The 144179-nt window shown below is 38.6% G+C and overlaps 2 protein-coding genes and 1 long non-coding RNA gene across 3 annotated transcripts in view; 2 read left to right on the top strand and 1 right to left on the bottom strand.

Annotated features, from left to right (window-relative positions):
* The window catches only part of LOC124831838 (uncharacterized), an 11210-nt gene extending 10420 nt beyond the window's left edge, over positions 1-790 (top strand). The window contains exon 2 of the mRNA XM_088112894.1: positions 186-790. Within this exon, the coding sequence (XP_087969020.1) occupies positions 186-790 (605 nt within the window). The remainder of the gene's footprint in view (positions 1-185) is intronic.
* A 25425-nt stretch (positions 791-26215) lies between these two features.
* LOC124821058 (pentatricopeptide repeat-containing protein At5g47360-like) lies at positions 26216-99290 on the top strand. The gene is made up of 3 exons (XM_088111325.1): positions 26216-27346; positions 34714-34926; positions 98934-99290. Exons 1-3 carry the CDS (start codon positions 26401-26403, stop codon positions 99197-99199), a joined length of 1425 nt encoding a protein of 474 aa, XP_087967451.1. The 5' UTR covers positions 26216-26400; the 3' UTR covers positions 99200-99290.
* On the bottom strand, positions 63906-65091 carry LOC148200304 (uncharacterized). Its single transcript, XR_015785480.1, has 3 exons — positions 65033-65091; positions 64822-64930; positions 63906-63985 (listed from the first exon to the last, which is right to left on the bottom strand). It is a non-coding gene; the product is annotated as an uncharacterized LOC148200304 (long non-coding RNA).
* Positions 99291-144179: the final 44889 nt, after the last annotated feature.

Raw genomic sequence — 144179 nt, 5'->3', positions numbered from 1 at the left:
GATGCAGTTCGACTTGGTAGTATGAACCCCAGCAGCGGGTGAGGTTAGGACGTCTACTGTATGTGTTAAATGTCCTATAGAGGTTGAGGTGCGTAATTATAAGGTGAATCTCATCTGTCTACCCTTGAAAGATTTAGAAGTAATCTTAGGAATGGATTGGCTGGGTGCCAATCGCATTCTCATAGATTGTGGTGCAAAGGAGTTGGTGTTTCCGGACGAATATGAAGTGGATCTATCTGTGACTCTCGGTCAACTGAAAGAAGACATCGTGGATGGCGCCAGTTGCTTTCTGATCATGACGCATTCGGACGAACGACTTGAAGGTTTTGATCATGAGCGATCGTCCAGTAAATTGAATGGAGGACGATCAGTCGTGGATGAATTCCCTGATATATTTCTTGATGAAGTGCCTGGATTACCTCCTCCACGCGAGGTGGAATTTACTATCGACCTAGTGTCGAATGCTGGACCTATCTCTATTGCACCCTATCGGATGTCGCCAGCAGAGTTAGCTGAACTCAAGGAACAGATTGAGGAGTTAATGGACAAGCAGTTTATCAGACCAAGCGCATCACTTTGGGGAGCGCCGGTACTCTTAGTGAAGAAGAAGGATGGTAGCTCTCGTCTCTGCATTGATTACAGGCAGTTAAACAAGCTGACTATCAAGAATAAGTATCCTTTGCCTCGGATAGACGACCTACTGGATCAACTACATGGCGCGACCATATTCTCAAAGATTGATTTACGGTCGGGATACCATCAGATTCGGGTAAAGGAAGAAGACATCTAGAAGACAGCCTTCCGATCTCGTTATGGACACTACGAGTATGTGGTGATGCCATTTGGTGTGACGAACGCCCCAGCAATATTTATGGACTACATGAATCGTATCTTCAGGCCGTATCTAGACAAGTTTGTGGTTGTATTCAATGATGATATTCTGGTATACTCCAAGAACTATGAAGAACATGAGGATCACTTGAGGGTCGTTCTAGGCGTGCTAAGAGAAAAGGAGTTGTACGCCAAATTCTCTAAATGTGAATTTTGGATGAAGGAAGTGCCATTCTTGGGACACGTGGTTTCAGCTGGAGGAATATCAGTGGATCCGGCAAAAGTAAGAGCAGTATTGGAATGGGAGAGTCCACGCTCGGTAACTGAAGTTCGTAGCTTTGTGGGACTCGCGGGCTACTATAGGCGGTTCATTGAAGGGTTTTCCAAGATAGTAGCTCCGTTGACTCAGTTGACCAGAAAAGATCAACCGTTCGCTTGGACCGATCGGTGTGAAGGAAGTTTCCAGGAATTGAAGAATAAGTTAACGAGCGCCCCGGTATTGGTCATTCCTGACACGGCTAAACCATTCGTGGTGTATTGTGACGCGTCTCATCAGGGTTTGGGTTGTGTACTCATGCAAGAAAAGAGGGTGGTTGCGTACGCTTCTCGGCAATTGAAGGTTCACGAGAAGAATTATCCAACTCACGACCTGGAATTAGCAGCAGTCGTCTTTGCTTTGAAAATCTGGAGACACTACTTGTATGGATCGACATTTCAAGTGTTCAGTGATCACAATAGTCTCAAGTACCTGTTTGATCAGAAGGAGCTGAATATGAGACAGAGACGTTGGCTGGAGTTCTTGAAGGATTACGACTTTGAACTACTCTACCATCCGGGAAAGGCAAATGTTGTAGCAGACGCTTTAAGCAGAAAGGTAGTTCACGTCTCCTCTATGATGGTCCGAGAGTTGAGTTTGGTAGAAAGTTTTAGAGATCTAAGGTTACAGTTTGACTTGCAACCGAATGTTATCAAATGTTGTACTCTTAGAATCTCTAGTGACGTATTCGACCGGATCAGAGTGAAGCAGCGAGAAGATGAAGAGTTGGTGAAGATCTTAAGCGCACTCGGTACAGATCAAGCAAAACATTTTAACATTGGAACTGATGGTATGCTACGCTACATGAATAGAACGTGCATTCCGAATGATGGCGAGTTGAAAAGAATCGTTCTTGAGGAAGGACATCACAGCCGTCTTAGTATACACCCTGGTATGACTAAGATGTATCAAGACCTCAGGAGCTCATTCTGGTGGCCAGGAATGAAGAGTGACGTTGCACGTTTTGTGGCATCCTGTTTAACATGCCAGCGAGCCAAGGCTGAGTATCAAAGGCCTGGTGGATTACTTCAGCAGTTAGAAATCCCAGAATGGAAGTAGGACAGCATTGCAATGGACTTCGTGACTCACTTACCTCGAACGGTCAGGAATCATGATTCCATATGGGTAATAGTGGATCGACTGACGAAGAGTGCTCATTTCCTAGCAGTCAACCTGAAGATGTCTATGACAAATCTGGCTAAGCTTTATATCAAAGAAATCGTTCGACTACATGGAGTTCCATCCAGCATTGTTTCAGACCGAGACACATGGTTTACTTCTCGGTTTTGGCGATCGTTACAGAGTGAGCTCAGTAGCAAACTTCAAATGAGTTCGGCCTATCACCCTCAGACGGACGGTCAGTCTGAGAGGACCATTCAGACGCTTGAGGACTTATTGAGGACGTGTGTCCTAGATCACATGGGCGTCTGGGATGAAGTCTTGCCCTTAGTGGAGTTCACCTACAACAACAGTTTTCAAGCCAGCATAGGGATGGCTCCTTTTGAAGCTCTGTACGGGAGAAAGTGTCGAACGCCTTTGTGTTGGTTTCAGGAAGGGGAAAAGGTATTAACAGGACCAGAGCTCATTCAGCAGACGACTGAGAAGGTGAAGTTGATTCAAGAAAGGTTGAAGACGTCCAGGAGTCGACAGAAATCTTACGCTGACAAGAGGAGAAGACCCTTGGAGTTCGATGCAGGAGATCATGTCTTCCTTAGACTACATCCGACCACTGGTGTAGGGAGACCTATCCGACCAAAGAAGTTGTCTCCCAGGTTTGTCGGACCTTATCAGATCTTGAGGAAGATTGGGCCAGTTGCGTACGAGTTATCGTTGCCGCCTCAGTTATCAAACTTGCATCTAGTCTTTCACGTTTCTCAACTCCGGAAGTACGTAGCCGACCCTTCTCACATATTGGAGTTAGAAGATATTCGTCTTCGTCAAGACCGTACACTAGAGATGCATCCAGCACGCATTGAGGATAGCAACACCAAGTACTACAAGAGGAAAGCAGTCAGGTTGGTGAAAGTCGTATGGGACGAGAAGACGGGCGACTCTACGTGAGAAGTGGAAGATGCCATGAAGGATTTGTATCCCCATTTGTTCGAGTCTCAGTCCTAATTTTCGAGCACGAAAATTTTTATAGTTGGGGAGAATGTAAGGTCTCAAAAAAAAAAAAAAAACGTGGCGGCCTGAGAGCGCGCCACCTCAGCGACGTACATGGACGACAGCAGCGCCCGACAACCACTAACGAACGCCAGCTGTCGTACGTGGAGCTGAGTCTGGAATTAGTAGTGGATTACACGTGTCTGGTTCAGAACGAACGACCGTCCGTCGTGGACAGTCAGAAACGCAGAACGTGTCTGCCCGGGTGGGAACGTGCGCTGGCTGAGTGCAGGAGTACGCTGGAAAGGGAGTGGAAATCAAATCTGAAATCTGAACTTATTCCCCACTCACTCTGCACGTCCCTCTCTTCCTGATTCCTGATACCCCAATTCTCTCCTCCTTCTCTCTACACTCTCTGCATCTCTCTCTAGAAACCACCGTTCATCTCCTCCAATTCTGGGATCCGGCACTGTTGAAGGACGCTCGGCGTCAAAGATTCCAGAGGGAACGTTCGTCTGGAGAAACTGAACTGGTAAGTTCTTTCTCCCTCTCGGTCGTTCGTCTTACTGATATAGGAAACCAGTTTTGTGTACGTACGTTACCCTTCGTAGAATTAATTAGATCTGATTTGGTTGGGGCTCGTCCATTGTAGTTTGGTTAACGAGCGTTTACCAGCGTGGGAAAGGGAAACGTAGTGGAGAAGAGTGTGGTGCGTCAGTGGACGTTCGGTCATTTCCAGGTAAGGGAAGCTTATTTGATTTAATTCATGTTGTGTGCTTCGTTTGAACGTTCGTTAATTACTGTATGAATATAATGCATGATGTTGCTGTGATTTGAGTTGCATGAACGTTCGTTGTTTACTGAGTGAAAAGGATATATGACTAAGTTTACGTATGATGTATGAAATACATGAGATTTGGATGATATGAATTATATGAAGATTGTAAATTGTACCATGACATGAACGAATGGAATTTATGAAACTGTATGATGAGAAATGAACTGGAATGTAAATGAATTGAAAAAGAATTTCCCTTCATATTGAACGTTCGTGCTGAACGGTCTTTGACCGTTCGGTCTCCCTTTTTAATAGTCAAGAATGGGATTCGTTCATTTGGATCGATCCCTGGTCGAGGACGAGCGTCCTCATGTTAAAATGCTTCGTTTGAGCGTTCGTCAGAAAATGGTGTTCGGTCTTATACCGAACGCTCGCTCAAATTGGGGCTCGGTCTCACACCGAGCGTTCGTCCAAATAGTGCTCGGTTTTGAACTGAGCGTTCGTCCAAATAGTGCTCGTTTTGAACTGAGCGTTCGTCCTGATGGTGCTCGGTTTGAACTGAGCCTTCGTCCTAATGGTGCTCGGTTCGAACTGAGCGTTCGTCCAAAATGGTGCTCGGTTGAACTGAGCGTTCGTCCTAATGATGCTCGGTCTTATACCGAACGCTCGCTCAAATTGGGGCTCGGTCTCACGCCGAGCGTTCGTCCAAATAGTGCTCGGTTTTGAACTGAGCGTTCGTCCAAATAGTGCTCGGTTTTGAACGGAGCGTTCGTCCTGATGGTGCTCGGTTTGAACTGAGCGTTCGTCCTAATGGTGCTCGGTTTGAACTTAGCGTTCGTCCAAAATGGTGCTCGGTTGAACTGAGCGTTCGGCCTAATGATGCTCGGTCTTATACCGAACGCTCGCTCAAATTGGGGCTCGGTCTCTTACCGAGCGTTCGTCCTAATAGTGCTAGGTTTGAACTTAGCGTTCGTCCAAAATGACGCTCGTTATTATTTTGAGCGCTCGTTCTCTTTTTCCACAAAATAGCGTTCGTCCAATGAACAGTATATTATGTATTCGCGTGCGTTATTGAAATTCTGCCGTTCGTACTTTGATTCGAACGAGCGTCTTTTAGTCTCGCTGACAGCGTTCGTCCTCGGTCTTATTGGGGACAGAACGTTCGGTTTTGATGATTTCCCTATTAATGATGAAAATGATTATATAATGATGACCAGTGAATGATGAACAGTATCTGAGATGAAATGAAAGTTATGAATATTGAACGAGCGTTCCAGCTAGGAACGACTCTTGGAAATTGTTGGAAATTGTCAAGTATGACTGTGGGAAGTTAATGTTGGCCGTTCGATCCTGATGTTCCGTGAGTGCTCGTCCTCAAGTAGAGAACGCACGTCATGCGTGGGAACGGCAGGAGGTCGTCGTCCTTAGAGGTACTTTGGACGAGCGTACTAACCTCGGGTGGCAGCTGATGAGGATTCCAGTTACCACACCACCCGGGTGCGCGAACGCCTGTAACTACGCAGAATTCATACAGTCCGGACAGTCAGTCGTGTTGAGTTTTATTTTGTACGTGCGTTAAATTATGTGATGTATGATGAATGCGTACGTTGATATATATGTGTGAAATGAACTGTTTGCTGAAATTCATATATATTGATGCATGAGTTAAATTACGTAAGCTTACCCTTTCGTTTTCCTTGTGTTGTCCATTTGTTCTTGTACGTCCGTCTTGTCAATGCAATGATCATCCGTGTGGATGTGAGCAGAGGGAGACGAGCGTTTGGAAGAGTTGCTGGAAGAAGAGAATCTGGTAGATGTGGAAGTGAAGACCGAGCAGTGAGACGCTCGGCCAGTAGTGTAGTTGTTGAATTGAGTGGTCGTTCGACCACCCCTTGTTTTCGTTTAAGTTGATTTCGACCGTTCGGTATTTGTCTTGTGTAAACCGTTCGGTCAAGTTTCTTGTACGTTCGGTTTTATTTTGTAAACTCTTGAATGGACGTGCGGTTGTGTGCGCTCGTCCTTAACTGTTGAATTGTACTCAAGGACGTTCGTCCTTGAGCGTTCGTTCGGTTTTTATTTTTTTAGTGGAAAACTGTTTGAATTATTATTAAATGTGATTTTTCTAAATTTATAGTTTTGGGCTGTATTTTTGGGATGTCACAACAAGCATCAGCAAATGTTTAACCAATTGTGTACTATGAACTCTGCTCTAACTATAATAACCACAAAATCAAAACTTTGGCTCAGGAACCACTGTAAAATCTAATATAAACAATCCTATGTAATAAAACAATTGCAAGAAATGAAAATAGGATAAAAAATTATAGTTATAGGGAAAATTATTTAGAAGAGTAGAAGTTTCCCTTGCAAAAAAATAATGATAGATAAGTCTAGGAAAAACAATCCAGGGCAACAAAACTCATTAATAAGAGAAATATGGTACTAATCATTCCATCAAATTGCACCAAACGATGCAAAGCCTATAATTAGTCAAATATACAACATACATACGACTATCATCACAGCTTAAACAATTGAAAAACCATATTTCACCAAGCTCAAAAAAAGAGAACTTGAAAAATAGAGGAATGATAACCTGAATTAGGCAAGAATCACAATAAAATGCTCCCAAATCTACCTAACTAATTTAAGACTGAATGCATAAGGACAGATCATGAAGTTAAATTCTTTACTTAGAATGTGTAAAGCTAGACCTCTTTTGCAAATGCAGACCACTGAGAAGTTAGGTGAACAAGTTGAAAACAACATGCTACCAAAAAAACAAATTCAAAACTAAGAATGAAACCTAGGTGTACAAAAAGGAGAATAAGGAACACAATAATAATAGTTCCCTAATCATTTTCGAATCACATTTACCCCACATGGAAGATGTTGAGATCATTTTTTAGAGAAATGAATTCATTTCATTTCTATACCTAATCAGCATAAACACGGGACAAATAAAGACGTAAAAAATGTTCCCTTAAAGCAGAGTTATGATCATCAGATCTAGGTAATGGAAAGGACATGAGAAAAGAAAACAATTGGATAATGTGTATCATCAATGTGGAATGAGAAGAAAAATAAAGCATGCATGAATTCAAACATCGGAGACATGACTGAGTTGGCATAGTCAAACACGGATATCTCAAAATAAACTAAAAGTGCAGAACAGTTAAATGGGAGAGGGACACACATGGTCAGAAACTAGAGCAAAGAATCATAACCAGCTTTTACTCTACCACATTTCACTTAGTGATAATTCACACGACTCTCCATTGTTAGAACCCTTAACCAGTCAAAACCCTCCACAGATAGCCCTTTCAAATACATTGACAACCAACTTTGATACCAATTTATACATCCAAGCACTTGGTAAATCCACCCTCAAAAGCTAGCTATTAAGGAAACGAACGGAGTATCTCATATTGCTTAATGTAGGACTTAGGCGCCCCATAAAAAAGTATAGTTCCGTACATCTTGAAACAATAGAAATTTAGAATATTCTTCCTCGTTTAAAATTATACCAAAAAAGCAATTTATAAAATGGTCTAGCATGGTCTCTAATGAGTATTTTCTCATTGTGGAAGGAACTGCAACCATCATCCATCCAATCAACCACTGTTGCTTTGCAGTTGACTAGTCATTCAAACTGTTAAACTATAGGAAAGAGAGAGACATTTAGTTGAAACGTGTTTATGAGACAACACAAGTGTTTTATTTGTATTAAGAAAACGAAAACAGGACAATAAATAAATAGAAGAGCTTTGACATCCTCTAATAACAAAGATATGAAATTGGAATAAAAATGTCCCTAATAATACATATATAATCCAATTTTTCCTTATTATAAAGGATTTGTACTTTATTTCTATAATTATAAAATAATCCTTACAGAAAATTGCTTTAGAAAAAAGTTGACTAGTTGGGAAATTTTACAATGTACTAGATAGTTCTACCATTAATCATCACAGAGAAAGAGAAGAAGAATATTATATTAATATATAATTTGAAAAAAAATCATATATAGCTAGAAATTTAACAAAACACTTCTAAGGATGAAATTAAAATATAATCACAAAAACACAAAGAACACTTATCTAATTTAAATTATCATAGTGATTCATGACATTTGAATCAACTGTGAAATAAGAAAAACATGAATAAAATATAAAAATAAGAGCTTACTGTGTCCCTGCAAAATGTCTAGATCGTCTAGAAATCAGGGAAACACTGAAGTCTCTTCCAAAAATTGATAGACGACTCTGCAATTTTTTAGAACCACAATTCAAATTATACAATAACAATTGTTGTGAATAGTTAAACTAATTGACAAAACAACAAAATAACGTAATAAAAGTGGGTAAAGGCGATGGAGGATAAATAAGGATCGCAAATAAACCACACCCATAGATATTGTTCAAATCTATCCAATTTTGACAGGGAATCCTCGTATTGAACCTGACGGTATGTGCATATTTGTCTTGTCCCAATCTCCATACCCATTTTATATTACTAAACCACACTTCGTTATTAGGTAACCTAAAAATCTTATTTTCATTGTTCTCTTTGATCCTTTGTTTTGTTTCATTTGAAGAACTCTTCTTTCGCTACACAATCTTTCATTTTCTCTCTCAATTGTTCAACTCATTCAATGTCCACTAAGTTCACTAGATTCAAAAGGTATTTTCCCTCTATCACAACCTCAAGTAACAATTGTTTTCCTTTGTGTGGTTTTGATCAAACGATGTATTACATTTTAGGAAATGTAAACCTCAATTTCATCAAATTAAATCATTTCTAGGGCACACATTTGATAGTTTTTTACTTGTTTTTTAATTATGAAGTGAAAATGTTCAAGTCTCAATTTCAATGGTGTAAACTCTTAGTTTATTAGGCAACTTCAAACACTTATATCTTTTCTCTTTAGTTCTTAGTTTTGTTTCATTTTAAGAACCCTTATTTTGCTTCACAATTTTTCATTCTTTTTCTCAATGGTTCACTTAACATTTGCAAAAGAAATAGATGTTGTAATTTCCCTTAAATTTCAGTTATGTGTTTTTTTTACTCTTTTCTACAATTACTTCACATTTATGCAATTGTTATTTGGTAATCTATTTTAAGATTTATGCAATTATCATTTCTTCCTTGACATTGGACATTGAAGAAAATAAAATGTGTCCCCCTAACATTAAATCCAATCATGGCCCCCTTGATGTGACTTCTTTTTTGTAAAAATTTTTTTTAGTAAATATTTGAGATACTACAAGAGTCGATATGAACGTGGATATGAGTATACCCGTTCCTCAACAAGGACAGAGATGAGACACTAGATTCTTACATGACAAGAATGAATACATTCAAACCCGATCCTTAAGCACAATTGTAAGTATTAAGTCCAGATCTGAATAAGCAGAGACTACACAACCATGTGGACTGATTATATTTCCAACACGCAACAAATTATTGAAATGAAACACACAAATAGCTCTTATAAGCCATAGAAGATCATTTCAATCAAAAGTCGTGATTGAATGAAGTCTGAACAAAATTTCCGAACAGTTGCTGCATTATTGATGATTTCCGTTTCCTTTTTGATTTGCTCTTCTTGAAACATATATTATAATATTAGTACTTTATTTTATCTTTAATGGAATTCATATTTGAGTCTAAAATTAAAATCACTCTTATATTTGTATGAAAGTGGATACGAAATGGATTTACAAGACAACACCATAATGATTCTAAAGATAGAATCATGTTATGAATTGAATGACAAACATAGTCTCGAAAGTCAAGGGCCTCTTCATTACTTTCTATGCATTTTACTCATTGAAAACTACTCATAAGAAATGACTTCAAAATGATTTTGAAAACCATTATTACTTAAAAATATATTACAGTGGATTAGTTTAAAAGTTTTAAAGCAACAAAACATCTTTGGATAACAAGTTTTATGACAATTCTCATTTCTTCCCATTACCACCAACCAGATGCCTGTCTCATCAATCAATAAAATATACTATTTTCAGCCCTCACTGTTATCCAATACTTGGCAATCATTATTGCATTAAGTTAAAAAAAATACAGGATCCAGAAATACAGTACTAATGTTTTACTTTGCATGGTCAATTGGATTTGAGGACCAATTAGCAACTGGCTAGAGAGGTAATGGAGTTGCACAGGTTCGTAATCTTTTTCTAAATTATAAAAAGTTGCATGTTATATGAGCATGAGAAATTTTAGAATTGTGGATACATTTACTCAAAGCTAATATGAGACATAACTTTCATTGTGATTAATGGATGTGACTTGATATTTCATAAATTTAGCACTTACAGTCTAACCAAGTGAGATAGTAGACAGTGATTTGAAATTCAAAATTATCAGTTTTTTTGCATTGTTTTTCATACAATTATTTTGCTTCAATCTCTTTAATTTCATGATCACATATTTTGTGCGAGGAAAGAATCAAGACATTGATTTTTTGAATTATAATCACTTAGCTAAAATGGCCAACCTAACATGTATCATTATCCTTTGTTACCCAATTGAACCAAACAGAAAGATTTTGTTTTGGAACCTGATAACGGTTGAAAAACCGTTATTTTTATGCTTAAATTTGATACCAAAAGCAACCTTTAAGACTTAGAAACTAGCTTGAAATCATATTTTTGCTTTAGTTTTGAGAATAAGAGAGTTGAAAGTGAATTTAATGGTTTTATGCAAGATTCCCTTGATTTTGTAGGCTAATTGAATGATTTGAAAGAAGAATTGAAATACCGAATGATTGGAGTGCTGAAAAGTCAACCAGAAACCAGAAAAGTCAACCAGTCAACCAGAAAAGTCAACCAGTCAACCAGAAAAGTCAACCAGTCAACCAGAATGCTGAAAAACCAACCAGAACGCAGAAAACGTGTGACCGAGTGGCGCTGAGCGGTAAAATACCGCTGAGCGGCACTTTTCAGGTGCAAAAATCACCGCTGAGGGGCAAAAACAGCAGCTGGGGGCAAAATGGATCATGCGGTATTACCGCTCAGCGGTAAAATACCGCTGAGCGCCATTCTAAGTGGGCTTGGACCGGTTTTCTTTTGTTTTTATGGGCTTGGACTTGTTTTATGTTATTTTTATGCCCTATTTAAGGACTTGCACGTCCTAGGGTTTGTATCTTTGGCTGGGAGGAAGTAGAAACACACTTTTCACCCCTTGGGGGTAGATTGGGAGATGGTGACGACTCTCCTCTTCACCTTTTTAGGGTTTATTCTTTCTTTGTAATTCATCTAGGTTCACCATGAATATGGTGAACTAAACTCTGTATGTTTGTTGGGGAATCAATGTAATCTTCTGAAGCTCTCATATATGGAATCTGTTTTTACATCTTTTAATTAAGATTTATGCTTTCTTTCATCATTAGTTAGGGTTTTTTCCTCTTTGCTTAATGCTTGCATTGTTTAACTCATTCGATGCATGATTATTGATTTTGTCGATACGGGAACGTACGGGGAAGTCTAGATCCGGGGAATTTCTCCCAATATGATATTGGTTGTCTTAAGCTCCTGCACTTATGAACTGATCATTAGGAATGCTAGGAATTGTATGAACTCGTGATTAGGGAGAAGCCTTCTAGAAAGGTACTTTAGAGAGTGGCATTAACAATGATGATTTGAATGTTGAATTCCTAAAATATATGAGAGTGGATAAGATGAAATTGACCCCCAACAACATATACATATATTTCATTGAAAGTGTTTATCTTTTGCTTTTTGCCATTGATCAAAACTTCATGCATACATATTTAATTTTCGTCTTTTGCATATAAGATCTCAATTATTTCGTTTGTAAGTCTTAGCTAATCAACAAATCACATAACTAAACTAGGCCGTGAGTCCTTTGGGAAGAACGATACTTGGTCTTACCAAGTTTATTACTTGAACGATTCGGTCATACTTGCCGATTGAAAAACAAGTTTGTGACATCATATTTTGGTGCTCATAAATTTGTCCATCAGAACCTTTGAGCCTAATGAAAAAAAATGCTTTCCACACCTTAGAGTGTTTATCACACCCACCAAAAAGAGGAAAATATTGGGTATCTAAAGCAATAACCTGCCTAGTTCATATATATATATATATATATATATATATATATATATATATATATATATATATATATATATATATATATAATTATTGTTCAAAATAATTTCAAAGAAAATAAAAGCTAGTTAGGAGTTTGAAATATATGTGTGTGTGCTTGTGCATCTATGTGTGTTTATGAAGTAAGAACACAAATGCTCTCTTGTTTCCCTAAGTGGTGTAAAACCATGTTATTTGTTAGTAAGACCTTATTACAAGTCAAGAAAGACCTTAGTGATCCTTCCACACATTTTTTATTATGTTTTCATGACAGATGAAGAGCATGCATGTAGAATAATCCGTGCAAAAAGACCCTTTGCATAAGGCCTCCAGTTATTGAGGGCCTCTAGATTTTAGAAACCCACAAATTTGTGCTAGCCTGTTATTTCTTTTGCCTTCTAGATACAAAGGGGTTCAGCTTTCATGCCTCCAAAACCTTTGTGACAACCTCTATAAAGGGCAAATTTGTTTTGTGCATTTTTAATGCTGACTTGAGTGGAACACTCACCTGATGCATTTCAATTGAGGAAAACAAATTATAAAAGGTGTTTATTTCTACGAGTAATTAGCCACAATTATTAATTTATATAGAAGACATTTGGGGCCAATACTTCTAAAAAATTATCTTTTATATTTCTAAAATCATAAATGTATTTATTTTCTTTTTCTTTTTTCTTGTTTGAGGAGACAACCAAAGTTCTAAGTTTGTGGTGTTTCTATATATTTTTGTGAGTATTGAAGCTAACCACTTGTTATTCTATCCCGAGTTCCAGTAATAGTGAAGTTAAGACATTTTTCATCTTGCTCTACCAGCAGTAATACTATAAATAATTGTAAATTTACCATGGATCTTTAATGAAAATGCATGCTTCAAAGAAGAGCAAGTAGGCTTTCATTTAACAAGAAACAAACTATAATGAATGACGAACGGAAGAAAGGAAGTAACGTACCTGCCTAAAATGACCATGAACTAAAGCTATGGTCCAAATAGTGTTATTGCATCTTGACCTGATTGCTTGTGTCAAATATGCATTCCAAACAAATATATTATCATACGACATCCCTCCGTCTTCGCTAGGAGAAACATTCTTTTGCAAACTTTGCATTATAGGGTAAGTGTAACTATAGAAAAAATCCTTGGTCAAATCGACACTAGACAAAAGCTTTTTGTACCTGCAGTGAGACGTGGTGATGGTAAGAAACTGATGTTGTTAGATGTGGTAAACGTTTTGGAAGGGTTATCTACCTGAGCCCAGTCTTAGAGTGAGCTAAATCAGATTGGATTGAAACATGTGGAATGGTTATCAATTGGCTCTCCTTGATGCTATAGATTGCATGGCCACATATAGCACCAATCTGTCTACGTTTAGTAACGAGAATCAAGTAGTAAGACTCGAGAAACTTGATGCAGCCTTGAAATGATAGAGAAATTGGTTGAGATATATATAGTACACATGTATATACACATGATGAGAGAGAAAGAGAGAAGAGAGAGAGAGAGGTACTAACCAGCAATTCCGAAAACCTTAGCGACGAAAGTGAGGCCGCCAGTGGCTCTGTTACCCTCAGCCTTGAAATGATAGATGATAACAGTTGAAAAACTGTTATTTTCATGCTTAAAATTGATACTAAAAGCAACCTTTAGACTTAGAAACTAGCTTGAAATCATGCCTTTTGTTTATATTTTCAGAAATAAGAGAGCCGAACAGGTTTATGCTTGATTTAAGTGTTTTTGTGCAGGTTTTAAGGTGAATTTGGTGAAAAGAGTGAAGAAGGAGAGAAGTGACATTAGAAAAGGAAGCAAAGAGTGCAAAAAGAGAAGTCGAAGGCACCGCTCAGCGGCATTTTACCGCTGAGCGGCACTAAGGAGGTTGCGGGAGTCACGCTGAGGGGCAAACTGGCCGCTGAGGGGAAGAAAGAAGACGCGCAACCACCGCTGAGCGGCACTTTTATGGGCTTGGACTTTTGTAATCTTTTGTATCTCTAAATTAGTATATAAGGGCTTGCACGTCCTATAGTTAGTATCTTTGGCAGAAACGAGGCAAACACTCTCTCTTCTCACCCCTTTGAAGGAGGATCTTGGATGCTTAGGCTACCTCTTCACCTTTATTGGGTTTATTCTTTCATTCTTTCATTGTAATTCATCTAGGTTCACCATGACGATGGTGAACTAAACCTTGTATGTTTGTTGGGGAATCAATGTAATCTCTTGAAGCTCTCATATATGGAATCTGTTGTTTGCATCTTTGAATTAAGACATATGCTTTCTTTCATCATTAGTTAGGGTTTTTCCTCTTTGCTCAATGCTTGCATTGTTTAACTCATTCTAATGCATGATTATTGGTTTTGTCGATACGGACACGTACGGGGAAGTCTAGATCCGGGGAATTTCTCCCAATATTTTACTGACAATATTATATTGGTTGCCGTTAAGCTCCTGCGTTTATGAACTAATCATTAGGAATGCTAGGAATTGTATGAACTATTTGATTAGGGAGAAGCCATCTAGAATGGTACATTAGAGAGTGGCATTAACAATGATGATTTGAATGTTGAATTCCTAAATTGTATGAGAGTGGATGAGATGAAATTGACCCCCAACAACATATTCATTCATATATTCCATTGAAAGTGTTTATCTTTTGTCTTTGCCATTGATCAATTCATGCATACATGTTTATTTTTCGTCTTGCATAATATAATCCAATTATTTCGTCCTAAAAGTCTTAGCTAATCAACAAACCACACAACTAAACTAGGCCGTGAGTCCTTTGGGAAGAACGATACTTGGTCATACCAAGTTTATTACTTGAACGATTCGGTCATACTTGCCGATTGTGAAACAAGTTTGTGACATCATATTTTGGTGCTTACAAATTTGTCCATCAAGTTTTTGGCGCCGTTGCCGGGGATTTGGGGATTGAACCCGAGTCCTAGCAACGGCTAATAAGTTTGTCCCATCAAGTTTTTGGCGCCGTTGCCGGGGACTCTGGTTTAACTGGTTAATTTGTGTGATTATTGATTATCTTTGACTTATTTTTTTTATTTTTAATTTAAATTTCGAATTTTTTTTATTTTTTTTATTTTTTTCTGTTTATATTTTATAGTTTGTATTTTATTTGATTTTATTTTATTTTTCTGTTTTCTGTTTTTTTATTTTTTCTGTTTTTATTTTTATTTTATCTTTTTAGATTAGATTTTATTTTATCTTTTTAGATTAGATTAGATTAGATTTGATTTTATTTTATTTGATTAGATTTTATTTTATTTTATCTTTTAGATTAGGTTAGATTTTATTTTTATTTTATTCTATCTTTTAGATTAGGTTAGATTTTAATTTATTTTATTCTATCTTTTAGATTAGGTTAGATTTTATTTTATTTTATTCTATCTTATTTTATTCTATCTTCTAAATCTTTTATCTTCTGAATCTATATCTTCTTCTCTATCTTTTTGTGCTAACAAATATTTTCTAGAGTTTTGTGCCTAATGCATGCAGGATGCAATTCGATCAAGAATTTAACTATATGGGCACTCAATTCTTCCAAGGTCAACAAAGGAAAGCAAGAGATCTCATCTTTCAGGCAAGGCATGGAGGAATCACTAGGTCATGCATGGGACAGATATAAAAGCCTATTAAGAAAGACTCCCACGCATGGATTTAACGAAGGAGAAGTAGTCCTAGTCTTCCTTGGAGGTCTTGGTTCACAAACCATGATGATGCTTGACGCCTCAGCTGGAGGCAATATCAAATGGAAGACTCCAGAGGAAGCCACAAAAATAATTGAAAGCATGACTACTAATGACAATAAGTGGAACAGTGAAAAAGGAGTTCTGCAGTTGCAATCCAATGATGCCTTGCTAGCTCAGAACAAGATACTAACTCAACAATTGGAGAATCTCACAAAGATACTTGCACAAATACCCAAAGAGTTGAAGACTGCTGCACAGGTACAATCCCAGCAGCAACCTACCTTATGGCAACAAATTTCTATACTTAATGAAAGATCAATAAGGTTGGAAGAAATTCTTCAGCAATTTATACAGAAAACTGAATCTTCTCAAAAGAGCACTGAAGCTGCTATTAAGAACTTGAAGATTCAAATGGGGCAGATTACCAAGCAGTTGGAAGAAAGGCCTGACACGGATTTTGGGGCTAATACTGAGGTTAACCCCAGGGGAGAGTGTCAAGAGCTAGTGAGTGTAAATGTTGAAAAAGTTGAGTTGGAAAAAGAAGAGAGAAAAGAGAGAGAAGAGAAAGAAGAAGAGAAAATTTGTGTGAAGATTGAGAAGGTGAGTAGAAAAAGAAAAGAAAAAAAGAAAGTGAGAGAAAAGAGAAAGAGGACGAGAGAAAAAAAGAAAGAATCATATGAAAAACCTCGTCCCCATCCAAAGAAGTATCATAGGAAGAAGGAATTTGAGTGCTTTATGGAAATCTTCAAGAAATTGGAGATTAAAGTTCCTATGATTGAGACACTGCAACAAGTTCCTGGTTTGATCAAATTTCTGAAGAAGTTCAGTAGAAAGAAGAAAAAGAAGAAGGAACTTGGGCTTTACTGAGTCAAGCTAGTGACGTTAAAGGAGCGCTTGCTGGGAGGCAACCCAGTAGATTTACAAACTTTTGATTTGATTTGGTTTTGTAACTTTTAAATTGTGGACATTATTTTGTAATTATTTTGTTGGATCCAGCATCTACTGAAGGATGCTAGGCGGTTCAGTATCTACTGAAGGATACTAGGTTTGAAACACCTACTGATGGGTGTTGGTGGATTTTGGGTCAGGCTCGTGACGTTAAACAAGCGCTACCTGGGAGGCAACCCAGTTGATTGATTGTTTTTGTTTGTTTTATTTTAATTAGGGTTTGCATAAGCATTTTTAACATTGGATTGCAGGAAACCTATGAGGGGTATGCTAGGAAGGCACGTAGGTCAAGAAAAGAAGGAGAGGAGCACTTCACGAAAGTGCCGCTGAGCGGCAATTACCGCTGAGCGGTACTATCGCAGATGGGCTTAAGTTCCCCTTAGCGGAACCCGAGCCCATTAGAGTATTTTTATACCCCAAGCTGCGTTTTAGGGTTTATTTTCTGGCTTCTCTCTGCACAAACACTTCCACACACATTCTCTTAGGTTTTCCACATCTTTCTACTCTTCCCTCTTAGAAAAATTTCTCTTCCACTCACTTTTTCACTAGTGTGCCATCAAAGTTTGGGGTTGGAAGAGAGCATTCTAGTTTGGAAGCATTCTCATATCATCTAGCATCTCCACCCAAGTAAGTAAAATGCATTTTGTCATTCTAGGGTTCTTGATTGTCAAAGCATGATGATTAGGGCTTTTGATTTCTATGCATGATTTGATGATATATTTGATGTTTGAACCGATTAAACTGCTTGATTATGTACTGGAAAACTGAAAATTGCATTTGGGTGGAGTTAGGAAAGCTTTAAAACAGATTTTTCAAAAATCTGCAGATCACCGCTGAGCGGCAATTACCGCTGAGCGGCACTCTGCCAGACTTGGTTTTTTTCTGGTTTTTGCGTGATTGAATGTGGCACTGGTGGCGCTGAGGGGAAATTCTGGCCCTCAGCGGTGGTTTAGCTTCGAAAGAAGTTGTGTTCTGTGTTTACTAATGATTAACCTCATGTTCTGTGGTTTTGTAATTGTGTTTGAATGCAGGAATGGCATCCTCTTCAGGAAAGAGATTGAAAACCATGGCAACCAAGAGGAAGGAAAAGGAACCAGAGCATCCTCATAATGGCAGGTTCCTCTCTAGGAAACATGAGAAGCACTTTAGGGTGGTTCAGGACAGGAGACTTCTAATGGAGAGAAAGGTTGGAATGATACCTAACTTTGCTCCTCAATTTGGAGAGCAAGTGTTAGGGAATGATTGGGGGAAGCTAGCCACTTATCCAGCACCTGCCAACATAGCTGTGGTCAAGGAATTCTACACCAATGCAAAGAAGATTGGTGATCATCCAGCTGAGAATTATTTGGGCTATGTCAGAGGCCATGTTATCAGGTTTGATCCTGATTCTATCAACAACTTTCTGGATACTGTGTGGGCTGGTGAGCAATGTCAGTTTGCTCTTAGCATGGAGGAAGGTGCTGATTTTGAGGATGTGGAGAGAGTGTTATGCATACCTGGAGGACACTTTCAAAGAAATAGATCTGGAGCAGTGGTGAACATTAGGAGGACAGATTTGACTCCTCTTGCAAAGTATTGGATGGCATTTTCTCATGCCAACATTCAGCCATGTTCACATGTGTCAGATATCACTCTCAGCAGGGCACTATTCATCTACTGTGCTATCAGAAATTTGAATGTTAATATTGGGCAGGTGATAGCTGATGAGATTAGTGTGTGTGCTAACACCTCAAACAACAAAGCACCACTAGGACATCCTTCTTTGATCACTCATCTCTGCAAGCTAGCTGGGGTGGACACTTCTGTCCCACCATTTGAGAGGCCAAGAAAAGCTATAGATGAGGCCTATTACAGACAGTACTGTGGAGGAGAGGAGGCAGCCCAGCCAGTTCCACCACGCCAGGCTCGTAGAGGGCCAGCACAGAGCAGGACTTCTGCTGATACACATGAAGCAGAACCATTCCAGATGAGGGACATGTATATGTCTCTTATTGGTGCTCAGTTGCAGTCCATCCACAGAGGGCAGGTGGCCACGGCTGAGATGATAGTGGGGATGTATGATAACCCTCCAGCACACAGGTGGACTATGGATGAATTCCATAATGTCGTAGCTTGGCCAGAAGAACCATTGCATGGAGAAGCTGAAGCAGCTGAAGCTTCAGCTAGAGATATGGAAGAAGATGAAGCTGAGGAAGAGGATGCATATGATGATGATGATGAAGAGGAGGAGGAAGATACTGAGGACAGCTCAGACTGATGAGGAGCTGAGATAGCATTTACTGATGAATGCTATCATATGATTATGCTTTTGTGGTTTAAGTTTTCTGAACTTGTCTGTTTTTGTTTTTAGATTAGGGTTTGATGTACTCTATTGAACATCTGGTTTGTTATGATGGTTTGCTATTAACTGTTATGGTTTGATAAGTAATGTTTGATGATGCTTATTGACTGATTGATGTTGAGATGATGTGCACATTAAAATGCTTATACAGGTGATTCACAAGATTTGTGAACAAATGCATGATATCATGATTTTGATTGTGAAATTAAGCAGGATGTGTATGTCAAATGGGAATGAGCTTATATGTGAGGTTTTGAGCTCCAGAGTTGTTATTGTTGAATGCTATTACTTTGAAAGCATGAATGATTTTGCCCAGGTTTTCTATGATTGAATCAATTGCTTGTTTTGCATCATATGATCAAAGGCCGTGTTTGTTGAAACCCTTTTTACTGGCCAAATTCAAAAAGTTAGCCTATTAAAAGAGAACACTTTGTGTTCTATCCTTTGAACCCATAGCCTTGAATATACACTGAACCCTTGATTGAAAATCTTTACCTTGAGTTAAGTAGAATATCTTGTGTGGTATTGATAAATGTTCAAGTTTGGGGTTATTGGGAAATCATGAAAAAGGAAAAGCATTGAGCTAAAAAGTTTAAAAGAAAAAATGTGCAAAAGAAAAGAAAAGAAAAGAAGTAAAGCTCAATGCGAATACAAAGGCAAAAGAAAGTTGGGAATGAATAAGAATAATTGTGTTGTTATGATTCTCTTGACTCAAGGATTTTGTGATCCAGAAAAACCAATTTTCTTGTTAGCCCAGCCACATTATAAGCCATTGAAAAGTCCTTTTGATGATGCATGTTTGTGATTGTTTTTGATTGTGGTAAAATGAAAGGCAAAGTTAATTCATGTGACATTGTGATAGTGGAGTGAATGAGTGAAACACTTTACCTCTTATACACTTGTGTGATGAGTGAAACACTTTATCTAGTGAGGAAATATTCCATGAGCACATGAACATCCATGCTTAATTGATTGATCATTCATGAAAATAGCATTTGTTGGAATTTAAATGACTTTGTGATCACTAAAAGCATGTGCACATCTTGATTGAACTCTTGGTCATAAGTTTGAGTGAAGTTGTTACTTATCTTGAAAAGAGGATTTTGAATGAGTGAACCATCATATGAATTGGTTGGAGATGGAGTTACATTTTGTTTGCTTGAGGACAAGCAAAGTTCTAAGTTTGGGGTTGTGATAACAGTTGAAAAACTGTTATTTTCATGCTTAAAATTGATACTAAAAGCAACCTTTAGACTTAGAAACTAGCTTGAAATCATGCCTTTTGTTTATATTTTCAGAAATAAGAGAGCCGAACAGGTTTATGCTTGATTTAAGTGTTTTTGTGCAGGTTTTAAGGTGAATTTGGTGAAAAGAGTGAAGAAGGAGAGAAGTGACATTAGAAAAGGAAGCAAAGAGTGCAAAAAGAGAAGTCGAAGGCACCGCTCAGCAGCATTTTACCGCTGAGCGGCACTAAGGAGGTTGCGGGAGTCACGCTGAGGGGCAAACTGGCCGCTGAGGGGAAGAAAGAAGACGCACAACCACCGCTGAGCGGTATTTACCGCTGAGCGGCACTTTTATGGGCTTGGACTTTTGTAATCTTTTGTATCTCTAAATTAGTATATAAGGGCTTGCACGTCCTATAGTTAGTATCTTTGGCAGAAACGAGGCAAACACTCTCTCTTCTCACCCCTTTGAAGGAGGATCTTGGATGCTTAGGCTACCTCTTCACCTTTATTGGGTTTATTCTTTCATTCTTTCATTGTAATTCATCTAGGTTCACCATGACGATGGTGAACTAAACCTTGTATGTTTGTTGGGGAATCAATGTAATCTCTTGAAGCTCTCATATATGGAATCTGTTGTTTGCATCTTTGAATTAAGACATATGCTTTCTTTCATCATTAGTTAGGGTTTTTCCTCTTTGCTCAATGCTTGCATTGTTTAACTCATTCTAATGCATGATTATTGGTTTTGTCGATACGGACACGTACGGGGAAGTCTAGATCCGGGGAATTTCTCCCAATATTTTACTGACAATATTATATTGGTTGCCGTTAAGCTCCTGCGTTTATGAACTAATCATTAGGAATGCTAGGAATTGTATGAACTATTTGATTAGGGAGAAGCCATCTAGAATGGTACATTAGAGAGTGGCATTAACAATGATGATTTGAATGTTGAATTCCTAAATTGTATGAGAGTGGATGAGATGAAATTGACCCCCAACAACATATTCATTCATATATTCCATTGAAAGTGTTTATCTTTTGTCTTTGCCATTGATCAATTCATGCATACATGTTTATTTTTCGTCTTGCATAATATAATCCAATTATTTCGTCCTAAAAGTCTTAGCTAATCAACAAACCACACAACTAAACTAGGCCGTGAGTCCTTTGGGAAGAACGATACTTGGTCTTACCAAGTTTATTACTTGAACGATTCGGTCATACTTGCCGATTGTGAAACAAGTTTGTGACATCATATTTTGGTGCTTACAAATTTGTCCATCAATAGAGAAACTTGATGCAGCCTTGAAATGATAGAGAAACTTGATGCAGCCTTGAAATGATAGAGAAATTGGTTGAGATATATATAGTACACATGTATATACACATGATGAGAGAGAAAGAGAGAAGAGAGAGAGAGGTACTAACCAGCAATTCCGAAAACCTTAGCGACGAAAGTGAGGCCGCCAGTGGCTCTGTTACCCTCAGCAATCCGCTGAAGCAAGCTCTTGATCTCCTGGGGTGAATACAGGACGGGGTCTTGGCTGATATTCAGATCCGACGGCTCTGATCGATCGATTTTCAACACTCGGAAGAACCTCTTGCTCCGATCACTTCCGATCAGGTAGAACCTCTGCGATTGCGATTGCAATTTCAAAATAGGTTAATTTAATCGGTTTTGTAAAAGGTTATTGCGTGACGAATGAATGGATAATTATCGCTCTGGTGTCGTAGAGTCTGAACTTCTCGAGGGCGTAAGAGTCCGGGTCCAGTTCGGGATCGTTGGAAGGGTGAACCTTTGCAGAGGCAGTGACAGGGGTTGATCCCGATTTCCCCATCTAGTCTCTTCTATTGTCTTCTATTCTCTATCTATTTCACTCCCAATTTTCATTGTCGCACTCGTCCCCTATCCCATTTCATCTTTCTCCTTTCAACTTTAAATACCCTTCTACTACCATTCCTGCGGATTATCCCAAATAATCCTAAATCATTACAATAATAATAAATAATACAAATAAATTGTATATATTTATAAGGCTGTGTTCGTTTGGAGTTGTAAGACCTTGGAAATTTAGCACTGCAAACCATCTGTCAAATCTTAATTAATGCACCCCACGTCACTGCTCAGTACCATTAAAACGCACTCACGAGCTCTGACGCACGTCTGCCAAGTGTCAAAATGGAACATTCTTAATTCAGTAGTGGAAGACAGGTGTCCGTGTGTGAGAGTGCGTCCGTTTGACCTTGGGAAGAAAACTAATTTTTCTGAAAACCTTTTTCCCACTCTCTCTGCATGCACCCTTCTTCTTCCTAAAAACTGACTTCTCATTTTCTCCACCTTCTCTCTAGAAAGCTTCCATCTTCTCTCTACTGTAACTCATCCTTCTCTCCTCTGATCCCATTTCAGAAACGGTAGAAGCGTTCCCGGCGTCATAAGCTCCATTTTGAACCGATTACCTTTGAGTTCTGAAACTTGTAAGTTTCTCCCCTTTAGTCGTTCGTTCTTCTGTTTCCTGCGAAACCAAGTTTTTGGTTGCATGGAGGGTTAAGTTCTTAGTATTTCTTGGTTTTTATGGATAGATCTGGTTGGAAGAATTAAGTGATCCATTGAGGGTAGAAAACTGTTAGCGGACGAACCAAAAACCTTGAGTTTAGGACGTTCACCACTGATCCAGGTATGGGAAGCTTATTTGATTTAATTGATACTGTATGTTGTATGAACGTTCGATATTGACTGAATGTATGAGATAAATGCTGATTGATTATGTATGAACGATCGCTGTGATAATGGATGAATATGGTATGCGTTGATTGATATGTATGCTGATGGTTAATAAGTATGAATGATTAATGTGAATCATATAAAGTTTGTAAATTTATATTTGATATGAAGTTATAAAGTATGAGATGATATGTTGAAACTTGAGATGTGAAACAGATGAAAATCTGAATTATGAGATACTTACTATGATAATATACGTTCGTCATCGTACGGTCTTATACCATTCGGTTTTCTAGTAAACGGTCTAAAAAGGAATTCTTTCATTTGGAAGGAATTCTGATTGAGAACGAACGTCTTGTAAAATACTATGGTTGAGCGTTCGGCTCAGCCTAGTGGTACCCGTATATCAAAAATAAAGTAATAATACATTTCTACCCTTATACTTTAAAATTAGTAACACTCGGTCTTATACCTAGCGTTCGTCATAAGCAGCGCTCGGTCGTATACTTAGCGTTCGTCCTAATGGGCTCTCGGTCTTATACCTTGTGTTCGTTGTAAGTAGCGCTCGGTATTATACTTAGCGTTCATTCCAAGTAGTGTTCGGTCTTATACCGAACGCTCGTCCTTACCTTTGATTTCCAAGCGGACGTAATTAGCGTTCGTCCAAATATTTTAGTAAATGTGTATTATCGCGTTCAGTCACTGACTGGCAGTCGATCTCTTTAAATGACCTCTCCTCAGTATAGTTAATTTCTCGTCTTATTGTATCTTTATCCGTTTGGATTCGGTTTAGAGCCTTTGTATTTAAATTAATCTGAATATTTATTTGGATCGTTCTAAAGTCAGTTCTTTCAATCAATTCGAGTGGAAATGACGTTCGTCAAATAATTATGTGTCGATTCTATTCTGATTGGCAACGAGTCTTTCTGGGTCTCGTCTGTAATGTTCGTCGTCGTCCTTCAGAGGGCTGAACGTTCGTTATTTCAGATATTTGAAACTAAAGATGAAAATGAGAATAAAGTACAAGATTTAAAAGGGCGAACATGATATGGAGTGATTTTATTATTATGGATTTTGGACGAGCGTTCCAGGGAGGAACGACTCATATATATTGAATATTGGATTTGGTAAAGTATGACTGTGGTTATGCTAATGCTGGCAGTCCATCCTGATGTTCCGTGAGTACTCATCTTCACGTAGAGGGGGTAGGTCATGTGTGGGAACGGCAGGAGGTCCTAATCCTTAGGGGTACTTTGGATAGGGTTAACCTCGAGTGGCAGCTGTTGAGGGTATCCCAGTTACTACATCACTCGGGTGCAAGGACGCCTGTAGCTACACAGATTCATACAGTCCGGACGGTCTGTCTAGTAATTAGATTTCGTATGTTGTTATATATTGAACTATGTGCTTGTGTGAATTGAAATGTTTATTTTATATGTTGATGTATGAATTAAATTACATAAGCTTAACCTTTCGTTTTCCTTGTGTTGTCTGTTGTCTCTGTACGTTCGTCCTGTCGTTGCAATGATCATCCGTGTGGATGTGAGCAGAAGGCGAGGCTACTTTGGAGGACGTTATTGAAGAAGAAAATCTGGTTGAAGTGGAAGTTAAAGTTGAGCCTTAGATCGCTCGTCCTTAGTAGAGATTAGACGTTAGCTTTTAGATTTGAAGTTCGGTTATTTGACTTTGTAAAACCGTTCGTCCTGAACTCTCGTTACTTCTGTAGTAATGTATTTTAGTTTCTGTACTTTAAGCCGTTCGACTTTTGAACACTGTTTTATTGTAAAGACTGCGCTGTTTAATTATGAAATGTAATTAATTCTAATTTATGGTTATTACTGTATTTTGGGATGTTATGGGAGTGATTTGGGAGAGATGATTTGAATGGATATGTGTGGATTTGAGAGTAATTTTTTTGTTGTTTTTTTGAGTGGATTTGTGAGTAATTGAGGGTGGATTTGGAAGTAAAGTTTGTGAGAATTAGTGTAGAATTTGATTGATGTGATAGATTTTAAAAATTAGTTTAATTGATAGAAATTAAAGATTACCAAAATGCCCCTAGTTATAAAAGTAATATAAAATATTATTTATAAATGTTATATTTAATTGTAAAAATGTTTATAAAGAAAAAAAAATTAGGAATAATTTATAAAATTAAAAAATATAATATACCTAATTTTATTAATATTAAAACAATTATAAAAAAAACTTGAAAAAAAAAATAGGAAATCGCGTAACCTGTTACGCGAACGCGTAATCGGTTACGCGAACTCGTAACCGGTTACGCGAACTCGTAACCGGTTACGCGAACATGTAACCGGTTACACGTTTCCACCAATCTCGTGCGTTTCTTAACCGAGGGCACACACAATATTTCGCTCACAATCCGCGCAAATCTCTTCACAACCGCGGGTGACTGAACAATGCAACCATCCCGCATTTCACCGCAAATCCGTCCGCGCATTTCAGTCCAACCGAATGCATAACGAGCTTAATTCCTCGGTCGCAAAACTGTGTGAACAGTTAAATCGCTTCAAACGAACACACCCTGAGTGTCAACTATAATTGTTTATTGTTTCGACCGGGTCCGGAGGGATCCTGTTAAAACACATAAGTTTGTCGAAGACCGGGCGGCCGGACACTGCTGAATCCCACGAACTGAAGAAGACCGGGCCAAGACCGGACGGACGGTTACCTCTTGGCCGAGGGTTGGACGCACTGGGAAGGGTTTCTCCCTATGCACTCCAGGTGGTCGTCCTCCTACTCCAAGCCGGGCGGTCTGTACCTGCCAAAGGCACTCTGATGCTCAGTAATATGACAACGGTCTGTTATGCATGAATATATTGCATCGTAAGGAATCTGTCCAGAAATCATACCTTGGACGCTCGGTCTCGGTGCTCGACCCGGGTGAACGTTCGGTCTATGTATCGGGAGGACCGGTCGGTAACATTTATAATTCCTGGTCCACTAAAATCTAATTATATTTTTTAAATTAAAGTTTCTAAAAACAATCTAAATAATATATACTTTATCAAACTTTAAATTGTTTACATAAATAAAAAATTATAGATTTTTGTCAAACTAAACAATAAATATTTAGTATCTTTTGATCCAGAGGATGTTTGAAAAAACCATTGGATTTGGAAGCGGTGTGAGAAGGAGGAAGGAACCAACTCAACTCATTTCTTGGCTGATGGAGTCTCGTCCTCACATACACAGGCACTGGTAATCAAATCAATTAGACCCTTTTCTGTTTCACGCAACCTTCGTCGTTCTTCCTTTTTCTTTCTCGTCCACTAACCCTATGCCCCAATTTGTAAAGTTTCGACTTTTCTCGCGTTGCGACGCACTCAAAACTCTTCCTTTCTCCACCCACCGAATGGGCATGGTCGATACCCTCTGTACCCATCTCCACCAAAACAATGGCAGTGTTGAGAACTCATTGTCCAAGGTTAAGCCTAAACTTGATTCTCAATGTGTCATTGAAGTCCTCAATTCCTGTCATCCCAAGCAACCTCTATTGGGCGTCAGATTTTTCGTTTGGGCTGGATTTCAATCTGGCTACAGGCACAGTGCTTACACGTACATCAAAGCTTGCAAGTTGTTTGGGATTCAACAAAATCCCCAAATTATTTGTGATCTCGTTCTGTCTTATGAGGCTGAAGGGTGTTTAGTCAATGTCAACATGTTCAGGGAGGTTCTGAAACTGTGCAAAGAAGCCCAACTAGCTGACGTGGCATTGTGGGTGTTGAGGAAGATGGAGCAGAGTTTCAACATCGGTGCTGACACTGTGATGTATAATGTGGTTATTAGGCTATGTTGCAAGAATGGCGACATTGAAACGGCTGAGAAGTTGATCGGGGAGATGAGTTTGAACGGTCTTTACCCTAATCTTATTACGTACATGGCAATAGTTGAGGGATTATGTGATGTGGGTCGCCCAGAGCATGCTTATTCTTTGCTTAAGGTTATGAGAGTACATAGATGTTCAACCAATTTGGTCCTTTTATCAGCCATTTTAAATGGCTTGTGTAGGTCTGGATCTATGGAAATGACATTGGAGTTGTTGGATGAAATGGAGAAAGGTGGGGATTGCCGTCCAAATGTTGTTAGTTATACATCTGTGATTCAAAGTTTCTGTAAGAGAGGTCAGTGGACGAAGGCATTGGATATTCTGGATAGAATGAAAGCTTCGGGGTTCCATGCAAATCATGTTACTTTTTTTACTTTGGTTGATAGCCTTTGTGTTGATTGATGGACAAATTTGTAAGCACCAAAATATGATGTCACAAACTTGTTTCACAATCGGCAAGTATGACCGAATCGTTCAAGTAATAAACTTGGTAAGACCAAGTATCGTTCTTCCCAAAGGACTCACGGCCTAGTTTAGTTATGTGATTTGTTGATTAGCTAGGACTTACAAACGAAATAGTTGGATTTTAATATGCAAGACGAAAAAATAAACATGTATGCATGAAGTTTGATCAATGGCAAAGACAAAAGATAAACACTTTCAATGAAATATATGAATGAATATGTTGTTGGGGGTCAATTTCATCTCATCCACTCTCATACATTTTAGGAATTCAACATTCAAATCATCATTTTTAATGCCACTCTCTAAATTACCATTCTAGATGGCTTCTCCCTAATCACGAGTTCATACAATTCCTAGCATTCCTAATGATTAGTTCATACGTGCAGGAGCTTAACGACAACCAATTTAATATTGGGAGAAATTCCCCAGATCTAGACCTCCCCGTACGTGTCCGTATCGACAAAACCAATAATCATGCATTAGAATGAGTTAAACAATGCAAGCATTAAGCAAAGAGGAAAAACCCTAACTAATGATGAAAGAAAGCATAAGTCTTAGATTAAGATGCAAGCATACATTCCATATATGAGAGCTTCAAGAGATTACATTGATTCCCCAACAAACATACAAGGTTTAGTTCACCATATTCATGGTGAACCTAGATGAATTACAATGAAAGTATGAAAGAATAAACCCTAAAAAGGTGAAGAGGTAGCCTGAGCATCCAAGATCCTCCTTCAAAGGGGTGGAAGAGAGAGTGTTTGCCTCGTTTCTGCCAAAGATGTCTAACCCTAGGAACCCCTAAAGCTTATATATCATTCGTAAATTACAAAAAGTCAAGCCCAAGCCCATTAAAGTGCCGCTCAGCGGTAAAATACCGCTCAGCGGTGATTGCGCGTCTTGTTTTCTCCCCTCAGCGGCCATTCTGCCCCTCAGCGGACTTCCCGCAAACTTCTAAGTGCCGCTCAGCGGTGAAATGCCGTTGAGCGGTGGCTTCGACTTCTTCTTTTTGCACTCTTTGATTCCTTTTATAATTCCATCTCTCTCCTTCTTCACTTCTTTCACTAAATTCACCTTAAAACCTGCACAAAAACACTGAAATCAAGCATAAACCTGTCCAGCTCTCTTATTTCTGAAAATAAAGATAAAAGGCATGATTTCAAGCTAGTTTCTAAGTCTAAAGGTTGCTTTTAGTATCAATTTTAAGCATGAAAATAACAGTTTTTCAACTGTTATCACAACCCCAAACTTAGAACTTTGCTTGTCCTCAAGCAAACAAAATGTAACTCCATCTCCAACCAATTCATATGATGGTTCACTCATTCAAAATCCTTTTCTCAAGATAAGTAACAACTTCACTCAAACTTATGACTAAGAGTTCAATCATGATGTGCACATGCTTTAGTATTCACAAAGTCATTTAATTCCAACAAATGCTATTTTTCATGAATGATCAATCAATTAAGCATGGATGTTCATGTGTTTATGAAATATTTCCTCACTAGGTAAAGTGTTTCACTCAACACACAAGTGTATAAGAGGTACAGTGTTTCGCTCATTCACTCCACTATCACAATGTCACATGAATCAACTTTGCCTTTCATATTACCACAATCAAAAACATTCACAAGCATGCATCATCACAAGGACTTTTTAATGGCTTATAATGTGGCTGGGCTAACAAGAAAATTAGTTTTTCTGGATCACAAAATCCTTGAGTTAAGAGAATCATAACAACACAATCATCTTATTCATTCCCAACTTGCCTTTGCATTTGCATTGAGCTTCGCTTTTTCTTTTCTTTTCTCTTTGCATATTCTTACTTTTTAGCTCTTAGCTCAATGCTTTTCATGTTTTCCCAACAACCCCAAACTTGAACATTTATCAATACCATACAAGATCTTCTACTTAACTCAAGGTAAAGATTTTCAATCAAAGGTTTCAAGTGTATGTTCAAGGCTAAGGGTTCAAAGGATAGAACACAACGTGTTCTCTTTTAGTAGGCTAACTTTATGAATTTGGCCAATAAAAAAGGGTTTCAACAAAACGGCCTTGATCACATGATGCAAAACAAGCAATTGATTCAATCATGGAAAACCTGGGCAAAATCATTCATGCTTTCAAAGTAATAGCATTCAATCATACCAAAACTCTGGAGCTCAAAACCTCACATATAAGCTCATTCACATTTGACATACACATCCTGCTTAATCTCACAACCACAATCATAATTTCATGCATTTGTTCACAAAGCTTGTGAATCACCTGTATAAGCATTTAATGTGCACATCATCTCACATCAATCAATCAATAAGCATCATCAAGCATTACTTATCGAACAATCACAGTTAATAGCAAACCATCACACCAAACCAGGTTTTCAATAGAGTACATAAAACCCTAATCTAAAAACAAAAACAAATAAGTTCATAAAAATTAAACCACAAAAGCATAATCATTTGATAGCATTCATCAGTAAATGCTATCTCAGCTCCTCATCAGTCTGAGCTATCCTCTGTATCTTCCTCTTCCTCCTCATCTTCATCATCATCAAATGCATCTTCCTCCTCAGCTTCATCTTCTTCCATATCTCTAGCTGAAGCTTCAGCTGCTCCATGTACTGGTTCTTCTGGCCAAGCTACTACATTGTGGAATTCATCCATAGTCCACCTGTGGGCTGGAGGTGTATCATACATCCCCACTATCATCTCAGCAGTGGCCACCTGCCCTCTATGAATAGACTGCAACTGAGCACCTATAAGAGACATATACATGTCCCTCATCTGAAATGGTTCTGCTTCATGTGTATCAGTAGATGTCTGGCTCTGTGCTGGCCCTCTCTCTCTACGAGCACGGCGTGGTGGAACTGGCTGAGCTACATCCTCACCTCCACAGTACTGTCTATAATAAGCCTCATCAATAGCTTTTCTTGGCCTCTCAAATGGTGGAACAGAAGTGTCCACCCCAGCTAGCTTGCAAAGGTGAGTGATCAAAGAAGGATGTCCTAGTGGTGCTTTGTTGTTTGAGGTGTTAGCACATACACTGATTTCATCAGCTATTACCTGCCCAATATTAACATTCAAGTTTCTGATAGCACAGTAGATGAATAGTGCCCTGCTGAGAGTAATATCTGACACATGTGAACATGGCTGAATGTTGGCATGAGAAAATGCCATCCAATACTTTGCAAGAGGAGTCAAATCCGTCCTCCTAATGTTAACCACTAAGCCAGATCTATTCCTTTGGAAGTGTCCTCCAGGTATACATAACACTCTCTCCACATCCTCAAAATCAGCACCTTCCTCCATGCAAAGAGCAAACTGACATTGCTCACCAGCCCACACAGTATCCAGGAAGTTGTTGATAGAATCAGGATCATACCTGATAGCATGCCCTCTGACATAGCTCAAATAATTCTCAGCTGGATAATCACCAATCTTCTTCGCATTGGTGTAAAATTCCTTCACCACAGCTATGTTGGCAGGTGCAGGATAAGTGGCTAGCTTTCCCCAATCATTCCCTAACACTTGCTCTCCAAATTGAGGAGCAAAGTTAGGTATCATTCCAACCTTTCTCTCCATCAGAAGTCTTCTGTCCTGAACCACCCTAAAGTGCTTCTCATGTTTCCTAGAAAGGAACCTGCCAGAATGGGTTTGCTCTGGTTCCTTTTCCTTTCTCTTGGTTGCCATGGTTTTCAATCTTTTTCCTGATGAGGATGCCATTCCTACATTCAAAACACAACCAAAACCACAGAACATGATGTTAATCATTAGTAAAACATAGAACAAAACTCCTTTCGAAGCCAAACCACCGCTAAGGGCCAGAATTTCCCCTCAGCGCCACCAGTACCACATTCCAACACGCAAAAACTCAGAAAAACCAAATCTGGCAGAGTGCCGCTCAGCGGCAGTTTACCCCTCAGCGGTAACTCTGCAGATTTTTGAAAAACCTGTTTTAAACTGTCCTAACTCCACCCAAATGCAATTTTCAGTTTTCCAGTTCATGATCATGCAGTTTAATCGGTTCAAACATCAAATATATCATCAAATCATGCATAGAAATCAAAACCCCTAAATATTCATGCTTTGACAATCACATTCAAAATCAAGAACCCTAGAATGAACAAAATGCATTTTACTTACTTGGGTGGAGATGCTAGATGCAATGAGAATGCTTCCAAGCTAGAATGCTCTCTTCCAACCCCAAACTTTGATGGTACACTAGTGAAAAAGTGAGTGGAAGAGATATTTTCTTAAGAGGGAAAGAGTGAAAAGATGTGGAAAACCTAGGAGAAGGTGTGTGGAAGTGTTTGTGCAGAGAAAAGTCTGGAAAGAAACCCTAAAACGCAGCTTGGGGTATACAAATACCCTAATGGGCTCGGGTCCCGCTAAGGGGAACTAAGGCCCACTCTGCGATAGTACCGCTCAGCGGCAAAATACCGCTCAGCGGCACTTTCGTGATGTGCTCCTCTCCTTCTTTTCTTGACCTACGTGTCTTCCCTACATGCCCCTCATGGGTTCCCTACAATTCAATGTTAAAAATGCTTATGCAAATCCTAACTAAAATAAACAAACAAAAACAATCAATCAACTGGGTTGCCTCCCAGGTAGCGCTTGTTTAACGTCACGAGCCTGACCCAAAATCCACCAACACCCATCAGTAGGTGTTTCAAACTTACCAGCACCCATCAGTAGGTGTTACAAACTGAGTATCCATCAGTAGATACTTAACCACCTAGCATCCTTCAGTAGATGCTATATCCAACAAAATAGTTACAAAAATAATGTCCACAAATTAAAAATTACAAAACCAAAATAAAATCAAAAGTTCTTAAATCACTGGGTTGCCTCCCAGCAAGCGCTCTTTTAACGTCATTAGCTTGACCCAGTAAAGCTCAAGTTCCTTCTTCTTTTTCTTCTTCCTACTGAACTTCTTCAGAAATTTGATCAAACCAGGAACCTGTTGCAGTGTCTCAATCATAGGAACTTTAATCTCCAATTTCTTGAAGATTTCCATAAAGCACTTAAATTTTCTTTCCTTCCTATGATTCTTCTTTAGATGAGGATGGGATTTTTCATATGATTTCTTCTTCTTTCCTCTCATCTTCTTTTTCTTCCTTTTTCTCTCCCTAAATTTTCTCTTTTTCCTTTCTTTCATTTTTTTCTTCCCTTTTCTTTTTCTTTTCAACATCTTTATTTTCACACAAATCTTCTTTCTCTCTTCTCTCTCAACCACTTCTTTCTCTTTTTCTTCATCTTTATTTTTCTCACTCAACTCTTCTTTCTCTTTTCTCTCTATCTTTTCCGCATCTCCCTCTATTTTTTTCTCATCAAGAATCTTGTCACTTTCAGTGACATTGGTTTGCCCTTCCTCCTTAAGGTTAACTTCAGTATTAACCTCATCATTCAATCTCTGACTGATGTAATGAAGTTGCATCTCCATTCTTTTAAATGATTCTTCAATGCTTTTCTGAGTAGAGTCGGAATTTTTCAAAAATCGTTGAAGGGTGTCCTCCAAACTTTCTGATAGAGAGGGTTTTCGCTGCCATTGTTGTTGTGGTTGGTTCTCAAATTGTCCGGCAACTTGCCAAAATCGGCTTTGATCCATGCTTGAGTGAGGTTCCCACCAGTGGTTGAGATTACTTTGGTAGAATTGAGTGCCCATATAGTTAAATTCTTGACCAAATTGCATTCTGCAGACATTAGGCACAAAACTCTAGGAAATATTTGTTAACACAAAAAGATAGAGAAACAAAATCAAAGGATATAATTGAAAAGATAAGAAGATAGGAAACAGAAAATAAAATAAAAACAGAAAAATAAAATAAAATAAAAACAGAAAAATAAAATAAATAAAAACAGAAAAATAAAATAAAATAAAATAAAATAAAAACAGAAAAAATAAAAACAGAAATTCAAATTTAAAGTCAAAGATAATCAATAATCACACAAATTAACCAGTTAAACCACGAGTCCCCAGCAGCGGCGCCAAAAACTTGATGGACAAATTTGTAAGCACCAAAATATGATGTCACAAACTTGTTTCACAATCGGCAAGTATGACCGAATCGTTCAAGTAATAAACTTGGTAAGACCAAGTATCGTTCTTCCCAAAGGACTCACGGCCTAGTTTAGTTATGTGATTTGTTGATTAGCTAGGACTTACAAACGAAATAGTTGGATTTTAATATGCCAGACGAAAAAATAAACATGTATGCATGAAGTTTGATCAATGACAAAGACAAAAGATAAACACTTTCAATGAAATATATGAATGAATATGTTGTTGGGGGTCAATTTCATCTCATCCACTCTCATACATTTTAGGAATTCAACATTCAAATCATCATTGTTAATGCCACTCTCTAAATTACCATTCTAGATGGCTTCTCCCTAATCACGAGTTCATACAATTCCTAGCATTCCTAATGATTAGTTCATACGTGTAGGAGCTTAACGACAACCAATTTAATATTGGGAGAAATTCTCCGGATCTAGACCTCCCCGTACGTGTCCGTATGGACAAAACCAATAATCATGCATTAGAATGAGTTAAACAATGCAAGCATTAAGCAAAGAGGAAAAACCCTAACTAATGATGAAAGAAAGCATAAGTCTTAGATTAAGATGCAAGCATAAATTCCATATATGAGAGCTTCAAGAGATTACATTGATTCCCCAACAAACATACAAGGTTTAGTTCACCATATTCATGGTGAACCTAGATGAATTACAATGAAAGTATGAAAGAATAAACCCTAAAAAGGTGAAGAGGTAGCCTGAGCATCCAAGATCCTCCTTCAAAGGGGTGGAAGAGAGAGTGTTTGCCTCGTTTCTGCCAAAGATGTCTAACCCTAGGAACCCCTAAAGCTTATATATCATTCGTAAATTACAAAAAGTCAAGCCCAAGCCCATTAAAGTGCCGCTCAGCGGTAAAATACCGCTCAGCGGTGATTGCGCGTCTTGTTTTCTCCCCTCAGCGGCCATTCTGCCCCTCAGCGGACTTCCCGCAAACTTCTAAGTGCCGCTCAACGGTGAAATGCCGCTGAGCGGTGGCTTCGACTTCTTCTTTTTGCACTCTTTGATTCCTTTTATAATTCCATCTCTCTCCTTCTTCACTTCTTTCACTAAATTCACCTTAAAACCTGCACAAAAACACTGAAATCAAGCATAAACCTGTCCAGCTCTCTTATTTCTGAAAATAAAGATAAAAGGCATGATTTCAAGCTAGTTTCTAAGTCTAAAGGTTGCTTTTAGTATCAATTTTAAGCATGAAAATAACAGTTTTTCAACTGTTATCAGGGTCGTGTAGGAGAAGCTTACAAGTTGATTGATAAGTTTGTGGTGGAACATGGTGTTTCTTATGGTGATTGTTGCAGTTCACTTGTGATTTCATTGATAAGGATTAAAAAGTTGGACGAAGCAATGAAACTCTTCGTGGAAATGCTTTCTGGTGATGCCAGACCTGATACTTTGGCATCTAGCCTTGTGCTAAAGGAGCTTTGTATGAAGGACCGGGTGATGGAAGACCATCTAAGACATACATTGGACCTCTTACTAGAGCCATGGCTAAGAGAGTTCAAGAGGAAGAAGGATCACTTATTATTTTGCTTCTATGGAAGGTGAATTATCTTAAACCTTCTTCTCTTAATTAAGCATGTTTACTTTGTTTTGTAGGATTAAATAAATTGGAGGGAGCAGCTGCCAGCATGGCATTTGCCACGTGAAAGGAAGGCCTGGTTGGAGAAGCTTGCTGCCAAAGTCATATGTGCCCAGCCAAAACCCCAAAATAGCCCAGCGTTGGATGAGAAGATGCTTCAAACACGTGAGGAGCTGACCTGGAGCAAGGCATGGGATTTGCTGGAAGGATTTGGCTTACTGTTAGGCTTCCCATTTGAAATTAGGCGGGATTTCATTTCAGAAAAGAGACCTGATGAGAGGGTCGCACTTCTCACAAAAGTTGTTTGCAAAATTAATGCAGTATAAACTAGGAAGTGACTCCTAGGTCGTCTCTCAAGGACCAAATTGCAGTTCAGTCTCAGATCAAACACGTAGTGGGGGGGTTGAAAGTGTTTTTGTGATTAGAAATAAACTAAATTGAAACTGGAAATCAAATACAATCAAACATAATTGAAAATAAATGTCAAACATCAAGGCCGAATGGTAAAAGACATCAAAATCAGAGAATGCAGAATTCATCAATATTTGAAAATAAAATGTTGGAACAATAAATGCGCAGAAAACATAACAGCAGCCTAATTGAAATGCACCAAATAAACTTAAACGTTAAGCGCAACATGAGAAGCATCAGTAAAGCAAACCGAGATTGAAACAACATTTGAAAATAAGATGAACAATAAAACGCAATGACAAAATGCAACAATGAAGAAAATAATGAACAATAAAATGCAAGAGATAATAAAAATAAAAAAAGTAGCTAAAGTGAAATGCTATTCATCATGAAATCAACACTTAAAATAAATGCTAGCAATAAATGAGCATGGTGCTTCTTTAAAGTAGAATATAAATTGAAAAGCTTGAAATTTCTACAAATTCAATCACCATTTGCGTGCAACAGCACCGCTTCTTCAAAAATTTAAATGAAAGCTTGTGCATCTCCTAAGCCGTGACAACACACCACTTTCTCCATGGGATTCGTGCCTCTCCATTCTTCTTCAAGACAAATAATGAAAAGACAAAAGAAGTGCAAAGAAAAGGTCCCACCTACTGGACTAAATCCTAATGGTTTAGAAGAAAAGTATCACCGTGTTTGATTTCTAAAAGAAAAAGAAAGCCTAATTGGATTTGACAGCACCTACTCCCACCTAATCTACTTCTTCATTTCACAAAGAAAAGAAATCTCCAAAGCATTAAATCACCAAATGAAAGTGATAAAGGCTGCCAGCATGCACACTTCTTCACAGTAAAATAACACTATAATTTCATAGAATATAAAAATAAAAATCTGGTTCAAACATGAAGATAAAAACAAGACCACATGCTCTTCAAAATTCTTCTCGATTCCAACACAGAAAAGGAAACGAAAACCCTTCTACACTACTGCAGCGTCACCGTGTGTACCACTTCATTTCTCATTTCTACACTACTACACCTCAACCATTCTCCGCATCTGCTCTCTAAGGTTGGCGGCTACCCACCTCCAGGTCTCCTCTTTTTCTTTCTCTACCTTACATCACTCTCCATGTCTCCGTGTCTTTTTTTTTTTTCTCAGTGAAGATGATGATCCCCCAAGGTGGCGGCTGGGTCTTAACTTCCCAAAAATGAAAGATGACTTGTGCCCTTTTCTCGCCCATTCCTCTGGACCAACTTTCATTTGGCTTCTTCGTGCACCTCCCTCTTTTCAACGCAACATCTGCAACTGTGTGCTTCTTCTTTCTTCACGCACCACCTAAGAAAGCTGCCATGGACGCTCACATTTCTGGATCAGTGCTGGATGCACCCCCAAAACTGCTTCCTAGGCCTTGGGCCGTGGTGGGCCTCACTGGACAGTGCACCCCCTACATTGTTGGATGCGTGTGGAGTGTGCTGGACGTGCGTTGTCTTCCACTCTGCTAGACGTTCGTTCTGGAAGTGTGCGGACGTGCTGGACGTGCGTTCTGGAAGTGTGCGGACGTGCTGGACGTGTGTGCTATCCGCGAGAAGCCAAATCAGGACGCTCGTTCTGGATGTAATCGGACGCTCGTCCTGGATGTGTGCGGACGCTCGTCCTGGATGTGTGCGGACGCTCGTCCTGGATGTGTGCGGACGCTCGTCCTGGATGTATGCGGACGCTCGTCCTGGATGTGTGCGGACGCTCGTCCTGTGTGCTGAAGCTGCTGGAATCAAGGTGCTGGACTTGCTTCTGTTGGGTGCAGGCCGTGAGCCTCTTTTTCTTCCAGCACCACTTCCATGCTTCTCCAATCAAGCCAATCTCCATGTGCACTCCCATAATTTAAATCCACACCTCCTCACTCATTTTAGTTTAAAATAAAATTGATGTGGCATTTTCTTTTGACCTCCAAATGTCCCAAATAATATCCATTAATTTCCCTACAATTAATAATGCAAATAATTAGTCCAAATAATTCAAATTAATTAAAATAAGAATTTTTGGTCAAATTAAGCACAATTAGCACAAACGGGAAAATACCGGACAATTAAGCACAATTCCCCGATTAAATTCGGTACAATAAACTAAGTGAAGTGAATAAAATATTGACTCATCAAAATAGACCACACTTAGTCTTTTGCACTCCTGGGCAAAATCAAGACGCAGATCAAGGAATAGTTCAAAGGACTTTTAGGAAGGTGACACAAACTTAGCATACAGAAAACAAAGACTAACAAGGACAGAAACAGAATTTTACAGTCCTCAAGAAATCTGGACAAAGAAAAGAAGTAGACAATTCCAACACATAATGAATCAGAGAAAGTAGATACTCATGAAATCATCCAAGCAATTCAAGACATGGCAAAATGATTAATCAGCTCAAGAGGTGAATCAAAAGTAACCAAAACCTCACAGATGCACTAACAGTGTTTCTTTCAAGTGTCTAGGGTAAAGAATGTCACTCAATGCACTCAAGAAAGCAATCACAAATAGACTTGGCAAGCCTCTAATATCAACACTCAAAACATATGCACGTTCAAATCAAAAGGTCTTTTATGGGTGAAATGGGGCCAAGGACAAGGTAGGATAAATATGGATGAGAAGCTACAAACCAAAAGAAATAGAGGAGCAATGGAGAACAAGTGTAAACACAATCAAACACACCCACAACCTCTAATTCCATCCTCTTCTTGACTCCATTATTCAAATTTTTTTTTTTTTCATTTTTCTCATCATTTTTTTTTTCATCCTGTCTCTTTTTTTTTTTCTTTTCTCACTCTTTAGGACACAACTGGAAGAGACAAGATACACAACATATTTACCAAAACAAAACAAGAAGAGGAACCAACTAGCCAACTCATCAGAAACCCCCAAGAGACCACACTTGTTCCCAAAACACTTCTAAAGCTCCAAAATTCCCTAAGGTTAAGGTAATCATGGTTTTTCTCTTAGGGCTAGTGTATGAGCATTCAAAACAAAGAAATGGGGGAAAGTATAGGCTCAAAAAGGGTTTTCAAAGGATTAGAACAAGGTAAGCTTATTTGGCTAGAGAGGCTCAAGAACAAAACTGCCTTTATCACTTCCAAACATGCATATCAATCAAGAACTGTCAACAAGAGTCAAGCCAAGGCATATGCGCAAGCAATCAAGAGACATATCACACACAAGAAAGAACATAAAGTGGCTCAAATCTCACACAGGGTAATTCTGTCACAATCAATTCAACCTCTCAAACATCATAATCATCTTCCCAAGCGGAGAAAAGCAGGGAATTCAAACAAATCAGAGTATCAATGAAGTGAAAGACACATCTACAACCTAATCAAAGTCCAGAAATCAAGAGAATCATGCAAAATTGTATACAAGACCCGACAAAAACTACCTAGAAAAGAAAAAATTTTAACACGGAAAACAAAAACTAACAAAGAAAAATTAGAATCTCCCCCAATAGACCACACTTAAACTACACAGTGTCCTCAATGTGTCATAAGCATAAGATCAGAAATCATAACAGTCAACAGATCATGGACAAGTGCAATAAAAGTAGGGAAAGGGGGAGAAGAGAGAAAGAAAACTCCCCTGATCATGGTGGCAGATGCTGATGGACAAATTTGTAAGCACCAAAATATGATGTCACAAACTTGTTTTTCAATCGGCAAGTATGACCGAATCGTTCAAGTAATAAACTTGGTAAGACCAAGTATCGTTCTTCCCAAAGGACTCACGGCCTAGTTTAGTTATGTGATTGTTGATTAGCTAGGACTTACAAACGAAATATTTGGATTTTATATGCAAAAGACGAAATTTAAATATGTATGCATGAAGTTTTGATCAATGGCAAAGACAAAAGATAAACACTTTCAATGGAATATATGAATGAATATGTTGATGGGGGTTGATAACAGTTGAAAAACTGTTATTTTCATGCTTAAAATTGATACTAAAAGCAACCTTTAGACTTAAAAACTAGCTTGAAATCATGCTTTTATCTTTATTTTCAGAAATAAGAGAGCTGGACAGGTTTATGCTTGATTTCAGTGTTTTTGTGCAGGTTTTAAGGTGAATTTAGTGAAAGAAGTGAAGAAGGAGAGAGATAGAATCAGAAAAGGAATCAAAGAGTGCAAAAAGAAGAAGTCGAAGTCACCGCTCAGCGGCATTTTACCGCTGAGCGGCACTCAAGAGGTTGCGGGAGGTCCGCTGAGGGGCAAAATGGCCGCTGAGGGGAGAAAACGAGACGCGCAATCACCGCTGAGCGGTATTTTACCGCTGAGCGGCACTTTAATGGGCTTGGGCTTTTGATTCTTTGTAATTTTAGAATAGTATATAAGCTTTAGGACGTCCTAGGGTTTGGATCTTTGGCAGAAACGAGGCAAACACTCTCTCTTCCACCCCTTTGAAGGAGGATCTTGGATGCTCAGGCTACCTCTTCACCTTTATTGGGTTTATTCTTTCATTCTTTCATTGTAATTCATCTAGGTTCACCATGAATATGGTGAACTAAACTCTGTATGTTTGTTGGGGAATCAATGTAATCTCTTGAAGCTCTCATATATGGAATTTATGCTTGCATCTTAATCTAAGACTTATGCTTTCTTTCATCATTAGTTAGGGTTTTTCCTCTTTGCTTAATGCTTGCATTGTTTAACTCATTCTATTGCATGATTATTGGTTTTGTCGATACGGACACGTACGGGGAAGTCTAGATCCGGGGAATTTCTCCCAATATTATATTGGTTGTCGTTAAGCTCCTGCACTTATGAACTAATCATTAGGAATGCTAGGAATTGTATGAACTCGTGATTAGGGAGAAGCCAGCTAGAATGGTACTTTAGAGAGTGGCATTAACAATGATGATTTGAATGTTGAATTCCTAAAATGCATGAGAGTGGATGAGATGAAATTGACCCCCAACAACATATTCATTCATATATTCCATTGAAAGTGTTTATCTTTTGTCTTTGCCATTGATCAAACTTCATGCATACATATTTAAATTTCGTCTTTTGCATATAAAATCCAACTATTTCGTCTTTAAGTCTTAGTTAATCAAGAAACCACACAACTAAACTAGGCCGTGAGTCCTTTGGGAAGAACGATACTTGGTCTTACCAAGTTTATTACTTGAACGATTCGGTCATACTTGCCGATTGTGAAACAAGTTTGTGACATCATATTTTGGTGCTTACAAATTTTTCCATCAAGTTTTTGGCGCCGCTGCCGGGGATTCGTGGTTTAACTGGTTAATTTGTGTGATTATTGATTATCTTTGACTTTAATTTTGAATTTCTGTTTTTATTTTTTCTGTTTTTATTTCATTTTATTTTATTTTATTTTCTGTTTTTATTTTATTTTATTCTCTGAATCTTATATCTTCTCCTATATCTTTTTGTACTAACAAATATTTTCTAGAGTTTTGTGCCTAATGTTTGCAGGATGCACTTCGAACAAGAATTTAATAGGCACTCAATTCTACTAAGGTAATTTCAACCACTGGTGGGATTTCACTCAGGCATGGATGATGATCAATTTTGGCAAGCTGTCAAACAATTTAAGAATCGACCACCACAACAATGGCAGCAAGAACCCTCTCTATCGGGAAAAAGGAGAACGTTGGAGGAGGCAGTTCAACAGTACATACAGATACCTGATTGTCATCACAAAAACACTCAAGCTGCCGAAGAATTTGATAGGCCGCCACCACAACAATGGCAGCGAAAACCCTCTCTATCAGAAAGTTTGGAGGACACCCTTCAACGATTTTTGAAAAATTCCGACTCTACTCAGAAAAGCATTGAAGAATCATGTAAAAGGATGGAGATGCACTTTCGTTACATTAGTCAGAGATTGAATGATGAGGTTAATACTGAAGTTAACCTTAAGGAGGAAGTGCATACCAATGTCACTGAAAGTGACAAGATTCTTGATGAGAAAAAAATAGAGGGAGATGCGGAAAAGATAGAGAGAGAAGAGAAGGAAGAGTTGAGTGAGAAAAATAAAGATGAAGAAAAAGAGAAAGAAGTGGTTGAGAGAGAAGAGAGAAAGAAGATTTGTGTGAAAATAGAGAAGTTGAAAAGAAAGAGAAAAGGGAAGAAAAAAATAAGAGAAAAGAAAAAGAGAAATTTTAGGGAGAGAAAAAGGAAGAAAAAGAAGATGAGAGGAAAGAAGAAGAAATCATATGAAAAATCCCATCCTCATCTAAAGAAGAATCATGGGAAGGAAAAGAAATTCAAGTGCTTTATGGAAATCTTCAAGAAATTGGTTAAAGTTCCTATGATTGAGACACTGCAACAGGTTCCTGGTTTGATCAAATTTCTGAAGAAGTTCAGTAGGAAGAAGAAAAAGAAGAAGGAACTTAAGCTTTACTGGGTCAAGCTAATGACGTTAAAAGAGCGCTTGCTGGGAGGCAACCCAGTGATTTAAGAACTTTTGATTTTATTTTGGTTTTGTAATTTTTAATTTGTGGACATTATTTTTGTAACTATTTTGTTGGAGATAGCATCTACTGAAGGATGCTGGGTGGTTAAGTATCTACTGAAGGATACTAAGTTTGTAACACCTACTGATGGGTGTTGGTAAGAAAATTTTAACACCTACTGATGGGTGTTGGTGGAATTTGGGTCAGGCTCGTGACGTTAAACAAGCGCTACCTGGGAGGCAACCCAGTTGATTGATTGTTTCTGTTTGTTCATTTTAGTTAGGATTTGCATAAGCATTTTTTTACATTGAATTGCAGGGAACCCAGGAGGGGCATGTAGGGAAGACACGTAGATTAAGAAAAGAAGGAGAGGAGCACATCACGAAAGTGCAGCTGAGCGGTATTTTACCGCTGAGCGGTACTCTCGCAGATTGGGCTTTAGTTCCCCTTAGCGGGACCCGAGCCCATTAGGGTATTTTTAAACCCTAAGCTGCGCACTTTCTCATATTTTCAGGCTCTTCTCTGCACACACACTCCTACATACCTTATCCAAGGTTTTCCACATCTTTTCACTCTTCCCTCTTAAGAAAATTTCTCTTCCACTCACTTTTTCACTAGTGTGCCCTCAAAGTTTGGGGTTGGAAGAGAGCATTCTAGTTTGGAAGCATTCTCATTGCATCTAGCATCTCCACCCAAGTAAGTAAAATGCATTTTGTTCATTCTAGGGTTCTTGAATTTGAATGTGATTGTCAGAGCATGAATATTTAGGGGTTTTGATTTCTATGCATGATTTGATGATATATTTGATGTTTGAACCGATTAAACTGAATGATTATGAACTGGAAAACTGAAAATTGCATTTGGGTGGAGTTAGGAAAGCTTTAAAATAGGTTTTTCAAAAATCTGCAGAGTTACTGCTGAGGGGTAATCTGCCGCTGAGCGGCACTCTGCCAGATTTGGTTTTTCTGAAATTTTGCGTGTTGGAATGTGGTACTGGTGGCGCTGAGGGGAAATTCTGGCCCTCAGCGGTGGTTTAGCTTCGAAAGGAGTTGTGTTCTGTGTTTTACTAATGATTAACATCATGTTCTGTGGTTTTGTTTGTGCTTTGAATGTAGGAATGGCATCTTCATCAGGAAAAAGATTGAAAACCATGGCAACCAAGAGAAAGGAAAAGGAACCAGAGCAACCCCATTCTGGCAGGTTCCTCTCTAGAAAACATGAGAAGCACTTTAGGGTGGTTTAGGACAGGAGACTTCTGATGGAGAGAAAGGTTGGAATGATACCTAACTTTGCTCCTCAATTTGGAGAGCAAGTGTTAGGGAATGATTGGGGAAAGCTAGCCACTTATCCTGCACCTGCCAACATAGCTGTGGTGAAGGAATTTTACGCCAATGTAAAGAAGATTGGTGATTATCCAGCTGAGAATTATTTGGGGTATGTTAGAGGCCATGCTATCAGGTATGATCCTGATTCAATCAACAACTTCCTGGATACTGTGTGGGCTGGTGAGCAATGTCAGTTTGCTCTTTGCATGGAGGAAGGTGCTGATTTTGAGGATGTGGAGAGAGTGTTGTGTATACCTGGAGGACACTTCCAAAGGAATAGATCTGGCTCAGTGGTTAACATTAGGAGGACAGATTTGACTCCTCTTGCAAAATATTGGATGGCATTTTCTCATGCCAACATTCAGCCATGTTCACATGTGTCAGATATTACTCTCAGCAGGGCACTATTCATCTACTGTGCTATCAGAAATTTGAATGTTAATATTGGGCAGGTGATAGCTGATGAAATTAGTGTATGTGCTAACACTTCAAACAACAAAGCACCGCTAGGACATCCTTCTTTGATCACTCACCTTTGCAAGCTAGCTGGGGTGGACACTTCTGTTCCACCATTTGAGAGGCCAAGAAAAGCTATTGACGAGGCTTATTATAGACAGTACTGTGGAGGTGAGGATGTAGCTCAGCCAGTTCCACCACGCCGTGCTCGTAGAGAGAGAGGGCCAACACAGAGCCAGACATCTGCTGATACACATGAAGCAGAACCATTCCAGATGAGGGACATGTATATGTCTCTTATAGGTGCTCAGTTGCAGTCCATTCACAGAGGGCAGGTGGCCACTGCTGAGATGATAGTGGGGATGTATGATACACCTCCAGCCCACAGGTGGACTATGGATGAATTCCACAATGTAGTAGCTTGGCCAGAAGAACCAGTACATGGAGGAGGAGCTGGAGCAGCTGAAGCTTCAGCTAGAGATATGGAAGAAGATGAAGCTGAGGAGGAGGATGCATTTGATGATGATGATGAGGAGGAAGAGGAAGATACAGAGGACAGCTCAGACTGATGAGGAGCTGAGATAGCATTTGCTGATGAATGCTATCATATGATTATGCTTTTGCGGTTTAAGTTTTCTGAACTTATTTGTTTTTGTTTTTAGATTAGGGTTTGATGTACTCTATTGAACACCTGGTTTGTCATGATGGTTTGCTATTAACTGTGATTGTGTGATAAGTACTGCTTGATGATGCTTATTGATTGATGTTGAGATAGATGTGCACATTAAAATGCTTATACAGGTGATTCACAAGCTTTGTGAACAAATGCATGATATCATGATTGTGATTGTGAAATTAAGCAGGATGTGTATGTCAAATGTGAATGAGCTTATATGTGAGGTTCTGAGCTCCAGAGTTTTTGGTATGATTGAATGCTATTACTTTGAAAGCATGAATGATTTTGCCCAGGTTTTCTATGATTGAATCAATTGCTTGTTTTGCATCATGTGATCAAGGCCATTTGTTGGAACCCTTTTTATTGGCCAAATACATAAAGTTAGCCTACTAAAAGAGAACACGTTGTGTTTTATCCTTTGAACCCTTAGCCTTGAACATACACTGAAAACCCTTGATTGAAAATCTTTACCTTGAGTTAAGTAGAAGATCTTGTATGGTATTGTTAAATGTTCAAGTTTTGGGTTGTTGGGAAAACATGAAAAGAAGAGCATTGAGCTAAGAGCTAAAAAGTAAGAATAAGCAAAGAAAAAGAAAAGAAAAAGAAGTAAAGCTCAATGCAAATGCAAAGGTAAAAGAAAGTTGGGAATGAATAAGATGATTGTGTTGTTATGATTCTCTTAACTCAAGGATTTTGTGATCCAGAAAAACCAATTTTCTTGTTAGCCCAACCACATTATAAGCCATTGAAAAGTCCTTGTGATGATGCATGCTTGTGAATGTTTTTTATTGTGGTAAAATGAAAGGCAAAGTTGATTCATGTGACATTGTGATAGTAGAGTGAAGGAGTGAAACACTTTACCTCTTATACACTTGTGTGTTGAGTGAAACACTTTACCTAGTGAGGAAATATTCCATAAGCACATGAACATCCATGCTTAATTGATTGATCATTCATGAAAAATAGCATTTGTTGGAATCCTAAATGACGTTGTGAACACTAAAGCATGTGCACATCTTGATTGAACTCTTGGTCATAAGTTTGAGTGAAGTAGTTACTTATCTTGAAAAAAGAGAATTTTTGAATGAGTGAACCGTCATATGAATTGGTTGGAGATGGAGTTACATTTTGTTTGCTTGAGGACAAGCAAAGTTCTAAGTTTGGGGTTGTGATAACAGTTGAAAAACTGTTATTTTCATGCTTAAAATTGATACTAAAAGCAACCTTTAGACTTAAAAAACTAGCTTGAAATCATGCTTTTATCTTTATTTTCAGAAATAAGAGAGCTGGACAGGTTTATGCTTGATTTCAGTGTTTTTGTGCAGGTTTTAAGGTGAATTTAGTGAAAGAAGTGAAGAAGGAGAGAGATAGAATCAGAAAAGGAATCAAAGAGTGCAAAAAGAAGAAGTCAAAGTCACCGCTCAGCGGCATTTTACCGCTGAGCGGCACTCAAGAGGTTGCGGGAGGTCCACTGAGGGGCAAAATGGCCGCTGAGGGGAGAAAACGAGACGCGCAATCACCGTTGAGCGGTATTTTACCGCTGAGCGGCACTTTAATGGGCTTGGGCTTTTGATTCTTTGTAATTTTAGAATAGTATATAAGCTTTAGGACGTCCTAGGGTTTGGATCTTTGGCAGAAACGAGGCAAACACTCTCTCTTCCACCCCTTTGAAGGAGGATCTTGGATGCTCAGGCTACCTCTTCACCTTTATTGGGTTTATTCTTTCATTCTTTCATTGTAATTCATCTAGGTTCATGATGAGAGGGTCGCACCTCCCACAAAAGTTGTGCATAAAAGAATGCAGTATAGTACTAGGAAGTGACTCCTAGGTCGTCTCACAAGGACCAAATTGTGGTTCAGTTTCAGGTCAACACGTAAGGGGGGGGTTGAAAGAGTTTTTGTGATTCGAAATGAACTAAATTAAAACACCAATAAGCAAAGCAGAATAAACACAAGAACAATCCGGAAATCTCAAGAAAGCAATGTAATATCTCTAATGACCAACATAACTTACTTAAGCTAACATTACAACTAAAATATCACAACCGAACAAAATAGATAACATTAAAGTAAAAGAAAATATTAAACCGAACTCTACAATAAATAAATATCCCAACACAATTTGGTCTATTCAAATGTAACACTCAATTGAAAAGATGACAAGCAATTCCACATATAATGTAAAATATCCTAAGACAAAAGAAATAAAACATAAACTTTTTCTACCATTTCACGTGACACTTCTTCCTAAACATTACTCACAGCTTTTGCATATCCCAAAGTGAAAACAACTCTTTTCTTTCATTGAAAACAAGCCAAAAGATGAAAAAAAATCCCCTTTCCGTGGGACGTGCCTGCTGCTCACAAATGGGATGCACTTTTCATTTCTAAACAATCACCGTGATGGGACAATGTTGGGCTTTAATTGATAGAATGAAAACTTCAATAAATAAAATGCTTGAACCAAAAGAAACGCAAAGGACCATGTGTAATCAGCAACATAGAAAGTAACACTTTTTCATCCATAAAATAGCGTAAAATCTTTCATTAAAAAATATGCCTCCGTGAATACCATTCAAAAACTCCATAAAACGTTCAAAGCAAAAGGCTCAAAACCAAAACCGAGAGAGAGTGGCCAGTGGCGGCTCTTCCAGATTCAAAGCAAAAATATAAGATTCCTACATTCTCCAGTACCGTAACCTTGTGTGCATTTCTCTAAATTTACAAATGATAAAAAAAATATCCCATGGGTGGCGGCTGTGCCCTAGACTATCCAGCCCTCGGCCCCCCAGACACACTCTGTTGTGTTCTTTCATTAAAAAGATGATTCCCTCTCATGGTGGCGGCTGCTGCTTGAAGGCTTCTTCCCGTAAAGCCCTTGCTGGATACACCCCTTTTTTTCTCTTTTCTCCTGGACCGTGAATGATCTTCCAGCACCACGTCTTCACAGCTGCTGGGCCTCCCGTGTGCGTGGACGTGGGAGGTGCGTGTGAGTGTGCTCACCAAATTGCTAAACGTCACCTCTGCTCCAATACTCACACCACTTCCAAACTGCTGGACCTGCTTGCTTTTGACACCCCTTCACGTGTTTCTGCTTATCACACCTCAAGTTTGCTGAATGCGTGAAGTGCTGGCTGGAGTGTGCTTTTGGGACGCGTGAATTGGACTAAGGGCGTGATGTGCAAGCAGTTCAATTGCCGAGTGCACCCGTAGAAAAATAAATCCACACTTCTTCTCTCATCTTAGTTTAAAGTATAATTGATGTGGCATTTCTTTTCACCTCCAAATGTCCTAAATAATATCCAACAATTTCCCTACAATTAATAATGCAAATAATTAGTCCAAATAATTCAAATTAATTAAAATAAGAATTTTTGGTCAAATTAAGCACAATTAGCAAAAACGGGAAAATACCGGACAATTAAGCACAATTCCCCGATTAAATTCGGTACAATAAACTAAGTGAAGTGAATAAAATATTGACTCATCAGTTCACCATGAATATGGTGAACTAAACTCTGTATGTTTGTTGGGGAATCAATGTAATCTCTTGAAGCTCTCATATATGGAATTTATGCTTGCATCTTAATCTAAGACTTATGCTTTCTTTCATCATTAGTTAGGGTTTTTCCTCTTTGCTTAATGCTTGCATTGTTTAACTCATTCTATTGCATGATTATTGGTTTTGTCGATACGGACACGTACGGGGAAGTCTAGATCCGGGGAATTTCTCCCAATATTATATTGGTTGTCGTTAAGCTCCTGCACTTATGAACTAATCATTAGGAATGCTAGGAATTGTATGAACTCGTGATTAGGGAGAAGCCATCTAGAATGGTACTTTAGAGAGTGGCATTAATAATGATGATTTGAATGTTGAATTCCTAAAATCTATGAGAGTGGATGAGATGAAATTGACCCCCAACAACATATTCATTCATATATTCCATTGAAAGTGTTTATCTTTTGTCTTTGCCATTGATCAAACTTCATGCATACATATTTAAATTTCGTCTTTTGCATATAAAATCCAACTATTTCGTCTTTAAGTCTTAGTTAATCAAGAAACCACACAACTAAACTAGGCCGTGAGTCCTTTGGGAAGAACGATACTTGGTCTTACCAAGTTTATTACTTGAACGATTCGGTCATACTTGCCGATTGTGAAACAAGTTTGTGACATCATATTTTGGTGCTTACAAATTTGTCCATCAGGGGTCAATTTCATCTCATCCACTCTCATACATTTTAGGAATTCAACATTCAAATCATCATTGTTAATGCCACTCTCTAAAGTACCATTCTAGATGGCTTCTCCCTAATCACGAGTTCATACAATTCCTAGCATTCCTAATGATTAGTTCATAAGTGCAGGAGCTTAACGACAACCAATATAATATTGGGAGAAATTCCCCGGATCTAGACTTCCCCGTACGTGTCCGTATCGACAAAACCAATAATCATGCAATAGAATGAGTTAAACAATGCAAGCATTAAGCAAAGAGGAAAAACCCTAACTAATGATGAAAGAAAGCATAAGTCTTAGATTAAGATGCAAGCACAAATTCCATATATGAGCTTCAAGAGATTACATTGATTCCCCAACAAACATACAAGGTTTAGTTCACCATATTCATGGTGAACCTAGATGAAACAATGAAAGAATGAAAGAATAAACCCAATAAAGGTGAAGAGGTAGCCTGAGCATCCAAGATCCTCCTTCAAAGGGGTGGAAGAGAGAGTGTTTGCTTCGTTTCTGCCAAAGATACAAACCCTAGGACGTCCTAAAGCTTATATACTATTCTAAAATTACAAAGAATCAAAGCCCAAGCCCATAAAGTGCCGCTCAGCGGTAAAATACCGCTCAGCGGTGATTGCGCGTCTCGTTTTCTCCCCTCAGCGGCCATTTTGCCCCTCAGCGAACCTCCCGCAACCTCTTGAGTGCCGCTCAGCGGTAAAATGCCGCTCAGCGGTGCCTTCGGCTTCTCCTTTTGCACTCTTTGATTCCTTTTCTGATTCTATCTCTTTCCTTCTTCACTTCTTTCACTAAATTCACCTTAAAACCTGCACAAAAACACTGAAATCAAGCATAAACCTGTCCAGCTCTCTTATTTCTGAAAATAAAGATAAAAACATGATTTCAAGCTAGTTTTTAAGTCTAAAGGTTGCTTTTAGTATCAATTTTAAGCATGAAAATAACAGTTTTTCAACTGTTATCACAACCCCAAACTTAGAACTTTGCTTGTCCTCAAGGAAACAAAATGTAACTCCATCTCCAACCAATTCATATGACGGTTCACTCATTCAAAAATCCTTTTTTTTTTCAAGATAAGTAACTACTTCACTCAAACTTATGACCAAGAGTTCAATCAAGATGTGCTCATGCTTTAGTGTTCACAAAGTCATTTAAATTCCAACAAATGCTATTTTTCATGAATGATCAATCAATTAAGCATGGATGTTCATGTGCTCATGGAATATTTCCTCATTAGATAAAGTGTTTCACTCAACACACAAGTGTATAAGAGGTAAAGTGTTTCACTCCTTCACTCTACTATCACAATGTCACATGAATCAACTTTGCCTTTCATTTTACCACAATCAAAAACATTCACAAGCATGCATCATCACAAGGACTTTTCAATGGCTTATAATGTGGCTGGGCTAACAAGAAAATTGGTTTTTCTGGATCACCAAATCCTTGAGTTAAGAGAATCATAACAACACAATCATCTTATTTATTCCCAACTTTCTTTTATCTTTGCATTTGCATTGAGCTTTACTTCTTTTTCTTTTCTTTTTCTTTGCTTATTCTTACTTTTTAGCTCTTACCTCAATGCTCTTCTTTTCATGTTTTCCCAACAACCCCAAACTTGAACATGTAACAATACCATACAAGATCTTCTACTTAACTCAAGGTAAAGATTTTCAATCAAGGGTTTTCAGTGTATGTTCAAGGCTAAGGGTTCAAAGGATAGAACACAACGTGTTCTCTTTTAGTAGGCTAACTTTATGAATTTGGCCAATAAAAAAAGGTTCCAACAAATGGCCTTGATCACATGATGCAAAACAAGTAATTGGTTCAATCATAGAAAACCTGGGCAAAATCATTCATGCTTTCAAAGTAATAGCATTCAATCTTACCACAAACTCTGGAGCTCAAAACCACACATATAAGCTCATTCACATTTGACATACACATCCTGCTTAATCTCACAATCACAATCATAATATCATGCATTTGTTCACAAAGCTTGTGAATCACCTGTATAAGCATTTTAATGTGCACATCTATCTCAACATCAATCAATTAATAAGCATCATCAAGCAGTACTTATCACACAATCACAGTTAATAGCAAACCATCATGACAAACCAGGTGTTCAATAGAGTACATCAAACCCTAATCTAAAAACAAAAACAAAAATACATACAAGATACTGGGTTGCCTCCCAGTAAGCGCTTGTTTAACGTCCCGAGCCTGACCCAACTTTCAAGGATCAACCAACAACATCATTGTGGAAAATCGTTGCACCTCTCCCCCTAGATAGGGCTTGAGACGTTGACCATTTACCACCCAGCTTTTCAGTGGATCATCAGCAGATGGATCAAATATTTCAATTGCTCCATGTGGATGCACTTCTTTTATCACAAATGGTCCTGTCCATTTTGACGTCAGCTTCCCAGGAAATATCTTCAATCTTGAGTTGAACAATAGTACCTGTTGTCCTGGATTGAAAACTCTATTCACCAACTTCCTGTCATGATAAAATTTAATTTTGTCTTTGTAAGCCTTGGATGAATCATATGCATCTAACCGCATTTCTTCAAGCTCTAAAATCTGCCTTCTGCGTGTGCATTGAGTTTCATAAGGATCAAAATTCAAGAATTTCAAAGCCCATAATGCTCTATGCTCCAATTCAACTGGCAAATGGCATGCTTTCCCATAGACTAATTGAAATGGTGATAATCCCATAGACGTCTTCATTGCTGTTCTATAAGCCCAAAGAGCATCATCCAATTTGAGAGACCAATCCTTCCTTGATGAAGTCACGGTTTTTTCCAGGATTCTTTTTATCTCCCTGTTAGATACCTCAGCTTGTCCATTGGTTTGTGGATGATAAGGTGCAGCTACCTTATGCTTCACTCCATAGTGTTTGAGTACTTTCTCTAGCTGATAATTGCAAAAATGAGATCCTCCATCACTAATCAACACTCTTGGAGTGCCAAAACGTGAGAATATCTGCCTCTTCAGGAATTTAATTACCGTACTAGCATCATTTTTAGGACAAGCCAATGCTTCCACCCATTTACTCACATAATCCACTGCTACCAGAATATATTCATTGTTGAAAGATGGAGGGAAGGGTCCAACAAAGTCAATACCCCAACAATCAAAAACCTCAACCTCTAAAATACCTTGTAAAGGCATCTCATGACGTTTAGTGATTGTCCCTGCTCTTTGACATTTGTCACAATTCCTAGCATGATTATGAGCATCTTTAAATAAAGTTGGCCAATAGAATCCTGATTGAAGGACTTTTGCTGCTGTTCTTTCTCCATTAAAATGTCCTCCATAAGGTGAATCATGACAATGCCAGAGAATTCCTTCTGCTTCTTCATTTGTAACACATCTCCTCAGAAGATTATCTGCTCCAATTTTGAACAAATATGGATCGTCCCACACAAACTGCTTGGCATCATGCAGAAATTTCTTTCTCTGTTGCCAAGTTAAATCTTCCGGCATGACTCTTGCAGCTTTGAAATTTGCCATATCAGCAAACCAGGGCCTCTGCTGAATAAACATGAGTGATTCATCTGAAAAAGATTCCCAGATTTCAGGCTCCTTGCTAGTGACCTCATTGTTGACTAACCGTGACAAATGATCAGCAATTAAGTTCTCACTTCCTTTCTTATCACGGATTTCTACATCAAATTCTTGCAACAGTAGTACCCATCTGATCAGACGTGGCTTAGAATCTGGTTTTGTCAACAAATATTTAATAGCTGCATGATCTGTATAGACAATCACCTTAGACCCAATAAGATAAGGTCTAAATTTCTCTAAAGCATATACAATGGCAAGAAACTCTTTCTCTGTGGTAGCATAATTCAATTGAGCATCATTCAGCACCTTGCTAGCATAATAAATTGGATGAAACTTTTGTTCTTTCCTTTGGCCGAGGACAACTCCTATTGCATAATCACTTGCATCACACATTAATTCAAAATTTTGATTCCAATCTGGTGCTGCAATTACTGGAGCTGACACTAGCTTCTGCTTCAATATATCAAAAGCTTTCAGGCAATCTTCATTCATCACAAAAGGAGCATCCTTCATCAAGAGATTACTCAATGGTTTAGCAATTTTTGAGAAATCTTTGATAAATCTTCTATAAAACCCAGCATGACCAAGAAAACTTCTAATCCCCTTTACATTTGTTGGTGGAGGTAGTTTCTCAATAACTTCTACTTTAGCTTTGTCTACCTCAATTCCTTTAGCAGAGATTTTGTGCCCCAATACAATTCCTTCAGTTACCATGAAATGACATTTCTCCCAATTCAAAACCAGATTTGTCTGAACACATCTTTTGAGGACAGTGTTCAAATTAGCTAAACATCTTTGGAAGGAATTTCCAAAAACTGAGAAGTCATCCATGAATACTTCAATGCATTTTTCTAAAAGATCAGCAAAGATTGCCTGCATACACCTCTGAAACGTAGCTGGAGCATTACATAATCCAAAAGGCATCTTTCTATATGCAAAGATACCAAAAGGACAAGTAAAAGCCGTCTTCTCCTGGTCTTTTGGATCTACCACAATTTGATTATATCCAGAATATCCATCTAGAAAACAATAGAAAGCCTGCCCTGATAACCTTTCTAGCATCTGATCCATGAAAGGAAGAGGAAAATAATCTTTCCTAGTAGCTTTATTCAGCTTCCTGTAATCAATGCACATACGCCAGTCAGTAACTGTCCGAGTGGGAATAAGTTCATTCTTATCATTATAAATTACTGTCATCCCACCTTTCTTTGGCACCACCTGTACTGGACTCACCCATTCACTGTCAGAGATTGGATAGATAATACCAGCTTCTAGCAGTTTCAACACTTCTTTTCTGACCACCTCCTTCATAACAGGATTTAACCTTCTCTGTGGTTGAGCACTTGGTTTATAGTCTTCTTCCATAAAAATCTTGTGCATGCAATAAGTTGGGCTAATACCTTTGAGATCTGATATTGACCACCCAATTGCTTCTTTGTTGGCTTTCAGAATTTCTATCAACTGCTCTTCTTCTTGTAAAGATAAAGAGTTACTGATAATGACTGGCTTTGTTCCATCCTCTTCTAAAAACACATATTTCAAATGTGATGGCAATCTTTTTAGTTCTGGAGATGGTGCTTTGATTGTTTCTTCCTTATCAATTGTTTCGAATATTGAATCTTCCTCTGGACCCTTTTTCAATGTTTCCAAGTCCATCAGACATTCATCAATCAATTTCTCTTCTTCTTCATCCAAATCTTCACATGCATCAATGAGCGTTTTTTCCAATGGCGAAATGTTACGAACCATTCTTTCTTGAACCATACAAACTTCATCAAGTTCATCAAATTGAAAGCATGCTTTGTCATCATTTGGATACGTCATGGCCTTGGATACATCAAAAGTGACTTCTTCATCATCAACTCTCAGTTTAAGCTTACCATTCTCTACATCAATCAAAACTCTAGCAGTCTTCATAAAAGGTCTCCCAAGAATAAGAGGAACATCACTAGTTCCTTCCATCTCCATCACAATGAAATCTACTGGAAATACAAATTTGTCAACCTTCACTAGAACATCTTCAACCACTCCATATGGATATTTAAGAGACCTATCTGCCAATTGAAGAGCCATTCTGGTTGGTTTAATTTCCAGCCCCTGAATTGTTCTGCACATGGATAGCGGCATTAGATTAATGCTAGCTCCCAAATCAATCAATGCTCTTCCAACTTTCACATCTCCTATGGTGCATGGAATGGTGAAGCTTCCTGGGTCTTTAAGTTTAGGAGGTAGTTTCTGTATGATTGCACTGCAATTGCCCTGTATATTTATAGTTTCCTTCTCAATGTACTTGTGTTTCTTTGTGAGAAGTTCCTTCAAGAATTTTGCATATGCTGGCATCTGTTGCAATGGTTCAGAGAATGGTATAGTGATCTCCAACTTCTTAAACAGTTCCATGAATCTTTCCAACTGCTTTTCTTTCTCCTTCCTTGAATAACCCTTTGGATAAGGAAGTGGCTTTTCATACTCTTTTTCTTTCTGTCTCTCTTCTCTCTCATTTTTTTCTCTCCTCTCCTCTTCTTCTTTTTTCTTTTTCTCTCTCTCAACTCTTTCTTTCCACTCACATGTTTCTTTTTCACTCTCACTCTCATTTTCTTTCTCCTTTCTCTCTTTTTTTCTCTCCTCTAACACTCTACCACTTCTAGTCACAACAGTTTTACATTCCTTTCCAAAATTATCATGTTTCATTTCGTCAACTATTCTCTCAACATAGACCTCCATTTTTTTAAATGCAGCATCCACATTATGACAATAAGACGCATTTGTCTTTAAGAATCTCTGGAAAGTCTCTTCAAGCGTTGTTGTTTTCTCAACTGGAGTAGATTGCATCTGCCATTTTTGATGCTCTTGAACCATTGAAACCTGTTGTACTTCCTGTGGTATTTGAGAAAGTTTCATGGTTACTTCTTCAAGCTGTTGAGAGATAATTCTATTTTGGATAAGCAAAGCCTCATTTAATTGTAACAACTCCTTCTGACTAAGATCTCCTTTTTCAATATTGAGTTCGTTGTCACTAGTAGCCATATTTTCAATAAGTTCAGTTGCTTCCTCTGGAGTTTTCCATTTAATATTGCCTCCTGCTGAGGCGTTCAGCATCATCTTGGTTTGTGAACCAAGCCCTCCAAGGAAAGTTAGGACTACTTCTTCTTCTTTGAAACCATGCATGGGAGTTTTACGTAACAAGCTTTTATACCTGTCCCAAGCATGTCCCAGTGATTCTTCCATGCCCTGCTTGAATGACGAAATCTCTTGCTTGCCTTTGATCACCTTAGATTGTGGGAAGTATTTGTTTAAAAATTTTGTGACCACTACTTCCCACTCTGTGAAACTTTCTTCTGGAAAAGAATTCAACCAAAGCTTAGCATTGCCCCCTAATGAGAAGGGAAACAAGCTAAGTTTGATAGCTTCGTCTGGCACCCCATTAATCTTGACCGTGTTGCAGATCTCATTAAAGGTAGTAAGGTGCTCATATGGGCTTTCGTGAGATAACCCATTAAATTGATTACTCTTCACCAGTTGAATTAATGCTGGCTTGACCTCCATGTTGGCTGCATTGACTCTAGGTCTAGCTATGCTGTTAAAGTGTTGAGGTCCAGCAATATTAGTGTAATCTGCAAGAGTTCTTCTAGCATTATTGTTCTCCATACTTCCTGTGCTATGAACAGAACCTTGTGGTGATGATTGTAAGAGAGTTTCTGGAGAAGGGAAAAGTTCTCTAGACGTTCTGATTCTTCTCCTCCTTCTACTCTCTTCTAGACCTTCAAGAAGTGGTTCTGTTGTTTTCTTACTCCTAGTTCGAATTGCTTCCTGCATACACAAGAAAACAAAACCCTAGAAAAGATTTGTTAGCACAAAAAGATATAGAAGAAGATATATATTCAGAAGATAAAAAGATTTAGAAGATAGAATCAAATAAGATAGAATAAAATAAAACCTAATCTAAAAAATAAAATCTAACCTAATCTAAAAGATAAAAATAAAATAAAACCTAATCAAATAAAATAAAATCTAGCCAAATAAAATAAAATAAAATCTAACCTAATCAAATAAAATAAAATAAAAACAGAAAAATAAAAACAGAAATTCAAATTAAAGTCAAAGATAATCAATAATCACACAAATTAACCAGTTAAACCACGAGTCCCCGGCAACGGCGCCAAAAACTTGATGGACAAATTTGTAAACACCAAAATATGATGTCACAAACTTGTTTTTCAATCGGCAAGTATGACCGAATCGTTCTAGTAATAAACTTGGTAAGACCAAGTATCGTTCTTCCCAAAGGACTCACGGCCTAGTTTAGTTATGTGATTTATTGATTGGCTAGGACTTACAAACGAAATATTTGGATTTTATATGCAAAAGACGAAATTTAAATATGTATGCATGAAGTTTTGATCAATGGCAAAGACAAAAGATAAACACTTTCAATGGAATATATGAATGAATATGTTGTTGGGGGTCAATTTCATCTCATCCACTCTCATACATTTTAGGAATTCAACATTCAAATCATCATTGTTAATGCCACTCTCTAAAGTACCATTCTAGATGGCTTCTCCCTAATCACGAGTTCATACAATTCCTAGCATTCCTAATGATTAGTTCATAAGTGCAGGAGCTTAACGACAACCAATATAATATTGGGAGAAATTCCCCGATCTAGACTTCCCCGTACGTGTCCGTATCGACAAAACCAATAATCATGCAATAGAATGAGTTAAACAATGCAAGCATTAAGCAAAGAGGAAAAACCCTAACTAATGATGAAAGAAAGCATAAGTCTTAGATTAAGATGCAAGCACAAATTCCATATATGAGAGCTTCAAGAGATTACATTGATTCCCCAACAAACATACAAGGTTTAGTTCACCATATTCATGGTGAACCTAGATGAATTACAATGAAAGAATGAAAGAATAAACCCAATAAAGGTGAAGAGGTAGCCTGAGCATCCAAGATCCTCCTTCAAAGGGGTGGAAGAGAGAGTGTTTGCTTCGTTTCTGCCAAAGATACAAACCCTAGGACGTCCTAAAGCTTATATACTATTCTAAAATTACAAAGAATCAAAAGCCCAAGCCCATTAAAGTGCCGCTCAGCGGTGATTGCGCGTCTCGTTTTCTTCCCTCAGCGGCCATTTTGCCCCTCAGCGAACCTCCCGCAACCTCTTGAGTGCCGCTCAGCGGTAAAATGCCGCTGAGCGGTGCCTTCGGCTTCTCCTTTTGCACTCTTTGATTCCTTTTCTGATTCTATCTCTTTCCTTCTTCACTTCTTTCACTAAATTCACCTTAAAACCTGCACAAAAACACTGAAATCAAGCATAAACCTGTCCAGCTCTCTTATTTCTGAAAATAAAGATAAAAACATGATTTCAAGCTAGTTTTTAAGTCTAAAGGTTGCTTTTAGTATCAATTTTAAGCATGAAAATAACAGTTTTTCAACTGTTATCAGTTGCCAATTTTGGACTTGCAGGGAGATGTTTTCCGCCATAGTATCCAGCAAGGAGGTTTTGAGGACGAACTGCTTCATCCTCCAAATCTGATCTAGTAGTGAAATGTTTTCCACAGTTGGATCTATGCACTGATTGTTGATGAGCAGGTTCAGCAGGTGCCTGTTGATCTTCAAACTATTGTGTATGTAAGCACCCTTGTCTTCCACTGGGGGTGCATGTTGGTCAAATTCATATGTACCTCCTGGTTCAGGGTTACTGCTTATTTCTGCCTGCTCCTCAAAATACTCATCACTCTCCTCAGGTGCAAGAGTAGGGACATAGGATGATGGGAAAGTAGATGGCACAATAGTAAGTTCATGACTCTTCTCCCCATCTTCTATGTTGATGCCACTATCATCATCATCTGGAATCTGAACAGTCTGAAATGGTAACTCTAAATCTTGAGACTGTTCCTCAGTGAGTTGAGTGGCCATCTGCCCTATCTGGTCATTCAAGCTCTGAATGGACGCTCTGGTCTCTTGCTGAAACTGCAGGTTCTGCATGGTCAACTGCTCCAACAACTCCTTCAATGTAGGCTCAGAAGTAGAAGGCTGAGGAGCTATTTCGACAGGAGCACTATACTACTGACTCTCGTATTGCAGGACTGGTGGAGGCATGAAAGTACTCTGGAATGGTGGTTCTTGATATTGATGTTGTGGAGCATCATACCATCCCAAGGTAGGGTCATTCCATCCAAGACCGTTGCTATAAGCATATTGCACAGGGGAAAATTTGCTCAGAAACTGGTGCTCAAGATATCCCCAATCGGTAACGGATCTCAGAGGAAGAGAGTCTTGCCAATCCTTAGCTGCTCCTTGTAATGAATGCGGAAATGCGCTCAAGAAAATGTAATCAAGAGGGACATCTGGAGGCTTCATTGAAGAGCACATGATGTGGAGCTCCTCCAAATGTCTGTGTGGGCATTCTCCTACAAAACCATGAAACTTAGGCAGCAAATGTATCAGTCCAGGGGTGAGATCGCAATGAAGATCATCCTCCTTAAGTGAAACCGGCTCACAAAGAGCACTCTCAGAAATTGGAGGATGAGTCATATTGTTGTCAACATAGAAATCAGCAGAATATGAATTACAATCAGAGTAACATGGAGAAGGAGAATCATAATCAGAGGCACTAGCAAAATAAGCAGTATTCACGAAATCAGAATAGGTAGACATGGAAAAAGAAAAATACTAAAAATTACGAAACAAATAAAACACAACACATTTATACATGCAACACGCATACACAAAACAGAACATCACATCACATCACATCACAACACAAGACAAAACACAACACACACAAACACAACAAAAGACCTAAGATTGAACCGTTGGTCCTCGGCAACGGCGCCATTTTGATGAGAGGGTCGCACTTCTCACAAAAGTTGTTTGCAAAATTAATGCAGTATAAACTAGGAAGTGACTCCTAGGTCGTCTCTCAAGGACCAAATTGCGGTTCAGTCTCAGATCAAACACGTAGTGGGGGGGGGTTGAAAGTGTTTTTGTGATTAGAAATAAACTAAATTGAAACTGGAAATCAAATACAATCAAACATAATTGAAAATAAATGTCAAACATCAAGGCCGAATGGTAAAAGACATCAAAATCAGAGAATGCAGAATTCATCAATATTTGAAAATAAAATGTTGGAACAATAAATGCGCAGAAAACATAACAGCAGCCTAATTGAAATGCACCAAATAAACTTAAACGTTAAACGCAACATGAGAAGCATCAGTAAAGCAAACCGAGATTGAAACAACATTTGAAAATAAGATGAACAATAAAACGCAATGACAAAATGCAACAATGAAGAAAATAATGAACAATAAAATGCAAGAGATAATAAAAATAAAAAAAGTAGCTAAAGTGAAATGCTATTCATCATGAAATCAACACTTAAAATAAATGCTAGCAATAAATGAGCATGGTGCTTCTTTAAAGTAGAATATAAATTGAAAAGCTTGAAATTTCTACAAATTCAATCACCATTTGCGTGCAACAGCACCGCTTCTTCAAAAATTAAAATGAAAGCTTGTGCATCTCCTAAGCCGTGACAACACACCACTTTCTCCATGGGATCCGTGCCTCTCCATTCTTCTTCAAGACAAATAATGAAAAGACAAAAGAAGTGCAATGAAAAGGTCCCACCTACTGGACTAAATCCTAATGGTTTAGAAGAAAAGTATCACCGTGTTTGATTTCTAAAAGAAAAAGAAAGCCTAATTGGATTTGACAGCACCTACTCCCACCTAATCTACTTCTTCATTTCACAAAGAAAAGAAATCTCCAAAGCATTAAATCACCAAATGAAAGTGATAAAGGCTGCCAGCATGCACACTTCTTCACAGTAAAATAACACTATAATTTCATAGAATATAAAAATAAAAATCTGGTTCAAACATGAAGATAAAAACAAGACCACATGCTCTTCAAAATTCTTCTCGATTCCAACACAGAAAAGAAAACGAAAACCCTTCTACACTACTGCAGCGTCACCGTGTGTACCACTTCATTTCTCATTTCTACACTACTACACCTCAACCATTCTCCGCATCTGCTCTCTAAGGTTGGCGGCTACCCACCTCCAGGTCTCCTCTTTTTCTTTCTCTACCTTACATCACTCTCCATGTCTCCGTGTCTTTTTTTTTTTCTCAGTGAAGATGATGATCCCCCAAGGTGGCGGCTGGGTCTTAACTTCCCAAAAATGAAAGATGACTTGTGCCCTTTTCTCGCCCATTCCTCTGGACCAACTTTCATTTGGCTTCTTCGTGCACCTCCCTCTTTTCAACGCAACATCTGCTGCTGTGTGCTTCTTCTTTCTTCACGCACCACCTAAGAAAGCTGCCATGGACGCTCACGTTTCTGGATCAGTGCTGGATGCACCCCCAAAACTGCTTCCCAGGCCTTGGGCCGTGGTGGGCCTCACTGGACAGTGCACCCCCTACATTGTTGGATGCGTGTGGAGTGTGCTGGACGTGCGTTGTCTTCCACTCTGCTAGACGTTCGTTCAGGAAGTGTGCGGACGTGCTGGACGTGCGTTCTGGAAGTGTGCGTACGTGCTGGACGTGCGTGCTATCCGCAAGAAGCCAAATCAGGACGCTCGTTCTGGATGTATGTGGACGCTCGTCCTGGATGTGTGCGGACGCTCGTCCTGGATGTGTGCGGACGCTCGTCCTGGATGTATGCGGACGCTCGTCCTGGATGTGTGCGGACGCTTGTCCTGGATGTGTGCGGACGCTCGTCCTGGATGTATGCGGACGCTCGTCCTGGATGTGTGCGGACGCTCGTCCTGTGTGCTGAAGCGGCTGGAATCAAGGTGCTGGACTTGCTTCTGTTGGGTGCAGGCTGTGAGCCTCTTTTTCTTCCAGCACCACTTCCTAGCTTCTCCAATCAAGCCAATCTCCATGTGCACTCCCATAATTTAAATCCACACCTCCTCACTCATTTTAGTTTAAAATAAAATTGATGTGGCATTTTCTTTTGACCTCCAAATGTCCCAAATAATATCCAACAATTTCCCTACAATTAATAATGCAAATAATTAGTCCAAATAGTTCAAATTAATTAAAATAAGAATTTTTGGTCAAATTAAGCACAATTAGCAAAAACGGGAAAATACCGGACAATTAAGCACAATTCCCCGATTAAATTCGGTACAATAAACTAAGTGAAGTGAATAAAATATTGACTCATCAAGACCCATCAAGCTTTCTTCCATTATATGAAGGCTTTCTGAGCTGAGAGGCTTCACTCATTTTACCTTGCTTCATTCAAACATCTCCAACACCATTTACTCCATCAATTCCGCTGCACACCAACACATCTACCACACCTCTGATCTGGGAGCTTCAGGCCACTGGTTTCCTCTGGAATTTGGCTCCATCAAGTGGTATCTAGAGCGCTGGTTGTCCACGCAAACCATAGCTAAGTGCCTTTCCATTCTGCTGTTTAATTCCAGTCCACTTTGTGCTATTTCTGCTTCTGTTTTGCTGTTGTTTTCAATTGTGTATTGCTTTTCCAGTCATTCAATTTTAGTTTCCTTTGTGTGCTTATATTTTCCTTTCATTTTAATTGGTGAAACCTTCTTGTTTGGGTTATTTCCAGCTTTACATTTCAATTCTGTATTGTTTTAAGTCTTGTGCAATTTACTGTTGCAGTATTTTTTTTGTCTCTATTCAGTTTTCTTTTCTGCTGAATTATTTCGTTTTAATTGATTTGCAAGTGCTAAACAAGCTATATATATACCAAATAAGGCAATGAGGACTTGATCTAGCCTGGGTTATACAAGATGAAGCATCAAAATGCAAATCTGTTTTGTTTTCCATTATGAATTCTGATACAGAATTTAAATCTGGTGTTAAAATTCTAAAATTGTTTCAGTGGTTTTGTTTTGATTCTGAAGCTTGGTACAACATTGTGTGATGTTGTTGAATGTGTCTTAAGGTATAGAAAACCAAAACAAGCACTAAAATGCAATATGCATAGTGTGGTTGCTCAAAATCCTTAACCATTCACCATTTCAGCTTGAACTTCTAGCTTTTCACCGTGCTAATATACTTGATTTGGTCTAATCTGAGTTTGGTCATGCTAAGCATATTAAATCTAGCTTAGATCTGTGTTTTTACACTTCTTAGAGTCATTTCCTTTGCTGTCCAGTTTTTGAATCCATGAAAAACTAAAATTGGTTGGTTAATTGATGGTTTTTGCTGCATAATTTGGCCATAGCAAGGGTGATTTTCGAATCCTGCTGTTTCTGTGCATTTGGACAGTTTGAACAAGTCTAAATGGATGATTAAAAGTTGCTAATACTGTTCATTTGGTCAAAATTGAAGTTATATGTAGATTGGATACTTAAACCATCAATTTTGAGTTAAAATTGGAAGTGGACCAGTGAATTTGAGTAGTAAGCATTAATTCAACTGTTTAAGAGTTTAAACATGTTTAATATCATGAATAAAAGTTGTTTGAACATTCATCCAAGCTGCTGAAACACTGCTACTCATTTTGGGTTCCAAAACCACCATTTTAGTTTAATTTTTCTGTTTTCTTGCTGCTGTTTGGTAATTTTGATGCAAAATTCATTACTGGATTGTGAAAAAGCTGGTTCCATGATTAAAAATGAAAATAGATGACTCAAAGAAGTAATATCAAGTGATAAAAAGCTGTTGAACTGTGCAATCCAGATTACAGGCCCTGAAAAATCAAAATTCAAAAATCTGAAAGTCATTGGGGCATTTTATCAAACAGTTTTGAAAATTATCAAACAGTTTGCATTTGGAATCATTTATGAACTGTGTTTGCGTTTTTAATTGCTTTCTTAATCTGTTCTAGCACCTTTGGTAGGTTCCTTTTGTGTACTTGCTGTTTTTTTCATACTTAGTTCATTTGTTTACCACATTTTTGGCTTCCAAAATTGTCAATTATTGCTGGAAATTGGTGTGGAAAAGTGGTGCAGAATGGTAACTCTGGCTTGGTTTGTTGAGTGGATTTAAGGTACTGTGATAGCTGTTGTGAAGCATCCAGTTGCAGAAACCTTTACTTATAATGGTAGCATCACTACAAGAAAAATCACAGTTACATACGGTCAAAATCCGTATATAACCTCCAAAATCCGTATATAAAATAATATTACATACGGCTTATATACGGACAAAAATCCGTATATAAAACAAGCGTAGCTAAGTTATATACGGATATATCCGTATATAATTTACATACAGAAAAATCCGTATATAATTTACATACGGAAAATCCGTATATAAAATCCGTATATAATTATATACGGAAAATCCGTATATAAAATCCGTATATAATTATATACGGAAAATCCGTATATACAATCCATATATAATTTATGATTTTATAAAAAAAAATAGGTGATTCTGCACCTGCATTTAATAGTTATGAGTTTCAATAGCTGATAAAAGTCAACATAACTAACAAATTGCCAAAAAGCATCTAACATAACATCCAAATATAATTAATTTTGCAGCAATCCAGTTAATACTTTTAATATAATATACTAATAATCCCAAAGGAAAAAGTTTATTACAAACCATCTAAAATATATATATATATATATATATATATATATATATATATATATATATATATATATATATCATAATATTTTACACCCAAAATCTAAAACGAAAACTTATCTTAGCTTGCTATATAATATATAACTTAATAAATGTAATATATATAACAATATATCAATCATGACTAACATCCCATACAATAAATATATATGCCCTGCATCCACACTATACAAATATATATTAAACAAGATTTTAACCAACTAATACAATAAAATATTTATGTAGCATTTGAATCAACACAACAAAAACTTTTCTGCAGCATTTTTATATCCAAACATCAAATAATTTCCTGCAACATTTTTATCAAAACAGCAAATAATTTTCTGCAGCATTTGAATCAAAACAGTTTTTCAGCAGATTTTTATTCTGAAACAACAACAGTTTATGCAGAACTCTTGAGACAGTATACATAGCAATATCAAGGCACAATACTTACATAAATCAGTCATCAATTACTCCAACCCAGATCGACGTAGCTCATCGGTTTGGTGGGAATCCCCAGTCTAACTAATTCAGTTCAAATATATACACGTTCATACACTCCTTTATTCTTGACATATAACCATCCCATAAAGAAAACCCATTCTAATATTTCATTCCCAAAACAGAGCATACATCATATACTTACTTTTTCAGACTCATACATGTCACTAACTGCAGCCCAAGCAAAGATAACAACATCCATACACATCTATTTCTCAGAATAAATACATTCATACACTTATTTCAGTTATTATCAACAATATTATAAAATTTCCAGAATCCAAAGACACCATTACAATTCATAGAACAACAAGATACAAGATCAAAATCAATTTAACTCTCCCATACCTTGGCCTTTGTTTTCTTTTCCTATTTTCATTAGCTCTTGAGACTCTTTTTCTCTCTTTCCTTTATTGGTTTTCCTACAGAGCAATAGATCATTGCTCTTGAGCATAAGCCAAGAAAACTTTCCAGAAACCAAACCTATTACAAAAGAATGGTATAATAGTATCATATACCTCTCTGTAGTAATAACACTTTGGACTTCAATACTAATTTAGCAACTTGTAATCACAACCAGAACAATTATGTTTGAGCTTTATCATCTTTTGTTATAGCTTTTCCAACCTGCAATGACAAAGAAAAGTTTAATGAAGTTCAATCCAGTATGAAAATTTGAACAAAAAGGTTAGACCATGGTAGTTATTGAGGGTATTAACTAGTAATCACCATTAACTCTCGGAATACCAGCACAGAAAAGCATCCCTACGGTTCTTTCTGCACAGATATACTGCCAACACAGAAAAGAAGAAGCAGAGCTCAAAAGAAGTCAAATATCATGGCAATTATAAAATGGTGGCACTAAGTTAAGCAAAAAAGGATTGGAAAAAGAACTCAAATACCAAATGCATGTCAGTCACAAAGTCAATATATATTTTACACAAAGTCACTTTAATGGTGAATAATGGAATAAAAGTGTAATATATATACCAAAAGCATTAACTGCACAGGTGTCAACACGATTGGGTGTGACTTCGGTAGCTTCAATTTCAAGCCATTGGCCACTTTCATGCTTTCTTTTCTATAGAGATATAAAATGTTTACAACCATCCCTGAAATTTCATCCTATTCTTTAATTTCACCTTGTTGGTAACGGCATGAGCTACTTCCTCTAAAGAAGATGAAATAAAAAAAATATTCCAGCACCGCCCAAACATCCATCACCGTATGTCTCCTTTCCCAGAACATCCCTATTACTAAATGCAAGAAAATTAAATGTGCTCTTCATTCAACTAGAAACCAACGTTGGAAGCATAGAATGTGCAGCAAGAATGCATTTCAATTCCCATTGGCTTAAATCCACTAAAATGCAATACATAGAAATAAGATAATGCATGACACATCATATACCAATTCACGTAACCATTCCAAATAATAAGCATTTAAAATAATTTAAAAGAAGACCCTTTTAGCTCCTAGATGAATAACGTGGCAGCAGCCCTTGATTGGCATATTCTTCCACTTGAAATGCAATTAATCACCGTGCCCTTACTCCATCTATTCTACGTGCAACACCTATTTGCTCCTCATTCCCTAAAGGCAAACGCAATTTCCCTCCTCATTCTAGCACCCCTTCTTTTTTTTTCTCAATTGCAAAAAAAACGTGAACACTTAAGGAATCAAAATAATTGGCAGCAAATAAAATAAACTAAAACTACTCCTAAGCTGGAATAAAAAATTTGAAAGTATTCTAAACAAATGAAAGTGTGCTTCTCTTCTCTCCATGCTGCACCAACTCAAAAATAAAAGAAATATGCATCATGTAAGCCACTTCTATTTTCTTCACGTAAATCACCAACCACCCTTCCACTTTTGCTTTCTAAAGTGGATGAATTCTTCTCCACATGGCAGCTGCACCAACTCAAGCCGTGACCCCACTTACTTTCAATGACCGTGCTCTCCTCTTTCATCAAAGAAAGAAAATAATTTGACACCTTGTGCAAGTTCTTTCAACACAAATAAATCAGCTTTTTCTAAAAGAAACCACAAATCACCGTGAGCAACAATCTAATCACCAAATGAAAATGACAAAAGCTACCAACATGCACACTTCTTCACAGCAAAATAACACTAATATAAAAATAAAAATCTGGTTCAAACATAAAGACAAATGCTTCCAGCTTGCAAAGAGTAAATGCATCACTTCCAATATCCAGAAAGAAAAAGGCTTCAAAATTACATTTAAAGCTTCATTATCAAAACTTACATGAAACTTTGATCTGTTTGTAGAAGTTCAAGTATTCCCCTGAAACTTTGAACATCTCACTCTCAACTTATCCCCTCCCGCTACCTCCACTCTCAAATCCTGGACAAAATAACCATCATTAGTAAAAAAAAAATTACTTCTGAATGAGAAACATGTTTGGAGAAACAAGCTTCGAAATTGAGATAAGATTATACTTAAAGTATGGTATCAAAGGAACATCAGTTTGATAACCCCATTATGTGTGGCTTTATTCTTTATACTTATAGGTCTCAAACAACCCTTTTCCAAAAGCATGCCCAATCCAAACCATATTTAACAAAGTAATTAACTAAACCTAATATGAATGCACTAACCTTGGAAACCCTCGTAGGAGGTGAGAAGATGCAATGGTGGTTATGGAATAATAGCCCGGTCACACAGCGGCTACGGTTTAAGCTTTCACGAGTCCAACAATAGCCTAGTCACAATAGCGACTACGGTTATGGAACAATAGCCCGGTCACCTCATCACTCTCACAGAGCCTTCATCGTTGTGATTGACATCACCGAATCATATTTTGCGACTTCATTTGTCCTCGTTACAGCCTTTTCCATCGATTACATCCTCATTTTGGCACTGTTTCACCGATTCAGTCATTGAATCGTCCTTTTCCACCGAACACGCGACCTAAATCGCATTTCTCACCGAACAATCTTCCTATTTTTCACTCCGCTTCGAATCCTTTCCGCTCCTGGAGTATCATCGTGAACCTAGGGTTTTCCAGGTGCGTTCCTCCTCTTTCGAGTTCTCTTGCTAAGGCCCTTCATTGAATCCGGTCGTGGTCTCACTATTAACTCGTAGAGGAAGCTTCGAGAAGTCCAAGGAGCGTCTTCTATAAAGAGGGTTCTTCGTTGAGAGAGTAGAGGAAATTAAGACCTGGGGCAAGAGGGTTTCTTAATACAAATACTATATAATTTTTTTTAATAAAATCTTTTCCAGATCCGTATGTAGTTTCGGTAGGAAAGATTCACTTTTAATTATACACACATTGGGGCCACTACATAAACTTCAGTCTTTATAAATCTTTCCCTCCACAACGCGCCTTACTTACATATCCACATACCAATTATAGATAGATAAAAATTCGTATATAAAATCTATATATAATTTATTTTTCTAAGTCCGTATATAAAATCCGTATGTAATACTTACATTACATACGGATTAGAATCCGTATATAAATATTGGTAGATAATTTCAGTTTTTCTTGTAGTGCATACTAGGAAGTGAGGGGAAAGCTGAAATGAAAAGCAATTAGGAGCTCTTGAGTATATGCAACTCTGCTGTCCAGCAGCTGCAGAATACATTACAGTAGCATAATTTGCCACCAGAATTTGAACAACTTGCATACTGTTTTTGAGATACACTTGGCAGCAGCTGAAGATTGAAGTCCACACTGTTTTTACACATTTAATTGAGCTTGTTTGAGTACTCATATCACGGAACCTTGTAGTTTTTAATTATATTTCTGTTTTTGTGCCAAGTGACTTGGGAAAATGCTTTTGAAGCAATTCCAAGCTCACAATTGAACATTGTAATAGTCCAATTTCGTTTTCTTAGTGTGAAAGTGTGTCAAGGGGCTCCAAGTGTCACTTGCACTTTCACTTAGGGCCGTCTAGCATTTACATTCTTGCATCTTTATTGCTTTCCTTAAATGTCTTGAGTAACCCTTTTGTTTTTAGGTCTCCGTGGTATTTAGGATAGCATAGCATATAGTAAACCTTTCTTTGGTTTGTAGGTTCATAACATCTAAAAAGAATTTGAAGAATTTCTACTTAGAAACTAAAGTAAAAGAACATTCTAAGGAAACTCTGGCTAAGGAAGAACTTGGTTTCTAAGTTTGTCCATTTGTGACTCACTTCTTCTTCCTGGGAGCTACTTAGAAACATCTTTTACTTCTAGAATCTCTTAGAAATTTTTCACCAAAAACAAAGAAAGTTTGTGAAAATTTTTTTCATTCATTACTTGTCAAACATTTTGAAAACCTTTTGAAAATTTTCCTTTGACAAGAATGAGTCAATCAAGTGTGCAAGGAAGTTTGAAACCCAATAGTGAAATGTCTTTAAGGGAAGAATTTGAGCAAAGATTTGAACAAAGGGATAAAGAGATTAGTGAGCTCAAAGATATGATTAGTCAACTTTTGATTAATCAAGATAAAAAGAAAGAGAGGTCTTCCCATAGGAGAAGAGAAGAATCATCATCTTCTCCAAGTGAAATTGAGCAAAATAGTAGTCATCACAATGATGACCACTACCAAATGCCTCCTAGAAGACAACATAGAGTTAGAGAGCATTACCCAAGAGAGCCTAAGATTGATCTTCCTTGCTTTCATGGAAAAGATGATGTAGAAGAATACCTAGAGTGGGAAATGAAAGTTGAGCAATTGTTTGAGTGCCACCAAATAGATGATGAAAGGAGAGTCATCATGGCTTCTCTAAGCTTTCAAGGCTATGCCTTAATTTGGTGGACAGCCTTGGTCAAAGATTATGGCTAAGACACTTACCTCCCATTAGATATTGGAATGAGTTGAGAACTGCCTTGAGGAGGAGGCATGTACCAGCCTACTATGATAGGGAGATAATGGATAAACTCCATAAACTCCAACAAAGGAACATGAGTGTTGAGGAATATAGACAAAAAATGGAATTACTCATGTTGAGGGCTGGGATAAGAGAGGAACCAAGAATCACAATTGCTAGGTTCCAAAGTGGACTCAACTATGACATAAGAGATAGGATTGAACTTATACCCTACAATGATCTCAATGAGTTAGTCCAACTTTGTGTGAGGGTAGAGCAGCAACTCAAAAGAAAAAGCTCTACTAAGAAAGATTACCCTCATAGTTACAAGAAAGAATATAAGAGGGAGGGTAGTCTAATTAAGCCAAGATATGAAGAATCTAGAGAGAGGGAGAAAGGGAAAGAAAAAGCCAAAGAACCTCCAAAAGATAATAAAAGAAAGGAAACCAAATGCTTTAAATGTGGGGAAAGAGGGCACTATTCATCTGAGTGTCGAAATAGAAGGTCAACATACATTCTTGAACATGAGAGTGAAAGTGAGGGTTCTTCATGTAGTGAGTCTGAAACATCCACTTCTGAAGAAGAAGAAACTCTACCTTGTGATGGAGATTTACTCATGGTGAGAAGACTCCTTGAGAGCAAACATGTAGAACTAGAACAGTCACAAAGAGAGAACCTATTCCACACAAGATGCAAAGTTTTAGAAAAGACATGTTCAATGATAGTGGATAGTGGCTCTTGTTGCAACTGTTGTAGTTCTAGAATGGTAGAGAAGCTTGGCTTAACCACTACTCCTCATCCTAAACCTTACAAACTTCAATGGATCAAAGAGGATGATGGAATAGTAGTTAAAGAACAAGTAAGTGTACCTATTTCCATTGGCAAATATGAAGATCAAATTGTTTGTGACATAGTACCAATGGAAGCTGGGCACATGATAACAGTTGAAAAACTGTTATTTTCATGCTTAAAATTGATACTAAAAGCAACCTTTAGACTTAAAAACTAGCTTGAAATCATGCTTTTATCTTTATTTTCAGAAATAAGAGAGCTGGACAGGTTTATGCTTGATTTCAGTGTTTTTGTGCAGGTTTTAAGGTGAATTTAGTGAAAGAAGTGAAGAAGGAAAGAGATAGAATCAGAAAAGGAATCAAAGAGTGCAAAAGGAGAAGCCGAAGGCACCGCTCAACGGCATTTTACCGCTGAGCGGCACTCAAGAGGTTGCGGGAGGTTCGCTGAGGGGCAAAATGGCCGCTGAGGGGAGAAAACGAGACGCGCAATCACCGCTGAGCGGTATTTTACCGCTGAGCGGCACTTTAATGGGCTTGGGCTTTTGATTCTTTGTAATTTTAGAATAGTATATAAGCTTTAGGACGTCCTAGGGTTTGTATCTTTGGCAGAAACGAAGCAAACACTCTCTCTTCCACCCCTTTGAAGGAGGATCTTGGATGCTCAGGCTACCTCTTCACCTTTATTGGGTTTATTCTTTCATACTTTCATTGTAATTCATCTAGGTTCACCATGAATATGGTGAACTAAACTTTGTATGTTTGTTGGGGAATCAATGTAATCTCTTGAAGCTCTCATATATGGAATTTATGCTTGCATCTTAATCTAAGATTTATGCTTTCTTTCATCATTAGTTAGGGTTTTTCCTCTTTGCTTAATGCTTGCATAGTTTAACTCATTCAATGCATGATTATTGGTTTTGTCGATACGGACACGTACGGGGAAGTCTAGATCCGGGGAATTTCTCCCAATATTATATTGGTTGTCGTTAAGCTCCTGCACTTATGAACTAATCATTAGGAATGCTAGGAATTGTATGAACTCGTGATTAGGGAGAAGCCATCTAGAATGGTACTTTAGAGAGTGGCATTAACAATGATGATTTGAATGTTGAATTCCTAAAATGTATGAGAGTGGATGAGATGAAATTGACCCCCAACAACATATTCATTCATATATTCCATTGAAAGTGTTTATCTTTTGTCTTTGCCATTGATCAAACTTCATGCATACATGTTTATTTTTTTCGTCTTGCATATAAAAATCCAAATATTTCGTTTGTAAGTCCTAGCTAATCAACAAATCACATAACTAAACTAGGCCGTGAGTCCTTTGGGAAGAACGATACTTGGTCTTACCAAGTTTATTACTTGAACGATTCGGTCATACTTGCCGATTGTGAAACAAGTTTGTGACATCATATTTTGGTGCTCATAAATTTGTCCATCAGCACATATTACTTGGAAGACCTTGGCAATATGATAAACAAGCTTTACATGATGGAGTCACCAACAAAATCACCATTCAACACAAGGGAAAGAAAATTATTTTGTGTCCTCTTACACCTTCACAAGTAAGAGAGGACCAAATAATTCTTAAGAAGAAGTTGGATGGAGAAAAGAAAAAAGAAAATAAGAAAGAAAGAAAGAATTTGGTAACCCATGCCTCAGCCCATGAAGTTGTCCAACCTCAAACCTTGAATATTTCCAAAAATCTTTTCCTTGGACAACCTCATTTCCTTCTTTATTGCAAAGAGGCATTTGTTTCAATCACTCATGAACTTGGTTCTCTACCAAAGGGGTTGCAAAAACTTTTAAAGGAATTTGATGATATATTTCCCAAAGAGGTACCAAGTGGATTACCACCTTTGAGGGGAATAGAACATCAAATAGATTTGGTGCCTGGGGCAAGCCTACCCAATAGGCCAGCCTATAGAACCAACCCTATGGAAACAAAAGAAATAGAGAAACAAGTTAATGACTTGTTGAACAAAGGGTGGATCCAAAAGAGTTTAAGTCCCTGTGCTGTGCCTGTGTTGTTGGTCCTTAAAAAGGATGGGTCTTGGAGAATGTGTATAGATTGTAGGGCCATCAACAACATAACTGTTAAGTATAGGCATCCCATTCCTAGGCTAGATGACATGTTGGATGAATTACATGGAGCAAATCTCTTCACCAAAATTGATCTTAAAAGTGGATACCATCAAATAAGAATTCATGAAGGAGATGAATGGAAAACTGCTTTCAAGACCAAGTTTGGTTTGTATGAATGGTTAGTCATGCCCTTTGGCTTGACCAATGCTCCAAGTACATTCATGAGATTAATGAATCATGTGCTTAGGGAATGCATAGGCAGATTTGTAGTGGTCTACTTTGATGACATATTAATCTATAGTCAAAGTCTTCAAGAGCATCTTAGACATATCAAGGAAGTCTTGCTTCTTCTAAGAGAACACCACCTCTTTGCCAACTTTGACAAATGTACTTTTTGTCAAGAAAGTGTGATTTTCCTTGGTTTCAAAGTTGGAAAAGAAGGCGTGCATGTTGATCCAGAGAAGATCAAGGCTATACAAGAATGGCCAAACCCTAAAAATATAGGAGAAGTAAGAAGCTTTCATGGGCTAGCTAGTTTTTATAGGAGATTTGTGAAGGACATTTCCACCATAGCTGCTCCTTTAAATGAGTTAGTCAAGAAAGATGTTCCTTTTCTTTGGGGTGATAAGCAAGAGTTGTCTTTTGAGACTTTGAAACATAAGTTAACTCATGCACCCATTCTCGTTTTACCTGATTTTTCCAAAGCATTTGAATTAGAATGTGATGCATCTGGGATAGGTATAGGAGCTATTTTAATACAAGGAGGACATCCCGTAGCTTACTTTAGTGAAAAACTTAGGGGACCTACCTTGAACTATCCTACCTATGACAAAGAGTTGTATGCCCTCATTAGAGCTTTAAAAACTTGGGAACATTACTTGGTTACTAGAGAATTCATCATCCACACTAATCATGAATCTCTCAAGTACATAAAAGGGCAAGCAAACCTAAACAAAAGACATGCCAAGTGGGTGGAATATCTGGAGCAATTTCCCTATGTCATCAAACACAAAAAGGGGAGTACTAATGTTGTTGCGGATGCTTTATCTAGAAGACATGCATTATTAGTAACCCTAGGATCCCAAATATTAGGATTTGATGACATAAAAGAGTTGTATGAAAATGATGAAACATTTGCATCCACTTATTCATCATGTCTTAAGAAGCCTTTTGATGGATTCTATCTTTCTGAGGGGTACATTTTTAATAAAGGAAAACTTTGTATACCCCAAGGATCCATTAGAAAACTTCTTATCAAAGAGAGTCATGGAGGAGGACTTATGGGCCATCATGGAGTTGATAAAACTCTAAACATTTTGAAAAGTAAATTTTATTGGCCACACATGAGAATAGATGTTCAAAGGCATTGTTCTAAATGCATAGCTTGTTTACAAGCTAAGTCAAAGATTATGCCTCATGGACTCTATACACCTCTTCCCATAGCTAATACCCCTTGGGAGGACATAAGCATGGACTTTGTCCTAGGATTACCAAGAACTCAAAGGGGTTATGATTCTATCTTTGTGGTAGTAGATCGTTTTAGTAAAATGGCTCATTTTATACCCTGCCACAAAGTAGATGATGCTAACTATATATCTCGACTCTTCTTTAAGGAAATAGTGAGATTGCATGGTTTACCCAAATCTATAGTGTCTGATAGAGATGTAAAGTTCCTAAGCCACTTTTGGAAAACTTTATGGGAAAAGCTTGGAACTAAACTTCTATTTTCTACTACATGTCACCCACAAACTGATGGGCAAACTGAAGTAGTTAATAGATCTCTATCTACATTATTAAGGGTAATATTAAGAGGTAACAATAAATCTTGGGATGAACATCTACCTCATATTGAATTTGCTTATAACAGGGTAGTCCACAAGACTACTAATCTTTCTCCTTTTGAGGTTGTTTATGGTTTTAATCCTATCACACCTCTTGATTTACTACCTCTTCCAGAACCATCTCCTTTTGTTCATAAAGAAGGTGTTTCTAAAGCGGAGTTCATCAAGAAGTTACATGAGAAGGTCAAAACCCAAATTGAAAAACAAACTAAAAAATATACAGAATACAACAACAAAGGGAGAAAGAAAATAGTTTTTGAAAAAGGAGACCTAGTTTGGCTTCATTTGAGAAAGGAAAGATTTCCCTCTCAAAGGAAGTCCAAACTTAGTCCAAGAGGAGATGGTCCATTCAAGGTGGTCAAAAGGATAAATGATAATGCATACATCTTAGATCTTCTTGAAAGTTATGGTGTCAGTCATACTTTTAACATCTGTGACTTAATTCCTTTCACAGGAGATGATCAACAGGATGCAATAGATCTGAGCACAGATCCTTCTCAAGAGGGAGGGTGTGAGATCTCGGAAAATTAACCCATGATTATACTGTCTAATCTGTCATTAATGCGCTGATGACTCACCTGGCTGCTTCCATAAATGCACCGCGCCACACGTCCAGTGCATTAAAAACGCACTTTGCACTGCATGCACGAGCGCCATGTGTCACGTTAGAAGCTTCGGAAGTCAGAAGTGGGAGTGCAGGTGTCAGCAGAGGAAACGCTCTCTCACCTGCACACACTCTTCTTCTTCCTCAGAACCAAAACCCTTCATTTTTCTCTAACTTCTCACTAGAACCAGTTCACCTTCTCTCTACTGTAACTCATCATCTCCTTCTCCGATCACGTTTCAGAACCGTAGAAACACTCCTGGAGACGTGAGCGTCATTCTGAACCGAACAGAATTTGGATCGGAACTGGTAAGTCCTCGTCGCTAACCGATCGTTCTTTTGGTTTCATGCAAACCCTAGTTCTGGTTGCATGCATGGGTTATAGGTCTGAGTTGTTTATTATTTCTGGTATTTAGATTGAGTGCAAGTTGTTGAGCGAAACCTGAGGGTAGAACGCTGTTAGAGGTCGCACTAAAACCCTTGCATTTTGGGCGTACCCTGCTATCCAGGTAAGGGAAGCTTAGTAATTTAATTTATACTTGTATGTTGTATGTAAACATGATATGAACTGGATGTAGGAGAGGTATGCTGGTTGAGTATGCATGATCGAACATTGCTGTACTGAATGAATACGATATATGTTGGTTGAAATGTATGATATGGGTGATACGTGTGAATATGAAATATACATGCTTAGAAATGAGTGAATGTAAGTGAAACTTGAATATCAATTTCCCTATGATAACGTACATCCGACATTAAACGGTTCTCGACCGTTTGGTGTTCTAGTAAACTTCTTTGAATTGGAATACTTTCATTTCGGAAGAATTCTGGTCGAGGATGAGTTGTGTCGGTCTATTACTTAGAGCTCAAAATGAGCAGTGTCGATCTCACACATAGTAAGCATATTGTGTAGTGCTCGGTCCTACACCAAGCGCTCTTACTCTTTTGTTAAAAAACCCTTGTTAATACAGATCATCCATCTGTGTCGACCGACAGTGTCGAGCACCCTTGTTAATACAGATCATCCATCTGTGTCGACCGACAGTGTCGAGCACCCTTGTTAATACAGATCATCCATCTGTGTCGACCGACAGTGTCGAGCACCCTTGTTAATACAGATCATCCATCTGTGTCGACCGACAGTGTCGAGCACCCTTGTTAATACAGATCATCCATCTGTGTCGACCGACAGTGTCGAGCACCCTTGTTAATACAGATCATCCATCTGTGTCGACCGACAGTGTCGAGCACCCTTGTTAATACAGATCATCCATTTGTCTGGCTGTCGGTATTAATTTATTTTGGAACGGGGTAAATTCTTCGGTCTCGTTCCTCACATGTGTCCTCGTTATAAAGAGGTGATAACAGTTGAAAAACTATTATTTTCATGCTTAAAATTGATACTAAAAGCAACCTTTAGACTTAAAAACTAGCTTGAAATCATGCTTTTATCTTTATTTTCAGAAATAAGAGAGCTGGACAGGTTTATGCTTGATTTCAGTGTTTTTGTGCAGGTTTTAAGGTGAATTTAGTGAAAGAAGTGAAGAAGGAGAGAGATGGAATCATAAAAGGAATCAAAGAGTTCAAAAAGAGAAGAAGCCGAAGTCACCGCTCAGCGGCACTTTACCGCTGAGCGGCACTTAGAAGGTCACGGGACTTCCGCTGAGGGGCAAAATGGCTGCTGAGGGGAAGAAAGGAGACGCGCAATCACCGCTGAGCGGTACTTTACCGCTGAGCGGCACACTTATGGGCTTGGGCTTGAATTCTTTGTAATTTTAGAGTAGTATATAAGCTTTAGGACGTCCTAGGGTTTGTATCTTTGGCAGAAACGAAGCAAACACTCTCTCTTCCACCCCTTTGAAGGAGGATCTTGGATGCTCAGGCTACCTCTTCACCTTTATTGGGTTTATTCTTTCATTCTTTCATTGTTCATCTAGGTTCACCATGAATATGGTGAACTAAACCTTGTATGTTTGTTGGGGAATCAATGTAATCTCTTGAAGCTCTCATATATGGAATTTATGCTTGCATCTTAATCTAAGACTTATGCTTTCTTTCATCATTAGTTAGGGTTTTTCCTCTTTGCTTAATGCTTGCATTGTTTAACTCATTCTATTGCATGATTATTGGTTTTGTCGATACGGACACGTACGGGGAAGTCTAGATCCGGGGAATTTCTCCCAATATTATATTGGTTGTCGTTAAGCTCCTGCACTTATGAACTAATCATTAGGAATGCTAGGAATTGTATGAACTCGTGATTAGGGAGAAGCCATCTAGAATGGTACTTTAGAGAGTGGCATTAACAATGATGATTTGAATGTTGAATTCCTAAAATGTATGAGAGTGGATGAGATGAAATTGACCCCCAACAACATATTCAGTCATATATTCCATTGAAAGTGTTTATCTTTTGTCTTTGCCATTGATCAAACTTCATGCATACATATTTAAATTTCGTCTCTTGCATATAAAATCCAACTATTTCGTCTTTAAGTCTTAGTTAATCAAGAAACCACACAACTAAACTAGGCCGTGAGTCCTTTGGGAAGAACGATACTTGGTCTTACCAAGTTTATTATTTGAACGATTCGGTCATACTTGCCGATTGTGAAACAAGTTTGTGACATCATATTTTGGTGCTTACAAATTTGTCCATCAAGAGGGCGGAACGTTAGTAATTTTATGGACTCGTACTGGAAGACAAAAACAGAAATAAAGTGAAAGATTTATAAATGATGACTAGTATATGTGATGATTTAATGATTATGGAATTTGATCGAGCGTTCCAGGGAGGAACGACTCTTACATATGTTGAATATTAAATTTGGTAAAGTATGACTGTGGATAAGTTAAGACTCGCTGTCCATCCTGATGTTCCTTGAGTACTATCTTCATGTAGAGGAAGTATGTCATGTGTGGGAACGGCAGGAGGTCCTTAGTCCATAAGTTAACATGGGCGACGTAAGAACGGACTAACCTCGAGTGGCAGCTGTTTGGTGTATCCCAATTACTACATCACTCGGGTGCAAGGACGCTTGTAACTACACAGATTCATACAGTCCGGACGGTCGGTCTAGAATATATGTATATATTTCTGCTGATTTGATATGTTGAGTTATGTGTATGTGTGAAATGAAATGGTTGTTGTATATGTTAATGTATTAAATTAAATTACTTAAGCTTACCCTTTCGTTTTTCCTTGTGTTGTCGATCGTCTTTGTACGTCCGTCTTGTCCTTGCGATGATCATCCATGTGGATGGGAGCAGATGGAAGTGAGCTGCTGGAAGTGGCGCTGGAAGAAGAAGTTTTAGAAGATGCGAACCTCGTGGATGTGGAGGTCAAGGTCGAGCCCTAGCGCGCTCGTTTGCTTAGTTTTATTTTTCTGGATAGTGGACGATCGATTATTGGGTTTTGTAAAACCGTTCGTCCTCTACTCTTCTGTTTTCTGATTTTCTGCCGATCCGTATCTTGGCTTTGTATGTTAAAGCCGTTCGGCTTTTGAACCCTGTTTAGTGTAAGACTGCATGGTTTAACTGTTAATTGTAATTAATTCTGAATTATAGTTATTACTGTATTTTGGGATGTTACATTAGTGGTATCAGAGCAGTTTTGTTCTCTTAAAGGAGACTGTAGGTTATGAGTGCACTGTGTTTTTGCTGTGTGCTTAATATGTGTTTAAATGAGTTATTTTCTCAACTCTTTGAACATAACTAACGTTCGTTTTTCTCTGTTTCCAGAGAACAAATGGCGCCTAGACTCCCTCCTCCACCTCAACCTAACGAACCTGATGCGTCCAACAATACTAGGTTGTTGGAAACGGTGATAGAAAGGTTACAACAACAGAATAACACACTGATGGATCAGAACGCCACTCTCATGCAGCAAAATCAGAGCGCCATGCAGAGTTTGGAGGCCTCTCGCGCCAACTCTGAAATGACCCAAAGGTAGTTAATGGAAATTCTCGTAGCAACCAGACACACTCCGGGGGCGTCCTCTTCCAACGCTGCCTAGCCTGCTGCTGAGTGGAGCTTGGAGAGTTTTCTCCAACACCATCCGGCGAAGTTCAGTGGGAAAGGCCTCCCTGATGAGGCGGATCAGTGGTTAAGGGACATGGAAAGGATCTTCAACGCCAAGAGGTGTCCAGATGAGAACCGTTTGGCGTTCACGGAGTATTTGTTGACTGGGGAAGCAAGCCACTGGTGGGCGAGCACGAGGGCTATTCTGGCAGACGCCCAACGTCCGATCACTTGGGAAGTGTTCCGTGGCAAGTTTTATGAGGAGTACTTCCCCGATAGCGTCCGTTTTGCGAAGGAAGTAGAGTTTTTGCAGCTGGTTCAAGGTGGGATGTCGGTCTCTGAGTATACGAATAAGTTCAAACACCTTGTTCGGTTCAATACGTTGGCCACCTGTGAGGAGTGGCAGTGCAGGAAGTTTGAGAATGGACTGCGGAGTGAATTGAAGGTATTAATCTCAAGTTTGTGCATCCGGTCGTTTCCTGCTATGGTTGAGCGAGCCAAGGTCTTGGAGAAGAATATGGCAGAAGCGGAACGACAGAAGAAGCAGCAACAAGTGAGTAGGGGACCGATCGTGTCCAGGGGGGGGGGTATGGTTCAGAGGAGACCACCTTACGCTCGTCCAAACCAGCCTTCTCATGCAAGCGGATCACCAGCAGTGGTTCCGGTCGGGCAGTCTGGACACGGAAACGTTGTTTGTTTCCGGTGTGGAGGACCACATTATCGTTCTTCATGCCCTCAGCTGGGGGGAGGAAAGCACTGCAACCGTTGTGGAAGGAACGGGCACTTGGATCACGAGTGCAACATGAGTGGGCGTGCAGTGATGAGGCCACCCAATGCTGGAAGGAGTCAGCCAAGGGGAGGACGAGCCCAAGCGAGTGGGCGTGTGTATGCAATAACGAGCGCTGAGGCAGCGAGCTCAGGTAATCTCATAATTGGTGAATGCATGCTATTTGGTAGATCATGCTGTGCACTGTATGATTCGGGGGCAACTCACTCCTTCATCTCGAAGGCGTGTGTTGAAAAACTGGGTTTAGAAGTGAGCGAGATGCAGTTCGACCTGGTGGTGTCTACCCCAGCGGCTGGTGAGGTTAGGACGTCCACTATGTGCGTCAAGTGTCCTATAGAAGTGGAAGGGCGTAAGTTTAAGGTTAGCCTCATCTGCTTACCTCTTCAAGGTTTGGAGGTGATTTTAGGAATGGATTGGTTGGCTGCCAATCACATTCTTATTGATTGTGGAGCGAAGGAATTGATCTTCCCTGGTGAAGAAGAAGAAGTTCTTTCAATGACGCTCGGTCAGCTGAAAGAAGACATTATGGAGGGCGCCAGCTGTTTTCTGATTATGACTCATGAGGATCAGGAATCCAAAGGAATGGTAGAAGAACGATCGTCCACTAGTGACGGTAATGGACGATCGGTTGTGGATGAGTTTGCGGACGTCTTTCCAGAGGAGATACCTGGACTTCCCCCTCATCGTGAAGTTGAGTTCACCATTGATTTGGTGACGACAACGGCTCCTATCTCGGTTCAGCCATATCGGATGTCTCCTGCGGAGTTAGCTGAACTCAAGGAACAAATTGAAGAGTTGATGGAGAAGCAATTCATTAGGCCGAGCGTATCACCCTGGGGAGCCCGTGCTGTTAGTAAGGAAGAAGGATGGCAGCTCTCGGTTATGTATAGACTACAGGCAATTGAATAAGCTGACCATCAAGAACAAGTACCCATTGCCAAGGATAGATGACCTACTGGATCAATTGCATGGGGCTGCTGTGTTCTCAAAGATTGATTTGAGATCCGGGTATCATCAAATCAGGGTTAAGGAAGACGACATCCAGAAGACAGCGTTCAGGTCTCGCTATGGGCATTATGAATACGTGGTGATGCCTTTTGGAGTAACGAACGCTCCAGCCGTGTTCATGGAGTATATGAACCTCATCTTCAGGCCTTATTTGGATAAGTTTGTGGTCGTCTTCATAGATGATATTCTCATCTATTCCAAGACCGAAGACGAGCATGAAGAGCATCTTAGACTTGCACTTGGAGTGTTGCGAGAGAAGGAGTTATATGCCAAGTTGTCTAAATGTGAATTCTGGATGAAGGAGATTCAGTTTTTGGGACATGTGGTGTTGGCTGGAGGCATCTCGGTAGATCCAGCGAAAGTGCGAGCGGTACTGGAATGGGAGAGTCCGCGTTCGGTCACTGAGGTGCGTAGTTTTGTTGGACTCGCGGGCTATTACAGACGTTTCATTGAAGGATTTGCTAAGATAGTAGCGCCGCTAACTCAGTTGACTCGTAAAGATCAGCCGTTCGTTTGGACCGATCGTTGTGAGGCCAACTTCCAAGAGTTGAAAGTGAAATTGACGAGCGCTCCAGTGTTAGTCATTCCAGACACGGCCAAGCCTTTTGAAGTGTATTGTGATGCGTCTCACCAAGGTTTGGGTTGTGTTCTGATGCAAGAGAAGCGAGCGGTAGCTTACGCGTCTCGTCAGTTGAAGATTCACGAAAAGAATTACCCAACGCACGACCTGGAGTTGGCAGCGGTCGTTTTTGTGCTGAAGATTTGGAGGCATTTCTTGTACGGATCCACGTTCCAAGTCTTCAGTGACCACAAGAGCCTCAAATATTTATTTGATCAGAAGGAGTTGAACATAAGGCAGAGGCATTGGCTAGAATTTTTGAAAGACTACGATTTTGAACTGCTGTATCATCCTGGGAAAGCTAACGTAGTGGCGGACGCCCTAAGCAGGAAGGCAGTTCATGTTTCTGTAATGATGGTTAAAGAGCTGAGTCTGGTTGAGAGCTTTCGAGATCTAAGGTTGCAGTTCGAGTTGGAGCCGACCAGTATTAAATGCTGCAACCTCAGAATAGCAAGTGAAGTGTTCGACCGGATCAAGATGAAGCAAAGGGAGGACGAAGATTTGGTGTTGATCTTAAACGCGCTCGGTACAGATAAAGCTAAGCATTTCAACACCGGGACGGATGGTCTTCTACGTTACATGGATAGGACGTGCGTTCCGAATGATGGCGAGCTGAAGAGAATTATTCCGGAGGAAGGTGATCACAGCCGTCTTAGCATGCACCCTGGCATGACTAAGATGTATCAAGACCTCCGGAAATCCTTTTGGTGGCCTGGAATGAAGAGTGATGTCGCTCGTTTTGTGGCATCATGTCTAACATGTCAACGAGCGAAGGCGGAGTACCAAAGACTTGGCGGATTACTTCAGCAGTTGTGATGGAATCCTACTTGGCTTAGTCTTTCTTTTGTATTTTTACTTTTCCTAGCTTAGCTCTTAAGGAGCATGGGTTACTATAAATACCCAGCTCCTTTATTGTATTGTCACTTTTGAGATTAATGAGAATTAGGATTTCTGAAATGGAAACTATTCTCTATTGAAAGTCAGGCTAGAGAGTCCAAAGACTTCCTCTAGCCACCTTCCAAGCACACTCTCATTCTTCCATTTCTCCAAAACTTCACGGTGCTTCTCTCTCATCCACGTTGCCTCCTCTCCATTGCCACTGGCACACGTCAGCTGCCATTACATCTTTCTCTCAAATCCGCATCATCAACATCCACGTCTTCATTATCCTGAGGCTTCATTTCGCTCAAGCCTCTTCTCACGTCTCCACCGTCAAAATCATGTTATATTTCTCGCTGATTCACCATTATAGTCTCAGATTTTCATTCCTTCTCATGAGTTCATCTTTTCCACCGATCATCTTCCTCAAACCTAGGGTTTTCTCCTCATTTTCCACTTTCCTTCAAATTCAAACGATCAAAACCATTGTTCTACCGTTTAAACTGTTTTCCACCGATTGATTTTCGATTTCTACCGTTTAATCGGTCCAAATCCAGTTTCCCCTCTTTTCTAGGGTTTCATTGTGTTCATTTTCCATATCCTTCGAGTCAGCTATTTTTAGAGCTTCGTTTTCATCATTCCGCTGCATCGTTCATCGTCGGAGAAGCTTCGAGGAGTCCACATCTCCTCTCGGTTAACCTCCTTCGAGGCTCGTCCATCAAGTGGTATTCAGAGCTAGGTCGAACACGCTTCGAAGATAAGTATCACTTTTCTTACGTTTTTTTCGCTTTGTCTTGATTCTGAGTATTTTTGTGTTGATTTGTTGTAATCTGTGTTTGTCTCTGTGTTCTGGTTTAACGCTGTGCGTTTAACTTCTTTCATTTTAGCGTTTATGTTTCGTTCATTGTTTCTGTTCTGAGTTTCCTTCAATTTCTGAGTTAAGTTTGTTTCGCCTCCCTATTTTATTCCTTGTTTGTGTTGTTTCGATTTTGTTCTCACTGTTTCGCGTCTCTGCTGAATTTTCTTCACTTCCGCGTTGTTCAACACTTGTGTTTAACTGTCTTGCGTTATTTCGGTATGTCTTATGTTGATTCATCTTGTTTTTGTCTTGTTTTGAGTTCTATATTGTGATTCGGTGCATCTGTGTGCTTAATCTGTGCTTGAGTCATTATCTTTGAGTCTTATATCATTTTATTCGGTGAATCCAATTTGTTTGAGTCTTTCATTTTTCTGAATCTTATCCTGTCATGTTTAGTCTTGTTATTTGCTTATTTTGTCATTTTAAATATGTGTTTAACTGGTTTAGTATTCAATTTCGTGAGTACTTGAAGTTAACCTTGGTGTAATTTCTGTCAAGCCTCAAAAGCTATGACTCATTCGAATGAATAAGCTGGCTGACAGATTTCCATTGGCAATTTTGAATGATTGCATTGTCATATCTGATTTGAGTCTGGCTGTTACTCACAAATGCACACCATATGAGCTATGAAAAGTTTAACTAAGAGCTCGGGTGTTTGTGCTTGGCAGTAGTTAAAATTGACTTTCGATTTGCAAGTTTCCTTTGAATTCATTGTTATCTGTGAACTAAGTTTGGTTCTATAAGTTGAACTGCTAGCCAGTAACAAGTACACATCTCATAGGCAATGAAATACATGGCATAGCTTGGTGGTACTTTGTGAAAACACAGCATTCTCTTGTTTCAATTACACCGAGATTGAATCTGTCTTAGTGTCTTGTGTGTGTGGTTGTATTCTATACTTAGTATTAGATCATTACTAAGTTCTAAAATCAGTACATCCTAAAGTCATTGTGTCTGAGTGCTTTAATTTCTTTTCTGCAGAATTAAATTTGATTTGACTTGTGTTACTGCACCTTTGCGTCAAAGTTGTTCTGGCTTAAGATTTGTAAGTGGTTGATGATTAAGTCCACAAAAATCTGCATCACATCAGCAGTACTTGTAATCTTGTACAAAACAACCACTAAATCTGTGATTTGAATTTGAACCAAGCAGTAACACTTGTAATTGGAGTTGATTCTACTGATTTCATTGTAAAACAGTGCATAAGGCTGAAATTAACAATGTTAGATGCTGCACTACAATTCTGAAATAAAGTGAATGAGTTTGAACATTTGTTTACAAAAATTCTGCAATTTGTTCTTGATCTTTTTATTGCATTTGAAATCTACTCTAGAACTGATCTTAGGATCCTGTTTGTTGTGCTCACTTTGATCAAAAAGCTTTGTTTCTTGCTTGTCTTGGTTGATAACTCTGGTTTTGTCTATCACGTGTAAAATCTGATCTGCTGTCCTTAATTTGAGCTTTGATTGATTTATTCATCTGATCTAGAGTTGTCTTAAGCAATAGATCTGCTATACTGTCATTGTTTTGTGGCTGTCCTACTCTGTTCTGCATATCACTTTGCCTTGTCTAGCCATTCTGATTGAGAATTTTGTACACTCTGGATTTCTGGAATTTGAAAGGAGGTTTGTGTGCTTGGTAGCATCTTAGGTGGTGGTCGTCTGAAAGACTCTCCAGCTGTGTACTGCCAAGGGAGAATCTCCCTTCCAAACCTTTCCATTTTGAGTACTTTAAGTTTTCAAAGTGAAGCCTGAGTGTAGTGAGTTTAGTGAGGCTGATTTGGCCTAAATTCCTTGGCATTTGCAAGAAAGTTCAGTTTCATTTAACCATTTGTTGACTGTGATCATTGTGCAGGAAAAGAAGTTGGAATAATTAGAATGGAGCAGCTGTGATTTGTTGCAACTGCAACTGAAATCACTGTTGTTTTTATTGATTATTCATTTCCTGGTGCTTGTGAATGTTTACACTGTCATTGCAATAACTTTGAGTTTCAAACATTGCCTGCTGAATTCATTGATATACTCACTGTTTTGAATGTGAATTGTTGATTTTATGGTTTAATTGGGCATGTTGAATGTTGAATCTTATTTGATAAGACATATGGGAATTTGGTAGATGCATAAGAATTGCAAATAAGGTACTGATTGTTTTATGAGCATTTCTGGAAGTGCAACAACACTATTTTAAAACTGCCAATTTCTGATTTGCCTCACATTACTCTTTGTCAATTGATCTGATTACATTGGTCCACTGATTTCTGAATTAGTTTAGGACATTGTTCTTGAATAGTTTGGTCCATTGTTTCTGCCCAGTGTGATTCATTGATTTGCTGAAAAGGCTGCTCTTGTCATAATCAATTGTGCATCAAATTGTTTATAATTGCCAATGCATCCTAACTTTCAGTTCTGACTTGGCGATTGCAGTAATTAGGTGGTTAGTTTCTGCATTGAATTACATCCAGTCTGAATATAGTTCACTGTCCATTGGTACTTGTTGGATTTTGTGAGATTTATGTGTGCAGAGCTGATGTGCATGAATCCTTACTTGAGCAGAATATTACTGAAGAAACCAGAGGCAGAAACACTTCTTGTGGGAGTGTTGAACTGAAGGGAGTTATTTACTTTAATTGCTTCTGATTGTTTACATTATTTTGGTTTAAAATTGTTCATTATGGATTGCATGAACTGCTGATTTAGTGTGAATTTTCTGTGTAGTTTGGGAAAAGCAATATTGATGGTACTGTGGCAGATTGTAAATTGTGAGCTATTTCAGTGAAGACAGTAGCAACCATCTGAACTAAATTTGTGCTGGAGTTTAATTGAACAGCAACATAATCTTAGTGGAAAGCCTGGAAAGCTTGTGCAGCCAAGAGAAAGGGGAAGTTATTACTACCCTATATACTGTTTTGCAATCTGTTTTAACCCATTGAATACTCATAGCAGTCTTGTGCATGTGTGACTACAAGAGTGGACAAGCTAGTTTCTTGATTTAGGCCGAGAATTGAAAGGAATATTTGGCCTCTGGAAGATTTTGTGCAAGATGAAGAAGTGGTCTAGGACCGCATCATGATTTCAAGTTGAGAGCAAAAGGAATCTGCATCAACTGTACCGAGAGAAAGGGAAGTTTACTACCCTATATCTTTGTCTGCCATTTGTTTTAATTAAGTGAATCCTCACATCAGTTTGTGCATATGTGTTTGTAGAACTTGATCAATAGAAACCAAGAAGGTTTGATAGCAGCAGTACTAAGTTGAGCACGTGGATCTTCATTTGAACAAGGTGTTTGGGTCAGATCGTGGCAGCAGCAACATCTCTAATTGGACAGGACTGAGATTGACACGAAGCAAAGTGGATCACGTGAATGTGGGCACCAAGAGCACCGTAGCATAGGATTTCAATTTTTGTTTGTATTTGTACTGGGTTTGTGTTTGCCCACTGTTAGCTTTAGCTTTTGTTTTGTAAAAGGGCCTTTTATAAAGTCCAAGTGTTTAGGAAGAGTCCTTGGTGCTCTTTCAAACTCTTGGCAACTTTATTTGCTTTTATTTTTAGCATAGCTAGACAGGTGAATGTGTCTTGTTAGCCAAAGCTACAAGCTTCACCATAGGAGTAGACTTTAATATTGACTTGATTGGTGTATCTCGTAGGGGTCATTAGAGTCCGCTGGTTTCTTTAGTGTTTTTGTTTCTTTGATTTTTGTGTTTCACGTTTAGGGGTGATTTAGGCTAAAAGGGATTAAACTCTAAGCCTTATCACATTAGAGTCCGAGAGTCTAGTCTTTTAATTGTGATTAATTGTTTGTGAATTGTTTGAGTTGTGTACTTTGTTTCTAAAGGTGATTTTAGTTTAAGGGGTAATTAGTTAGTAGCCTAAGACATTTCTGGCAAGGCAAGACTTGGTACTTAAGCAGTCTTCATGACTCACCTCTCTTACCTGGGACTTGTCTAAGTGAAAGTTTTGAACCCTTTAGATTAAGAAAACTTTTAAAAACAAAGATGTCTTGTTATTCATATAGGTCTTCTAGGTTAGACAAAGTTGATGAAATGTTTAAACAAGCTAGGAATCTTCCATCCTTTGGTAAAGACATAGGTGCATTAACATACCTAGCTTGGGAAAAAGAAATTGATAAAATAAATCCTTGGTTTTGTGAAGAGAGTGAATATTATGTTCTTAGCATATATCTCTCTAAGTTAGAAGAGCATGTAAGTGAGTGGTGGGATGAAAGACAATATCATGTTAGGAAAGGTAGGAAGTCTTCCATACGTGATTGGCATGATTTAAAAGCTTGCATGAGAAGAAAGTTTGTGCCTTCAAACATTAAAAGAAACCTAGAATTAATTAAGGATTGCATTGATGATGGAAAACTTTTTCTTGAGAGTTTAAAGGATCATGGGTTTCTTCGTAGAGAATTAGAATTTGGGGCAAGACTTAAGGAGATCAAGGATAAGAAAAGAGAAAAAGAGATTGAGAGAAAAGAAAAGGAAGAAAGGAAAGAAGAAGAGAAGAGAGAGAGAGAAGAAAAAGAGAAAAGAGAAGAGAAAAGAAGAGAGGAATTAAGAAGAGAAGAAGAGAGAAAAGAAGAAAAGAGAGAAAGGCAAGAAAGAGAGAAGAAAGAAAAGGAGAAATTGTTACTGATGACAAATCCTATTCTTTCAAAGAGTGTGGAACTTAAAAGGGAAGGTTTCCAAATCTTTACTTCTTTTTCAATAATTGATTACTTTTCAATTTTTGACTTCTCTTTCAAACCAATTGTCATGAAAACATTTTCAAAATATGACAATTCCAATCTTGAGTTGGTGTTATCTTTAAGAAAACAATTAACTCAAGATAAAATTGAATTTGGACTTCTAAAATTTTCAAAGATTACTAATCAAAGTATTAGAACTTATTATTCTCTTGTTTTTAAAGAAAAATTCTTTCTTGGATTGATATTAACCGAAGATATATTTGATGTGTATTGCAGATTCGTGTTTGATCCAGGAGGAAGGAAATTAGATCTAAAAGAATAAGGCCACTCCAAGATGGCCATGCTCCCAAAGATTGTGTGGAGTTTCTTCATAAGGCGATTGTCAGATTTGAGGACAAATCTTTTCTTAAGAGGGAGGGCATGATGGAATCCTACTTGGCTTAGTCTTTCTTTTGTATTTTTACTTTTCCTAGCTTAGCTCTTAAGGAGCATGGGTTACTATAAATACCCAGCTCCTTTATTGTATTGTCACTTTTGAGATTAATGAGAATTAGGATTTCTGAAATGGAAACTATTCTCTCTTGAAAGTCAGGCTAGAGAGTCCAAAGACTTCCTCTAGCCACCTTCCAAGCACACTCTCATTCTTCCATTTCTCCAAAACTTCACGGTGCTTCTCTCTCATCCACGCTGCCTCCTCTCCATTGCCACTGGCACGCGTCAGCTGCCATTACATCTTTCTCTCAAATCCGCATCATCAACATCCACGTCTTCATTATCCTGAGGCTTCATTTCGCTCAAGCCTCTTCTCACGTCTCCACCGTCAAAATCATGTTATATTTCTCGCTGATTCACCATTATAGTCTCAGATTTTCATTCCTTCTCATGAGTTCATCTTTTCCACCGATCATCTTCCTCAAACCTAGGGTTTTCTCCTCATTTTCCACTTTCCTTCAAATTCAAACGATCAAAACCATTGTTCTACCGTTTAAACTGTTTTCCACCGATTGATTTTCGATTTCTACCGTTTAATCGGTCCAAATCCAGTTTCCCCTCTTTTCTAGGGTTTCATTGTGTTCATTTTCCATATCCTTCGAGTCAGCTATTTTTAGAGCTTCGTTTTCATCATTCCGCTGCATCGTTCATCGTCGGAGAAGCTTCGAGGAGTCCACATCTCCTCTCGGTTAACCTCCTTCGAGGCTCGTCCATCAAGTGGTATTCAGAGCTAGGTCGAACACGCTTCGAAGATAAGTATCACTTTTCTTACGTTTTTTTCGCTTTGTCTTGATTCTGAGTATTTTTGTGTTGATTTGTTGTAATCTGTGTTTGTCTCTGTGTTCTGGTTTAACGCTGTGCGTTTAACTTCTTTCATTTTAGCGTTTATGTTTCGTTCATTGTTTCTGTTCTGAGTTTCCTTCAATTTCTGAGTTAAGTTTGTTTCGCCTCCCTATTTTATTCCTTGTTTGTGTTGTTTCGATTTTGTTCTCACTGTTTCGCGTCTCTGCTGAATTTTCTTCACTTCCGCGTTGTTCAACACTTGCGTTTAACTGTCTTGCGTTATTTCGGTATGTCTTATGTTGATTCATCTTGTTTTTGTCTTGTTTTGAGTTCTATATTGTGATTCGGTGCATCTGTGTGCTTAATCTGTGCTTGAGTCATTATCTTTGAGTCTTATATCATTTTATTCGGTGAATCCAATTTGTTTGAGTCTTTCATTTTTCTGAATCTTATCCTGTCATGGTTAGTCTTGTTATTTGCTTATTTTGTCATTTTAAATATGTGTTTAACTGGTTTAGTATTCAATTTCGTGAGTACTTGAAGTTAACCTTGGTGTAATTTCTGTCAAGCCTCAAAAGCTATGACTCATTCGAATGAATAAGCTGGCTGACAGATTTCCATTAGCAATTTTGAATGATTGCATTGTCATATCTGATTTGAGTCTGGCTGTTACTCACAAATGCACACCATATGAGCTATGAAAAGTTTAACTAAGAGCTCGGGTGTTTGTGCTTGGCAGTAGTTAAAATTGACTTTCGATTTGCAAGTTTCCTTTGAATTCATTGTTATCTGTGAACTAAGTTTGGTTCTATAAGTTGAACTGCTAGCCAGTAACAAGTACACATCTCATAGGCAATGAAATACATGGCATAGCTTGGTGGTACTTTGTGAAAACACAGCATTCTCTTGTTTCAATTACACCGAGATTGAATCTGTCTTAGTGTCTTGTGTGTGTGGTTGTATTCTATACTTAGTATTAGATCATTACTAAGTTCTAAAATCAGTACATCCTAGAGTCATTGTGTCTGAGTGCTTTAATTTCTTTTCTGCAGAATTAAATTTGATTTGACTTGTGTTACTGCACCTTTGCGTCAAAGTTGTTCTGGCTTAAGATTTGTAAGTGGTTGATGATTAAGTCCACAAAAATCTGCATCACATCAGCAGTACTTGTAATCTTGTACAAAACAACCACTAAATCTGTGATTTGAATTTGAACCAAGCAGTAACACTTGTAATTGGAGTTGATTCTACTGATTTCATTGTAAAACAGTGCATAAGGCTGAAATTAACAATGTTAGATGCTGCACTACAATTCTGAAATAAAGTGAATGAGTTTGAACATTTGTTTACAAAAATTCTGCAATTTGTTCTTGATCTTTTTATTGCATTTGAAATCTACTCTAGAACTGATCTTAGGATCCTGTTTGTTGTGCTCACTTTGATCAAAAAGCTTTGTTTCTTGCTTGTCTTGGTTGATAACTCTGGTTTTGTCTATCACGTGTAAAATCTGATCTGCTGTCCTTAATTTGAGCTTTGATTGATTTATTCATCTGATCTAGAGTTGTCTTAAGCAATAGATCTGCTATACTGTCATTGTTTTGTGGCTGTCCTACTCTGTTCTGCATATCACTTTGCCTTGTCTAGCCATTCTGATTGAGAATTTTGTACACTCTGGATTTCTGGAATTTGAAAGGAGGTTTGTGTGCTTGGTAGCATCTTAGGTGGTGGTCGTCTGAAAGACTCTCCAGCTGTGTACTGCCAAGGGAGAATCTCCCTTCCAAACCTTTCCATTTTGAGTACTTTAAGTTTTCAAAGTGAAGCCTGAGTGTAGTGAGTTTAGTGAGGCTGATTTGGCCTAAATTCCTTGGCATTTGCAAGAAAGTTCAGTTTCATTTAACCATTTGTTGACTGTGATCATTGTGCAGGAAAAGAAGTTGGAATAATTAGAATGGAGCAGCTGTGATTTGTTGCAACTGCAACTGAAATCACTGTTGTTTTTATTGATTATTCATTTCCTGGTGCTTGTGAATGTTTACACTGTCATTGCAATAACTTTGAGTTTCAAACATTGCCTGCTGAATTCATTGATATACTCACTGTTTTGAATGTGAATTGTTGATTTTATGGTTTAATTGGGCATGTTGAATGTTGAATCTTATTTGATAAGACATATGGGAATTTGGTAGATGCATAAGAATTGCAAATAAGGTACTGATTGTTTTATGAGCATTTCTGGAAGTGCAACAACACTATTTTAAAACTGCCAATTTCTGATTTGCCTCACATTACTCTTTGTCAATTGATCTGATTACATTGGTCCACTGATTTCTGAATTAGTTTAGGACATTGTTCTTGAATAGTTTGGTCCATTGTTTCTGCCCAGTGTGATTCATTGATTTGCTGAAAAGGCTGCTCTTGTCATAATCAATTGTGCATCAAATTGTTTATAATTGCCAATGCATCCTAACTTTCAGTTCTGACTTGGCGATTGCAGTAATTAGGTGGTTAGTTTCTGCATTGAATTACATCCAGTCTGAATATAGTTCACTGTCCATTGGTACTTGTTGGATTTTGTGAGATTTATGTGTGCAGAGCTGATGTGCATGAATCCTTACTTGAGCAGAATATTACTGAAGAAACCAGAGGCAGAAACACTTCTTGTGGGAGTGTTGAACTGAAGGGAGTTATTTACTTTAATTGCTTCTGATTGTTTACATTATTTTGGTTTAAAATTGTTCATTATGGATTGCATGAACTGCTGATTTAGTGTGAATTTTCTGTGTAGTTTGGGAAAAGCAATATTGATGGTACTGTGGCAGATTGTAAATTGTGAGCTATTTCAGTGAAGACAGTAGCAACCATCTGAACTAAATTTGTGCTGGAGTTTAATTGAACAGCAACATAATCTTAGTGGAAAGCCTGGAAAGCTTGTGCAGCCAAGAGAAAGGGGAAGTTATTACTACCCTATATACTGTTTTGCAATCTGTTTTAACCCATTGAATACTCATAGCAGTCTTGTGCATGTGTGACTACAAGAGTGGACAAGCTAGTTTCTTGATTTAGGCCGAGAATTGAAAGGAATATTTGGCCTCTGGAAGATTTTGTGCAAGATGAAGAAGTGGTCTAGGACCGCATCATGATTTCAAGTTGAGAGCAAAAGGAATCTGCATCAACTGTACCGAGAGAAAGGGAAGTTTACTACCCTATATCTTTGTCTGCCATTTGTTTTAATTAAGTGAATCCTCACATCAGTTTGTGCATATGTGTTTGTAGAACTTGATCAATAGAAACCAAGAAGGTTTGATAGCAGCAGTACTAAGTTGAGCACGTGGATCTTCATTTGAACAAGGTGTTTGGGTCAGATCGTGGCAGCAGCAACATCTCTAATTGGACAGGACTGAGATTGACACGAAGCAAAGTGGATCACGTGAATGTGGGCACCAAGAGCACCGTAGCATAGGATTTCAATTTTTGTTTGTATTTGTACTGGGTTTGTGTTTGCCCACTGTTAGCTTTAGCTTTTGTTTTGTAAAAGGGCCTTTTATAAAGTCCAAGTGTTTAGGAAGAGTCCTTGGTGCTCTTTCAAACTCTTGGCAACTTTATTTGCTTTTATTTTTAGCATAGCTAGACAGGTGAATGTGTCTTGTTAGCCAAAGCTACAAGCTTCACCATAGGAGTAGACTTTAATATTGACTTGATTGGTGTATCTCGTAGGGGTCATTAGAGTCCGCTGGTTTCTTTAGTGTTTTTGTTTCTTTGATTTTTGTGTTTCACGTTTAGGGGTGATTTAGGCTAAAAGGGATTAAACTCTAAGCCTTATCACATTAGAGTCCGAGAGTCTTGTCTTTTAATTGTGATTAATTGTTTGTGAATTGTTTGAGTTGTGTACTTTGTTTCTAAAGGTGATTTTAGTTTAAGGGGTAATTAGTTAGTAGCCTAAGACATTTCTGGCAAGGCAAGACTTGGTACTTAAGCAGTCTTCATGACTCACCTCTCTTACCTGGGACTTGTCTAAGTGAAAGTTTTGAACCCTTTAGATTAAGAAAACTTTTAAAAACAAAGATGTCTTGTTATTCATATAGGTCTTCTAGGTTAGACAAAGTTGATGAAATGTTTAAACAAGCTAGGAATCTTCCATCCTTTGGTAAAGACATAGGTGCATTAACATACCTAGCTTGGGAAAAAGAAATTGATAAAATAAATCCTTGGTTTTGTGAAGAGAGTGAATATTATGTTCTTAGCATATATCTCTCTAAGTTAGAAGAGCATGTAAGTGAGTGGTGGGATGAAAGACAATATCATGTTAGGAAAGGTAGGAAGTCTTCCATACGTGATTGGCATGATTTAAAAGCTTGCATGAGAAGAAAGTTTGTGCCTTCAAGCATTAAAAGAAACCTAGAATTAATTAAGGATTGCATTGATGATGGAAAACTTTTTCTTGAGAGTTTAAAGGATCATGGGTTCCTTCGTAGAGAATTAGAATTTGGGGCAAGACTTAAGGAGATCAAGGATAAGAAAAGAGAAAAAGAGATTGAGAGAAAAGAAAAGGAAGAAAGGAAAGAAGAAGAGAAGAGAGAGAGAGAAGAAAAAGAGAAAAGAGAAGAGAAAAGAAGAGAGGAATTAAGAAGAGAAGAAGAGAGAAAAGAAGAAAAGAGAGAAAGGCAAGAAAGAGAGAAGAAAGAAAAGGAGAAATTGTTACTGATGACAAATCCTATTCTTTCAAAGAGTGTGGAACTTAAAAGGGAAGGTTTCCAAATCTTTACTTCTTTTTCAATAATTGATTACTTTTCAATTTTTGACTTCTCTTTCAAACCAATTGTCATGAAAACATTTTCAAAATATGACAATTCCAATCTTGAGTTGGTGTTATCTTTAAGAAAACAATTAACTCAAGATAAAATTGAATTTGGACTTCTAAAATTTTCAAAGATTACTAATCAAAGTATTAGAACTTATTATTCTCTTGTTTTTAAAGAAAAATTCTTTCTTGGATTGATATTAACCGAAGATATATTTGATGTGTATTGCAGATTCGTGTTTGATCCAGGAGGAAGGAAATTAGATCTAAAAGAATAAGGCCACTCCAAGATGGCCATGCTCCCAAAGATTGTGTGGAGTTTCTTCATAAGGCGATTGTCAGATTTGAGGACAAATCTTTTCTTAAGAGGGAGGGCATGATGGAATCCTACTTGGCTTAGTCTTTCTTTTGTATTTTTACTTTTCCTAGCTTAGCTCTTAAGGAGCATGGGTTACTATAAATACCCAGCTCCTTTATTGTATTGTCACTTTTGAGATTAATGAGAATTAGGATTTCTGAAATGGAAACTATTCTCTCTTGAAAGTCAGGCTAGAGAGTCCAAAGACTTCCTCTAGCCACCTTCCAAGCACACTCTCATTCTTCCATTTCTCCAAAACTTCACGGTGCTTCTCTCTCATCCACGCTGCCTCCTCTCCATTGCCACTGGCACGCGTCAGCTGCCATTACATCTTTCTCTCAAATCCGCATCATCAACATCCACGTCTTCATTATCCTGAGGCTTCATTTCGCTCAAGCCTCTTCTCACGTCTCCACCGTCAAAATCATGTTATATTTCTCGCTGATTCACCATTATAGTCTCAGATTTTCATTCCTTCTCATGAGTTCATCTTTTCCACCGATCATCTTCCTCAAACCTAGGGTTTTCTCCTCATTTTCCACTTTCCTTCAAATTCAAACGATCAAAACCATTGTTCTACCGTTTAAACTGTTTTCCACCGATTGATTTTCGATTTCTACCGTTTAATCGGTCCAAATCCAGTTTCCCCTCTTTTCTAGGGTTTCATTGTGTTCATTTTCCATATCCTTCGAGTCAGCTATTTTTAGAGCTTCGTTTTCATCATTCCGCTGCATCATTCATCGTCGGAGAAGCTTCGAGGAGTCCACATCTCCTCTCGGTTAACCTCCTTCGAGGCTCGTCCATCAAGTTGGAAATTCCCGAATGGAAGTGGGATAGCATATCCATGGATTTCGTGACTCATCTACCACGCACGGTCAGGAATCATGATTCAATCTGGGTGATCGTGGATAGGTTAACGAAGAGCGCCCACTTCCTGGCAGTCAACTTGAAGATGTCGATGACCAACTTGGCTAAGTTGTATATCCAGGAGATCGTTCGTTTACATGGAGTACCTTCGAGCATCATTTCCGACCGAGACACGAGGTTCACTTCACGGTTTTGGCAGTCACTTCAAAGCGAACTCGATAGTAAGTTGCAGATGAGTTCAGGCTATCACCCTCAGACGGACGGCCAATCTGAAAGAACAATCCAGACGCTTGAAGACTTACTGAGGACGTGTGTCCTAGATCACTTAGGAGCTTGGGATGAAGTTTTGCCGCTAGTGGAATTCACGTATAACAACAGTTTTCAGGCGAGCATTGGAATGGCACCGTTTGAAGCACTCTATGGGAGGAAATGTCGAACACCACTTTGTTGGTTCCAGGAAGGAGAGAACGTACTAACTGGACCCGAACTTATCCAGCAGACGACTAAGAAAGTGAAGTTAATCCAGGAGAGGTTGAAGGCGTCGAGGAGCAGGCAGAAGTCATATGCCGACAAGAGAAGAAGGCCGTTAGAATTCCAAGCTGGCGATCACGTATTCCTTAGGCTAAATCCAACCACAGGAGTCGGCAGAGCTATGCGACCAAAGAAATTATCCCCGAAGTTCGTCGGACCCTATCAAATTCTGAGGAAAATCGGAGCAGTAGCTTACGAACTTGCATTACCGCCTCAGCTATCGAATCTTCACCCAGTATTCCACGTTTCTCAACTTCGGAAGTATATAGCTAACCCATCACACGTACTAGAGTTGGAAGACGTTCAACTTCGTCCAGACCGAACGCTGGAGTTGCAACTAGTCCGTATAGAAGATAGCCGCACCAAGTACTACAAAGGCAAGGACGTTCGTTTGGTGAAGATGGTGTGGGACGCTAAGACTGGTGATTCAACGTGGGAAGTTGAGAGCGCCATGAGGGACTTGTACCCTAATCTATTTCCGGGTGAGTCTTTAATTTTCGAGGACAAATATTTTTGTAGATAGGTGGAATGTGAGATCTCGGAAAATTAACCCATGATTATACTGTCTAATCTGTCATTAATTCGCTGATGAGTCACCTGGCTGCTTCAATAAATGCACCGCGCCACACGTCCAGTGCATTAAAAACGCACTTTGCACTGCATGCACGAGCGCCATGTGTCACGTTAGAAGCTTCGGAAGTCAGAAGTGGGAGTGCAGGTGTCAGCAGAGGAAACGCTCGTTCGTTTGGGCGTGAAAATTAACAAAACTGAGTTTCGAAAAACGCTCTCTCACCTGCACGCACTCTTCTTCTTCCTCAGAACCAAAACCCTTCATTTTTCTCTAACTTCTCACTAGAACCAGTTCACCTTCTCTCTATTGTAACTCATCATCTCCTTCTCCGATCACGTTTCAGAACCGTAGAAACACTCCTGGAGACGTGAGCGTCATTCTGGACCGAACAGAATTTGGATCGGAACTGGTAAGTCCTCGTCGCTAACCGATCGTTCTTTTGGTTTCATGCAAACCCTAGTTCTGGTTGCATGCATGGGTTATAGGTCTGAGTTGTTTATTATTTCTGGTATTTAGATTGAGTGCAAGTTGTTGAGCGAAACCTGAGGGTAGAACGCTGTTAGAGGTCGCACTAAAACCCTTGCATTTTGGGCGTACCCTGCTATCCAGGTAAGGGAAGCTTAGTAATTTAATTTATACTTGTATGTTGTATGTAAACATGATATGAACTGGATGTAGGAGAGGTATGCTGGTTAAGTATGCATGATCGAACATTGCTGTACTGAATGAATATGATATATGTTGGTGGAAATGTATGATATGGGTGATACGTGTGAATATGAAATATACATGCTTAGAAATGAGTGAATGTAAGTGAAACTTGAATATCAATTTCCCTATGATAACGTACATCCGACATTAAACGGTTCTCGACCGTTTGGTGTTCTAGTAAACTACTTTGAATTGGAATACTTTCATTTGGGAAGAATTCTGGTCGAGGATGAGCTGTGTCGGTCTATTACTTAGAGCTCAAAATGAGCAGTGTCGATCTCACACATAGTAATCGTATTGTGTAGTGCTCGGTCCTACACCAAGCGCTCTTACTCTTTTGTTGAAAAACCCTTGTTAATACAGATCATCCATCTGTGTCGACCGACAGTGTCGAGCACCCTTGTTAATACAGATCATCCATCTGTGTCGATCGACAGTGTCGAGCACCCTTGTTAATACAGATCATCCATCTGTGTCGACCGACAGTGTCGAGCACCCTTGTTAATACAGATCATCCATCTGTGTCGACCGACAGTGTCGAGCACCCTTGTTAATACAGATCATCCATCTGTGTCGACCGACAGTGTCGAGCACCCTTGTTAATACAGATCATCCATCTGTGTCGACCGACAGTGTCGAGCACCCTTGTTAATATAGATCATCCATCTGTGTCGACCGACAGTGTCGAGCACCCTTGTTAATACAGATGATCCATCTGTGTCGACCGACAGTGTCGAGCACCCTTGTTAATACAGATCATCCATTTGTCTGGCTGTCGGTATTAATTTATTTTGGAACGGGGTAAATTCTTCGGTCTCGTTCCTCACATGTGTCCTCGTTATAAAGAGGGCGGAACGTTAGTAATTTTATGGACTCGTACTGGAAGACAAAAACAGAAATAAAGTGAAAGATTTATAAATGATGACTAGTATATGTGATGATTTAATGATTATGGAATTTGATCGAGCGTTCCAGGGAGGAACGACTCTTACATATGTTGAATATTAAATTTGGTAAAGTATGACTGTGGATAAGTTAAGACTCGCTGTCCATCCTGATGTTCCGTGAGTACTATCTTCATGTAGAGGAAGTATGTCATGTGTGGGAACGGCAGGAGGTCCTTAGTCCATAAGTTAACATGGGCGACGTAAGAACGGACTAACCTCAAGTGGCAGCTGTTTGGTGTATCCCAGTTACTACATCACTCGGGTGCAAGGACGCTTGTAACTGCACAGATTCATACAGTCCGGACGGTCGGTCTAGAATATATGTATATATTTCTGCTGATTTGATATGTTGAGTTATGTGTATGTGTGAAATGAAATGGTTGTTGTATATGTTAATGTATTAAATTAAATTACTTAAGCTTACCCTTTCGTTTTTCCTTGTGTTGTCGATCGTCTTTGTACGTCCGTCTTGTCCTTGCGATGATCATCCATGTGGATGGGAGCAGATGGAAGTGAGCTGCTGGAAGTGGCGCTGGAAGAAGAAGTTTTAGAAGATGCGAACCTCGTGGATATGGAGGTCAAGGTCGAGCCCTACCGCGCTCGTTTGCTTAGTTTTATTTTTCTGGATAGTGGACGATCGGTTATTGGGTTTTGTAAAACCGTTCGTCCTCTACTCTTCTGTTTTCTGATTTTCTACCGATCCGTATCTTGGCTCTGTATGTTAAAGCCGTTCGGCTTTTGAACCCTGTTTAGTGTAAGACTGCATGGTTTAACTGTTAATTGTAATTAATTCTAAATTATAGTTATTACTGTATTTTGGGATGTTACAGAGGGTCTGATGGAAGACCATCTAAGACATACATTGGACCTCTTACTAGAGCCATGGCTAAGAGAGTTCAAGAGGAAGAAGGATCACTTAATATTTTGCTTCTATGGAAGGTGAATTATCTTAAACCTTCTTCTCTTAATTAAGCATGTTTACTTTGTTTTGTAGGATTAAATAAATTGGAGGGAGCAGCTGCCAGCATGGAATTTGGCACGTGAAAGGAAGGCCTGGTTGGAGAAGCTTGCTGCCAAAGTCATATGTGCCCAGCCAAAACCCCAAAATAGCCCAGCGTTGGATGAGAAGATGCTTCAAACACGTGAGGAGCTGACCTGGAGCAAGGCATGGGATTTGCTGGAAGGATTTGGCTTACTGTTAGGCTTCCCATTTGAAATTAGGCGGGATTTCATTTCAGAAAAGAGACCCATCTTCACTTATAAATAGGAGGGTTTCTTCCTTGTATGGGTACTTTAGAGCTATGCCCAAATGCTGAGAAATATATTTCAGTCTTGCATTCTGCTCTTGAGTCAAAATTGCTTGCTAATTCTTCATTTTCTCTCAAGCTTCCTTCCATTATATGTAGGCTTTCTGAGCTGAGAGGCTTCACTCATTTTACCTTGCTTCATTCAAACATCTCCAACACCATTTACTCCATCAATTCCGCTGCACACCAACACATCTACCACACCTCTGATCTGGGAGCTTCAGGCCACTGGTTTCCTCTGGAATTTGGCTCCATCACCGGGTATTGGATGGATTCTACTTGCTTGAAGCAATTGAGAACAAGGGATGTTTGTCTGCCATTGACTCTGATATTTATTCTATTCTTTTATTTGGCCTTTGTCAAAGATGCCACCTGACCGAGGCCACAAAGCTGGCCAAGATAATGCTTAAAAAATCGGTTCCGCTGCAATCTCCATACCAAGAGGGTGCAATCGATGTCCTAATAGAATCTGGAGAAAAAGATCTTGTGAATCATTTGACTGGCATTCGTAAGGGACTTTGATGATAAAAGGTCGTATGAAGGAGGTCACGTCCATTGTTCTCTGCTGCCTCTGGTCATATCATAAGTTTGCATTGTATAACAGCAACAGTAAGAATTGGTTTATGTGATGTAGTCTGCTGGTACTTTGTTCATTTCTTCCCCTTGTAGGAGACAGTGTATTCTTGAGAAACAATATGCTTGTCTTTATCTATGAATGCTAAACCCATTCTCCTGTAGATTCCTTTTAATATCATAAGTTGGCAAGCTCATTTTCCTCATACAAAATGCTTTTTTAATCCAATTCGCATCACACACCGCACCATAGTCACTGAATTCGTTCATCCATCCATCCTTATTTTCGTTGCATTCGTCACTCTGTTTGATCAGTCCAACACTTGTTCTTTGCATGGAAGGCTTGGCCTCTCATCTTACACAAAGAGGGAGTCATCAGTAATTGAGTTTAAGGGGTTTTGCAAGCAAACTAAATGAACTTAATAATTGAATTGCAAATTTTAACTGGTGATCATAGATTTAACTGATTTAAAATAAAGTAATTACTAAGATTCGGTAACAATAAGATAGTGCGAAAAGTGAGAAGTGAACTATTGGAATAATAAAATTGAGATAAGCTGGCTAATTAGACTAGAACCGCTGACCCCATTAGCATTCTAAGTCAACACAAAGACAAGTCTTCATGCCCTCAGTTGGTAGGAGGAAAGTATTGCACTCGATGTAGAAGAAACGACCATCTGGAGAGCGAGTGCAATATGGGCGGACGAGCGGCAATGAGACCGTCAAACGCTGGACGAACACAACAAGGTCGGGGTGGACGAGCACAGGCAGTGGGGAGAGTGTACGCAATCACGGGTGCTGAAGCAGCCAGCTCAGGTACACTAATCATCAGCACTTGCTTATTATATGGAATGCACTGTTGTGTGTTATATGATTCTGGGGCAACACACTCCTTCATCTCGAAGGCGTGCGTTGATAAACTAGGGTTAGTAGAGAGCGAGATGCAGTTTGACTTGGTGGTGTCAACCCCAGCGGCTGGTGAGGTTAGGACGTCTAAAGTCTGTATTAGATGTCCTATTGAGGTAGAAGGGCGTAGATATAAGGTGAACCTCATTTGCTTACCTCTTCAAGGTTTGGAAGTGATTCTAGGAATGGATTGGTTGGCTACCAATCGCATTCTCATAGACTGTGGAGAGAAGAAGTTAGTTTTTCTGGATGAAGAGGAAGAAGAATTGTCAGTGACGCTCGGTCAACTGAAGGAAGATATCATGGAGGACGCCAGTTGCTTTTTGATTATGACGCACTCGGATGAAGACTCCAGTTGGGAACGATCGTCCAGTAGTACGCTGACTGGAGGACGATCGGTCGTAGATGAGTTCCCTGATGTTTTTCCAGAAGAAGTGCCTGGACTACCTCCCGTTCGTGAGGTTGAATTTACAATCGATTTGGTGACAACAACAGCACCCATCTCGGTTCAGCCATACCGAATGGCACCAGCTGAGTTGGTCGAACTCAAACAACAAATTGAAGATTTGATGGACAAGAGATTTATTAGACCAAGCGTCTCACCGTGGGGAGCGCCTGTGTTGTTGGTAAAGAAGAAGGATGGCAGCTCTCGGCTCTGCATTGATTACAAACAACTAAATAAGCTGACCATCAAGAACAAGTATCTCCTACCACGGATTGATGATTTACTGGATCAGTTGCATGGAGCGAGCGTATTCTCTAAGATAGATTTACGATCGGGGTATCACCAGATTCGGGTGAAGGAGGAAGACATTCGGAAGACAGCGTTCCGATCTCGATATGGACATTATGAGTACGTGGTGATGCCGTTCGGAGTGACGAACGCCCCAGCAGCGTTTATGGAATATATGAATCGGATATTCAGGCCGTATCTAGATAAGTTTGTGGTGGTGTTCATTGACGACATCCTAGTCTACTCCAAGAACCACGAAGAACACGAAGAACATTTGAGGTTAGTGCTGGGAGTATTGAGAGAAAAGGAGTTGTACGCCAAGTTATCTAAGTGTGATTTTTGGATGAAGAGCGTACAGTTCTTGGGGCATGTAGTCTCGGCAGAAGGTATCTCAGTAGATCCGGCCAAGGTGCAAGCGGTAGTGGATTGGGAGAGTCCACGTTCGGTTACTGAGGTTCGCAGCTTCGTGGGACTCGCCGGCTACTATAGTCGTTTCATTGAAGGGTTTTCTAAGATAGTAGCGCCGTTGACGCAGCTTACGCGCAAAGACCAACCGTTCGCTTGGACGGATAGGTGTGAATCGAGCTTCCAGGAGTTGAAGAAGAAGTTGACGAGCGCCCCAGTGTTGGTCATTCCTGACACGTCCAAACCCTTTGAAGTATTCTGCGACGCGTCTCACCAAGGGTTGGGCTGTGTTCTTATGAAAGAGAAACGAGCAGTGGCGTACGCTTCTCGACAATTAAAGATTCATGAGAAGAATTACCCAACGCACGACCTGGAATTGGCAGCGGTCGTTTTCGCACTAAAGATTTGGAGGCACTACTTGTATGGATCAAGTTTTCAGGTCTTCAGCGATCACAAGAGTCTCAAGTACCTCTTTGATCAGAAGGAGTTGAACATGAGACAAAGGAGGTGGCTTGAGTTCTTGAAGGACTACGATTTCGAATTACTTTATCATCCTGGCAAAGCGAACGTTGTGGCGGACGCTTTAAGTAGAAAGGTAGTTCACGTCTCCTCCATGATGGTCAAGGAGTTAAGTTTGGTGGAGAGTTTCAGAGACCTAAGGTTGCAGTTCAAGTTAGAACCGAACAACATCAAATGCTGTAACTTTAGGATATCAAGTAATGTATTCGACCGGATCAAGATGACGCAACGGGAGGACGAAGACCTGGTGAAGATTCTGAACGCGCTCGGTACAAATCAAGCAAAGGAATTCAACGCTGGAACGGACGACCTATTATGCTATATGGGTAGGACGTGCGTTCCAAATGATGGAGATCTGAAGAGAATTATCCTGGACGAAGGGCATCACAGCCGTCTTAGCATGCACCCCGGTATGACTAAGGTGTATCAAGACCTCAGGAAGACGTTCTGGTGGCCAGGAATGAAGAACGATGTCACTCGTTTCATGGCGTCATGCTTAACTTGTCAGCGAGCGAAGGCTGAACACCAAAGGCCGGGCGGTTTGTTGCAGCAACTTATGATTCCAGAATGGAAATGGGACAGAATCTCAATGGACTTCGTGACCCACTTGCCCCGTACTGTCAAGAATCACGATTCCATCTGGGTTATAGTGGATCGCTTAACGAAATGTGCTCACTTTTTGGCAGTCAACTTGAAGATGTCAATGACCAACCTAGCCAAGCTCTACATCAAGGAGATTGTTCGTCTGCACGGAGTGCCGTCCAGTATCATCTCTGATCGAGACACGAGATTCACCTCTCGGTTTTGGCAATCCTTGCAAAGCGAACTGGGCAGCAAACTTCAAATGAGTTCAGCATACCACCCTCAGACGGACGGTCAGTCTGAGAGAACCATCCAGACGCTCGAAGACTTATTGAGGACGTGCGTACTAGATCACATGGGCGTCTGGGATGAAGTATTGTCGTTAGTGGAGTTCACCTACAACAACAACTTCCAGTCCAGCATTGGAATGGCTCCCTTCGAAGCTCTTTACGGACGGAAGTGTCGCACGCCACTTTGCTGGTTTCAAGAAGGAGAGAAAGTGCTAATTGGGCCTGAGCTCATTCAACAAACGACTGACAAGGTGAAATTGATTCAAGAGAGGTTGAAGACGTCAAGGAGTAGACAGAAGTCCTACGCTGACAAGAGAATAAGGCCGTTAGAGTTCAAAGCTGGGGATCATGTATTTTTGAGGCTGAACCCGACCACGAGAGTAGGCAGAGCTATGCGACCAAAGAAGTTATCCCCAAAGTTCGTCGGACCCTACCAAATACTGAGGAAGATTGGACCAGTAGCGTACGAGTTATCCTTGCCTCCTCAACTGTCCAACCTTCATCCCGTCTTCCACGTTTCCCAACTCTGGAAGTACGTAGCCGATCCATCTCACATACTGGAGTTGGAAGACGTTCGTCTTCGCCAAGACCGAACGCTGGAGATGCAGCCGGTACGCATTGAAGATAGTGACACCAAATACTACAAAAGGAAAGCGATCCGAATGGTGAAAGTGGTGTGGGACGAAAAGACGGGCGACTCTACATGGGAAGTGGAGCATGCCATGAAGGACTTATACCCTCAACTGTTTTCGGGTAAGTTTTAATTTTCGAGGACGAAAATTTTTGTAGTTAGGGAGAATGTCATGCCTCGTAATTATGCACCCAAACCCCACCTGTTAAGTCGCATTTAATGCACCCAAAACCCTGTTCAAATTTCATTAAAAACGCACCCAAACTCTGCACACGGACGCCAGGTGTCGTTAAACGAGAATCTGGAATCAGTTAGTGGAATACAAGTGGCAACAGTAGAACGGACGCTCGTCCTACGTGGGAAGGGAAAATGATTTTTCTGAAAACCCTCTTCCCATTCTTCTGCATGCACCTTCTTCTTCCCCAAAAATTCTGACTTTCCATTTCTCCACCTTCTCTCTAGAAACCCTACCTTCTCTCTAAGAAAACTCACCATTCTTCTTCTCCGATCATCATTCAGGCACCAGTTCTACACTCCCGGCGTAGAGGACGATTGTTTGAACCGATCAGTTTAAGATTCTCAACTGGTAAGTTAATCCTCTCTCCATTCGTGCCTTTCTCTGTAACATGCAAACCCAGATTTGCAGTTTTATGAGTTGAATCTATCATTCTGAGTAGTTGTCTGGTCTATGTTGGTTATAGTTTTAGAGGGTGTTGTTGTTCGTTGAGACCTCTGTTAGAAGAAGAACCCTAGCATATATCTGAGAACGTGCGTTCACTTTAAGAGGTAATGGAAGCTTATTAAGTTTAATTCTTGTGTATGTGTTGTGCTGTATGACGTTATATGAGTTTTATGAAGCATGAAATCTGTGTTATTTGATCTTTGGTATATGATTTTGATTATGAGTTGATGTATGAGAACTATGAAATGGACTATGATATGAGTATTTGAAAATATGAAAGCTTATGCTAAGAGATGAGTACAATGTAATGAAACTGTAAAATATGAATTTTCTTATGATAATGAACGTTCGTCATTGAACGGTCCTTGACCGTTCGGTGCTGTTAGTAAGCTTCTTTGAATTGAATTCTTTCATTTGGAAAGACTTCTAGTTGAGGACGAACGCCCTCTTGTATTAAGTGCTACGTTTGAGTGTTCGGCCGAACGTAGATGCCCTAAGTGTTATGTGAGAAATTGAGAAGCTTGTAATAATAAATTCCTACACTTAGTCATTCTTAAATACCTAACTTCCCTATCGTTTATTTTATAAATTTCTATTTCTATAAATATTTCACATCAACGATGGGTCTCGACCTAAAGCGTTCGTTATGAGTGGCGCTCGGTCTTATACCGAACGCTCGTCCTTGCCTTAATTATCAAACGGGTGTAAATAGCGTTCGTCCAAATATTTTAGTAAAGGTGTATTGCCGCGTTCGGTCATTTACTGACAGTCGGTTTTCTTAAACAAGTTAATCTCGGTATAGTTTATTATTCGTCTGGTGGTGTTTATATCCTTTTGGATTCGGCCTAGAGCCTTGTACTTAACATATTCTAAGTATTATTCGGATCGTACTAGAGTCAGTTCATTTAATTGATTCAAGTAGGTAATGACGTTCGTCAAATAACATGTGTCGGCTTTATTCTGCTCGGAAATGAGTCTTTCTCGGTCTCGTCATTAACGTTCATCCTCGTTATGAAGAGGGATGAACGCTCGTCTTTTTATGAAACTAGAATGGAACACGATAATGATATTAAAGTGGAAAGTTATAAAGAAAGAACAGTATATGAGGTGAAACTATGGTTGTGGATTTTGAACGAGCGTTCCAGGGAGGAACGACTCTTGGATGAACGTTGAGATTTGTAAAGTATGAATGTGGTAAGCTTAGCTGGCGGTTCATCCTGATGTTCCGTGAGTGCTCGTTCTCAAGTAGAGAGGAGTATGTCATGTGTGGGAACGGCAGGAGGTCCTAGTCCATAACTGTAACTTGGACGGAACGGACTAACCTCGGGAGGTAGCTGACGTAACATTCCAATTATTATATCACCGAGTGCATGAACATCGTAGCTACACAGAATTCATACGGTCCGGACAGTCAGTGTAGTAACAGGAATTTGTTTGAATTACAGAAGTTGATTGAATTATATGTTGTGGTTTAATTAACATGCTTGATGTGTTATGAAATGTATGTTGCTACTTGAATTAAATTCAATAAGCTTACCCTTTCGTTTTCTTTGCGTTGTCTATCGTCATTGTACGTCCGTCCTGTCTATGCAATGATCATCCATGTGGATGTGAGCAGATGGAGAGGCGTTGCTTGAGGAAACGCTGGAAGAAGAAAATTTGGAGGATGCAAACCTTGTGGATGTTTAAGTGAAGGCCGAATAGTAGTACGTTTGGTTAGCTGTTGAGTTTAGTTATTTTATTGTACTATTTTTAGAACGACCCCCTTTCTATTATTTTGACCGTTCGGTATTTTCTGTTTTGTAAACCGTTCGGTCAGGTATGCTTGGGTCGAACGTTGCTTTTGGATTTTAGCTTCTTGTAAGGCCGTTCGGCCGGAACCTTTGTTTAGTTAATTAAGACTGATTTGGTTTATCATTAATTGTAATTAATTCTACTATATGGTGTTTACTGTATTTTTGGGATGTTACAGAGGGGCTCCCTGTTCAGCAAAGTGGGCAGCAGCTGTGAGTGGTGGGTCTCTCCACCTTGAGTGCTCTAGTCATCACGAGGAATCTTCATCATTTTCTTCATAAGTGGGTTTGGCACTGAGGAATGGAAGGGGAGGGCTCAGATCCGTTCAGATAGCATCAACAATGGAGTGCCCAGATCTTCATTTCTCTTAAAGGGAAGATTCCATGGATTCAAGAGGGGCTGGGTTCTGATTTTCTGGAGGAGTGGAATTCTTGCTGCCATATCTGTGAGAGGGTGAAGTGGGGAGCTGCTGAAGTGCAAGGAGGCCTTGGATTGCAAGTCTTGGAGGAGATTGATTTAAGAGGGGTGTTCGGTGCTGCATCTGGAGGAGTGTAAGGCTTGCTGCAAATTTGGGAGAGGTGAAGTGGAGAACTTTTGGAGTTGCAAGGTGTCAGACCTCGGAAATTTAACCCAAAACCCCTGCCAAGATCCATTTAAAGCGCACCCAAAACTCTGTAAACTGACGCCAGGTGTCAAGATTTGAAGATTCGAAAATCAGTAGTGGAGGACAAGTGTCTACAGGAGAGTGTACGTCCGTTGGACGTGGGGTAGACAAAAATGATTTTTTCTGAAAAACCCTGCTCACTCTGATCTGCATGCACCTTCTCCTTCCAAACTTTGACTTTCCATTTCTCCTTCTTCTCTCTAGAAAACTCTCCCTTCTCTCTACTGTAACTCATCCTTCTCTTCTCCGATCATCATTTCAGAAATCGTAGAAGTGTTCCCAGCGTCATAAGCTTCATTTTGAACCGATCATTTCTGAGTTCTGAAACTGGTAAGTTTTCTCCTCCTTAACCTTTCGTTCTTGTCAACATGCAAACCAAGTTCTGGTTTCATGAATCCTTAGTTTTAGTTCTGAATCATTGTTGGTTCGTTATTTGCTTTTGGTTCGTAGAGCAGCTGAGCGTTAAGGGTAAAAGGAATCGTAGTTCTTTTGCAAACCAAGTTGCAGACTGTAGGACGTCCGTTCACACTAGAGGTAAGGGAAGCTTATCTAATTTAATTGTATGTTGTTGTACGCCTGCTGAAAATGAATGCATGTGGCTGAATGAGTTGATATGTATGAAGTTTAGGAATGTGAATATGAGTAATCATTTTGGAGTATGAATTATTAATATGGATTTTATGAGGTATGTAAATTGATATTTGGTGTGAAGTTATAAGGTTATGAACTGATATGTTGAGATTTGAGTTGGAAATAAATGAAATCTGAATATGAAATTCTACTATGATAAAATACGTTCGTAACTGAATGGTCATTGACCGTTCGGTTTCCTGTGAACATAGTTAAAAAGGGATTCTTTCATTTGGATAGAATCCTAGGGTAGGACGAGCGCCCTCGTGTGGAAATACTATGTTTGAGCGTTCGGCCAAACATAGTTGTACTAGGATATCCCGGAATAAAGTAATACATACATATATATATATATATATACATATATATATATATATATATATATATATACATATATATATATATATATATATATATACCCTCGTACTTTAAGACTAGTAGTGCTCGGTCTTACACCTAGCGCTCGTATTAAGTAGTGCTCGGTCTTACACCTAGCGCTTGTAAGGACCTATTTTTTTTATTTTAAAAGGAGATGGGAGGAGCAATCAGTGCTGGGAAAACAACAGCCGCCCATAGAAAGAAGTGAGGTTTTTGTTTTATTTGGAAAATAGGGAGCAAACGTTTGGGTTTTGCTCTCATTTTTGGCACCATTCAACAAGCTTTGTGCGTAGGAGATAAAAGGGGTAACGGGCTCTACACTGAGGGAGGGAAAGCCTTGCTGCTAAATCGGTGAGAGGGTGAAGTTCGGAGCTGCTGAAGTGCAAGGAGGCCTTGAGATAGATTCAAGAAGGGTGTTGGCTGCTGGTTCTGAATTTCTGGAGGAGTGAAGAGGCTTGCTGCAGATCTGGGAGAGGTGAAGCGGAGAGCGTCTGGAGTTGCAGCTGCAAGTCTTGAGGAAGATAGATTCAAGATTCACTAAGGAAGTCTTCAAGAGGTAAGGGGAGTTAGATCTTTCGTTTGACTGTTGAATTTTACTGTCTTTGAAGCAAATCTGGGAATTTGAGGATAAAAAATGGGGCTTCTGGGTTTTCTCGAAAACCTGGTGCGATTCTGCAAAATTCTGCAAAAACGCGTGCTCGTCCAAACGGTGCTCGACCAAATACTGGTCGGAAAATTTCTGAACGTTCGGTATTGTATTCTGAACGTTCGCCCGAATAAAGACCAAATAGTCGTACACCAAATCTGAGCGTTCGTCCAAAAGGTGTTTACCTATTTTCCTCTCGTAGCAATTGATTTATGTGCGTTCGTCCAAAAGGTATTTACATAGTATTCGGCCTGATTGTGTTGGATCTCGTAGCGTTCATCCTAATAGTACAGTATTGTCAGATAGCGAGCATCCATAGGTATTATGAGCGTTCGGTGTTGATGTTGTTGGTCTTCAGTCAGTGAGCGTTCATAGGTATTAGCATTAACGTTCGTTCTGGGCTTGTTTTGATGATCGTTAAGCGTTCGGTTTTCATGTATTAGTAAGTTAAGCGTGCAATCTAAATTTGATATTCTTATGTTTAAATACGGAATGTTCGGTTTTGATGATGTATTCTCAGGTTCAACTTGTGAACGTTCGGTTTTAAATTGGATTATTAAGTTTGGATCATAAGCGTTCAGTCTTGGGTATTAGCGATTGTGAGCGTTCGGCTTAAAGTTGGTATTCCTGGATTTGGATCTTGAGCGTTCGGTCTTTGTGTTTGTGAACGTTCGGTATTAATTCAATGGTCTTAAGTTTGGGATTTTGTAGCGTTCGGTTTTAGTGAAGTAAGGAATTGTAAGCGTTCATCCTAAATTGTTATTTTCAGGAAGCGATCTTGAGTGTTCGTTTTGATGAATTAGTGATTTTAATCATTCGGCTTAAAGTTGATATTCCTGGGTTTGGATCTTGAACGCTCGGTCTTGGTTTAATGCTGATTATGAGTGCTCGGTCTTGGTTTAATGCTGATTATGAGCGTTCGGTCTTGGTTTAATGCTGATTATGAGCATTCGGTCTCAGTGTGTTAATGATGGATAGCGTTCGATCTTGATCATATTTTTCTCGAGCTTCAATTTTAGCGTTTGTTCAAATTGTGTTAGTCTCAGGCTTCAATCTTAGCGTTCGTTCTGGTAGAATTCATTTTGAGTGATGTGTTCTGTTTTAGCGTTCGGCTGAATATTGTTGGTGCTCCGTTTTAGCGTTCGACATGATATTGTAGGAAATGATAACATCCGTCCAAAGAATGTTTGACCTGGTTTTTTTGAAATTAGCGTTCGTTGAGTAGCATTCGTCTAATAGTGTTGGGTGAATAGTGCTCGGTCAAATAATATTCAGCAGATATCGTTCGGCATACAGAGTTCGGTCATATAGCGTTCGTCCAGTTCGTTTTGTTGAATAGCATTCGGCCAAATAGTGCTCGGCAAATAGTGTTCTTCCAATTAACGTTCAGTGAATAGTGTTCGGATGAATAGTGTCCTGTGAATAGTGTTCGGAGTAAAAGTATTCTGCAAATAGTGTTGGGTTCTAAGTTGGTTTTCCCTAGAATTGAATTATGTGTACAAATGTTTGAAATATATGCTGTGATGTAAAGTATGTGAATGCATGAGATATGCTAAATTACTAGGATATTATGATTGTGAATGTGAATAATGAAATTGAGTATGATTTGGACATCTCGAGGAGAGATGGACGAAAGTGATGTGTGGTGTTGTTGTTCTGTATAATTGTAGTGAACTTTGTATCTTGGTCGGTCTATCCCTACACTCAAAGCATTGTTCATACTCAAATAGAGGAGAACAACGTAACTGGTGAGAGTAGAGGGAGGTCCTCGTCTATAGTCTTTGAATTTAGACATAGACAGATTGAGGGATTTACCTTGCTAGTGTTGGATAGTGCCAGCTGAACTATGCAAGTGCAAAGACGACTGATAGTTAGACAGTTATACAAATCCGGATGAGTCGTGTGTGTGGATTTACCTTGTATAGTGTCTGGGAGTGCCAGCAGACTATGCGAGTGTAAAGATGAGTCGTGTGTGTGGATTTACCTTGCATAGTATTGGGGAGTGCCAGCAGACTATGCGAGCGTAAAGATGTGTGGGTTGTGGTTTAACGAGCATGTTTTAATTGTTCCTTTATATGTATTTATGTATGATGACATGAATTAACTGTGATATATGTATAACATGCTTTTTATATCTAGCTCACCCTTGCATTGTTTGTGTTGTGTGCCGTTTGGGTATGTTTCGTTGGCGATGATCATCCACTTGGATGGGAGCAGATGTTGTCGAGGAGATCCCCTTGGAGCAAGAGCTGGAGGTTACTGATGTTGCGGAGTAGTCTTCTTAGGAATTTCCTGATTGAACACTTGTAGTGTTTAATCATTTCAATTGTTCAAGTTTAAATTTTCAGTTTCTTTTATTTCTGGATGACTGTAATTTCACATTTAATTACACGTCATACTCCGACTGTTCTCTATATTTGGATGTTAACGTCTTTATTATATAATATTGGTTATTATATAATCGGGATGTTACAGCGCTCGTACTATTGTATAATCAATCTTGATAAAATAGCGTTCGTCCAACTTCAGTAATATTTTCCTTTACCATGTTCGGTCATTTACTGGCATTGGATTTCCATATGTGAATTATTCTAAATATAGTTCCTTAACATCTTAATTATTCTTCTTGCATTGGATCCGACCTAGGGCCTCCATACTTCATTTCTTCTTTAAGTATTGGTTTAAACTCAAGAGAGTCAGTTCATTCAACTGATTCAAGTGGTAAATACCGTTCGTCACATATTGCACTATTTTACTCGGTTCATTTCTTAAATCTAAAAGTAACTCTCTTGGTATTATTCCATTTTGGAGCTGGAGACCTATCTGTCTCGTCTCAAACGTTCGTCCTCGTTCTGAGTGAGAATAGAACGTTCGGTATTTTGGTGTCTTTATAAACCTTTGAACAAAGATGAGATTTAACTTATTGGCAATAAAGATGAGTTTGAGAAAAGTGATAATGAAAGATGGAATTGAGAATGCTTATGAATGAAATAAGAAGAGAATGTGATATGAATGAAATGATGTGAAGTTGAACGAGCGTTCCGGGGAGGTACGACTCATGTATGAATATTGGAAATGGTAAAGTATGACTGTGGGCATGCTAATGCTGGCTGTTCATCCTAATGTTTCGTGGGTACTCGTCCTCACGTAGAGGAGGGTAGGTCATGTGTGGAAACGGCAGGAGGTCCCGTCCTTAGGGGTACTTTCGATGAATAGGACTAACCTCGGGTGGCAGCTGATGAGAGTATTCCAGTTACTACATCACCCGGGTGCACGAACGCCTGTAGCTACGCAGATTCATACAGTCCGGACAGTCGGTCTAGAATTAGGGTTTTATTGAATTGTTTATTTGAATGAATTTGAATGTGCTTGCATATGAAAAAAGTATGTTATTTCTTGAATTAAATTACATAAGCTTACCCTGTGTTTCCTTGTGTTGTCTTGTTGTATGTCCGTCTTGTCTTTGCAATGATCATCCGTGTGGATGTGAGCAGATGGAAGCGCGCTACTTGAAGAGGCGCTGGAAGAAGAATTTTTGGAAGACGCGAACCTCGTAGATGTGGAAGTAAAGGCCGAACAGTAGGACGTTCGGTTGTAGTTAGTAGTTTAGTATGAAGTGACCGTTCGGTCACTTTCTTTCCGTTTTGTTATTTGACCGATCGGTAATTTGACTTTTGTAAGTCGTTCGGTCATGTTTTCTTTGAATCTTGTACAGTTTACTTTTGGCAAGCTATGTAAGGTCATTCGGCCAAAATCTTTCGTTGGTTTAGTATAAAACTGAATTGGTTTATCATTAAATGTAATTAATTCTATTATATGGTTTTTACTGTATTTTTGGGATGTTAAACAAGGAGATCAAGACACTGCATTTCTAGATCAAAGGAAGTCTTCAAGAGGTAAGGGGAGCTAGATCTATTTGTTTAATTGTTGAAATATACTGTGTTTGATGCAAATATGGGAAGAAAGGGATGAAAAATGGGGTTTCTGGAAAATCTGGTGCGATTCTGCAGAATTCTACAGAACGCGCGTTCGGCAAACAGTGCTCGACCAACAGTGGTCGGCCAAACTAACCGTTCGGTTTTGTATCCTCCAGTAACGAGCGTTAGCGTTCGTTCTAGGCTTGTTTAGTGAAGCGTTCGGCGATCGTTTTCGTGTAATAGAGATGGTAGCGTTCGACCTTAAATCTGATATTCATAGGTTTAAAATCTTGAACGTTCGGTTGGGTGTATATGGATTGTAGCGTTCGACCATAACTTTAATATTCTTAGGATTGAATCTTAAGCGTTCGATCCTCGTGAAATAGTGATCCTAGACGTTATTCCTTAAATAGGTGTTCTCAGGTTTAACTTGTAAGCGTTCGGACTTAATTATGATTCTTAGGCTTGGATCTTAATCGTTCGTTCTTGGTGTATAAGTGATTGTGAGCGTTCGGCCTTAAATCAGTATTCTTAGGTTTCCATCTTGAACGATCGGCCTTGGTTTAAATGTGATTGTGAGCGTTCATTCTCAATTTGGTATTTTAGGTTTCAATCTCGAGCGTTCGGTTTTGATGTAATAGTGGTTGTAGGCATCCGTCCTTTTTGATGATGTATTCTCAGGTTGAACTCTTAAGCATTCGGTCTTAATTTGGATTCTTAGGTTTGGATCTTAATCGTTCATTATTGGTGTATAAGTGATTGCGTGCGTTCGGTATTAATTTTGATTTTTAAGTTGAAATCTTGAACGTTCGATTTTGGAGTATTAGTAAGCGTTCGGTCTTAATTTGATAGTCTTAAGTTTAGATCATAATTGTGATTGTGAGCGTTCGGCCGTAATTGGATATTCTAAGTTGATATCTTAAACGATCGGCCTTGGTGTATTAGTGAGTATGAGCGTTCGTTCTTAACTTAGTATTCTCGGGTAGCAATGTTGAGCGTTCGGTCTTCATTTGATAGTCTTAAAGTTTGGATCTTGAGCGTTCAGTCTTGATATATGTTTGTAATCATTAGCGTTCGACCTGGATCGCGTATTCTGAGGTTTAGTTGGTAAGCGTTCGATCTGGGTGTATCAGTGATGGTTAGCGTTCGATCTTGACCAGGTATTCTCAGGCTTCGATCGTAAGCGTTCGGTATTAATGATAGGTAACGTTCGGTTTTGCTGATGTTTATTCCTAGTTAGTGATCGTTCATGGCGAACGTTCGGTTTCGATGATGGTTGTCTTCAGATAGGAATCACCATAGGCAGCGTTCGGTATTTGATGATGATTGATCTTTGAATGTTCGTCCAGACAGTATCCTATTTGAATATGGAGTTCGGTTTTAGCGTTCGGCCGGATACTCAGTTTTAGCGTTCGGCATGTTTATGTTGGATCACATTGCTTCCGTCCAAATAGTATAAAGTTCGGCAATATAGCTGTCGGCAGATAGTGTTCGTCCAGATCGTTTTGGTGAATAGCGTTCGACAAAATAGTGTTCAACAAATAGTTTTCGGTTCTAAGTTCCTTTGCTCTTGGGTTGGATTAAGTGTGCAAATATTTGGAATGTATACTGTGATGTGATTTATGTGAAAGTATGTGAATGCATGAGATATGTTAAATTACTGGGATAATATGATTGTGAATGTAAATGATGAATTTGAGTATGATTTGGACATCTCGGAGAGAGATGGATGAAAGTGGTTATGTGGGGTATTGTGGTTGTTCCGTATAACTGTATGGAGCTTTGAATTGGTATGTCTATCCCTACACTCAAAGCATTGTTCATACTCAAGTAGAGAAGAACAATGTAAGTGGTGAGAGTAGAGGGAGGTCCTCGTCTATAGTCTTTGAATTTAGACATAGACAGATTGGGGGATTCACCTTGCTAGTGTTGGAGAAAGACCAGCTGAACTATGCAAGTGCAAAGACGACCAATAGTTCGACAGTTATACAAATATGGAGGAGTCGTGTGTTGTGGATTTACCTTGCATAGTGTTGGAGAGTGCCAACAGAAGTATGCAAGTGTAAAGAGGAGTCGTGTGTCGTGGATTTACCTTGCATAGTGTTGGGGAGTGCCAACAAAACTATGCAAGCGTAAAGATGTGTGAGTTGTGGTTTAACGAGCATGTTTTAATTGTTCCTTTATATGTATCTATGTATGATGACATGAATCAATTGTGATATATGTATAACATGCTTTTTATATCTAGCTCACCCTTGCATTGTTTGTGTTGTGTGCCGTTTATGTATGTTTCGTTGGCAATGATCATCCACTTGGATGGGAGCAGATGTTGTCGAGGAGATTCCCTTGGATCAAGAGCTAGAGGATACCGAGGTTGCGGTTTAGACTGTTAGGAATTTTCCTATTCGAACACTTGTAGTGTTCAATAATCTAAACTGTTAAGTTTAAATTTTCACTCCTTTTATTTGGATGACTGTAATTTCGCACTTAAATTACACGTCATATTCTGACTGTTCTCTATATTTGAATGTTGAGGTCTTTATTATATAATATTGGTTATTATATAATCGGGATGTTACATTAATGGTATCAGAGCAGTTCCTTCCTTAGGAACCTGTAGGTTGTGGGTACACACTAGTTGTGGTTGTGTATGATGGTATCGGAGGGGGTATTTTTTTCGAAGAGTATAGCGCAGCGGAATTAAAACTCAGAGAGCGGGAAGCGTATTTGATCACAATTAAAATTAATTTGGTCCTTTTAGTAAAAATAATTTTCTTTCAGAAAATTAATCAAACAGTTGATATACGTAAAATAATATGAGTGTAGGGAATAGAAAAAATCACACAGATATTTTTATCCTGGTTCGATTCAACAGAATCTACATCCAGTCGTTAATCACTATAAATAGTGATTAACATTTCCACTAAAAATGGTTTAACAGATTACAATCAAACGAACAGGACTAAAACGAAAAGAACCACTCTACCAACTTGAAGAGAACCGCTCCAGCAATCGACCAGCGATTCGCAAGCTTCTCCTTTCACAAGACCAGACAGAGTACCTTGCTAACTTTTGTGAGAGTCTGCTCCGACTATCGACACACGATACGCGAGCCTCTCCTTTCACAAGACCAAGCAAGGGAACAATGAACAAAAAGCTCTCTAAGAACGTTCCTCTGACACACAGTGTTCTAAGCTTTCTCAGTTCAAAAAACGATACCTTCTGATTTCTCCAAATCAAATTATATAGCCAAGTATAGTGAGTGCCAAAGGTCAGCTCTCAACTGCCATGAATAATCGATTATTGTAAGTGATAATCGATTATTCAAGTCCGTTACAGGTTTTCAAAAATGTGATAATCGATTATATAAAGTGATAATCGATTATTCAAGTATGACTTGTGATAATCGATTATTGCTTAACCATAATCGATTATACGAATAAAAATTACAATGTTTAACATTTTCCTACTACATTCAAAATCTACAAGTTGCTTTTTTAAATATTTTCCTACTACATCCAAAATCTATAAGTTGCAGCATCATCAAAACACATTTTTAGGTTTTACCAATACTCCTTATTGGTAACAATCTCCCCCTTTTTGATGATGATCAAAAACTCTCTTTTTAAAAGCAACTCAGGTTTACCTGCAACATATATAAACTAATGGACAACCACAGTTAGCAATACCTGTACAATTAAAAACAATTTTTTTTTAATCCTCCCCTTATATTTCTTCTCCCCCTTTTTGATCATAAGCAAAAAGAATAATGTAATAACCTCCCCCTTAATATGAGCTCCCCCTCAAAAATGGAATATATGCAAAAAATAAAAGCTCATTATATTAAGAACATAAAGGAATTACATGAAATTCATAAAGATTAAGAAACTAAATACCATAAAGAAAATAACATAACAATCAAACTTAGAGGCCTAAGACCTAGAATTCAGGACTAGGAGAACGTTCAGGAGGGTTTATGGCCGTTTATAGCCGTTATGGGATGCTCCAACGGCTCTATTTTTGAAACTGTCAGCGCGATAATCGATTATGGCTCGTGATAATCGATTATTCGTTCAATAATTACTGCCCAGAATTGCATGATAATCGATTATGCATAATGATAATCGATTATGCATAATGATAATCGATTATTTGCTCAAGATTTTCCAGAATTGAATTGTATGCATGAATAATCGATTATAACTTAGTGATAATCGATTATGAAGCGTTAAGTTTACGAAAAATGCAAAAATTTGCATAGATTTTGATTCTAAGATATGTCTAACACTCCTAACTCTCTTCTAAGCTCAAAAAATCTATCTTTAGGTAGAGCCTTGGTAAAGATATCAGCTAATTGATGTAAGGTATTAACATATTCAATTTGACAATCCCCCTTTTGAATATGATCTCTTAAGAAATGGTGCCTAATTTCTATATGCTTAGTTCTTGAATGCATTATGGGGTTCTTGGTCAAATTTATCGCACTAGTATTGTCACATTTTAGAGGAATTTTGTCAAGGAAGATATCAAAGTCTTCCAATTGTTGTTTCATCCACAAAATTTGGGCACAACAGTTTCCAGCTGCAATATATTCAGCTTCGGTGGTAGACAAAGCTACACATGCTTGTTTCTTTGAGTGCCATGACACTAAAGAACATCCCAAAAAATGACAGGTTCCACTAGTACTTTTTCTATCAATTTTACAGCCACCATAATCTGCATCAGAGTATCCTATTAAACTAGGTGAGGCATCAGAGGGATACCAAAGTCCAAATGAAGTAGTTCCCTTAAGATATTTTAGAATTCTCTTAACTGCAGTCAAATAAGATTCTTTAGGATTGGCTTGGTATCTAGCACATACACAAACACTCTGCATAATATCTGGTCTACTAGCAGTTAAGTATAGCAAGGATCCTATCATGCCTCTAAACATGGTTTCATTCACTCCTTTTCCAATTTCATCCTTATCTAAATAACATGAAGTACCCATGGGTGTACTAGCTTCCTTGCAGCTATTCATACCAAATTTCTTAAGGATTTCTCTACAGTATTTAGTTTGGGAGATGAATGTTCCACCATTCATTTGTTTTATCTGTAGTCCTAAGAAAAAGTTTAACTCACCCATCATGGACATCTCAAATTCACCTTGCATTATTTTTGCAAACTCTTCACACAAAGAATCATCAGTTGACCCAAAAATGATATCATCTACATAAACTTGCACGATTAAAATGTGTTTTCCTACTTTCTTAATGAATAAGGTTGAATCAACCTTTCCTCTAGAAAATTCATTTTCAATTAAAAAGGTACTAAGTCTTTCATACCAAGACCTAGGTGCTTGTTTAAGACCATAAAGGGCCTTTTTCAACTTGTAAACATGATAAGGAAATTTAAAATCTTCAAAGCCAGGAGGTTGACTAACATACACTTCTTCTTTTATAAAACCATTTAAGAAAGCACTTTTTACATCCATTTGATATAGTTTAAATTTCATCAAAGATGCATATGCAAGTAATAATCTAATTGCTTATAACCTGGCTACCGGTGCATACGTTTCATCATAATCTATACCTTCCTCTTGACAGTATCCCTTAGCAACTAGCCTTGCTTTATTCTTTGTGATGTTTCCATCCTCATCAAGCTTGTTCCTGAATACCCATTTTGTTCCTATGACTTGGAATTCTTCTTGTTTTGGAATAAGTTCCCAAACTTCATTCCTTTCAAATTGATTTAGCTCTTCTTGCATAGCAATGCACCACTTGTCATCTTGAAGAGCTTCCTTTATATTTTTAGGTTCTACCTGAGACACAAAAGCAACAGTTAGACAAAAATTATTTAAATTATGTCTAGTAGTTACCCCTTTTGATATATCTCCTATGATGTTGTCCAAAGATAGTCCTCTTGGTCGTTGATAGCTTTTGGAATCAAAGACTTGGGGTGTTTCTTGAAGCTCCGGAGGATAATTTTCATTTAGATACATCTCCTCAAGGGATTCTCTTAAGTAATCCTCATCACCTGCAATGGGTCTATTTGACTCAAGAGGATTTACCTCAAGGTCTACAATCTCATCAAAGACAACATGCATTGATTCTTCAATTATCAGTGTTCTTCTATTGAACATTCTATAAGCTTTGCTAGTCAAAGAATATCCTAGAAAAATTGCTTCATCAGATTTTGCATCAAATTTTCCAAGATTATCTTTTCCATTATTTAAGACAAAGCATTTGCATCCAAAAATTTTCAAATGAGATATATTTGGTTTTCTACCATTCAACAGTTCACAAGGAGTTAATTTTAGAATTGGCCTAATAAGCATCCTATTTAACACATAACAAGCAGTACTTACTACATCAGCCCAAAAGTATTTTGGCACATTAGATTCATTCATAAGCGTTCTAGCTAATTCTTCTAATGATCTATTTTTCCTTTCAACAACACCATTCTGTTGGGGAGTTCTAGGTGCAGAAAAATTATGTGCAATGCCAAATTCTTCACAAAATTTTCCAAACGATTCATTTTCAAATTCACCACCATGATCACTTCTCAAAGTTTTGATTTTCAAATCTTTTTCATTTTGAATACGTTTAGCAAAAGTTTTAAATGCTTTGAAAGCTTCACTTTTCAGAGTTAAAAAGAAAGTCCAAGTAAATCTAGAGTAATCATCAACAATTACAAGAGCATAGTAATTTCCACCAAAACTTTTAATTCTAGATGGACCAAACAAGTCCATATGCAAAAGTTCTAAAGGTTTTGATGTTGAAATCATGCTTTTGGATGAAAATGAAGATTTAGTTTGTTTACCCTTTTGACATGCAGAACAAAGTTTATCTTTCTCAAATTTTAGTTTAGGCAAACCAATCAAAAGATCCTTAGAGATTAATTTATTTAAGTGTTGCATGTGAATATGTGCAGCTCTTTTGTGCCATAGCCATGGATTTTCTTCTTTAGCAACTAAGCATGTTATACTATGACTAGATGCACTCTCAATATCAATCAAGTATATGTTATTATGCCTAACACCTTGCAAAGCAATTTCAGCAGAATTTTTAAAATAAACAGTACATTTGTCACTCTCAAAAGTTACCTTGAAACCTTTGTCGCATAGTTGGCTTATGCTTAGAAGATTATGTTTGAGGCCTTCAACGTATAAGACGTCTTTTATTGTCAAAGTGTTTCCTCCTCCAATGTTTCTAGTACCCATTATTCTGCCTTTGTTGTTATCCCCATACATTACAAATCCTTGCTTCTTCTTCTCAAAAGAGATGAATCTTTTCTTGTCACCAGTCATGTGTCTTGAGCAACCACTGTCAAGATACCACAATGACTTCTTGGACTTAGATTGATCCTACAAAACAAGTTAGCAAGAATTTTAGGTCCCCAATCTCAATATGGGTCCTTGGGGTTAGTTTTTGCAAGTTTACATCATCTCATAGCTTTAACCCAAGCATATTTGCCACTTGGAACACCAACATGTTTGATATTGCATTTGTTTGATGTGTGACCATGCTTCATACAGTAAAAGCAACATACATCACTAATTTTATTTTTAATAAAAGTTCCTTTAACAACCCAAATTTTTCGAGTTCTTCTTACCTTGGATTTAAAATTTTGATGCATGTTTCCATTGCTCTTATTAAGGTTTGTTTTAGCATGTGAATTAGCTTTAGTTGCCTTAGCAAGTAAGTTTTCAAGTATATCAATATCAAACATATAACTTTTGCATGACAAGCATTCAACAGGTTCAACAGTAGCATTTGCATCTGATAATTTAATTTCTAAGGTATTAACTCTATTTCTTAGAACAACTTCATCATCAAGCAGTTTATTATATTTTAACTTCAATTCATTATGTTCCTTTTTTAAATTTTTATGAGCAGCATTAAGTTTTTCAGATTCATTCATCAATTCAAAGAAAGCTTTTTGTAAATCTAATTCACTAGATTCAAAGCTGGAATCGCTTACTTGACTTCCAGTTTCTTTAGAATCTGCCATAAGGCATAGATTGGCTTCTTCTTCTGTGTCACTTGAACTCGTTGAGCTAGAGGCATTATCCTCCCAAGCTATGTATGCTTTCTTTTTCCTTTGAAATTTTCTTTCCTTCTTGTCTTCACTTTTCTTGCTTTTTGGACACTCAGATTTTACATGCCCTCTTTCTCCACAACCGAAGCACTTTACGTTTGATGGAGATTCTTGACTTTCTTTCCTATCTTTGTGAAACTTGTCCTTTCCCTTTGCTTTCATGAACTTTGCAAATTTCTTTATCATCAAGCTCATGTTTTCTTCATCATCAGAATCATCTTCTTCGATCCTCTTAGAGCTTTTTCCTTTAGATATTTCAGACTTGAAAGCTAGAGTTTTCCTTTTGCCTTGATCCTCTTCAGTAGTCAATCTCCTTAGATCAAGTTCATGCTCACGGAGCTTTCCAAACAAGATTGGCATTGACATCTGAGTAAGATTTTGAGACTCCGAGATGGCAGTCACCTTTGGTTGCCAAGACCTGTCCAGAGATTTCAGAATTTTCACATTAAGTTCATCAATATCAAAAGTCTTACCCAAACCTGTTAAATGATTCACAATATGAGTGAATCATTTTTGAACGTCAGAGATCGTTTCTCCAGGTTGCATTCTGAACATCTCATATTCCTGAATGAGAGTGTTCTTCCTAGCGCGCTTCACGTCCTCTGTTCCTTCATGAGTGACTCTGAGGACTTCCCACATCTCCTGTGCTGTCTTACACACTGAAATTCTATAAAATTCATCAAGTACAACAGCAGATGAAATTATATTGCGAGCTTTAATATCAAACTGAGCTCGTCTATTTTCTTCAGCAGTCCAATTAAAATAAGGTTTTTCAGTCTCTACACCATCAACATTATTCATAGGAATATAAGGGCCATTTTGTACAGCTTCCCAGATACCTCTATCAACAGACCCCATAAAAATCTCCATTCTCACTTTCCAAAAAGCATAGTTATCACCACTAAACAATGGAGGTCTGTTAATGGAAGCACCCTCAGCATATACATGGTTTTGATTGTGACCGGCCATTTTCGCAAATTTTGAAAAACTATCAAAGCAAGCTCTGATACCAATTGATGGTATCGGAGGGGGTATTTTTTTCGAAGAGTATAGCGCAGCGGAATTAAAACTCAGAGAGTGGGAAGCGTATTTGATCACAATTAAAATTAATTTGGTCCTTTTAGTAAAAATAATATTCTTTCAGAAAATTAATCAAACAGTTGATATACGTAAAATAATATGAGTGTAGGGAATAGAAAAAATCACACAGATATTTTTATCCTGGTTCGATTCAACAGAATCTACGTCCAGTCGTTAATCACTATAAATAGTGATTAACATTTCCACTAAAAATGGTTTAACAGATTACAATCAAATGAACAGGAATAAAACGAAAAGAACCACTATACCAACTTGAAGAGAACCGCTCCAGCAATCGACCAGCGATTCGCAAGCTTCTCCTTTCACAAGATCAGGCAGAGTACCTTGCTAACTTGAAGAGAGTCTGCTCCGACTATCGACACACGATACGCGAGCCTCTCCTTTCACAGGACCAAGCAAGGGAACAATGAACAAAAAGCTCTCTAAGAACGTTCCTCTGACACACAGTGTTCTAAGCTTTCTCAGTTCAAAAAACGTTACCTTCTGATTTCTCCAAATCAAATTATATAGCCAAGTACACTGAGTGCCAAAGGTCAGCTCTCAACTGCCATGAATAATCGATTATTGTAAGTGATAATCAATTATTAAAGTCCGTTACAGGTTTTCAAAAATGTGATAATCGATTATATAAAGTGATAATCGATTATTCAAGTATGACTTGTGATAATATATTATTTCTTAACCATAATCGATTATACTAATAAAAATTACAATGTTTAACATTTTCCTACTACATTCAAAATCTACAAGTTGCTTTTTTAAATATTTTCCTACTACATCCAAAATCTATAAGTTGCAGCATCATCAAAACACATCTTTAGGTTTTACCAATACTCCTTATTGGTAACAGTGTACTCTGGTCTTGTGAAGGAAGTTGTTTTAGTTTGAGTCAGGCTAATGGTCTTTCTTTCTGTGTGAACAGAAGATGGCGCCTACTTCTCCTCTTCCTTCATCTCAGGGAGTCGATCCGTCTGACTCTAATCATATGCTGAATGCGGTACTCTAGGCATTGCAACAGCAGAATGCTGTGTTGGTTCAACAGAACACCGTTGCATTGCAAAATCTTGAAGCCGCAAGGGTGTCAGCAGAGAACACTCAAAGGGAGTTCATGGAAATGATGACTAGTGCCAGGACTCCTCCAAGTGTTTCTTCCATTTTGGCCTCAACTCTCGGCCGTCCGGCCTCAACCAAATTTGGTATCCGCCATCCGACCATTTGGCCGCCAAGGTACGTGTTCGACCTCTACCATTCGGCCATTCGGCCTTAGGTACTTAGCCAAATTTGGCATTCAACATTCGATCGTCCGGCCTCAACCTCTTCGTCATTCGTCCAAAGTTACTCGATCGTCCGACATCAACCATCCGGCCATTTGGCCTCCAAGGTACGTGTTCGACCTCTACCATTCGACCGTTCGGCCTTAGGTACTTAGCCAAATTTGGCATTCAACATTCGACCGTCCGGCCTTAACCTCTTGGTCGTTCGTCCAAAGTTACTCGGTCGTCCGACATCAAACCGTCCGACCTCAACCTCATGGTCGTTCGTCCAAAGTTACTCGGTCGTCCGACATCAACCATGCGGCCATTTTGCCTCCAAGGTACGTGCTCGACCTCTACCATTCGGCAGTTCGGCCTTAGGTACTTAGCCAGATTTGGCATTCAACATTCGACCGTTGATGGACAAATTGATGAACACCAAAATATGATGTCACAAACTTGTTTTTCAATCGGCAAGTATGACCGAATCGTTCAAGTAATAAACTTGGTAAGACCAAGTATCGTTCTTCCCAAAGGACTCACGGCCTAGTTTAGTTATGTGATTTCTTGATTAGCTAAGACTTAAAGACGAAATATTTGGAGTTTAATATGCAAGACAGAAAATAAACATGTATGCATGAAGTTTTGATCAATGGCAAAAAGCAAAAGATAAACACTTTCAATGGAATATATTTATGAATATGTTGTTGGGGGTCAATTTCATCTTATCCACTCTCATATATTTTAGGAATTCAACATTCAAATCATCATTGTTAATGCCACTCTCTAAAGTACCTTTCTAGAAGGCTTCTCCCTAATCACGAGTTCATACAATTCCTAGCATTCCTAATGATCAGTTCATAAGTGCAGGAGCTTAACGACAACCAACATAATATTGGGAGAAATTCCCCGGATCTAGACTTCCCCGTACGTTCCCGTATCGACAAAACCAATAATCATGCATCGAATGAGTTAAACAATGCAAGCATTAAGCAAAGAGGAAAAACCATAACTAATGAAGAAAGAAAGCATAAATCTTAGATTAAGATGCAAGCATAAATTCCATATATGAGAGCTTCAAGAGATTACATTGATTCCCCAACAAACATACAAGGTTTAGTTCACCATATTCATGGTGAACCTAGATGAATTACAATGAAAGTATGAAAGAATAAACCCTAAAAAGGTGAAGAGGTAGCCTGAGCATCCAAGATCCTCCTTCAAAGGGGTGGAAGAGAGAGTGTTTGCCTCGTTTCTGCCAAAGATGCCTAACCCTAGGAAACCCTAAAGCTTATATATCATTCGTAAATTACAAAAAGTCAAGTCCAAGCCCATTAAAGTGCCGCTCAGCGGTAAACTACCGCTCAGCGGTAAGTGCGTCAGCTCGGTTCTTCCCTCAGCGGCCATTTTACCCCTCAGCGGTCCTCCCGTGAGCTTCTGAGTGCCGCTCAGCGGTAAAGTGCCGCTGAGCGGCAGTTGCGGCTTCTCTTTTTGCACTCTTTGATTCCTTTTCTGATTCCCTCTCTCTCATTCTTCACTTCTTTCACTAAATTCACCTTAAAACCTGCACAAAAACACTGAAATCAAGCATAAACCTGTCCAGCTCTCTTATTTCTGAAAATATGGATAAAAGTATGATTTCAAGCTAGTTTCTAAGTCTAAAGGTTGCTTTTAGTATCAATTTTAAGCATGAAAATAACAGTTTTTCAACTGTTATCACAACCCCAAACTTAGAACTTTGCTTGTCCTCAAGCAAACAAAATGTAACTCAATCTCCAACCAATTCATATGATGGTTCACTCATTCAAAAATCCTCTTTTTCAAGATAAATAACAACTTCACTCAAACTTATGACCAAGAGTTCATTCAAGATGTGCACATGCTTTAGTGTTCACAAAGTCATTTAAATTCCAACAAATGCTATTTTTCATGAATGATCAATCAATTAAGCATGGATGTTCATGTGCTTATGGAATATTTCCTCACTAGGTAAAGTGTTTCACTCAACACACAAGTGTATAAGAGGTAATCACTCATTCATTCTACTATCACAATGTCACATGAATCAACTTTGCCTTTCATTTTACCACAATCAAAAACATTCACAAGCATGCATCATCACAAGGACTTTTCAATGGCTTATAATGTGGCTGGGCTAACAAGAAAATTGGTTTTTCTGGATCACAAAATCCTTGAGTTAAGAGAATCATAACAACACAATCATTCTTATTCATTCCCAACTTTCTTTTGCCTTTGCATTGAGCTTTGCTTCTTTTTCTTTTCTTTTCTTTTTCTTTGCATATTCTTACTTTTTAGCTTTTAGCTCAATGCTTTTCCTTTTTCATGTTTTCCAAACAACCCCAAACTTGAACATTTAATAATACCACACAAGATCTTCTACTTAACTCAAGGTAAAGATTTTCAATCAAGGGTTTCAGTGTATGTTCAAGGCTAAGGGTTCAAAGGATAAAACACAAAGTTCTCTTTTAGTAGGCTAACTTTATGAATTTGGCCAATAAAAAGGGTTCCAACAAACGGCCTTGATCATATGATGCAAAACAAGCAATTGATTCAATCATAGAAAACCTGGGCAAAATCATTCATGCTTTCAAAGTAATAACATTCAATCATACCACAAACTCTGGAGCTCACAACCTCACATATAAGCTCATTCACATTTGACATACACATCCTGCTTAATCTCACAATCACAATCATAATATCATGCATTTGTTCACAAAGCTTGTGAATCACCTGTATAAGCATTTTAATGTGCACATCTATCTCAACATCAATCAATCAATAAACATCATCAAGCAGTACTTATCACACAATCACAGTTAATCGCAAACCATCATAACAAACCAGGTGTTCAATAGAGTACATCAAACCCTAATCTAAAAACAAAAACAAATAAGTTCAGAAAACTTAAACCACAAAAGCATAATCATATGATAGCATTCATCAGTAAATGCTATCTCAGCTCCTCATCAGTCTGAGCTGTCCTCTGTATCTTCCTCTTCCTCCTCATCTTCATCATCATCAAATGCATCCTCCTCCTCAGCTTCATCTTCTTCCATATCTCTAGCTGAAGCTTCAGCTGCTCCAGCTCCTCCTCCATGTACTGGTTCTTCTGGCCAAGCTACTACATTGTGGAATTCATCCATAGTCCACCTGTGGGCTGGAGGTGTATCATACATCCCCACTATCATCTCAGCAGTGGCCACCTGCCCTCTGTGAATGGACTGCAACTGAGCACCTATAAGAGACATATACATGTCCCTCATCTGGAATGGTTCTGCTTCATGTGTATCAGCAGATGTCTGGCTCTGTGCTGGCCCTCTCTCTCTACGAGCCCGGCGTGGTGGAACTGGCTGAGCAGCATCCTCACCTCCACAGTACTGTCTGTAATAAGCCTCATCAATAGCTTTTCTTGGCCTCTCAAATGGTGGAACAAAAGTGTCCACCCCAGCTAGCTTGCAAAGGTGAGTGATCAAAGAAGGATGTCCTAGTGGTGCTTTGTAGTTTGAGGTGTTAGCACATACACTAATTTCATTAGCTATCACCTGCCCAATATTAACATTCAAATTTCTGATAGCACAGTAGATGAATAGTGCCCTGCTGAGAGTAATATCTGACACATGTGAACATGGCTGAATGTTGGCATGAGAAAATGCCATCCAATATTTTGCAAGAGGATTCAAATCTATCCTCCTAATGTTAACCACTAAGCCAGATCTAATCCTTTGGAAGTGTCCTCCAGGTATACACAACACTCTCTCCACATCCTCAAAATCAGCACCTTCCTCCATGCAAAGAGCAAACTGACATTGCTCACCAGCCCACACAGTATCCAGGAAGTTGTTGATAGAATCAGGATCATACCTGATAGCATGGCCTCTGACATACCCCAAATAATTCTCAGCTGGATAATCACCAATCTTCTTTGCATTGGCGTAAAATTCCTTCACCACAGCTATGTTGGCAGGTGCGGGATAAGTGGCTAGCTTTCCCCAATCATTCCCTAACACTTGCTCTCCAAATTGAGGAGCAAAGTTAGGTATCATTCCAACCTTTCTCTCCATCAGAAGTCTCCTGTCCTGAACCACCCTAAAGTGCTTCTCATGTTTCCTAGAGAGGAACCTGCCAGAATGGGGTTGCTCTGGTTCCTTTTCCTTTCTCTTGGTTGCCATGGTTTTCAATCTTTTTCCTGATGAAGATGCCATTCCTACATTCAAAACACAAACAAAACCACAGAACATGATGTTAATCATTAGTTAAACACAGAACACAACTCCTTTCGAAGCTAAACCACCGCTAAGGGCCAGAATTTCCCCTCAGCGCCACCAGTGCCACAGTCCAACACGCAAAAACTCAGAAAAACCAAATCTGGCAGAGTGCCGCTCAACGACAGATTACCCCTCAGCGGTAACTCTACAGATTTTTGAAAAACCTATTTTAAAGCTGTCCTAACTCCACCCAAATGCAATTTTCAGTTTTCCAGTTCATGATCATGCAGTTTAATCGGTTCAAACATCAAATATATCATCAAATCATGCATAGAAATCAAAACCCCTAAATATTCATGCTTTGACAATCACATTCAAATTCAAGAACCCTAGAATGAATAAAATGCATTTTACTTACTTGGGTGGAGATGCTAGATGCAATGAGAATGCTTCCAAGCTAGAATGCTCTCTTCCAACCCCAAACTTTGATGGCACACTAGTGAAAAAGTGAGTGGAAGAGATATTTTCTTAAGAGGGAAGAGTGAAAAGATGTGGAAAACCTAGGAGAAGGTGTGTGGAAGTGTTTGTGCAGAGAAAAGCCTAGAAAGAAACCTTAAAACGCAGCTTGGGGTATAAAAATACCCTAATGGGCTCGGGTCCCGCTAAGGGGAACTAAAGCCCACTCTGCGAGAGTACCGCTCAACGGTAAAATACCGCTCAGCGGCACTTTCGTGATGTGCTCCTCTCCTTCTTTTCTTAACCTACGTGTCTTCCCTACATGCCCCTCATGGGTTCCCTGCAATTCAATGTTAAAAATGCTTATGCAAATCCTAACTAAAATAAACAAACAGAAACAATCAATCAACTGGGTTGCCTCCCAGGTAGCGCTTGTTCAACGTCACGAGCCTGACCCAAAATCCACCAACACCCATCAGTAGGTGTTTCAAACTTACCAGCACCCATCAGTAGGTGCAAAATTTTCTCACTAACACCCATCAGTAGGTGTTACAAACCTAGTATCCTTCAGTAGATACTTAACCACCTAGCATCCTTCAGTAGATGCTGGATCCAACGCAATATTTACAAGATATTGTCCACAAATGAAAAGGTACAAAAACAAAATAAAATCAAAAGTTTTTAAATCACTGGGTTGCCTCCCAGCAAGCGCTCTTTTAACGTCATTAGCTTGACCTAGTAAAGCTCAAGTTCCTTCTTCTTTTTCTTCTTCCTACTGAACTTCTTCAGAAATTTGATCAAACCAGGTGATAACAGTTGAAAAACTGTTATTTTCATGCTTAAAATTGATATTAAAAGCAACCTTTAGACTTAGAAACTAGCTTGAAATCAATGCTTTTATCTATATTTTCAGAAATAAGAGAGCTGGACAGGTTTATGCTTGATTTGAGTGTTTTTGTGCAGGTTTTAAGGTGAATTTGGTGAAAGAAGTGAAGAAGGAGAGAGATGACATTAGAAAAGACAAGAAAGAGTGCAAAAAGAGAAGACGAAGGCACCGCTCAGCGGTATTCTACCGTTGAGCGGCACTCAGGAGATTGCGGGAGTCACGCTGAGGGGCAAAATGGCCGCTGAGGGGAAGAAAAGGACGCGCAACCACCGCTGAGCGGCACTTTTTGGGCTTGGGCTTTTGTAATCTTTTGTAACTCTAAATTAGTATATAAGGGCTTGTACGTCCTAGGGTTTAGTATCTTTGGCAGAAACGAAGCAAACACTCTCTCTTCCACCCCTTTGAAGGAGGATCTTGGATGCTCAGGCTACCTCTTCACCTTTTTAGGGTTTATTCTTTCATTCTTTCATTATTGTTCATCTAGGTTCACCATGAATATGGTGAACTAAACCTTGTATGTTTGTTGGGGAATCAATGTAATCTCTTGAAGCTCTCATATATGGAATTTATGCTTGCATCTTAATCTAAGACTTATGCTTTCTTTCATCATTAGTTAGGGTTTTTCCTCTTTGCTCAATGCTTGCATTGTTTAACTCATTCTATTGCATGATTATTGGTTTTGTCGATACGGACACGTACGGGGAAGTCTAGATCCGGGGAATTTCTCCCAATATTATACTGACAATATTATATTGGTTGTCGTTAAGCTCCTGCACTCATGAACTAATCATTAGGAATGCTAGGAATTGTATGAACTATTTGATTAGGGAGAAGCCATCTAGAATGGTACTTTAGAGAGTGGCATTAACAATGATGATTTGAATGTGGAATTCCTAAAATGTATGAGAGTGGATGAGATGAAATTGACCCCCAACAACATATTCATTCATATAATTCATTGAAAGTGTTTATCTTTTGTCTTTGCCATTGATCAATTCATGCATACATGTTTATTTTTCGTCTTGCATAATATAATCCAATTATTTCGTCCTTAAGTCTTAGCTAATCAACAAACCACACAACTAAACTAGGCCGTGAGTCCTTTGGGAAGAACGATACTTGGTCTTACCAAGTTTATTACTTGAACGATTCGGTCATACTTGCCGATTGTGAAACAAGTTTGTGACATCATATTTTGGTGCTTACAAATTTTTCCATTAAGTTTTTGGCGCCGCTGCCGGGGACTCGTGGTTTAACTGGTTAATTTGTGTGATTATTGATTATCTTTGACTTTAAATTTCTGTTTTTATTTTTTCTGTTTTTATTTTATTTTATTTTATTTTATTTTATTTTCTGTTTTTATTTTATTTTATTTTTTTGTTTTTTATTTGATTAGGTTAGATTAGATTTTATGTTATTTTATCTTTTAGGTTAGGTTAGATTTTATTTTATTTTATTTTCTGTTTTTATGTTTCTGTTTTTATTTTTTCGGTTTTTATTTGATTTGATTTTATTTTATTTTATTTTTTATCTTTTAGGTTAGGTTAGATTAGATTTTATTTTATTTTATCTTTTAGGTTAGGTTAGATTAGATTTTATTTTTAGATTAGGTTTTATTTGATTCTATCTTCTAAATCTTTTTATCTTCTGAATATTTATCTATCTTCTCTATCTTTTTGTGCTAACAATTATTTTCTAGAGTTTTGTGCTTAATGTCTGCAGGATGCAATTCGAACAAGAATTTAATAGGCACTCAATTCTACTAAGGTAATTTCAATCACTGGTGGGATCTCACTCAAGCATGGATGATGATCCATTTTGGCAAGCTGTCGAACAATTTAAGAATCTACCACCACAACAAAGGCAAAAAAAAACCCTCTCTATCGGGAAGAAGGATAACGTTGGAGGAGGCAGTTCAACAGTACATACAGATACCTGATTGTCATCACAAAACCACTCAAGCTGCCGAAGAATTTGATAGGCTGCCACCACAACAATGGCAGCAACAACCCTCTCCATCAGTAAATTTGGATGACACCCAACAATTTTTGAAAAATTTGGAGATGCACCTTCGTTTCATTAGTCAGAGATTGGATGATGAGGTTAATACTGAAGTTAACCTTAAGGAGGAAGGGCAAACCAATGTCACTGAAAGTGACCAGATTCTTGATGAGAAAAAAATAGAGGGAGATGCGGAAAAGATAGAGAGAAAAGAGAAAGAAGAGTTGAGTGAGAAAAATGAAGATGAAGAAAAAGAGAAAGAAGTGGTTGAGAGAGAAGAGAGAAAGAAGATTTGTGTGAAAAGAAAGAAGTTGAAAAGAAAAAGAAAAGGGAAGAAAAAAATAAAAGAAAAGAAAAAGAGAAAATTGAGGGAGAGAAAAAGGAAGAAAAAGAAGATGATAGGAAAGAAGAAGAAATCATATGAAAAATCACATCCTCATTTAAAGAAGAATCATAGGAAGGAAAAGAAATTCAAGTGCTTTATGGAAATCTTCAAGAAATTGGAGATTAAAGTTCCTATGATTGAAACACTGCAACAGGTTCCTGGTTTAATCAAATTTCTGAAGAAGTTCAGTAGAAAGAAGAAAAAGAAGAAGGAACATGAGCTTTATTGGGTCAAGCTAATGACGTTAAAAGAGCGCTTGCTGGGAGGCAACCCAGTGATTTAAGAACTTTTGATTTTATTTTGGTTTTGTAATTTTTAATTTGTGGACATTATTTTTGTAACTATTTTGTTGGAGATAGCATCTACTGAAGGATGCTAGGTGGTTGAGTATCTACTGAAGGATACTAGGTTTGTAACACCTACTAATGGGTGTTAGTGAGAAAATTTTGCACCTACTGATGGGTGCTGGTAAGTTTGAAACACCTACTGATGGGTGTTGGTGGATTTTGGGTCAGGCTCGTGACGTTAAACAAGCGCTACCTGGGAGGCAACCCAGTTGATTGATTGTTTTTGTTTGTTTTATTTTAGTTAGGGTTTGCATAAGTATTTTAAACATTGAATTGCAGGGAACCAGTGAGGGGCATGTCTAGAAGGCACGTAGGTCAAGAAAAGAAGGAGAGGAGCACTTCACGAAAGTGCCGCTGAGCGGCAATTACCGCTGAGCGGTACTATCGCAGATGGGCTTAAGTTCCCCTTAGCGGGACCCGAGCCCATTAGGGTATTTCTATACCCCAAGCTGCGTTTTAGGGTTTATTTTCTGGCTTCTCTCTGCACAAACACTTCCACACACATTCTCTTAGGTTTTCCACATCTTTTCACTCTTCCCTCTTTAGAAAATCTCTCTTTCACTCACTTTTTCACTAGTGTGCCATCAAAGTTTGGGGTTGGAAGAGAGCATTCTAGTTTGGAAGCATTCTCATATCATCTAGTATCTCCACCCAAGTAAGTAAAATGCATTTGGTTCATTCTAGGGTTCTTGAATTTGAATGTGATTGTCAAAGCATGAATATTTAGGGGTTTTGATTTCTATGCATGATTTGATGATATATTTGATGTTTGAACCGATTAAACTGCATGATTATGAACTGGAAATCTGAAAATTGCATTTGGGTGGAGTTAGGAAAGCTTTAAAACAAGATTTTCAAAAATCTGCAGAGTCACCGTTGAGCGGCATTTACCGCTGAGCGGCACTCTGCCAGATTTGATTTTTTTGGTTTGTTGCGTGGCACTGGTGGCGCTGAGGGGAAATTCTGGCCCTCAGCGGTGGTTTAGCTTCAAAAGGAGTTGTGTTCTGTGGTTTACTATTGCTTAACAATGTATCTTTTGGTTTTGTGAATTATGTTTGATGTAGGGATGGCCTCCTCATCGGGCAAAAAGAATCAAGACTGAAAGATCCAAGAAGAAGGAGGATACAGAAGACAATTCAGATTGAGGAGGAGTTGAGATAGCATTTACTGATGAATGCTATCATAACTAGAGCAGGACTTATGCTTTTGTTTGGGTTAAGTTTTCTGAACTTATTTGTTTTTGTTTTTAGATTAGGGTTTGATGTACTCTATTGAACACCTGGTTTGGTGTGATGGTTTGCTATTACCTGTGATTGTGTGATAAGTACTGCTTGATGATGCTTATTGATTGATTGATGTTGAGATTGATGTGCACATTAAATGCTTATACAGGTGATTCACAAGCTTTGTGAACAAATGCATGAAATTATGATTGTGATTGTGAGATTAAGCAGGATGTGTATGTCAAATGTGAATGAGCTTATATGTGAGGTTTTGAGCTCCAGAGTTGTTATTGTTGAATGCTATTACTTTGAAAGCATGAATGATTTTGCCCAGGTTTTCTATGATTGAATCAATTGCTTGTTTTGCATCATATGATCAAGGCCGTGTTGTTGAAACCCTTTTTATTGGCCAAATACATAAAGTTAGCCTACTAAAAGAGAACACGTTGTGTTCTATCCTTTGAACCCTTAGCCTTGAACATACACTGAAAACCCTTGATTGAAAAATCTTTACCTTGAGTTAAGTAGAAGATCTTGTGTGGTACTAATAAATGTTCAAGTTTGGGGTTGTTGGGAAAATATGAAAAGCATTGAGCTAAGCGCTAAAAAGTAAGAATATGCAAAGAAAAAGAAAAGAAAAGAAAAAGAAGTAAAGCTCAATGCAAAAGCAAAGGCAAAAGAAAGTTGGGAATGAATAAGAAAAATTGTGTTGTGATGATTCTCTTAACTCAAGGATTTTGTGATCCAGAAAAACCAATTTTCTTGTTAGCCCAGCCACATTATAAGCCAGTGAAAAGTCCTTTTGATGATGCATGCTTGTGATTGTTTTGATTGTGGTAAAATGAAAGGCAAAGTTGAATCATGTGACATTGTGATAGTGGAGTGAATGAGTGAAACACTTTACCTCTTATACACTTGTGTGATGAGTGAAACACTTTATCTAGTGAGGAAATATTCCATAAGCACATGAACATCCATGCTTAATTGATTGATCATTCATGAAAAATATCATTTGTTGGAATCTAAATGACTTTGTGATCACTAAAAGCATGTGCACATCTTGATTGAACTCTTGGTCATAAGTTTGAGTAAAGTTGTTACTTATCTTGAAAAGAGAATTTTTGAATGAGTGAACCATCATATGAATTGGTTGGAGATGGAGTTACATTTTGTTTGCTTGAGGACAAGCAAAGTTCTAAGTTTGGGGTTGTGATAACAGTTGAAAAACTGTTATTTTCATGCTTAAAAGTGATACTAAAAGTAACCTTTAGACTTAGAAACTAGCTTGAAATCATGCCTTTTATCTTTATTTTTAGAAATAAGAGAGCTGGACAGGTTTATGCTTGATTTGAGAGTTTTTGTGCAGGTTTTAAGGTGAATTTCGTGAAAAGAGTGAAGAAGGAGAGAAGTGACATTAGAAAAGACAAGAAAGAGTGCAAAAAGAGAAGACGAAGGCACCGCTCAGCGGTAAGTTACCGCTGAGCGGCACTCAAGGGGTCACGTTGGAACCGCTGAGGGGCAAAATGGCCGCTGAGGGGAAGAAAGAAGACGCGCACTCACCGCTGAGCGGTAAATACCGCTGAGCGGCACTTTTTGGGCTTGGGCTTTTGTAATCTTTTGTAACTCTAAATTAGTATATAAGGGCTTGTACGTCCTAGGGTTTAGTATCTTTGGCAGAAAGGAGGCAAACACTCTCTCTTCCACCCCTTTGAAGGAGGATCTTGGATGCTCAGGCTACCTCTTCACCTTTATTGGGTTTATTCTTTCATTCTTTCATTATTGTTCATCTAGGTTCACCATGAATATGGTGAACTAAACCTTGTATGTTTGTTGGGGAATCAATGTAATCTCTTGAAGCTCTCATATATGGAATTTATGCTTGCATCTTAATCTAAGACTTATGCTTTCTTTCATCATTAGTTAGGGTTTTTCCTCTTCGCTCAATGCTTGCATTGTTTAACTCATTCTATTGCATGATTATTGGTTTTGTCGATACGGACACGTACGGGGAAGTCTAGATCCGGGGAATTTCTCCCAATATTATACTGACAATATTATATTGGTTGTCGTTAAGCTCCTGCACTCATGAACTAATCATTAGGAATGCTAGGAATTGTATGAACTATTTGATTAGGGAGAAGCCATCTAGAATGGTACTTTAGAGAGTGGCATTAACAATGATGATTTGAATGTTGAATTCCTAAAATATATGAGAGTGGATGAGATGAAATTGACCCCCAACAACATATTCATTCATATATTCCATTGAAAGTGTTTATCTTTTGTCTTTGCCATTGATCAATTCATGCATACATGTTTATTTTTCGTCTTGCATAATATAATCCAATTATTTCGTCCTTAAGTCTTAGCTAATCAACAAACCACACAACTAAACTAGGCCGTGAGTCCTTTGGGAAGAACGATACTTGGTCTTACCAAGTTTATTACTTGAACGATTCGGTCATACTTGCCGATTGTGAAACAAGTTTGTGACATCATATTTTGGTGCTTACAAATTTGTCCATCAAGTTTTTGGCGCCGTTGCCGGGGATTCGTGGTTTAACTGGTTAATTTGTGTGATTATTGATTATCTTTGACTTTACTTTTGAATTTCTGTTTTTATTTTTTCTGTTTTTATTTTATTTTATTTTTCTGTTTTATTTTATTTTATTTGATTAGGTTAGATTAGATTTTATTTTATTTTATTTTATCTTTTAGGTTAGGTTAGATTTTATTAGATTTTATTTTATAGGTTAGATTTTATTTTATTTTAGATTAGGTTTTATTTTATCTTATTTGATTCTATCTTCTAAATCTTTTTATCTTCTGAATTTATATCTTCTTCTATATCTTTTTGTGCTAACAAATCTTTTCTAGGGTTTTGTTTTCTTGTGTATGCAGGAAGCAATTCGAACTAGGAGTAAGAAAACAACAGAACCACTTTTTGAAGGTCTAGACGAGAGTAGAAGGAGGAGAAGAATCAGAACGTCCAGAGAACTTTTCCCTTCTCCAGAAACTCTCTTACAAACATCACCACAAGGTTCTGTTCACAGCACAAGAAGTATGGAGAATAACAATGCTAGAAGAACTCTTGCAGATTACACTAATATTGCTGGACCTCAACACTTTAACAGCATAGCTAGACCTAGAGTCAATGCAGCCAACATGGAGGTCAAGCCAGCATTAATTCAACTGGTGAAGAGTAATCAATTTAATGGGTTGTCTAACGAAAGCCCATATGAGCACCTTACTACTTTCAACGAGATCTGCAACACGGTCAAGATTAATGGGGTGCCAGACGAAGCTATCAAACTTAGTTTGTTTCCCTTCTCATTGGGGGGCAATGCTAAGCTTTGGTTAAACTCTTTTCCAGAAGAAAGTTTCACCGAGTGGGAAGCAGTGGTCACAAAATTTCTAAACAAGTACTTTCCACAATCTAAGGTGACCAAAGGCAAGCAAGAGATTTCGTCATTCAAGCAGGGCATGGAAGAATCACTGGGGCATGCATGGGACAGATATAAAAGCTTGTTACGCAAAACTCCCACACATGGTTTTGAAGATCAAGAAGTAGTCCTAACTTTCCTTGGAGGGCTTGGTTCACAAACCAAGATGATGCTGGATGCCTCAGCTGGAGGCAATATTAAATGGAAGACTCCAGAGGAAGCAACTGAAATTATTGAAAATATGGCTACAAGTGATAATGAACTGCACAGTGAGAGAGGAGCCCCTATGCAACAAAGAGGGGTTCTACAATTACAAACACATGATGCCTTGCTAGCTCAGAACAAAATTCTAACTCAACAGCTGGAGACTCTGACTAAAACTTTGGCTCAATTACCTAAAGAGTTGAAGTCTGCTGCACAGGTACAAGCCCAGTTATGCGAATTATGTGGAGGTGACCATGTCAATGGTCAATGTGCTTTGCCAGTGGAAGCCGTGGAGGATGTGAATTTCATGGCTAATCAATTTCCATACCGTCAAGGGAATTACAATCAAGGGTGGAAACCACATCCAAGCATTGGTCAAGGACAAACTGGGCAAGCTAATCAATATAACAAGCAGCAGCAGCAACCAACCTTGTGGCAACAGTTATCTACGCTTAATGAAAGGCAAACAAGGTTGGAAGAAACTCTTAATCAATTTATACAGAAAACAGAATCTTCGCAAAAGAGCACTGAAGCTGCTATAAAGAATTGGGAGATTCAAATGGGTCAGATTATCAAGCGATTGGAAGAAAGACCAGATAGAAATTTTGGGGCTAATACTGAGGTTAACCCCAAAGAAGAGTGCAAGGTGGTAGAGAGTGTTGATGATGAGAAAGTTGAGTTAGATACAGAAGAAAGAAGAGAAATAGAGAGTAAAAGCACTTTTCCGTTTCCAATCCATCAAGGGAAACAACTAGACTTCACAGAATTATTCAAAATGGTGGATAATGATGCACCTTGGGAACAGATTCTACAACAGATTACGGTTTACACTAAATCTAATGAAGAAATATCTACAAAGAAAAGACGTAGAGATGATGAGGCAAAGGAGTGTATAACTGTTAAGCAAGAGTCATTCCCTCCTAAAGCACCAGATCCAGGTAGTTTTTCTATCCCTTGCATTATAGGGAAGAAAAAGGTGAAGAAAGCTCTCCTTGATTTAGGTTCAAGTATTAACTTGATACCTTATTCTTTACTGGAGCAAATTGGCAATGTTAAAATGAAACCTGTAAAGGTTAATCTGGTAATGGCCGATGGATCTTCAAAGGAGCCATGTGGGATTGCTGAGGATATTATAGTTTGTGTTGGCAAACTTCAGTTTTTAGCAGACTTTGTGGTGATGAGAATGGAGACCGAGAAGATACCTATCATACTTGGAAGACCGTTTATGAAAACGGCCAGGGCCATCATTGATGTACATGAAGGTATAGTGGTGCTCCAAGACAGAGAGGAGAGAGTGGTGGTGGATGTCTTCAAGGATGAAACACAAGCAAAGGAGGAAGAGGCTAGTTATAAAGCTGCATTTCGAGATGCACCCATGACTAGAAGTCAAGATGAAAATCTTGAGGTTTCAGGTAACCACTGTTTGTTGTTTCAGGTACCCAAGGATGAAGAAGAAACTGGAAAAGGAAAAGAGATTCCTAGGGACTGGAAGAAAAGAGAACCCCAACTTGGCACACCTGTGAGACTCAAGAACAAGTTGTGGGTTGTGAAGGGCTTCAAAGAAAAGGAGATGATAGAGATAGAGTCTCCATATTTTAGAAGAACCAAAACAGTCCAAAGGAAGCAGTTGAGAAGTTGGTGGAAAGACTACATCAACTATACAGAAGATGGAACGTGAACTTTATTGGGTCAAGCTAATGACGTTAAAAGAGCGCTTGCTGGGAGGCAACCCAGTGGATTTAAAAACTTTTGATTTGGTTTTGTAACTTTTAAATTGTGGACATTATTCTGTAAATATTTTGTTGAATTTAGCATCTACTGAAGGATGCTAGGTGGTTAAGTATCTACTGAAGGATACTAGGTTTGTAACACCTACTGATGGGTGTTGGTAAGAAATTTTGCACCTACTGATGGGTGCTGGTAAGTTTGAAACACCTACTGATGGGTGTTGGTGGATTTTGGGTCAGGCTCGTGACGTTAAACAAGCGCTACCTGGGAGGCAACCCAGTTGATTGTTTGTTTTTGTTTGTTATTTTTAGTTAGGGTTTGCATAAGCATTTTTAACATTGAATTGCAGGGAACCTATGAGGGGTATGCTAGGAAGGCACGTAGGTCAAGAAAAGAAGGAGAAGGGCACATCACGAAAGTGCCGCTGAGCGGCAATTACCGCTGAGCGGTACTATCGCAGATGGGCTTAAGTTCCCCTTAGCGGAACCCGAGCCCATTGGGGTATTTTTAAACCCTAAGCTGCGCGTTTTACATCCTTTCAAGCCCTTCTCTGCACAAACACTTCTACATATCTTCTCTTAGGTTTCCCACATCTTTTTACTCTTTCCTCTTAGAAAAATTTCTCTTCCACTCACTTTTACACTAGTGTGCCATCAAAGTTTGGGGTTGGAAGAGAGCATTCTAGTTTGGAAGCATTCTCATATCATCTAGCATCTCCACCCAAGTAAGTAAAATGCATTTTGTTCATTCTAGGGTTCTTGAATTTGAATGTGATTGTCAAAGCATGAATATTTAGGGATTTTGATTTCTATGCATGATTTGATGATATACTTGATATTTGAACCGATTAAACTGCTTGATTATGAACTGGAAAACTGAAAATTGCATTTGGGTGGAGTTAGGACAGTTTTAAAACGAGATTTGCAAAAATCTGCAGGTCACCGCTGAGCGGCATTTACCGCTGAGCGGCACTCTGCCAGATTTGGTTTTTTCTGGTTTTGCGTGTGGTACCGGTGGCGCTGAGGGGAAATTCTGGCCCTCAGCGGTGGTTTAGCTTCGAAAGGAGTTGTGTTCTGAGTTTTACTAATGATTAACGTCATGTTCCGTGGTTTTGGTTTGTGTTTTGAATGCAGGAATGGCATCCTCTTCTGGAAAGAGATTGAAAACCATGGCAACCAAGAGAAAAGAAAAGGAACCAGAGCAGCCCCATAATGGCAGGTTCCTCTCTAGGAAACATGAGAAGCACTTTAGGGTGGTTCAGGACAGGAGACTTCTGATGGAAAGAAAAGTTGGAATGATACCTAACTTTGCTCCTCAATTTGGAGAGCAAGTGTTAGGGAATGATTGGGGGAAGCTAGCCACTTATCCAGCGCCTGCCAACATAGCTGTGGTCAAGGAATTCTACACCAATGCAAAGAAGATTGGTGATCATCCAGCTGAGAATTATTTGGGCTATGTCAGAGGTCATGCTATCAGGTTTGATCCTGATTCTATTAACAACTTCCTGGATACTGTGTGGGCTGGTGAGCAATGTCAGTTTGCTCTTAGCATGGAGGAAGGTGCTGACTTTGAGGATGTTGAGAGAGTGTTATGCATACCTGGAGGACACTTTCAAAGGAATAGATCTGGAGCAGTGGTGAACATTAGGAGGACAGATTTGACTCCTCTTGCAAAGTACTGGATGGCATTTTCTCATGCCAACATTCAGCCATGCTCACATGTGTCAGATATCACTCTCAGCAGGGCACTTTTCATCTACTGTGCTATCAGAAATTTGAATGTTAATATTGGGCAGGTGATAGCTGATGAGATTAGTGTGTGTGCTAACACCTCAAACAACAAAGCACCACTGGGACATCCTTCTTTGATCACTCACCTTTGCAAGCAAGCTGGGGTGGATACTTCTGTTCCACCATTTGAGAGGCCAAGAAAAGCTATAGATGAGGCCTATTACAGACAGTACTGTGGAGGTGAGGAGGCAGCTCAGCCAATTCCACCACGCCATGCTCGTAGAGAGAGAGGGCCAGCACAGATCTGCTGATGCACATGAAGCAGAACCATTTCAGATGAGGGACATGTATATGTCTCTTATAGGTGCTCAGTTGCAGTCCATTCATAGAGGGCAGGTGGCCACCGCTGAGATGATAGTAGGGATGTATGATAATCCTCCAGCCCACAGGTGGACTACGGATGAATTCCACAATGTATTAGCTTGGCCAGAAGAACCAGTACATGGAGAAGCTGGAGCAGCTGAAGCTTCGGCCAGAGATATGGAAGAAGATGAAGCTGAGGAGGAGGATGCATTTGATGAAGATGATGATGAAGAGGAAGAGGAAGATACAGAGGACAGCTCAGACTGATGAGGAGCTGAGATAGCATTTACTGATGAATGCTATCATATGATTATGCTTTTGTGGTTTAAGTTTTCTGAACTTAATTGTTTTTGTTTTTAGATTAGGGTTTGATGTACTCTATTGAACACCTGGTTTGTTATGATGGTTTGCTATTAACTGTGATTTTGTGATAAGTACTGCTTGATGATGCTTATTGATTGATTGATGTTGAGATGATGTGCACATAAAATGCTTATACAGGTGATTCACAAGCTTTGTGAACAAATGCATGATATCATGATTGTGATTGTGAGATTAAGCAGGATGTGTATGTCAAATGTGAATGAGCTTATATGTGAGGTTTTGAGTTCCAGAGTTTTGGTGTGATTGAATGCTATTACTTTGAAAGCATGAATGATTTTGCCCAGGTTTTCTATGATTGAATCAATTGCTTGTTTTGCATCATGTGATCAAGGCCGTGTTGTTGAAACCCTTTTTATTGGCCAAATACATAAAGTTAGCCCACTAAAAGAGAACACTTTGTGTTCTATCCTTTGAACCCTTAGCCTTGAACATACACTTGAAACCTTTGATTGAAAATCTTTACCTTGAGTTAAGTAGAAGATCTTGTATGGTATTGATAAATGTTCAAGTTTGGGGTTGTTGGGAAAACATGAAAAGCATTGAGCTAAGAGCTAAAAAGTAAGAATATGCAAAAAGAAAAGAAAAAGCAAAGCTCAATGCAAATGCAAAGGCAAGTTGGGAATGAATAAGATGATTGTGTTGTTATGATTCTCTTAACTCAAGGATTTTGTGATCCAGAAAAACCAATTTTCTTGTTAGCCCAGCCACATGATAAGCCATTGAAAAGTCCTTTTGATGATGCATGCTTGTGATTGTTTTTGATTGTGGTAAAATGAAAGGCAAAGTTGATTCATGTGACATTGTGATAGTGGAGTGAATGAGTGAAACACTTTACCTCTTATACACTTGTGTGTTGAGTGAAACACTTTACCTAGTGAGGAAATATTCCATAAGCACATGAACATCCATGCTTAATTGATTGATCATTCATGAAAAATAGCATTTGTTGGAAATTAAATGACTTTGTGAACACTAAAGCATGTGCACATCTTGATTGAATCTTGGTCATAAGTTTGAGTGAAGTTGTTACTTATCTTGAGAAAAGGATTTTGAATGAGTGAACTATCATATGAATTGGTTGGAGATGGAGTTACATTTTGTTTGCTTGAGGACAAGCAAAGTTCTAAGTTTGGGGTTGTGATAACAGTTGAAAAACTGTTATTTTCATGCTTAAAAGTGATACTAAAAGTAACCTTTAGACTTAGAAACTAGCTTGAAATCATGCCTTTTATCTTTATTTTCAGAAATAAGAGAGCTGGACAGGTTTATGCTTGATTTGAGAGTTTTTGTGCAGGTTTTAAGGTGAATTTAATGAAAAGAGTGAAGAAGGAGAGAAGTGACATTAGAAAAGACAAGAAAGAGTGCAAAAAGAGAAGACGAAGGCACCGCTCAGCGGTAAGTTACCGCTGAGCGGCACTCAAGGGGTCACGTTGGAACCGCTGAGGGGCAAAATGGCCGCTGAGGGGAAGAAAGAAGACGCGCACTCACCGCTGAGCGGTAAATACCGCTGAGCGGCACTTTTTGGGCTTGGGCTTTTGTAATCTTTTGTAACTCTAAATTAGTATATAAGGGCTTGTACGTCCTAGGGTTTAGTATCTTTGGCAGAAAGGAGGCAAACACTCTCTCTTCCACCCCTTTGAAGGAGGATCTTGGATGCTCAGGCTACCTCTTCACCTTTATTGGGTTTATTCTTTCATTCTTTCATTATTGTTCATCTAGGTTCACCTTGAATATGGTGAACTAAACCTTGTATGTTTGTTGGGGAATCAATGTAATCTCTTGAAGCTCTCATATATGGAATTTATGCTTGCATCTTAATCTAAGACTTATGCTTTCTTTCATCATTAGTTAGGGTTTTTCCTCTTCGCTCAATGCTTGCATTGTTTAACTCATTCTATTGCATGATTATTGGTTTTGTCGATACGGACACGTACGGGGAAGTCTAGATCCGGGGAATTTCTCCCAATATTATACTGACAATATTATATTGGTTGTCGTTAAGCTCCTGCACTCATGAACTAATCATTAGGAATGCTAGGAATTGTATGAACTATTTGATTAGGGAGAAGCCATCTAGAATGGTACTTTAGAGAGTGGCATTAACAATGATGATTTGAATGTTGAATTCCTAAAATATATGAGAGTGGATGAGATGAAATTGACCCCCAACAACATATTCATTCATATATTCCATTGAAAGTGTTTATCTTTTGTCTTTGCCATTGATCAATTCATGCATACATGTTTATTTTTCGTCTTGCATAATATAATCCAATTATTTCGTCCTTAAGTCTTAGCTAATCAACAAACCACACAACTAAACTAGGCCGTGAGTCCTTTGGGAAGAACGATACTTGGTCTTACCAAGTTTATTACTTGAACGATTCGGTCATACTTGCCGATTGTGAAACAAGTTTGTGACATCATATTTTGGTGCTTACAAATTTTTCCATCACCAGGAACCTGTTGCAGTGTCTCAATCATAGGAACTTTAATCTCCAATTTCTTGAAGATTTCCATTAAGCACTTAAATTTCTTTTCCTTCCTATGATTCTTCTTTAGATGAGGATGGGATTTTTCATATGATTTCTTCTTCTTTCCTCTCATCTTCTTTTTCTTCCTTTTTCTCTCCCTAAATTTTCTCTTTTTCTTTTCTTTTATTTTTTTCTTCCCTTTTCTTTTTCTTTTCAACTTCTTTATTTTCACACAAATCTTCTTTCTCTCTTCTCTCTCAACCACTTCTTTCTCTTTTTCTTCATCTTTATTTTTCTCACTCAACTCTTCTTTCTCTTTTCTCTCTATCTTTTCCGCATCTCCCTCTATTTTTTTCTCATCAAGAATCTTGTCACTTTCGGTGATAATGATTTGCCCTTCCTCCTTAAGGTTAACTTCAGTATTAACAACATCATTCAATCTCTGACTGATGTAATGAAGTTGCATCTCCATTCTTTTAAATGATTCTTCAATGCTTTTCTGAGTAGAGTCGGAATTTTTCAAAAATCGTTGAAGGGTGTCCTCCAACCTATCCAAACTTCCTGATAGAAAGGGTTGTTGCTGCCATTGTTGTTGTGGTTGGTTCTCAAATTGTCCAGCAGCTTGCCAAAATTGGCTTTGATCCATGCTTGAGTGAGGTTCCCACCAGTGGTTGAGATTACTTTGGTAGAATTGAGTGCCCATATAGTTAAATTCTTGACCAAATTGCATTCTGCAGACATTAGGCACAAAACCCTAAAAACAATTGTTAGCACAAAAAGATATAGGAGAAGATATAAGATACAGAAAATAAAATAAAATAAAAATAAAAACAGAAAATAAAATAAAATAAAAACAGAAAAAATAAAAACAGAAATTCAAAATTAAAGTCAAAGATAATCAATAATCACACAAATTAACCAGTTAAACCACGAGTCCCCGGCAACGGCGCCAAAAACTTGATGGACAAATTGATGAACACCAAAATATGATGTCACAAACTTGTTTTTCAATCGGCAAGTATGACCGAATCGTTCAAGTAATAAACTTGGTAAGACCAAGTATCGTTCTTCCCAAAGGACTCACGGCCTAGTTTAGTTATGTGATTTCTTGATTAGCTAAGACTTAAAGACGAAATATTTGGAGTTTAATATGCAAGACAGAAAATAAACATGTATGCATGAAGTTTTGATCAATGGCAAAAAGCAAAAGATAAACACTTTCAATGGAATATATTAATGAATATGTTGTTGGGGGTCAATTTCATCTTATCCACTCTCATATATTTTAGGAATTCAACATTCAAATCATCATTGTTAATGCCACTCTCTAAAGTGCCTTTCTAGAAGGCTTCTCCCTAATCACGAGTTCATACAATTCCTAGCATTTCTAATGATCAGTTCATAAGTGCAGGAGCTTAACGACAACCAACATAATATTGGGAGAAATTCCCCGGATCTAGACTTCCCCGTACGTTCCCGTATCGACAAAACCAATAATCATGCATCGAATGAGTTAAACAATGCAAGCATTAAGCAAAGAGGAAAAACCCTAACTAATGATGAAAGAAAGCATAAATCTTATATTAAGATGCAAGCATAAATTCCATATATGAGAGCTTCAAGAGATTACATTGATTCCCCAACAAACATACAAGGTTTAGTTCACCATATTCATGGTGAACCTAGATGAATTACAATGAAAGTATGAAAGAATAAACCCTAAAAAGGTGAAGAGGTAGCCTGAGCATCCAAGATCCTCCTTCAAAGGGGTGGAAGAGAGAGTGTTTGCCTCGTTTCTGCCAAAGATGCCTAACCCTAGGAAACCCTAAAGCTTATATATCATTCGTAAATTACAAAAAGTCAAGT

Source organism: Vigna umbellata, chromosome 4 (assembly GCF_029865625.1).
Source record: "Vigna umbellata cultivar VRB3 chromosome 4, Vumbellata_1.0, whole genome shotgun sequence".
Taxonomy (NCBI): Eukaryota; Viridiplantae; Streptophyta; class Magnoliopsida; order Fabales; family Fabaceae; genus Vigna; species Vigna umbellata.
This window is presented reverse-complemented; position numbering and strand designations above follow the sequence as displayed.

Bases quoted from the DNA above. Each gene is read 5' to 3' on its own strand.
- LOC124821058 (XM_088111325.1), top strand. From the start codon at position 26,401: ATGCCCCAATTTGTAAAGTTTCGACTTTTCTCGCGTTGCGACGCACTC. The intron at 27,347-34,713 runs ATTGATGGACAA...TCAACTGTTATC, and splicing joins GGTTGATAGCCTTTGTGTTG to AGGGTCGTGTAGGAGAAGCT. The intron at 34,927-98,933 runs ACCGGGTGATGG...TTTGGCTCCATC, and splicing joins AAAGGAGCTTTGTATGAAGG to ACCGGGTATTGGATGGATTC.